Here is a 120,417-nt window from a genome sequence, read left to right as displayed (position 1 = left end):
CTCAACATATATAGATGCCACGTCTCAATGACCAATAAGGTCAGATCTTTATAAAATGTGCTATTTATGATATTACTATTCAAAGTGCTCAATAATTGTTCTTTGAACACAATTTCAGGTCTTAAATTTAAAAGAAGGTATATTATAAAATAATATAGCTTAAACACAAACCTGATTACCTGACTACACCATTTATTTTGCCCCTTTTAAAACTTTATTTAAAAATTCTATTTATTTATTATTTACTATGCTGTGGTAAATACATGATTATGGTTAGTTGCATTATTTCATCAAATTTTTCCTTGTTGCTGTGATTTACATTGTGACATTATTTTAATTATATATTTTTCCTAAATTCCCATTACTGTAATGACTATTTTATATTTTTTTGTAACCACATATTAAATTAATATATACATTATTTGAAATATAATAATTGAAATTAAGCTATATATATATATATATATATATATATATATATATATATATATATACACACACACACACACACACACACATATAAAATCATTAGATGAAAAATCTAGTTATAAGAAAGAAATAAAATGGCAAAAAAATATTTAAAGTTGAACTACTTAATTATAATATATAGATATGTAAAAGTATATGTAAAAGTACCGAATTAAAAAAAAAAAAACTGAAATTAAGCTAAATATAAATATTTGTGATTAATGAAAATTACAAAAGCATGCACATAACAAAACTACAAACAAAAATTTAAATGTAAAAATAAAGTATAATTCAAAATAGTAATAAATTCTAAAATATTATATAAACGATAGTAGAACAAACACCTAATTCTCAATGGTAAAACTTAAAAAAAAATTATATTCCTATAATACAATTGTTTTATTTTAATCATGTGGCAATGGTTAACAATGGTTAACAATTTCTATTTATTTATTTATTTTTGGGCTTAACATTTCTAGGATGAAAATATTAAATATTGAATGAATAATTGGCTATAGATCAGAAGACAAACAATTGATCAAATCTGAATATATATCAGTAAAACCAACAGTCTAGAGGAGCAGTGTTTAAAGCTGACTCTCCACCGCTGCATGTTTTCTCTGACCTGTGCTTTCATAATCACTATAGAGGCCTGTGAATGGCAGCCATAGAATCCAGCTCATCGAATTATAATGTTTGTTGTGTCATTTCACCTGACACATTAGTTTCCTGTAGCTTGTTTCTTCTTGTTAACCTGATCTGAAGTTGCCAGTGAAATATATGGGAACAGACATGATTAAAAATGTATGCTTTTGAGGTGTCATTTACCTCTGGAAGATCTGTGGCGATTGCTGATAACTTTATACTGGAGGGTGATTTAGAGCTTTTCAGTTTTCTGGTCTTAGACGTATAGGCTTTACATTTAATATCCAAGATAGGCCTATATTTGAACCTGGATCTCGAGTCTCATGCCTTTTCACTTTTCTTTAAATGCGAGCCAGATTTTTTAAGGTTGAGTTGTAACTTCAAAGCAGCATGAGTTAGAAACACTGTTTTCGGAGAGATGCTCATGATGTGCTGCATTGAGTTTCACTGGTTTCCATTATTCAGAGGACTCTGGCACAGCTATTCATGCTTGGGAACCAAATCCTCGTCCTGTCGCAACAAGATCAACCAATCAGAACAACTGCCCAGAAACGACTACAGGCTATGGAGAACATCCAATAATCAAAGAATTTGCATGCAAACCATGATTTGCATGTTGTTTCAAACCGGTTTGACTACTTCAAATGAATATTTAATCCAAAAATGAACGTTTGCTGAAAAGTTCCTCACAACTTTCATGCCATCCAAGATGTAGATGAGTTTGTTTCTTCGTCAGATTTGGAGAAATGTAGCAGTAGCATTGCATCACTTGCTCTGAAGTGAATGGGTGCCGTCAGAATGAGAGTCTGATAAAAACATCACTCCAGTCCATCAGTTACCGTTGTTTCATTTTAAATATGAGTCCATAATCCATAATAACGCTTCCTCCAGTGAAAAAGTCACCTGGTCTGAATCAGGAGAGAAATCTGCACAGACCAAGCACCATTTACAAGACAAAACAGCTCTAAAGAGAGCGTACCTCTCTGTGCGCCCAGAACGTGCTTTTAGCATACCGGTACGTTCATTTGGACATCTGCTTTAATAGATGTTTTAATCCTTTGCCTGCGCTGCCGCTTTTCAGAGCGCCCTTCACATTGCACGCTTCCTAATTCTTCCTAGTTCGGAGTATGGAGCGTGAATCATTTGAACCAGTTCGGGAGTTCGGAACGGGTTCGCGAATCATTTGAGTCAGTTTGGGAGTTCGGAGCGGGATCGCGAATCATTTGAGTCAGTTCGGGAGTTCGTAGCGGGTTCGCGAATCATTGAGTCAATTTGGGGATCGCAAATCATTTGAATCAGTTCGGGAGTTCGGGACGCGTTCACGAATCATTTGAGTCAGTTTGGGGATCGCGAATCATTTGAGTCAGTTCGGGAGTTCGGTTCGCGAATCATTTGAGTCAGTTTGGGGATCGCGAATCATTTGAGTCAGTTTGGTAGTTCAGAGCGGGAGCGCGAATCATTTGAGTCAGTGCGGGAGTTCGGAGCGGGTTCGCGAATCATTGAGTCAATTTGGGGATCGCAAATCATTTGAATCAGTTCGGGAGTTCGGAGCGGCTTCGCGGATCAATTGAATCAATTCGAGAGTTCGTAGCGGGTTCGCGAATCATTTGAGCCAGTTTGGGGATCGCGAATCATTTGAATCAGTTCGGGAGTTCGGAGTAGGATCGCGAATCATTTGAATCAGTTTGAATGCAGTAGCTCTTTCTAAGGGTATTTTTCAAAATCCTTTTGCACATTTTATTAATGTTCAGTAGTTCTTTCTAGCTCAAGCAAATCCACAAACTAATAAAAGGATTTATTATGAAGGTCGCCTGTTGACTTCTATATATAAAACCCCTTCAATTTAATTGTTGTTACCTCAGGGGATGAGTGGAGTCATAAAAACAAAAACAAAAACAAAACAGAGATTATATATATATATATATATATATATATATATATATATATATATATATATATATATATATATTTGGCTATAATAGAGTATCGGCACCTCTTTTGGGCCACTTAAAGCACTGACTGGAGTGCTGTGGATTATTGTGATGTTTTTATCAGACTCTCATTCTGACGGCACCCATTCACCGCAGATTGATGCAATGCTGAATTTCTCCAAATCTGATGAAGAAACAAACTCATCTACATCTTGGATGTGCCTGAGAGTGACCACATTTTAAGCGAATTCTCACTTTTGGGTGAACTATTCCTTTAAATGAATCATTCACCCAAACAGGACAATTCTGTCATTATTCAATTTATGTATGGGTAATGTGTGGGCTGTTTGCAGTATTGTACAGTAGTGAACAATCCTTTAACATACAATGAACTCATTTTTGCAAATTTCCCAACTTGGGGGTGTGGAAACTAATGCCATTGCTCTACAATTTACAGGTGGGGCCCTAGAAACCATGAGATGGCATGAGTTTACAAAAACATCTCAATGACAGGATTGGGCATGGCTTATAAGCAGAAACAACATGTTTAAAGCTCCACATACATCAAAAGAATTACATTTGATAGTCCTGACATCATATTACATCCGTTTATGTCATGGGTTCATCAAGGAGCTAAAAACAGGGGCACGGTGAACATTAACAATAGAGTTTTTGTGACAAAACCTGAAATCTTATCAAAGAACATTGTGAAAAAAGTCAAAATTTCAACTATTTTACTCCAAATCAAAGCTTCTGGCAAGCAATAAATCTTGTCAAGCGTGGTGATGACAGCATCATGTTTGCACAGCCAAATGTGAACTTATAACACCCACAATGATTCAGAGCTGTTTATTTGGTTTCTTTTGATTTATTTTCCTTTATTTAAACAAGTAACTTCAGAATATGATTCTTATTTGCGATGACACCCTGTTTGAGAATGCCATGGGAAAAGCCTTTTTAAATTGAGATACTATTATTCATGAATAGAACACAAATAATAGTGCTTTGGTGGAAAAATAAAGCAATGTTACATGCGAATTATAAACTTTCAATATTAAAAATAAAATGTATGTTCTGTACTTTTTTTTGGTATAATGAACAGCTGTCTGGCTGATCTTCATATTTTTTCAATGTATTTATATTTTCTTACCTTTCTGGGTAAAATAACAGCACTTATTCGCATTTCATCTGACGTAAAAATAATTTTTCAATTAATAATAAGAGTCAGATCACAAAAATCACCTGAAGCATAATAAATACAGTGCAAAAAATTGCTTTTCAAGATTATATTTTTTGTCTGGTTTCAAGCCAAAATATCTACAAATTCTTAAATCAAGAAGGATTTTTTAGATTTTCTCTATTTTCTTATTTTCACAAAAAAAAAAAAAAAAAAAAGTCAAATTTAAGTGAGTTTTTGCTTCAAACAGAAAACAAGATTAATATATATACATATATATATATATATATATATATATATATATATATATATTAATTGTATTGTGAAAATCTTTCATGATTTAAGAATTCTTAGATATTTTGGCTGGAAACAAGAAAAAAAAAGCTAGGCTTCAAAAGCTTTTTTTTTTTTTTTTTTTTTTTTTTTTTTTGCAGTGTACATGAACTGTGCTAATTTCATAACACATAACCACACCCACCTTAGTAAACTACACAAAGTAAGCCAACTAATAGTAGCAAGTTAAATATTGTTTAGAAAAATAATAATTTATGAATAGGCTACTTTCTGTGTGAGTGGTGATGATTATGATTACTATCGTTTTGTTTTCTTTAACAGGGTTTTTAAATGCCACAGTGACGTATGAGTCCTACTGTACTTCCACTAATTAGCCAAACCCACATCAGCTCATTATTAAGATTACAAATGAATTATACATTTCTGCCTTGCATTCAGGAGTGTTTCTCCAGCTAGGAATTTTTATTTCCCAGGGCTGATTTTCATTCAAAATATATATATATATATATATTTTTTTAGAATTGTTATACTTTTTTTTTGTATGAAGGTCATATGAATAAACTGTCCTGATAACCTTTTACCCTGACTTTTATACTTTATTTTATTACTAATTTTAAAAGGGCATTTATCTATAGATTGCATTGTTTTATTTTTGTCCTAAACCTAGTGACCAGTTTACAGGTTTACATCTATAAACTAATGTTTTACAAAAAAAGGGAAACAGTTTGACAGTCAGTTTCACCAACATTTTGTCAATAATGTTTCTGTTTTTGCATATTTAAGTTATATGTGAAGAGATTCACGTGCCCAAGGTAAATATTACTTGTATATATAATATTTAACTGTGCATCATTTCTAATCAAGCTGTGATTTAAATGTCAGATTTTCTATAAAATGTGAAAAAACTAGCTTGTTTTATGTTATCTATGCAAAAAAAGAGCTAGTCAGATAAAATGAACAAAGCATAGGCTGTGAAAGTGAGCTTTAGGCAATATCTGATTGAGAGTACTGAAGGATAAAGCATAATACATCACTCAATTTGGTGGTTTTGTCCGTGTCAGGTGTGTATACATTTATCAATAACAGAAACATGAATTTAATTACAGGGTTTATAGATTCAATCTTACAGGAGGGCTGGATTTGGATTAAAGCCTGGGTGGTTTTTAGGGTGAGGCACCTTTTATAAGAAAGACACTCATTGCAGTCGATCCATTCACCTCAGACACAAGGAAAAACGGCTGATTATTCTAGTTAAAGCTTTTGTTGAACACTGTTCATTAGAGGTACTTTTTTGCAATATGTGATTTAAATAGAACCAGCAGATTTTATATATTTGTGTGCATTGAAGAAGAAGATAATACTGTTATTTAAACTACTGCTATTTCTTGCGCAGCTTGTGAAAATGGAGCGTTTATCTGCAGCAAACACACAGTTCTCTCTAAACCTGTTCAAGAAGATCAGCGGAGGAAACGCATCAGGAAATGTCTTCTACTCTCCGATCAGCATCTCTTCAGCTCTGGCCATGGTGTCGCTCGGAGCGAAAGAAAACACAGCGGCGCAGATGTTTAAGGTGATCTTACACTTATGCATTTTTTATGGCCAGTTGTTTTTCCTTTAATGAACATGACAGAAATTGAATTTCAAAAATTTATTAGTGACAAATTACATGTTTGTTCCAATTCTGCATTCATTCAAATGGAATTCAAATTCAGGAATTTAAAAGGAATTCTGAATTCCATTTGGAATGCTGCCACATTCCTGCTTTGAGATGTGGCTAATGTGGGATTTTTCCTGGGATAATGATGCTTTGTGTTTGTACCGACACTGCTATCGTGGTCTCATGTTGCAGGTTCACTTAAAGGGCAGCTTTGTTTTTGTTTCAGCTCTGACTAAATGCACGATCTGTGTCGTTTCAATTTAATGAATAACAGGATAATACTATCATGTGTGAAGTAAATCAAGAGGGTGTTTGCTGCACTATTTTAAACTATTTAAGCAGTGCATTCACGATAGATGTTGGAGTTATCAGAATAGTGAATATGCCTTTATTAATAACACTACAACTACAACTGCTGTGTAGGTTTTGGGCTTTAACAATCCTGCCAAGCCTGATGCTGCGACTCCTGTTACTCAACAACAAGCCCAGAAGCCCCAGATGCCCTGCGGTGTCAAAGGCCAACATGAACAACAGATGACTCAACAAACCCAGAAGTTGGATATACCTGCCGAGCTTAAGGTTTAGTATGAGTACTTACATGAATCACTATCCTCATGACTTGCAATGACAGCTGTATTTGCCGTAGTGGTGCATGTAGGTAGATTTTGATTAATCTAATTGAACTTTATATCATTGATGCAAATAGAAATCTCCTGCTCAGCAAACATCTGGACAAAAAACTGATGACCAAATTCATTCCGGATTCAACAAGCTCATGAGTGAACTGAAGAAACCAGGAGCGCCGTATGTGTTGAGTCTCGCCAACCGTCTCTACGGAGAACAATCCTACCAGTTTGTTGAGGTAAGACTCGAAGAAAATAAATCAAGGTTCTGGAAACACTACTTTCATTTGCACTTTTCAATTTGATTTGTTCTGTTACAGAAATTCCTCAATGATGCAAAAAGATATTACGAAGCTGGACTGGAGGAGGTGGACTTCATGAAGAAATTTGATGCTGCACGTGTCAACATCAACAAATGGGTGGAGAAAAACACTCAAGGTAAAAACCAGCATTAAAATAATCTCAATTATAAACTTACAATAAAAGTTATTTCATATTTTTGGCAGCACTAGGTTCAGAAGAAATGGCCATGTTTGGCTCCATGGTCTCTTTAGACCTTACATTTTTTCAGAAATTAAAAAATATATCAAAATGTCCAGCCAACCAGGCAAGTTCAAACCAGTGTTCAAAGTGACTAATGCACCATTGCATTTCAGGAAAGATCAAGGACTTGCTCCCACAGGGATCCATCGATGACTTGACGAGACTGGTCTTGGTAAACGCCATCTACTTCAAGGGGAACTGGGAGAAGAAATTCCCAAAGGAAGCCACCAGAGATGGACAGTTTAAGCTTAACAAGGTGAAACTTCATGCTCTTGTTCAAGTAATATATTTGAAATTCAGTATGAGGAGTTCTGACTTGTTTCAATTGATGCTTGGCAGACTCGTACCAAACCAGTGAAGATGATGACACAGAAGGCAGAGTTTCCTCTGGCCTTCATCCCAGAGTTGAACAGTCAGGTTCTGGAGCTGCCGTACGTCGGGAAGAATCTCAGTATGTTGATCATCCTTCCTAGTGAGATTCAAGACGAAACCACTGGCCTTCAGAAGGTGAGACCGCACAGAATCTGCTCCCAAAAGGAACCATCTTGGGTTCCCTAAGGAACCTTTCAATGAAAAGTTCTTCAAAGAACCATTCTTTCTTACTGTGAAGAATGTTTTGATAATCTTAAGAAACTTTTGTGGAATGGAAAGGTTCTTCACTGAACCATCAATGCCAATAAAGAACCTTTATTTTTAAGAGTGCATATGAATTGTTGTTTAATTATATTTTAATGTACATGTGTAGAGTTATTAATATTTACATTAATTTATGTCTTATGCAGCTTGAAAGGGCACTGACCTATGAGAAGCTCATGGAGTGGACCAAACCCAGCAAGATGCATCGACAGGAAGTCCAAGTATCTCTGCCCAGATTCAAGATGGAGGAAACCTATGACATGAAGAGTCTTCTGATCAGCATGGGGATGGAGGATGTTTTTAATGAGCAGAAGGTGAATCTTTCAGGCATGTCGCCCAACAATGACCTGGTGGTGTCGAAGGTGATTCATAAATCCTTCGTTGAAGTAAACGAGGAAGGAACCGAAGCGGCTGCGGCCACCGGAGTCGTCGTCGCCATACGTTCATCTGCATCAATGTTTATTGCAGACCATCCCTTCCTTTTCTTCATCCGACACAATCCCTCCAACAGCATTCTGTTTTACGGACGCTTCTGTTCTCCTTGAAGATATTAATGATGAAGTGATGAATCCAGCTGCATGTGTTCCTCTAATAAATAAAGTCTATTAAATAACTGAGTGAAATTGTCTGTATGTAATTACTGACTCTTGAGTTCTGATACAAAAATAGGTATAGATACATCACGTTTGATTTCAACTCACTTGCATAGTCATATAAAATACAGAATAATTAGACTAGAACATAATATAATTAGTATTTCACAGTGGCACATACTTTCATAATCACATTATGATTAAGAATGACTAATTAAGTAATGAGTATGAGTTATTAACCTTTCTTTAGTTCAGATTTGTTTCTTCTGCTACACATACTTTTATTAGATTTTTCTTTAGGAAAAAACAAAGAGTAAGAGCAATCAGTTCAAGTTTGATGGTGTTCCACGTGGATAAACCTATCTATGAATAATAGAAACATTTTTATTTTATTATTATTATTATTATTAAAGGGGAATTTTAAAACTGAATTTCCAGGAAGGCTGGACTTGGATTAAAGGTTAGTCATTTTAGGGTGAGGCATCATTTATTCGAATGACACCCATAACTGTTGATTCATTCGTCTCAGGTACATCAGGAGACTCGTTTCTTTGGATTATTCTAGGTAATGCCTTTACTAAACTTGTTTAAGGTGATGCTTTTATTGATCTCTGTTTGTTGAAGGTGCATAGAACTAAAGAGATCTGTCCACCTTCAAATAAGCTAATCTTAATTTCTTGCACAGCTTGTGAAAATGGAGCGTTTATCTGCAGCAAACACACAGTTCTCTCTAAACTTGTTCAAGAAGATCAGCGGAGGAAACGCTTCAGGAAATGTCTTCTACTCTCCGATCAGCATCTCTTCAGCTCTGGCCATGGTGTCGCTCGGAGCGAAAGGAAACACAGCGGCGCAGATGTTTAAGGTGATCTTACACCTTCGTGCTATTTATGGACAGTTGTTCAGAATTCAAATATATATATATATATACATAAATCTCTGTGTAGGTCCTGGGCTTTACCAATCCTCCCAAACCTGGTGCTGCGACTCCAGCTCCACATGTTAAAGAGGACCAAATTCATTCCAGCTTCAACAAGCTCATGAGTGAACTGAAGAAACCAGGAGCGCCGTATGTGTTGAGTCTTGCCAACCGTCTCTACGGAGAACAATCCTACCAGTTTGTCGAGGTAAGACTCAAAGAAAATAATTCAAGCTTCTAGAACTGTTCTGAACTCTAATCGGTCCTTCCATGTCAAATCAACCAAATTTCATAACTAAGCTAACATTTTACATTTTGTTAATATTTATTTAATTTTTCTGAAGACAGACAAACATAGATAGTGATGAAAGCCAAAATATGCAACGTCATGGATTAATATTTATTGAGTAATACATTATTTTGTAGAGGGACGTTCAAATTACAATTTTGCAACAGATTTGAAACCAAATTACATGATGATCATTATTTTATTTTTTAATCTACTTGTAAAATCTGCCGGCTTTAGCAATCTTTGTTGCATTATATATCAATAATGATAGCTCAAAAATAGAAAAAGGAACTTTTTTTTTTTTTTTTTTTGAGTGCATGCCTGTAATTTAAGAAGTATTAAATATATTCCTTTTAGATTTTGGTTCTAAACCTATTTTTCTCTTAATTTCCAAAGAGAATATGGCTCTAAATCTTAGGTGTAAATTGTGTATAAAAGTGGATTATTAAATAAATATACTTCCATGGCATTTAATATTTCGGCATTAGTCTTCATTTATGTATTTCTTTCACCAGGAAAAAAATTATTTAAATCAAGAGTTTTAGCTGAGGACTTCTGGTTGAGTTGACATGAAATTACCCTAATTTAGAAATTTGCACCTCAATCAATTTGCTCTGTTACAGAAATTCCTCAATGACGCCAAAAAATACTATGAAGCCGGACTGGAGGAGGTGGAGTTCAAGAAGAAATCAGAGTCTGTGCGAGTCGACATCAACAAATGGGTGGAGAAAAACACTCAAGGTGAAAAGTTACTCTATATATTTTTAATGTTTTTGCAGCACAGTGTTTGGCTTCATATTGTTCTTGAATTGAGCTACATAGTTATAAAAAAAAATTACATTTTAAATAAAAATATCAAAGTTATAACAAATTCTCAAAATGGACAACATACATTTCTGTTTTAGGAAAGATCAAGGACTTGCTCCCACAGGGATCCATCGATGACTTGACGAAACTGGTCTTGGTGAACGCCATCTACTTCAAGGGGAACTGGGAGAAGAAATTCCCAAAGGAAGCCACCAGAGATGGACAGTTTAGGCTGAACAAGGTGAGATTTCATGCTCTTGTTGTTTCCTTCATGATCCAGTATTTATACACAGTATACAGTATTTTGTTTATGCAGCAGCAGTCATGAAATATGAGTTTCAACCTGTTTTCATTCCTGCTTTGGAAGACTCAAACTAAACCAGTGAAGATGATGAATCAGAAGGCGCAGTTTCCTCTGGCTTTAATCCCAGAGTTGAACAGTCAGGTTCTGGAGCTGCCGTATGTCGGGAAGAATCTCAGTATGTTGATCATCCTTCCTGAAGAGATTGAAGATGAAACCACTGGCCTTCAGAAGGTGAGATGGCACTGATTATACTCTTAAAAATAAAGGTCCCAAAATGGGGTTTTCACAGTAATGCCAATAACTTTTTCAGTTAATATATTATTATACTATCAATATTTTCCTAGTGCAAAGAATTGTAAATGTAAAAAAATCCAAAGAACCCTTTTCTACTGTAGAAATGGAAATTCTTTGGAATGGAAAGTTTCCCTGGATATTAATTGTTTTAAATGGAACCATTGATGAACCTATAACGATGGTGTATGGAACGCTGTTTCAAAAATATTCATACAATTTTTATGTCTCATCCAGCTTGAAAGGGCACTGACCTACGAGAAGCTCATGGAGTGGACCAAACCCAACAAGATGCTTCGACAAGAAGTTCAAGTATCTCTGCCCAGATTCAAGATGGAGGAAACCTATGACATGAAGAGTCTTCTGATCAGCATGGGGATGGAGGATGTTTTTAATAGGCAGAAGGTGAATCTTTCAGGCATGTCGCCCAACAATGACCTGGTGGTGTCGAAGGTGATTCATAAATCCTTCGTTGAAGTAAACGAGGAAGGAACTGAAGCGGCCGCAGCCACCGGCGTCGTCATCGCCAATCGTTCATTTGCACCGATGTTTATTGCAGACCATCCATTCCTTTTCTTCATCCGACACAATCCCTCCAACAGCATTCTGTTTTACGGACGCTTCTGTTCTCCTTGAAGATAGTAATGATGGAGTGATGATTCCAGCTGCATGTGATCCTCAAATAAATAAAGTCTATTTAATAATTGAGTGAAATTATCTGTATGTGTTTACTTTGAAAAGCATTGACTCTTGAGTTCTAAAACAAAACAGGTTACAGAACCACAACAACAACAAAAAAAATTAAGGCCACAGACAGAGTCTAGTAAATAACTGATTTAAATGGCCATTCTAATAGCATCATCAGGTCATTGGCATAATTATATACTATACATAAATATTCTATAATATAATTATATCACATATGAACAAGGCATTTCATTAGGCATGTATTCACAAATTATAAGTATTTCACAATGACATTTACTTTGAACCTGTCATGATCCAGTCACTGAACTTCCGTTAATTCACCCCCAGAGGTCATCATCCAGAACACAGACTCTCACACTACAGTTCACCCTGGACTACATTTCCCATGCTCCTTTGCACCAATCTGAAAACTATCACACACAGCTGCCACCAATTACACACACACAGCACAATCATCAGACACGCTTTATAAGCATTGGACTTCCTCTCACATACTGTCAAGGATTGTTCTGCGTATATCGCTCTTCTAGTGGTAACTTCATACAAAAACCTTTCTGTGTTAGTTCTCTTAGTCTTGTCTTTGCTTCTAGTTTTCGTAGTCTATTCTTTTTTCTTGCCTTGCCCTGTTAATCATGTTTTGACCCTTTTGCTCTGGTTACTGGATTACCCCTCTAGCTTAGCCCTCTGGATATTGTTAGCTCCATCGAAGACCCATGCTTGCCCTAGGATTATTCTTGTGTCTTGCCGCCTACATGCCTGTTTGCCAATGTTTGACCCATGCCTGTCATGACCACGTCTCTGTCTAATAAAAGCTTACACATGAATCTTCAAGTCTCACGACTTGTCAGCCCCGTTACATAATGGCAATCAGCTATATTACATTATTGGGTTTTACACACTTGATGAAACAAGGTCCATTTAATTTTTAGTTTTGCTCACCTCTAAAATATTGAATCGGCTAAATTTAGCTCTTTACAACTAAATTATTACTATAAAACAAAGAGTGAAATTAAGAATGAATCATGTAAGTGGATAAATCAGGGAACTCCAGCCCTGCTCCTGGAGAGCTGCTGTCCTGTAGATTTCAGCTCCAAGCCCAATCAAACACACCTGAACCAGATCATCAAAGTGTTTAGGGCTACTTGATAATTACAGACAGGTGCGGGACGTTAGCTCTGCGGGAGCAAGGTTTGAGATCCCTGGGATTAATAAATCCATTAATAATAGAAACAATTCATGTTTTCACAGGAAAGCCAAGACTTGGATTAAAAACTATCTGTTTTGGGGTGAGGCATTATTTATTAGACTGACACTTCTAACTGATAATTAATTCGATTCAGATATGCCGGGAAAGTTCATAATTTCCTCTGATTGTTCAAGGTGATGCTTTTACTGTTCTCTGTTTGTTAAAGGTGCATAGAGCGATCAAGATGTGTCCATCTTCAAATCTGCTGTTATTTAAACTACTACTGCTGTTTCTTGCTCCGCTTGTGAATATGGAGTGTTTATCTGAAGCAAACACACAGTTCTCTCTAAACCTGTTCAAGAACATCAGTGAAGGAAACCCCTCAAAAAATGTATTCTACTCTCCGATCAGCATCTCCTTTGCTCTCGCCATGGTGTCGCTTGGAGCAAAAGGAAACACAGCGACACAGATATTTAAGGTGTTCTCACATTTATGTGTTTAGAATTTATCCTAGCAGTTCTATATTGGCATCTGTGGTTCCATGAAGAACCAATAACATGGAAACCTTCAATTGCACAAAGGGTTCCTTCTAGTGGAAAGAAGGCATTCTTTCACACTAATATAAAAGGTTCAATAGATGAAGTTCTCAAAATAGTTGTGTCACCGTTATCAATTTTATCACAATAATGCTGAACAGGTCTTGGGCTTTACCAATCCTCCCACACACTGTGAGACTCCAGTGACTGATGTTTCAATGGACCAAATTCATTCCGGCTTCAACAAGCTCATGAGTGAACTGAACAAACCAGGAGTCCCTTATGTGTTGAGTCTCGCCAACCGTCTCTATGGAGAACAATCCTACCAGTTTGTTGAGGTAAGATTTAAAGCAAATAATTGCTAACTAATTTAATTTGTGCCTCAATTGATTTGCTTGATTACAGAAATTCCTTAATGATATAAAAAATTACTATGAAGCCAAACTGGAGGAGGTGGATTTCAAGATGAATTCAGAGGCTGCAAGGGTCAACATCAACAAATGGGTGGAGGGAAAAACACAAGGTGAAAAACCAGGATTATATCATTTGAACCCCTAATCTACACTCACATTATGTATTTCAGCACTTTAAGTTCATGTTTTGCTTCTAAATCCATTCTTAAAGTATAAAATCTCCATTTGGATTTCAGGGAAGATCAAGGACTTGCTCCCACAGAGATCCATCGACGCATCGACGAAACTGGTCTTGGTGAACGCCATCTACTTCAAGGGGAACTGGGAGAAGAAATTCCCAAAGGAAGCCACCAGTGATGGACAGTTTAAGCTGAACAAGGTGAGGTTTTTTTAAATGCTTGGTAGTTATTTAAAATGTGAATGAGTTGTGATGTGTGCTTTTCAGGCTCAAACTAAACCAGTGAAGATGATGTATCAGAAGGCAGAGTTTCCTCTGGCCTTCATCCCAGAGTTGAACAGTCAGGTTCTGGAGCTGCCGTATGTCGGGAAGAATCTCAGTATGTTGATCATCCTTCCCAATGAGATTCAAGACCAAACCACTGGCCTTCAGAAGGTGAGAAGGCACATATGTGTTTTCATTTATTTGTAATTGCTGGTTGATGCATGAATATATGGAAAAATATCCAGGACTTTTTTTTTCAAAAGCAATTGAAAATTGTATATTCAACTGAATTTTCCACATGTGGGTGCATTAAGGGTGACAATCCAAATGCAATTGCAAGTCTTGCATTAAAGTTTGCATTTGCATATTCATGTATGTGCACTGGCGACTGTCCACAGTGAGCAATCTTGAGACTTAAGCAATTTATTTATGCCACAGGATGCTTGCTCCATAACTGATTAAAACCTTAATATATGAAATAATATAAGGTGTAAATGTAGATTGGCACTTTTTTTTTTCCAATACAAACAAGCACCCTAGTATAATCCCGCTTCTCACATCCATTGATTGCTTTCTGTGTTGACAACGGAAATGCAAAAGGAATTGCAATTCCATTTGAGTTTTGGCTGGTTACATGCACGGCGCAGAGAGAGTGTAAACGCAAATATGGTAATTAATATTATTTAAATGACACCGGCTCATAACTCGTAAGACATCGCTTTTTCATTTGAAATGTGGCAGTGACCGTGCATTCGCGAAAGAGCAAATGCAAGATTTGCAACTGCATTTGGATTGTCACCCTTTATGCACCCACATGTGGAAAATGCAACTAAATACAATTTGCAATTGCTTTTGGGGGAGAAAAAAAAAGTCCTTAATATTCTTCCAAGTATAGTTCAGTCATGTAAATCTAGATGTCACTGGCTGACGGGGTGTTAACGTAACTGATATTCAGGGAGTTAAATGACTTGGCACAAGCTGATTGGTTCATGCCGCATATGCAGCCAATGAGCTTACTACCTTGTATTTAAATGGCTGGATAGCATTCACTTGAAGTTCCTGCAGCACGCTTTGAGTTCTCTGAAAACCTTCCCCAGCTCCACCTGTATATATCTGCTACAGGGGTTATTATGTGCTATTTTGTGCAGCAGCAGTATGTCTTAAATACTCATGGCACCATATGCATTTGTAGTAGCGAGCTCCCTTACCTGCCTGCAGCGGTGTAGCAGATCTCCATCACCATGCTAAAATGTTCTTAGAGTTGTCATAATTGAAATCTACATGTTTTTGATTGTCTATCCATATACAAGAAGTGTCAAGTCAGTGATGCTGTACAAACATACAAATAGAAGCACATTAACAAGACTCTCTTATGCAGCTTGAAAAGGCGCTGACCTATGAGAAAATCATGGAGTGGACCAAACCCAGCAAGATGCGTCGACAGGAAGTTAGAGTATCTCTGCCCAGATTCAAGATGGAGGAAACCTATGACATGAAGAGTCTTCTGATCAGCATGGGGATGGAGGATGTTTTTAATGAGCAGAAGGTGAATCTTTCAGGCATGTCGCCCAACAATGACCTGGTGGTGTCGAAGGTGGTTCATAAATCCTTCGTTGAAGTAAACGAGGAAGGAACCGAAGCGTCTGCAGCCACCGGCGTCATCATCATTGAAAAACTATCAATGCCATTAGACCCAAAAACCTTTACTGCAGACCATCCCTTTCTTTTCTTCATCCGACACAATCCCTCCAACAGTATTATATTTTATGGGCGTTTCTGTTCTCCTTGAAGATGGTGATAATAAAAAGTGTCTGTTTCTCTGACAATGGCTCTAGCAAATAAGTTTTATTTTTTTTTCTCTCTCGCTCTATGCATTAACTTGATTTTAGAGGTGTGAGACAAAACCGACTGCAGAATTAAAAAGTAGTTATGATAGTTGACCAGTGCATCTCCAAAACATATACACTGAACAAAATTATAAACCTAGTGCTTTTGTTTTTTCCCCCCATTTTTCACGAGCTGAACCCAAAGAGCCAAGACTTTCTATGTACCCAAAACGCCTATTTCTCTAAAATACTATTCACAAGTCTGTCTTGCCGAGATAACCTATCAATGTCACAGGTGTGCCATATCAAGATGCTGATTAGATGGCATGATTAGTGCACAGGTGTGCCTTTATCAGCCTGGCCATAATAAAAGGCCACGCTAAAATGTGCAGTTTTATCACACAGCACGATGCCACAGATATCACAAATTTTGAGGGAGTGTGCAGTTGTCATGCTGGCTGCAGGAATGTCCATCAGAGCAGTTGCCTGTGAACTGAATGTTCATTTCTTTACCATAAGCCATCTCTAAAGGCATTTCAGAGAATTTGGCAGTACATCCAACCGGCCTAACAATCACAGACCATGTGCAATCACACAACAGTTGTTAACAAATCTTGGTAAGAATCTTTCATCAATCATGGTGAGTAATGGCTTCCCTGCTATTGTTATTTGCACTGCTTGTCACAGGTACAGTTTATCTATCTCTGTCATTGACAAGGGATTCACATGTGATTAAATGCAGGGAAATTGTTGGGTTGACAGAAAATATTTCACAATTAGAGACACACAGCCAAACTTTAATTGAGGATGGTAGAAATGTGAGGGCTACGGCTTTGGATGCGTCTAGATCAGGGAGTCCTGCACATTGTTCGGTTCTGGTAACAGAGACCCTGCAGCAGGGCAACTGGGTGACTGTGAGGCAGCATAGTTGTGGGTAAAAACACCACTTTTCTCCACACTCCGCGATCACTAAAAATAACATTTAAAGAGGTGTGTGAACTTGCAAGCACGATGTCAGACACTGTAATATGCTCTGGTCCCCTCCCTGCTTACCGTGGTGACGAGATGCATAGCAGATTGTCATCACTCAATGGCTGGATGTCTAAATGGTGCCTGCAGAATAACATAGGTTTCATTGACAATTGGACAAGCTTTTGGGGGAGACCTGACCTGTTGAAAAGAGATGGTCTTCATCCCTCCTGTGGCGGTGCCGCTCTTCTCTCTAGAAATATGGCACAAAGTCTTAGAGTTTATACTTGACTAACTGGGGCCCAGGTCAGGAAGCAGACAGACGCTAAACCGACCGTCTGCTAGCTGCCTCGTGTCACAGAGGTCAGTTAATTCTCAGCACATAGACACTCTTTCACCTAGATATCACGCTAGAGAGATTGTGTCTGTTCCCCAATCTAAAAAATACAAAAAAAAATGTCCAAACCAATGTAAGAATAACAATTTAATTGAGGTTCAACAAATAAAAACGATGCAATACGGATAAACAAATGATAACGCTTGTCTTATTAAACACCAGGTCCCTTTTTACGAAAGCACTTTTTGTAAATAATATGATCAATGGGTCTCATTCATGAAACTCGAGCAGAACTAATTTTTGTGTAAATCGCGTGTAAAGTGGTTCTGGCGTAAATTTTCGGATTCATTAAAACGTTCGTATTTTCCAAATGTTAGTTGCTACGAAATAAATCTATACCTGCTCCCAGCCACGCGTAAATAGTGCGTTTAACATCTGAATGTTTTGCTCATTAACACGGCTGCATTTTAATTCATAATCAGGTACATATTTACACAGCATTTTGAAAAAAATATTATTTATAGTAATTAATACGTTTTTTTTTCTTTTCACTTCTGGGACTGTTCCATTAACAGATGCAACTCTATTAACAGCATCTGTGATATGCATCCAATCTTCCTTTTTTTTAGGACCTGATACGCCACTATATACGCTTGAAAATAAAACGTGGCGTTTTGAATGAACTTCTGATAAAAAAACTAAATTTCCGCAGCTGAGAACTTTTAATTTTTCATTCGCTTTTGAGAAGACATGTTGAAATCCTTCATTTGGTGTCATAATATGAATCTCATATATAGTTGTCAGTCGGATTTAATGGGCGGGATTTATGGTAATTGAGAATGAGGGTGCACGCTCGTCCCATTTACGTCTGATTGGAATTCATTAACACACACACACACACACACACACACACACTTCACCATCACATCTGACGTTTACGAAGTTTTTGTGAATCATGAGAAGAGTTTTCGGGAAGTTCTCTTTACGCATAAAGAGAACTCACATATTTACTCGTATATTTACGAATGTTTAATGAGTGAGACCCATTGATCATTAATCTAGATGTGCTCTGTTTGACAGAAACTTGGCTAAAACCTGATGATTAAATTTATTTCAAACAAGTCTACCCCCAAGATTACAGTTATAAACATTAGCCACGTCCAAAAGGTAAAGGGGGAGATGTTGCTTCAATTTATAACTTATGTTTTCAGGATTTATCAGAGGGCAGGCTTCAAATATAACTCGTTTGAAGCAATGCTGCTTCATATACCATTATCCAGAGAAACAAATGTTAATGATAAATCCCCTGTTATGTTTGTACTGGCTACTGTATACAGGTCACCAGGGCACCATACAGAATTTATTAAAGAGTTTGGTGATTTTACATCAGAGTTAGTGCTGGCTGCAGATAAAGTTTTAATAGTTGGTGATTTTAATATCCATGTTGATAATGAAAAAGATGCATTGGAATCAGCATTTATAGACATTCTGAACTCTATTGGGGATAAAAAAAAATATATCAGGATTACACCTCTTGCTTTGTCCTCTGGATATTGTTAGCTCCATCGAAGACCCATTCTTGCTTTAGGATTATTCTTGTGTCTTGCCCCCTATATACCTGTTTGCCAGAGTTTGCCCGTCATGACCATGTCTCTGTATAATAAAAACTTGCACATGAGGGGTTTTAAAAGGGTTTTACACACTTTATGAACCAAGGTCCATTACATTTTTTTGTTTTGCTCTCCTCTTAAATATTTAATCAGCTAAATTTTGCTCTTAACAAATAAATTACAACAAGATTCTTAATAACAATAATGCACTAGCTGAATTTGTTGTTTAAATGTGGGTAAAACTTTTCAAATATTCATGAAAGAAAATGCTTTTAACCATACATATATTGAATGTATTGTCATTAATGGCATTAGAGCCCTCTTCTGGTGAACAAACTCATACTTGTCTACAGAAACTTGTGTTGCAGGTCTATTGTGGTAGGTGAATGAAAAAAGCAAATAAGGTCTCTAGGAAATACTTTAATGGCCACTGTGGTAGTATCATAAGTTTTGATCTCAATTTACTTGCATAATTTTGTACAGTGCATAATTGTTAGGCTATATTTATACTACATATCACATATGAAAAAGTTGTTTCATGAGGCACGTATCCACAACACGTCACCTGTTTTACACAACCGAACCTCTGACATACCCACATACTAAAAACTAAGATCATGATCACTAAATGAAGTGTAAATAAGTGTAACGGTAAGCGTCATTTAAAAAAGCAGTTGTTCTTGGGGAGTGTGGCAAGGACAGTTATTATATTTCATTTTGTTTTTTAAAGGTATTCTAAAAAGTTTGACATTGACACTTCCAGTTCCAACTCTAATCAGCTAATCCGTTATCCGTTTATACATTATAATTAATGCAATTATGATTCGTCTTTCTTTGATTCAGGTTTTGTTTCTTGCACCTTCTCACTCTTTATTTGATTTCAAGTTACTATAAAACAAAGAGTGAAATTAAGAATGAATCATGTAACTGGATAAATCAGGGAACTCCAGCCCTGCTCCTGGAGAGCTGCTGTCCTGTAGATTTCAGCTCCAAGCCCAATCAAACACACCTGAACCAGATCATCAAAGTGTTTAGGGCTACTTGATAATTACAGACAGGTGCGGGACGTTAGCTCTGCGGGAGCAAGGTTTGAGATCCCTGGGATAAAAAAAAAAAATCCATTCATTATAGAAACAATTTATGTTTTTACAGGAAAGCCAGGACTCTGATTAAAACTAGCTGTTTTGGGGTAAGGCATAATTTATTAGACTAACACTTATAACTGATAATTCTTTAGATTGAGACACGCCTGGAAAGTTCATAATTTCCTCTGATTGTTCAAGGTGATGCTTTTACTGATCTCTGTTTGTTAAAGGTGCATAGAGCGATCAAGATGTGTCCATCTTCAAATCTGCTGTTATTTAAACTACTACTGCTGTTTCTTGCTCCGCTTGTGAATATGGAGTGTTTATCTGAAGCAAACACACAGTTCTCTCTAAACCTGTTCAAGAACATCAATGAAGGGAACCCCTCAAAAAATGTGTTCTACTCTCCGATCAGCATCTCCTTTGCTCTCGCCATGTTGTCGCTCGGAGCAAAAGGAAACACAGCGGCACAGATATTTAAGGTGATCTAACATCGTTGTTCTGTGATGGCATCTGTGGTTCCATGAAATAAACATTGAAACATTCCATTGCACAAACGGTTCCTTCTAGTGGAAAGAAGGCATTCTTTCACACTAATATAAAAGGTTCAATAGATGAAGTTCTCAAAATAGTTGGGTCACCTTTATCAATTTTACCACAATAATGCTGAACAGGTTTTGGGTTTTACCAATCCTCCCACACACTGTGAGACTCCAGTGACTGATGTTTCAATGGACCAAATTCATTCCGGCTTCAACAAGCTCATGAGTGAACTGAACAAACCAGGAGCCCCTTATGTGTTGAGTCTCGCCAACCGTCTCTACGGAGAACAATCCTACCAGTTTGTTGAGGTAAGATTTAAAGCTAATATTTGCTAACACCAATTTAATTTTTTGCCTCAATGGATTTGCTTGATTACAGAAATTCCTTTATGATACAAAAAAATACTATGAAGCTAAACTGGAGGAGGTGGATTTCAAGATGAAATCAGAGGCTGCAAGGGTCAACATCAACAAATGGGTGGAGGAAAAAACCCAAGGTGAAAAACCAGGAACACCTAATCTTCACTCGCACAATTTATGTATTTCGGGACTTTAAGTTCATGTTTGGCTTCATGTCTCTTGCTTCTGATTAAATTTTTCAAGTATTAAATGTCCCTTTTGGATTTCAGGGAAAATCAAGGACTTACTCCAAAAGGGAGACATTGATGGATTGACGAAACTGGTCTTGGTGAACGCCATCTACTTCAAGGGGAACTGGGAGAAACAATTTCCAAAGGCAGACACCAGAGATGGACAGTTTAAGCTGAACAAGGTGAGAATTAATGAGCTGTTTTATATTAAACTTAGCAGTGATGAAATGTGAGGAGTTGTGACATGCTTTGCAGGCTCAAACTAAACCAGTGAAGATGATGAATCAGGAATCAAAGTTTCCTCTGGCCTTCATCCCAGAGTTGAACAGTCAGGTTCTGGAGCTGCCGTATGTCGGGAAGAATCTCAGTATGTTGATCATCCTTCCGAACGAGATTAAAGACCAAACCACTGGCCTTCAGAAGGTGAGAAGACAATGATATGGAGTGTTTTTTCATTATTTGGAATTGCTGGTTGCAGCATAAAAAAAAAAAAAAATATATATATATATATATTAGTTCCGTCATAAAAATATGGAAATGACATGGCATGGACCCACACCTGCAACACAAGAAACCAAAGAAACGGCAGACCAGCAGTATCCATGCATAGACATTTTTAGACTTCTGTTGCTAGTATAGTGTTTTTTTTCGACCTAGTTTTAAGTAATTTCACACCTATGGACCAGTGAGGTGGGGGATAAATTTACTGATGGGGGAACTTATGAGGAAGTCTTCGCCACAGGGTTGGCCCTCGGGGCTTGTTGCACTTCGGTTCTTCCCTGGGCTCCTCACTGGTCTGTGTGTGTCCTAATCTGTCCCTGTAGTTGGTGTGCGAAATTATTATCAGAAAGGGTTTTATTGCAGAGAATGCTTGCGCATAAACAGAATTTGTTTTAGTGACATTCTTCCAGTACACAGACAACAGCACAGAGAAAAAAAAAAAGTGTATATATATATATATATATGTATATGTGTGTATAAACCATTGTGCTATAAATTATAATGGAATAGGATTGATTAAGATACAGGGATTTACTAGGATGGATAGGTAACAAATAAATAACGATATTGCACATTTTGATTTCATTATTGGGGAACATTTAACGGTTCATGAGGTACATTGCCTGACTGGTCTGGTATTTGTGGCTCTGAAGCGCCGGCCAGATGGCAAAAGTTCAAAGATGGGGTAACTTTGATGTGAGGGATCCAGAGTGATTTTTATTTTTTTTTTTCTTATTTTTTTTGTGAGCCCTTTTCCTCACTCTGGATGTATACAGTTCTTGTATACATCTATCACCATTCTAAAATGTTATTCAAGTTTTGGTAGACACTTTTTTTTTTTTTTTTTTTTTTTTTTTTTTTTTTTTTTTTTTTTTTTTTATATATATATATTCTTGTATAAAATGGTCTATACAAACACAAAATAAGTGTCAAATCAATGGTGCTGTACAAACCTACAAATAAAAGCACATTAACATGACTCTCTTATGCAGCTTGAAAAGGCACTGACCTACGAGAAGCTCATGGAGTGGACCGGACCCAGCAAGATGCTTCTAGAGCAAGTTCAAGTTTCTCTGCCCAGATTCAAGATGGAGGAAAGCTATGACATGAAGAGTCTTCTGATCAGCATGGGGATGGAGGATGTTTTTAATGAGCAGAAGGTGAATCTTTCAGGCATGTCGCCCAACAAGGACCTGGTGTTGTCGAAGGTGATTCATAAATCCTTTGTTGAAGTAAATGAAGAAGGAACCGAAGCATCTGCAGCCACCGGCGTCGGCGGCAAGGTTATAAGGCCCTCAATGCCATTAGTCCCAAAAACCTTTATTGCAGACCATCCCTTTCTTTTCTTTATACGTCACAATCCTTCCAACAGCATTCTGTTTTATGGACGCTTCTGTTCTCCTTGAAGAAAGTAATGATAGAGTTATATAAAGTGTCTGTGTTTCTCTGACAAAGGCTCTAGCAAATAATTGACTGTTGAGTTTTTTTTAAATGCATTAACTTTTACAGCAATGATTTGAGAGGTCTGACACACAACAGTCTACAGAATTGAAAAAAAATAAGGGATAACTGATTGCCATTATTGTGTCTAAAGCGAAAAAAAACTGTCTGGTTGTGATTTGATGGCCAGCTGAGCAATGCATCTCCAAAATATATACACACTGAACAAAACTATAAATGCAAGACTTGTTTTTGCCCTCATTTTTCATGAGCTGAATTCAAAGATCTAAGACCTTTTGTATATATACACACAAGTCCTATTTCTCTCAAATGTTGTTCACAAATCTGTCTAAATCTGTGTTAGTGAGCACTTCTCCTTTGCAGAGATAATCCATCCACGTCACAGGTGTGGTATATCAAGATGTTGATTGGGCAGCATGATTAGTGCAAAGGTGTGCCTTAGGCTGGCCATAATAAAAGACAACTCTAAAATGTGCAGTTTTATCACAAAGCAAAATGCCACAGATGTTGCAAGTTTTGAGGGAGTGTGCAGTTGTCATGCTGACTGCAGGAATGTTGAATATTAAGTTCATCATTGTAACGGACTTGAGTGGGCAAAAGCTCACATTTGATGGCATCTGGCACTTTGGAGAGGTGTTCTCTTCACGGACGAATCCAGGATTTCTCTGTACAGGGTAGGTGGCAGACAACATGTATGGGTGAGCGGTTTGCTGATGTCAACATTGTGGATTGAGTGGCCCATGTTGGCGGTGGGGTTATGGTATGGACAGGCGTATGTTATGGACTTTGAAAACAGGTGCATTTTATTGATGGCATTTTGAATGCACACAGATACCGTGACGAGAACCTGAGGCCCATTGTTGTGCCATTCATCCACGATCACCTCATATTGCAGCATGATAATGCATGGCCTCATGTTGCAAGGATCTGTACACAATTCCTGGAAGCTGAAAACATCCCAGTTCTTGCATGGCCAGCATACTCACTGGACGTGTCACCCATTGAGCATATTTGGGATGCTCTGGATCGGCGTCTATGACCGCGTGTTCCAGTACCTGCCAATATCCAGCAACTTCACACACCCATTGAAGATGAGTGGACCAACATCCCACAGGCCACAATCAACAACCTGATCAACTCTATGTCAGGTCAAGTCACCTTTATTTATGTAGTCAACGATATCAAATATTTTGTTTGTCCATCAAATGTATTCAAATGGTTTAATAAAATATTTGGACTTCCTATTTACAGGCTATTTTTAATTTTGTAATAATTATTTAATATTACTTTTAATGTTTGGCTAAAACTGCCTGTCCTCTGGTTTAGCTGTAAATGTATAAAGCAAATTGCTTTGTCACTCTGGGGGCCTTTTATCCCCCCCTTTGGCACAAGTAAAAAATATAATGGCATGAAAACTCTGGACATTTTTCTTAATTGGTTTATAAATTATGTCATTGTCTCTAAAACTATGATAATTATTATGGACCAATGTATCTTTTGTTTCACAGAAAAAAAAAGCACAGTCTTTAAGGGAGTATTTTCCCTCTCTGTGATCTACTGGACATAATAATAATAATTTTTAGCGTTCAGTGGATGATTTGACGCACCCTGGACACGAGCACAACTACGCACTGGAGAACTGTTATTCCCTCTAACATCCCCTAACCAGCCCCTTGTCAATTGCAAAATTGACATTTTATGACATTCAGAAATAGAGTAGAATACAGATAAGGAAAATAACATGCAACCCCCCACCATTTTTTATAATAAAAAATACAGGAAGTTATTTTGAATGTTTGTAACTAAAACATTTAAGGAGCACCATTTACTTTTGACTTTCATGTTTGGCTACAAACATTTTTTTTTAAATATCTTCCACTTGAAGGATAATTTTTCATTTATTACTAGCTGTCCTTTTAACAAAACACACAACTTTAATAGTGTATGTACATAAGTTTGTTCAGTTTTTATAAAAGTATATTATGTATTGTGTTATTATAATTAAGGATGTTGTAAAAGAAATTGAAGAGGGCTTTCTGATTGAAACTGAGGAGCAGCAATGTGATGTGCTTCCCAAAGAATAACCAACATTGCTCTCATTTGCACATCTTGTCCTCACTGACATCTCCCATGTCCCCAAAGCATTCGGACTCTTAATCGATCTGTATGTAGTGAACATCCACTACTTCAAGAGCATGAAATACACCATTGATGCTCTGCAAAAACTTGTGAAGAACAGCAGCTCCCACCAATGTTCATGATGTGTTCATGGGCTCCACAGCAAGCTCTTCCATAAAAAGTAGGGTTTTTTTATGTTGATGTTTTTGGTTCTTTTGAGCCTTTCACTACATTTTAGAACAATATCAATTACAATATTTTGGTTTCTCATTTTGACCAATAACTTGAACTGTGGGGTGGGGGGGGGGGGTGCATGTGAAGTTGTGCAGTGTTTAACCTTCCGATTTTTCATATTGAGGTATGAAATATAAAATAATCCCGGTGGTTTGATTTTAAGGACTGAAATGCAATTGTTGCAAATGTTTCTCAATCCCATGCCAAGTTTAATTATACATCACACTTACAAGTGTCGGTTCAGCTCTTTAGACGTGTGTATGTGTTTGTATTTTGCCTTTATTTCAAGTGTCAGTTGATGTGTTGATGGCAAATTGCTTGTTCAATTTAAATGTATGTAATTGTTGTCTCTATCATTTAATAAATTAAATTTTAAAAAGTGTCTTATTTTTATTTTTACATTTAAGGTAGTGGGGGTAACATTTGCTTAAGTTTTTTGATCCAAGTATAAAAAATAAAAAAAAAATCCCAGTTGACACACAACATGATTTAAGTTGATTGATTCTTTTGATTGTCAAGATAATAGTTGGTAAAAAATGCTTTAATCCATACATTGAATGTATTGTCATTAAGGGCATTAGAACCCTCTTCCGGTTAACAGAAACTTGTGTTGCAAGTCTATTGTGGTAGGTGAATGAAAAACAAAAAAATAAATAAGGTCTCGAGGAAATAATTACTTTAATGGCCACTGAAGTAGCATCATAAGTTTTTCTCTCAATTAATTGTTAGGCTATATTTATACTACATATCACATATGAAAAAGTTGTTTCATGAGGCATGTATCCACAACACGTTTCCTGTTTTACACAACCGAACATCTGACATACCCACATACTAAAAACTAAGATCATGATCACTAAATGAAGTGTAAATAAGTGTAACGGTAAGCGTCATTTAGAAAAGCAGTTGTTCTTGGGGAGTGTGGCAAGGACAGTTATTATATTTCATTTTGTTTTTTAACAGGGATTCTAAAAAGTTTCACATTGACACTTCCAGTTCCAACTCTAATCAGCCAATCCGTTATCAGTTTATACATTTTGATTAATGCAATTATGATTCGTCTTTCTTGGATTCAGGTTTTGTTTCTTTGCACCTTCTCACTCTTTATTTGATTTCAAGTTACTATAAAACAAAGAGTGAAATTAAGAATGAATCATGTAACTGGATAAATCAGGGGTTTCCAGCCCTGCTCCTGGAGAGCTGCTGTCCTGTAGATTTCAGCTCCAAGCCCAATCAAACACACCTGAACCAGATCATCAAGGTGTTTAGGGCTACTTGATAATTACAGACAGGTGCGGGACGTTAGCTCTGCAGGAGCAAGGTTTGAGATCCCTGGAATAAAAAAAAAAATTCATTCATTATAAAAACAATTTATGTTTTTACAGGAAAGCCAGGACTCTGATTAAAACTAGCTGTTTTGGGGTAAGGCATAATTTATTTGACTAACACTTATAACTGATAATTCTTTAGATTGAGACACGCCTGGAAAGTTCATAATTTCCTCTGATTGTTCAAGGTGATGCTTTTACTGATCTCTGTTTGTTAAAGGTGCATAGAGCGATCAAGATGTGTCCATCTTCAAATCTGCTGTTATTTAAACTACTACTGCTGTTTCTTGCTCCGCTTGTGAATATGGAGTGTTTATCTGAAGCAAACACACAGTTTTCTCTAAACCTGTTCAAGAACATCAGTGAAGGAAACCCCTCAAAAAATGTGTTCTACTCTCCGATCAGCATCTCCTTTGCTCTCGCCATGTTGTCGCTCGGAGCAAAAGGAAACACAGCGGCACAGATATTTAAGGTGATCTCACATTTATCTGTTCTGTTCTGTGATGGCATCTGTGGTTCCATGAAATAAACATGGAAACATTCCATTGCACAAACGGTTCCTTCTAGTGGAAAGAAGGCATTCTTTCACACTAATATAAAAGGTTCAATAGATGAAGTTCTCAAAATAGTTGGGTCACCTTTATCAATTTTACCACAATAATGCTGAACAGGTCTTAGGCTTTACCAATCCTCCCACACACTGTGAGACTCCAGTAACTGATGTTTCAATGGACCAAATTCATTCCGGCTTCAACAAGCTCATGAGTGAACTGAACAAACCAGGAGCCCCTTATGTGTTGAGTCTCGCCAACCGTCTCTACGCAGAACAATCCTACCAGTTTGTTGAGGTAAGACTCCAAGCTAATATTTGCTAACACCAATTTAATTTTTTACCTCAATTGATTTGCTTGATTACAGAAATTCCTTAATGATACAAAAAAATACTATGAAGCCAAACTGGAGAAGGTGGATTTCAAGATGAATTCAGAGGCTGCAAGGGTCAACATCAACAAATGGGTGGAGGAAAAAACACAAGGTGAAAAACCAGGATGATATAATTTGAACACCTAATCTACACTCACACATTATGCATTTAGGCACTATAAGTTCATGTTTGGCTTCATGTCCCTTGCTTCTGATTAAATTTTTCAAGTATAAAATGTCCCTTTGGATTTCAGAGAAGATCAAGGACTTGCTCTCAAAGATAGACATTGATGGATCGACGAAACTGGTCTTGGTGAACGCCATCTACTTCAAGGGGAACTGGGAGAAGCAATTTCCAAAGGCAGACACCAGAGATGGACAGTTTAAGCTGAACAAGGTGAGAATTAATGAGCTTTTTTTATATTAAACTTAGCAGTGATGAAATGTGAGGAGTTGTGACGTGCTCTGCAGGCTCAAACTAAACCAGTGAAGATGATGAATCAGAAGGCAGAGTTTCCTCTGGCTTTAATCCCAGAGATGGACAGTAAGGTTCTGGAGCTGCCGTATGTCGGGAAGAATCTCAGTATGTTGATCATCCTTCCTAATAAGATTCAAGATGAAACCACTGGCCTTCAGAAGGTGAGACCGCACGGATATATTCCATTTATTTGATTTCTGGTTGCTGCATATATGTCTTAAATACTCCCTGCACCATATGCATTGGCAGTAGTAAGCTCCTGTACTTGCCTGCAGCGGTAATCCACTACAGCAACAGTGTAGCAGATCTGTTCCACCAAGACCAAATACACTAATGTTGTCATATCAATCGCCATTCTGAAATGTTTTGAGAGTTGTCATAATTGAAATGGATGTTTCTATGAAACATTTTAAAATATTCTTGGACTGTCTATGAAACTTAAAATATTCTTGAATTAAATGGTTTATCCTAACGCACAATACGTGCCAAATCAGTGATTCTGTACAAACATCCAAAAAGACATGCATTAACAAGACTCTCTTAAGCAGCTTGAGAAGGCACTGACCTACGAGAAGCTCATGGAGTGGACCGGACCCAGCAAGACGCTTCGACAGGAAGTTCAAGTATCTCTGCCCACATTCAAGATGGAGGAAACCTATGACATGAAGAGTCTTCTGATCAGCATGGGGATGGAGGATGTTTTTAATAGGCAGAAGGTGAATCTTTCAGGCATGTCACCCAACAAGGACCTGGTGGTGTCGAAGGTGATTCATAAATCCTTTGTTGAAGTAAATGAGGAAGGAACTAAAGGGACCGCAGGTACCGGCGTCGTCACTGGTCTTGGATCCTCATTTCCAGGAGACCTAAAAACCTTTATTGCAGACCATCCCTTCCTTTTCTTCATCCGACACAATCCCTCCAACAGCATTCTGTTTTATGGACGCTTCTGTTCTCCTTGAAATTAGTATTGACTGCATGATTTAAACCAACTTCGTTTCCCTGCCAAATAAATGCTCTAGCAAATAACTTGTTTTTTCACTAATTTGATAGGTCTGACCCAAAACTTTTTATTTTTATTTTTTATTGATTTTTTTTTTTTTTTTACCTTGTTCATGAAATCCGTAAGATATAAACATTTAGATCCATGCCAGAAAGCATGTTCTTGCCAAAATGACTGTATTTACTCCGTTCTGAACTCCAAAGCCTTTGTCCATCAAATGTATTCTAACTAGGTATATATATGGACTTCATATTTAAAGATTACTTTAATCAAGTATTGGGTAGCTTTTTTTTTATTTTTTATCTCTATTGAATATTCCTTTTTAATTTTAAACCTGCCTGTACTCTAATTTTGCTGTAAATGTATTAAGCAAAATGCTTTGTAAGACTGGGGGCAGTTTTATCCCTCTTTTGGTATGAATTATATCTTTGTAAAAAGTGTAAACCATGTTTCATACTTGGATTATAATCCATGTCGTTGTCACTAAAACCGATAACCATTCAGGACAATACCGCCACTCCCTATACGCAGAGTATGCAGTTTGCATAGGGCACCATCCCTGTTTGAATATATATTGTCATTAATGGCATTAGAGTCCCCTTCTGGTGAACAAACTCATACTTATATACAGAAACTTGTGTTGCAAGTCTATTGTGGTAGGTGAATGAAAAATAAATAAGGTCTCTGGGAAATAATTACTTTAATGGCCACTGTGGTAGCATCATAAGTTTTGCTCTCAATTCACTTGCATGAAGAGCTGCTGTTCTGTAGATTTCAAGCTTAATCAAACACACCTGAACCAGATCATCAAGGTGTCTAGGGCTACTTGATAATAACAGGCAGGTGTGTTAGAACTGAAGTCTGCAGGAGCAAGGTTTGAGATCCCTGGGATTAATAAATCCATTAATATTAGAAGCAATTTATGTTTTTACAGGAAGGCCAGGACTTGGATTAAAAACTAGCTGTTTTGGGGTGAGGAATCATTTATTAGACTAACACTTACAACTGATAATTCATTCGATTCGGACATGCCGGGAAAGTTCATAATTTTCTCTGAGTATGCTTTCACTGATCTCTGTTTGTTAAAGGTGCATAGAGCGATCAAGATGTGTCCATCTTCAAATCTGCTGTTATTTAAACTACTACTGCTGTTTCTTGCTCCGCTTGTGAATATGGAGTGTTTATCTGAAGCAAACACTCAGTTCTCTCTAAACCTGTTCAAGAACATCAATGAAGGAAACCCCTCAAAAAATGTCTTCTACTCTCCGATCAGCATCTCCTTTGCTCTCGCCATGGTGTCGCTCGGAGCAAAAGGAAACACAGCGGCGCAGATATTTAAGGTGTTCTCACATTTATGTGTTTAGAATTTATCCTAGCAGTTCTATATTGGCATCTGTGGTTTCATGAATAACCAATAACAGGCAACATTTCATTGCACAAAGGGTTCCTTCTAGTGGAAAGAATTTGGTGTCTTTCACCCTAAGAAAAAAGGTTCAGTAGAAGTTATGAAAATAGTTGGGTCACCTTTATCAATTATCACAATAATGCTGAACAGGTCTTGGGCTTTACCAATCCTCCCACACACTGTGAGACTCCAGTAACTGATGTTTCAATGGACCAAATTCATTCCGGCTTCAACAAGCTCATGAGTGAACTGAACAAACCAGGAGCCCCTTATGTGTTGAGTCTCGCCAACCGTCTCTACGCAGAACAATCCTACCAGTTTGCTGAGGTAAGACTCCAAGCTAATATTTGCTAACACTAATTTAATTTGTGCCTCAATTGATTTGCTTCATTACAGAAATTCCTTAATGATACAAAAAAATACTATGAAGCCAAACTGGAGGAGGTGGATTTCAAGATGAATTCAGAGGCTGCACGAGTCGACATCAACAACTGGGTGGAGGAAAAAACACAAGGTGAAAAACCAGGATGATATAATTTGAACACCTAATCTACACTCTCACAAATTATGTATTTCGGGACTTTAAGTTCATGTTTGGCTTCATGTCTCTTGCTTCTGATTAAATTTTTCAAGTATAAAATGTCCCTTTGGATTTCAGAAAAGATCAAGGACTTACTCCAAAAGGGAGACATTGATGCATTGACGAAACTGGTCTTGGTGAACGCCATCTACTTCAAGGGGGAACTGGGAGAAGAAATTTCCAAAGGCAGACACCAGAGATGGACAGTTTAAGCTGAACAAGGTGAGAATTCATGAGCTTTTTTTATATTAAACTTAGCAGTGATGAAATGTGAAGAGTTGTGATCTGTGCTTTTCAGGCTCAAACTAAACCAGTGAAGATGATGAATCAGAAGGCAGAGTTTCCTCTGGCCTTAATCCCAGAGATGGACAGTAAGGTTCTGGAGCTGCCGTATGCCGGGAAGAATCTCCGTATGTTGATCATCCTTCCTAATAAGATTCAAGACGAAACCACTGGCCTTCAGAAGGTGAGATGGCACAGATATGGAGGGTTTCCATTATTTTGTAAATGCTGGATTCTGCATAAATAACTAGTTCCATCATGAAAATCTAGATGGCTCTGGCTGTGTTATAACGTAACTGATGATATTCAGAGAGTTAAATGACTTTGCACAAGCTGATTGGTTCATGCTGCATATGCAGCCAATGAGCTTACTGTTTATTTGTTTATTTGTTTATTTATTTGGGTCCCCATTAGCTTCCACAATGTGGTTGCTAGTCTTCCTGGGGCCCATAATGTGCTGAAACGTATGTACAATTAAAAATACACAAATATAATATACATATAACTTACATATAACATAACCACATGTATACATTTATCCACATATACACATTCACACACATACAACATTTGAAAATGTCAGTACCTATATAAGTCACAAATTAACTGGTGTAATGCTATTAATAATAATCTGTTTTAGAGTCTTCTTAAAATTACATATGTTGGATATATACCTTGTTCTTAAGTCCAATTTATTCCAAGCAGATGACGATCTAACTAAAACTGTTCTTGTCATACAATTGGACCTTGCGGATGGAACCACTAACACACCTGAGCTCACCTGACGCGTAACATGTGCGTGACAATTCCCACTAAAAACCAATTTATCTACAAAAGATTTTGGATTGCTTTTAAATAGAGCATTATGCATATAACAGAGAAGACTTATATTAAGTTTGTCCTCCACCTTTAGCCAGCCCAAACAGGTATGCATTTTATCCACACTGGAGCGAAAAGAGCAACCAAGGGCTACTCTTGTGGCTCTGTTCTGAACAATTTGTAATTTTTTCAGATGTCCCTGTGCAGCACTGGACCAAATTACTGGGCAGTACCCCAGATGTGACAGAACTAAAGATTGGACAACTGTTTTCATAACTAATGGTGGACAATATACTGAACATCTCCGGGAAAAAGCAATGCCTTTGGCCATTTTAGACACAATGTGGTCAATCTGATCAGCCCAAGAGAGCTGACTATCCAGCTTCACACCCAAGAGTTTAGTCTGACTCACCTGCTCTACCACAGATGTATCAATAATTAGATTTAAGTTGCAAGGCTTGCCAAGCATACGTTTAGTACCAAAGACTATACATTTGGTTTTAGATATATTGAGAGCTAGTTTATTAAGTTTCACCCAATTTGTAATGGCATTAAGTTCATTCTGCAAGGTACAACTTATATCAGTAATTGTAGGTGATGCATAAAACATTGTAGCATCATCTGCATACAGTACAACATCTGCTCTTGAAACAGCATGTGGCAAATCATTGACAAACACAGAAAACAACAATGGACCCAAACAGCTGCCCTGAGGAATACCACATGACAACTGTTTACAATCAGAAAAGCTCCCGTTGAAAAATACCCGCTGACTTCTACCAGAGAGATAACTGCCTATCAAGGACACAGACTGATGTGAAAACCCATAGCACTTAAGCTTAGACAGTAAAATGTCATGGTCAATAACATCAAAAGCTGCTGTGAAATCCAGCAGCACAGCACCCACAAGCTTTTTGTCATCCATAAAAGTTAGCCACTGGTCTACCATTTGTACCAATGCAGTGTTAGTGGAGTGTCCTGGCTTATAAGCATGCTGTGAATTGGAGAGCAAATTATTTGATACAAAGTACTGCATCATTTGATTAAAAAGTAACTTTTCAAATATTTTGCTCAATATAGGTAAAATGTTAATTGGTCTACAATTTGATTCAGTGAGACCTAATCTATCATCTTTCACTAAAGGTATAATTTTAGACTGCTTCCAAATTTCCGGAAACACCCCACTTATCACAGATCTATTAAAAATGTGACTGATAGGCTTGCATAAGATATTAGCAACAGTTTTAAATATTTTGCCATCCAAGTGATCTATACCTGCAGTTTTTTCCTCCGGGAGAGAAAGCAACATCTTTTCAACAATTTCCTCTTTAACTGTACCAAATATCAATGAACAAGATTTATTCCTCATAATGGTCTTCACATTACTACAAGGTGAATCCTTAGGGTATGATAACATACTAGATCTTAAATTTGCAGTTTTCTTTATAAAAAAGTCATTCAAATGATTTGCTATATCTAAAGGTTTAGTGATTATTTCTGCTGCTGTTTCCAAATACATATTATAACATTTTGGTTTTTTACACATTATTTCATTTATAACTTTCCACAATTGCTTACTATTATTTGATGAGTTACTAATCTTTTGGCTAAAATATATTTTCTTTTTTAATCTATTTAATTTTGTCACTTTATTTCTCAACTTACAATAATACCTTTCATCCATATCACTTTTAGATTTTAGAGTTTCAGCTTTGGCATTATCCCTTTCCCTCATTATAGATTTTAGCTCTGCATCTAACCAAGGAGCATTATTGCTTTTTATCAACCTTTTTCTAATTGGTGCATGTTTGTCAACTATTTTCACAAACCTATCCATAAAAATACGTAAAGAAGCATTAACATCCTCCTCGTCACAAACCACCGACCAACTGGACCTCTCAACATCTTCCACAAACGCATTAGGATCGAATGTTTTATAAGACCTACGATAGACAATCCTTGCACCAAATTTAGGTAATTTAGTTTTCTTTGTTGTGATGATTAAATTATGATCACTGCATCCTACTCCAACTGAGATGACCTGTGAACACAACTCATACACATTGGTAAAAATGTGGTCAATGCATGTTGATTTAAATTTACCATTCAAAGAAATTCTTGTGGGTTGTGTAACAATCTGCTTAAGGTTAGAAGCATTAGTTATAGTAATCATCTTTCTACGTAAATAACACTTCTTTGAAAACCAATCAATGTTGAAATCCCCCAAAAGAAAGATATCTTTGGTTTGAGCAGATGCCTTCTCAATGTTAACACATATCTTTTCCAAGTAATCTATATTTGAACTGGGAGGTCGGTAACAGCAGCCCACTAAAATGGGTTTGTTAAACTGAATATTTAACTGTAACCATATCATTTCAATATCGCTGCCCATCAAATCTTCCCTTGGAGTGACTGCAATATTTTCTCTAATATAGAATGCAACACCCCCACCATTTTGATTTCTATCTTTTCTAAATAGTCTGTACCCCTCAACAGCTAGCTGTGAATTATCAAAACTGCGGTCTAAGTGTGTTTCTGATAAGGCCAATACATGAATCCCATTGGAACAGATGTTTATAATTTCATGAACCTTATTTCTGAGACTACAAATGTTCAAATGAGCTAAAACTAAACCTTTCTTAGGCAAGTTTGAAAGTAAATTTGACATATTAATAAGATTAAAACATCAAAACAAAACCATCAGGATAAGAATCTAAATAAAGGTCATAAGCAGTTAGTCAGATGCTTGCTTTTGTCCATTTGCCGGCCAAATTATAAGCTTATCATACCTTAAGCTGGCTCTTTCACCTTTCTCTCTTGCCTCTTTCAGTTTTGGCAGCAGTTCACGTCTCCTTTGCTGCACCAAATCAGAAAAGTCTTCATTGATATAAATGTTTGTACCCTTTAATTTCTTGGTGGAGGAAAGGATGCGCTGTCGGTCTTTCAATCTAAGAAGCTTCACAACAATTTTTCTTGGCTTTCTTCCCTCATGGAATTGGCCAATCCGGTGGACCCTTTCCATCTCAATTGTAGAACTATCCAGACCCAAGTTATTAGACAGCATTTGTTGAATCTTCATTTCTAATCCACTAATTGTTTCGCCTTTTTCCTCATCGATCCCATCAATTAGTAGATTAGATCTCCTTAACTGATTTTCAATGTGATCCAGCTTCTCAAACAGATCCTCCAATTCCTGCTTTGATTTTAAAATGCTGCTCTCAAATGATCGAATTTTTATATCAATGTCATTCTTCTTAGCTTTCATCTCATCCATGATGCCTTGTGTGAACTGTAGACTAGTTTTTAGTTCTTGTACATCTCTAATCACACCATCCAACCTTTTCGCATTTCCATCCATAATAATTTGAATGAAACTCTTGAAGTTGTCCTGTTGTTGTTTTAACATTTCCTTATAAAATTCTCTCTGCTGATCCATCATGTGGGTCAACACACCCATAGTTACAACTGTATCATCCTCTGATGGTTGTTTACTACCTTTGGGAGGCATGATTCCACAATCTTACCAAGATGTACTAAGATAGGAGTGGCAGGCCCACCAAACCCAGAAGCCTCTCAAACAGTTGAAACAATGAAAACAGTCCAATTCACTCGCCGCACAAGTCCAATATTCAAAATGTGAAGACTAAATGCATATATTGACCAAATGTTGACCTTAAAGTAATGGTCCAATATGTGATTACAATGATTTGTATTAGATTGTAGAGAGCTAGAGACCTCAGAGACAGAGCATGGCAGCCATCTTGACTTGTATTTAAATGGCTGGATAACATTCACTTGAGGTTCCTGCAGCATGCTTTGAGTTCTCTGAAACCCTCCACCTTCCCCAGCTCCACCTGTGTAGATTTGCTACAGGCTTATTTTGTTTTGCAGAAGCAGTATGTCTTAAATACTCATGGCACCATATGCATTGGCAGTAGCAAGCTCCTGTACTTGCTTGCAGCAGTAATCTACAACTACAGATCTGTTCTGCCAAGTCCAAATATATTGACATCCATCACCATGCTAAAATGTTCCTAGAGTTGTCAAAATTGAAAAGCTATTGAAGGTGATTGAGCGATAGAGAGAGATATATAGATATAGAATGAAATGGTTTATCCAAACACGGTCAAATCAATGATGCTGTACAAATAAAAGCACATTAACATGACTTTCTTATGCAGCTTGAAAAGGCACTGACCTACGAGAAACTCATGGAGTGGACCAAACCCAGCATGATGCATCGACAGGAAGTCCAAGTATCTCTGCCCAGATTCAAGATGGAGGAAAGCTATGACATGAAGAGTCTTCTGATCAGCATGGGGATGGAGGATGTTTTTTCACCGCAGAAGGTGAATCTTTCAGGCATGTCGCCCAACAATGACCTGGTGGTGTCGAAGGTGATTCATAAATCCTTCGTTGAAGTAAACGAGGAAGGAACCGAAGCGGCCGCAGCCACTGCTATCATATTGGAATCGGCCACAATTCCAGAAGCCTTTATTGCGGACCATCCCTTCCTTTTCTTAATCCAACACACTCCCTCCAAAAACATTCTGTTTTATGGACGCTTCTGTTCTCCTTGAAGATCGTAATGATGGAGTGATAATACAAAGTTTGTTTAAATAAAGGCTCTAGCAAATAACTGAGGTTTGTGTAATTTTCTTCTCTCTAACATAAAACCGACTAAATGTAAAAATAAAATAAGGGATGGCCATTCACCATTCCTGTGTCTGAAGCAAAAAAGAACATACTGTTTGGTTTTGAATGATGGCCAGCTGACCAGTGCATCTCCAAAAAATCTATTTATAGTTGAATCTTTTTAACCTGGATCATGGAAGCTGAAGGATATAATTTGTCATCAACATTTAGATGTATGCCAGAAAGAATGTTCTCACCAAAATTACTGTAGATACCCTGTTCTGAACACCAAATCCTTTGTCCATCAACTAACTAGGGATATATTTGGACTTTATTTAAAAATTATCTTTAAGCATCAGGTAGCTAACCAGTTAGCGCCATCTAACAATATCTTTCAAACAGGCTATTATAGTTTTGTAATGTTTACTTTTTAATCTTAAACTAAAACTGCATGTACTCTGATTTTTGGTGTAAATTTATTACTTTGTCAAACTGGGGGCATTTTATGCCTCTTTTGGTACACATTACAATTTTGTAAAAAAATAATGCTGTGAAAACATTTTTCATACTTGGTTTATAATCTATGTCGTTGTCACTAAAACTATGATAAATATTCTGGACAGTACTGGTGCTCCCTATATGCAGTTTGTGTAGGGCACCATCCCGGTTTCATTTAAAAAAATAAAAATGGGCGCCTTTGCCCAAACCGCCCTCGCAAACGATCAGACCTCATGTTTGCGGGTGAATGTTCATAATTGATGGATGGACATCTATGTCTGTGGAACAGACCTCAGCAATCCGGCGCAGAGAGAAGAAAACAGCTGAAATTAAAAAAATAAATAATGGCATAAAGTTTAGGGACCATCTCTAAAGTTACACAGGTTGGTTATAACGTCAATAGCATTTGAGGAGAATTACTTCCGTTCATAAAACAACTGTAAACTGTTAATCTAGGTGTCCTCTATAATGCACACCTTTTATATTTTTAATATTTATAATAATGTAAATCATATCCCAATTGTTACTTTAACTTAGTGGTTCTCAACCCGCGGTCTGCATGCGGCCCGTCACAAATTCAAATGCGGCCAACCATGCTGAACACAATTTAAAAAAAAAAAAATTCTTCAGTTTTACAATAAATTTTCTTTTTACATTAATTTAAAAATGCACCAAAGAAATATAAGCTATAGCCTAATGTTTTTATGTGAAATAACGTAATGTAACGTAACTTCCCTTACGAAAATTTACCATGGTTTTACTACAAATAAAACCAAAAAACCATAGTTACTGTAGTTAAACCATGGTAACCACAAATTAACCATGGTTTTGCTATATTAACCATAGTTTAACCATGGTATTTGTAGTAAATCTGTGGTTTTACAAATGGCAGTCAATACGCCAAAAAACCATGGGTTACTAGTTTAACTATAATAAAACCATGGTTATTTTTCGTAAGGGTTAACAAACACATACTGTATCACTAGCACATTTTCTGCAATATTGCACGTCAAGTCATGCTCCCGTGCACGTTTACACTGCATCTTAAGCCTCTGTTAAACTTTCTTTGTCCGCGAGTCTGCTATGGACCGCTAGGTAGGCGTGACGTAAAAATCGACCGTGCGGAAGATACCATTCATTCGTTGTAGCAATAAGGATAAATTGGCAATTAAAGAATTAGGACAACCAAGACCAAATTGTAACATCAAACAAGTATCTACAAAGGGCGGGAAGTCTATAAACGAGGATTTTCGAGGACGTGGTATGAGCGAAGAAAAAGGCCAGCAGGCTTGATTGATTCCTAATGTCAGTTTATTTTTAATTAATACTATAACGTTAGTAGTTCAGTTAATTTATCAATTGAATGGGTGACCTATCCTCATTAATCGAGCAAAGCACATATATAGCACATTTCGTACACAATGGTAATTCAAAGTGCTTTACATATAGTGTTTTAATGTCAGAAATATTTTCACCACCACCAATGCATCTGTTCTCTCTGACTTTCCATGTCCCTTTACAAAACTTTCCATGGTTTTAACAAGAATAACAACACAGATAATTGTTCTTGTAGACATAATAACAGCAAATTATGCAAATTAACCATGGCTTTGTTACTTCAAATAAAAATGTGCAAAGAAGTATTAATAGCCTATAATAAATATATATATAAAATTTAATTAATGCATTTAGCAGACACTTTTATCCAAAGCGACTTACAGTACATTCAGGCTATCAATTTTTACATATATATATATATATATATATATATATATATATATATATATATAGGGAGCCAAAGGGTAAATGCTGCTGTTACACTTACAGGAGGATCAGCTTTTTATGCTATAGATGACACAGCCTCAATAATTTCTTCAACAAAAAAACATATGGACTTCACAAGCCAAAAATAAAACATGGTTTTATCATAGTTAAACTACTTCATTTTATTTTGCATGATTTCTGAATGCTTAATAAAGTCATAGCCATAGGTAAATGTCGAGAGCTACAATTGTAATTTATAAATAATACAATTTATTTATTTACTTTATTATTATTATTAAAGTTCTATTTTGACCCCTATAGTAGTTTTTATTTATTTTATTTATTTTATTTTTGATATTTGAAGTAGGGGGCACAACAATACAATCCTGCATAGGACACCCATTTGGCCAGCAGCGGCACACATTCTGGACACATTTAACTTTTTAGAATAAAAATAATTTTGAGTGTTCATTTAATTATTTGATGCAACCAGAGTGGTTTTTGTGAAGTTAAATTTATCTAATTGATCTAGGTTGAACCATCTTGTATCTGTGTTCTGTTTTAATGCTGAAATCTGATCTCTAGCGATGTGTCATTTGTAATTGATCATTTGTTGGTTAAGGGTGAGAGACCTGGCCATCTCTCATAATTGGTGTCAAAGAGGCAGGTGTGGCTTGCTGAGTTTATTGAATTGCACAGATATCAGGATTAAAAATGACAAACTGTGAATAATACCATTTTCATTTATCATTCCTGTATTCCTGTTCTTTTATGATGAAGGCGTGAAATGAAGACTGAATCATTCAGTTTACATTTAATGGTGTTTCTAGTGAAGAAATATATCAATATATAATAATAGAAACATTCATTCTTATTTTACAAGAAGGCTGGACATGGATTAATAGATTAGGGCGAGGCTTCATTTATTAGACTCAGTCCTACACCGACTGATTCATTCGCCTCAGTCACGCAGGGAATCTTCTTCATTTCTGCTGAATATTCCAGGTAATACTTTAACTGAACTCTGTTTGTTAGAGGAGCTTCTCTGTATGCAGTTTAGATCTGTCCACCTTCAAATCTGCTGTTATTTAAACTATTGTTATTTCTTACACAGCTTGTGAAAATGGAGCGTTTATCTGCAGCAAACACACAGTTCTCTCTAAACCTGTTCAAGAAGATCAGCGGAGGAAACGCATCAGGAAATGTCTTCTACTCTCCGATCAGCATCTCTTCAGCTCTGGCCATGGTGTCGCTCGGAGCAAAAGGAAACACAGCAGAGCAGATGTTTAAGGTGATTTCACACTTATGCACTTTTAATGGCCAGGTGTTCAGAATTAAAACTGCATTTATATACAATAATGCTGTGTAGGTTTTGGGCTTTAACAATCCTGCCAAACCCGATGCTGTGATTCAAGTTACTCATCAACAAGCCCAGAAGCCCCAGATGCCCTGCGGTGTCAAGGGTCAACATGAACCACCAATGATGCAACAGACCCAAAACTTGGAACAGGTTCAGAATGAGTATTCACATGAAACACGTTAAATGTATTTGCTCTAATAGTGTGTGTAGTCTTGGGGAATTAATTTGATATTTTTTATGTAAACAGAAATCTCCTGCTCAGCAAACATCTGGACAAAAAACTGAGGACCAAATTCATTCCGGCTTCAACAAGCTCATGAGTGAACTGAAGAAACCAGGAGCGCCGTATGTTTTGAGTCTCGCCAACCGTCTCTACGGAGAACAATCCTACCAGTTTGTCGAGGTAAGACTCAAAGAAAATAATTAAATGTTTGCTCGTGGTATTAAAGAACATAGTTCAGGAAATCATCTCTAATTCAATCCATTTGCTCTGTTACAGAAATTCCTCAATGATGCCAAAAAATACTATGAAGCCGGACTGGAGGAGGTGGATTTCAAGAAGAAATCAGAGGCTGTGCGTATCAACATCAACAAATGGGTGGAGAAAAACACTCAAGGTAAAAACCAGCATGAACTTAATTTGATTTTATACACACTTTGCACTTTTAAAAAAAACTATGTTGGCATATTTCAGCACTTTAGGTTCATGTTTAGCTTCATGTGCTGTTTCTGAAAATATTATAAATAGGAAGTTTAAGTTTTTAGGGGTTTTGTTCATTTGGCCATTAAGTTTGCATTTTCATTAGAACTGCATCATGCGCTTTAATTGACAGATGCTTTAATAGTGTTTTGATTTAGAATTAATTTGATTTATTTGTGTGAATCACTTCAAATCAATGCTTAAATTGGAAAATGTCCATTTTAATTTCAGAGAAGATCAAGGACTTGCTCCCACAGGGATCCATCGGTGAGATGACGAGACTGGTTTTGGTGAACGCCATCTACTTCAAGGGGAACTGGGAGAAGAAATTCCCAAAGGAAGCCACCAGAGATGGACAGTTTAAGCTGAGCAAGGTGAGAGTTCATGTATATTTTTTAACAGTCGTAAAAACAGTTTTGGCATGATTCTATTGACCTTTGATGCTTTGCAGACTCACACTAAACCAGTGAAGATGATGCGACATAAGTCAAAGTTTCCTCTGGCCTTTATCCCAGAGTTGAACAGTCAGGTTCTGGAGCTGCCGTATGTCGGGAAGAATCTCAGTATGTTGATCATCCTTCCGAATGAGATTCAAGACGAAACTACAGGCCTTCAGAAGGTGAGACATCACTGATTATATGGTGTGCTTTTTCATTATTTGTAATTGCTGGTTGCTGCATAAATATACTAGTCTTTGAATAGTTACAGTTTACAAGACTTTCTAATGATGAATGAAATGGTCTGTCCAAACACAAAATAAGAGTGTTAAATAAATGATGCTGCATAAACAGAACCCATTTAAAATAAACAGAAACGCATTAACACGACTCTCTGATTATCCAGCTTGAAAAGGCACTGACCTACGAGAAGCTCATGGAGTGGACCAAACCCAGCAAGATGCTTCAAGAGCAAGTTCAAGTATCTATACCCAAATTTAAGATGGAGGAAAGCTATGACATGAAGAGTCTTCTGATCAGCATGGGGATGGAGGATGTGTTTGACCTGCACAAGGTGAATCTTTCAGGCATGTCGCCCAACAATGACCTGGTGGTGTCGAAGGTGATTCATAAAGCCTTCGTTGAAGTAAATGAGGAAGGAACCGAAGCGGCTGGAGCCACCGGCGTCGTTATCGAAACAACCTCAATGCCATTAGACCCAAAAACCTTTACTGCAGACCATCCCTTTCTTTTCTTCATCCGACACAATCCCTCCAACAGCATTCTGTTTTATGGACGCTTCTGTTCTCCTTGAAGATAGTAATGATAGAGTGATAATAAAAAGTGTATGTGTTTCTCTGACAAATAAAGGCTCTAGCAAATAAATGAGTGATGTTTTTTTTCTATGCATTTACTTTCACAGCACTGATTTGAGAGGTCTGACACAAAACAGACAACAGAATGGAAAAAATAAGGGATGGCTGTTTGCCATTACTGTGTCTAAAGCAACAACAAAAAAAACTAACAAACAAAAAATATTTGGTTCTGATTGATGGCCAGTTGACCAGTGCATCTCCAAAATATATACACTGAACAAAATTATAAACGCAACACTTTTGTTTTGGCCCCCATTTTTAATGAACTGAAATCAAAGTGCTAAGACTTTTTCTATGTACACAAACGGCCTATTTCTCTCAAATATTGTTCACAAATCTGTCTAAATCTGTGTTCATGAGCACTTCTTCGCGGAGATAATCCATCCACCTCACAGGTGTGGCATATCAAGATGCTGATTAGATAGCAGGATTATTGCACAGGTGATTTTAGCCCAGTTTTTGGCTCGCCGACAGGTTTTGAGAAATTGCCGACAAATTCAAAAATCACAGGCAAATCGGTGCTCGTTCACATGCGTAACAATCACACAGTGTGAATTAGCAAAGATGCAATCTGAGAGAATTGCCAACAAGTCGCCGTTGCCTGTGAGATATTTGGCATGCTAAATATCTGGACCTGGATCAAAATCATGCTGTGTGAAAAGTGTTCTGACTAAAAACTACATCGGCGATGACCGACAGCCAATGAGAGAGCAAGATACAGAGCAGCGGGGAGTTCGGGGAGGAGTTATAGACCACAATATCAGCAAGCATGATATAAGAACACACAATCCTTGTTCCGCGCTGTAACGCATTAAAACTTCAAAATCATCAGGAAGAAGGAGGCGGGATCCGGAAGACAATCAAAATGAAAGCTTTGATAATAAAATAATCTAGGGCTGGGATTAAAAAAATTAATCTAATTAATTAGAGGCTTTGTAATTAATTAATCGAAATTAATCGCATTTTAATCGCATATAAATATTTGACCTGAGAACAGTGAGAAGTAATTTTTTTCACATGGATTTATAGTATACCATTGAATAATGACTGAATACATAAGCTTAAGCAACAAAATATTGTTTATTTTTGTTCAACCAAGTCTAGCAGACCAGTGCAATTTTTGCCATGAAGTGTAGCAATAGCATATTTAGAAACAATTTAGAAATAGTACATTTCAGAAATTCAGGAAGATTATAGGTGCTGGAACCTTCTGTAAGGTGTTTTTTTAAGTAAAACACAATACTGTCAATTACAATGAACTCTCAATAACCTTGGCCAAAACAATAAAGAGTTCAACATAAACTGTTGCACCAACAAAATAATACATAGTTCAACATAAAGTGTAAAGTCCACGCTAGCTGCTATATGTTTTGCGTTGAGGTGATACTTGAGGCTCGATGTGCTGCTGCGGTCATATGCGAACGCTAGTTGGTGCTTCAGTATAATCGGTCCGCCGAAACGCATCCAGTGAGAAACGTTCCGCGGTGCAAAAATAAGTTATTAAAAACGCGGGAATTTTTTTTCTGTAATTAATCTTAGTTAACGCGTTATTTTTTGTGTAATTAATTAATCTCAATTAACGCGTTAAAGTCCCGGCCCTAAAATAAACACAAAACAAAACAGCAGTCGGCCGTGAGGGGCTGCCGCGCACAAACAAAACCAAAACACGAACTAAAATCCAGGTCTGGTCCTCTCGTCCTTCACTGTTGTCGCTCCTCTTTTGTATCCTTCCATCTCCTCCGTGGGACTCGAGACCGGTGGGTCGAGCAGGTGTCGCTCATTTCCAATCACTCCACCGGCCCCGCCCCACTCGTCACATACCCCCATCGCTCCTCGCAGGCCGGGGGGTACCCTCGAGACTGCACTCTACTCCCCCCCCTCCCTTCCCCCTCCCTCCGGATCTTTCACGGTACCTGCGGGAACCTGGGGGTAGGACAGGGTCTCGACCTGACTGAAGTTCATCGTCATTACTGACTTGGGCAAATGCTAACATTGAATGGCATTTTGAAGGCAAAGAGACACCGTGACGAGAACCTGAGGCCCATCGTTGTACCATTCATCCATGACCATCACCTAATGTTGCAGCATGATAATGCACGGCCTCATGTTGCAAGGATCTGTACACAATTGCTGAAAGCTGAAAACATCCCAGTTCTTACATGACCAGCATACTCATGTCACCAATTGAGCATGTTTGGGATGCTCTGGATCTGCGTATATGACAGCGTGTTCCAGTACCTGCCAATATCCAGCAACTTCACACACCCATTGAAGAGGAGTGGACCAACATCCCACAGGCCACATTCAACAACCTGATCAACTGTCAAGTCAAGTCACCTTTATTTATATAGTGCTTTAAACAAAAAGGATTGCGTCAAAGCAATTGAACAGCATTAATTAGGAAAACAATGTGTCAATGATGCAAAATGACAGTTAAAGGCAGTTCATCATTGAATTCAGTGATTTCATCATCTCAGTTCTAAGTGACCCCAGTAAATTAAGTGACCCCAACTAAGCAAGCCAGAGGCGACAGCGACAAGGATCCAAAACCTTCGGAGAAACCAGGCTCAATTGGGGGGCCAGTTCTCCTCTGACCAGACGAAACCAGTAGTTCAATTCCAGGCTGCACCAATGTCAGGTTGTGCAAAAGAATCATCTGTTTCCTGTGGTCTTGTCCCGGTGGTCGTTTGAGACAAGGGGCCCTATTTTAACGATCTGAAACGCAAGTGTCAAAGCGCAAAGCGCAAGTAAGTTTGTGGGCGGGTCTCGGCGCTGTTGCTATTTTCCCGGCGGGATAAATGGCTCTTGCGCCCGGCGCAAATCTAAAATGGGTTGGTCTGAAGTAGCTTCATTATTCATAGGTGTGGTTTGGGCGTAACGTGAAATAAACCAATCAGAGCGTCATCCAACATTCCCTTTAAAAGCAGGTGCGCAAGTTCCATTATGGATTGCTATTATTATGGCGTATTTACCAGGCGCACGCCAGGAGCAGTTCACAGCCGAGGAGACTGATGTTCTTGTAAGAGCAGTGAAAGACAGAGAAGTTGTGTTGTATGGGGATGGGAGAAACCCACCCAAAATAGCGTCGGTTAAACAGGCGTGGGAGGAAATAGCCACAATTGTTTCATCGATTTTTTTTCCTGGTTCTTGACGGACAAACCAATTTGTCAGATGTCCTTATATAGGGTACATATATGACCTCAAACAGGTCTGATCCTTAATTACTACAATTAGCCTGAATAATTTGTAAGCTAGATTTATCCCTATTTTTTCACATCTTCGTGGCACACCACAATGATTTCCATCATCTCATGTGTTAATATTTTTTTAGTGTAACAATTTATGATTTGCAAAAATAACTGTTGCATCTGTGTAGATTACATGAGCAAAGTGTATGCGCGTTGTGCACGCTATACATTATGGTCAAGCATGCGCCCTTAAAATAGCATAATGAACAACGCGCAACGCGCCACTGACTTTAGACTAGGTTTTTTCTGGTCAGTGGCGCAATTGTTTAATGGAACAGCAAAATAGCACCAAGGATTGTTTGCGCCAGAACACGCCTCCTTTTTTGCGCTGAACCGCCCAGGGAGCGCAAGTTCATTCACTAGTTTAGCGACGTGCTTCTGTGAAGGGAAAAGCGCGCTTTGCGCGGGTGCAAAATAGGAATGACACATGCGTCGGTGTACAAAGTCAATTGCGCTGGGTGCAAGATAGGGCCCAAGGTCTTTACAGGGGATCTTTCCGCTGTCTTTCAGGGCTGTAGAAGTCCTCTCTAGGTGCTGATCCACCATCATGTCTGGATTCGTACTGGATCCTGGTGACTGCAGTGACCCTCTGGATACAGACTGGATCTGGAGGCTACGTTGACCTCGGAATAAGAGAGAAACAGACTAATATTAGCGTAGATGCTGTGCTTCTTCATTCTTCTATTGAAGAAGATGTGTTGCATTGCATGAGACAAATGGTGGTCACACCAGATACTGACTGGTTTTCGGATTCCCCCAGACATGGAAACTGTTTAATATGATATGATATAGTAATTTGTGATAAACGTTAGAAATATTCCAGAAATAATTTTCTCACCACAATTACTGTAGCTACTCTGTTCTGAACATCAAATATTTTGTTTGTCCATCAAATGTATTAAAATGGTTTAATGATTTGATGCACCCTTGGCACAAGAACAACTACGCACTGGAGAACTGTTATTACCTCTAACATCCTCTAACCAGCCCAGACATAATGCAAATGGATTTTTGTGTTGTTGAATGTATCTGATTGTTCACGAGTTGAACCCTCTTGTATCTGTGTTCTGTTTGAATTTAGAACTTCTAGCCTTGCCACCAGTTACTATAAAAGTATATGTTTTGGCTGCTTTTTCTCCAGAAAGCTGATCTCTAGCAATGTGTCATTTGTAATTGATCATTTGTTGGTAAAGGGTGAGAGACCTGGCCATCTCTCATAATTGGTGTCAAAGAGGCAGGTGTGGCTTGCTGAGTTTATTGAATTACACAGATATCAGGAATAAAAATGACAAACTGTGAATAGTGCAATTTTGATTTATCATTCCTGCATTCCTGTTCTTTTATGATGAAGGCGTGAAATGAAGAATGAATCATTCAGTTTACGTTTGATGGTCTTTCTAGTGAATACATATTTCAATATATAATAATAGAAGTGTTCATTCTTATTTTACAAGAAGGCTGGACATGGATTAATAGATTAGGGCGAGGCTTCATTTATTAGACTCAGTCCCACACCGACTGATTCATTCGCCTCAGTCACGCAGGGAAACTTCTTCATTTCTGCTGAATATTCCAGGTAATACTTTTACTGAACTCTGTTTGTTAGAGGAGCTTCTCTGTATGCAGTTTAGATCTGTCCACCTTCAAATCTACTGTCATTTAAACTATTGTTATTTCTTGCTCAGCTTGTGAAAATGGAGCGTTTATCTGCAGCAAACACACAGTTCTCTCTAAACCTGTTCAAGAAGATCAGCGGAGGAAACGCATCAGGAAATGTCTTCTACTCTCCGATCAGCATCTCTTCAGCTCTGGCCATGGTGTCGCTCGGAGCGAAAGGAAACACAGCGGAGCAGATGTTTAAGGTGATTTCACACTTATGCATTTTTTATGGCTAGGTGCTCAGAATTAAAACTGCATTTATATACAATAATGCTGTGTAGGTTTTGGGCTTTAACAATCCTGCCAAACCCGATGCTGCGATTCAAGTTACTCATCAACAAGCCCAGAAGCCCCAGATGCCCTGCGGTGTCAAGGGTCAACATGAACCGCCAATGATGCAACAGACCCAAAACTTGGAACAGGTTCAGAATGAGTATTCACATGAAACACGTTCCTCATGACATTATGATTGCAATGTATTTGCGTAGTTGTGCATGTAGTCTCGGGGAATTAATTTTATATTTTTTATGTAAACATAAATCTCCTGCTCAGCAAACACCTGGACAAAAAACTGAGGACCAAATTCATTCTGGCTTCAACAAGCTCATGAGTGAACTGAAGAAACCAGGAGCGCCGTATGTGTTGAGTCTCGCCAACCGTCTCTACGGAGAACAATCCTACCAGTTTGTCGAGGTAAGACTCACTGGAGGTTCGGGAAATGTTCTCAACTCTAATTTCATTTGCACCTCAATCGATTTGCTCTGTTACAGAAATTCCTCAATGACGCAAAAAGATACTATGAAGCCGGACTGGAGAAGGTGGACTTCAAGAAGAAATCAGAGGCTGTGCGAGTCGACATCAACAAATGGGTGGAGAAAAACACTCAAGGTGAAAACCATCATGAACTTATTCAGAATTTTTAAGATACTGATTTTTTTTCCTGCACTTTAAGACATTAAGGGAAATGTTCAGCTTTGCAGGTTTCTTGAGTTGAGCTACCTAGCTAGCAAAAATATATTCTAAGAATATTTTGCTAACATTCCCTTAAAAAAGTTATTTCACAATGTTCTCTGAATGTTCAAAACTGTTAAAAACTATTTAAAAAGTAAATGAACATTCCATTTTGAAAACATCTCTGAACATTCTGAAACACATAGTAACATTTTAAAAGTCAAAATTTAAAACAACAACAACAAAAAACTTAGATGAATGTCCATCTAAAATGCTTCAGGAAAAACAAATTGAGTATATGTTGAGGGAACCTTTGCCAGAAAGCATTCCCAGTTATCTCTTTGGAGTTTAAAGTTTTGATATACTTTGATAGCAGATTTAAATTAAGCAACATTTTTGGTCTTTAAGTTAATCTCCATAAGAACGCTGTCATGAGCTTTGAGACAGATGCTTTAACAGTATTTTTGGTGATTTATTTGTGACATTCATATGTGAATGGTTTCAAACCAATGCCTAAACTGGAAAATGTCCATTTGAATTTTAGAGAAGATCAAGGACTTGCTCCCACAGGGATCCATCAGTGACTTGACAAAACTGGTCTTGGTGAACGCCATCTACTTCAAGGCGAACTGGGAGAAGAAATTCCCAAAGGAAGCCACCAGAGATGGACAGTTTAAACTGAACAAGGTGAGATGCTCTTTTTTATATTTTAAGCAGTCATGAAATATGAGTTGTGACATATTCCTGTTGATGCTTTCCAGACTCGAACTAAACCAGTGAAGATGATGTATCAGGAATCAAAGTTTCCTCTGGGCTTCATCCCAGAGTTGAACAGTCAGGTTCTGGAGCTGCGGTATGTTGGGAAGAATCTCAGTATGTTGATCATCCTTCCTGAAGAGATTCAAGATGAAACCACTGGCCTCCAGAAGGTGAGACTGCACTGTTTTTCTGCTGCTATATATAGTATATGGTGTTAGGGTTAGGGTTTGAGTTAGGGTTAGGGTTAGGGTTCAATATATGAAATTGCTTAAGCCTATAAATCCAACATCATATTTGTTTTGCTAATTTATAAAGCCTTTTTTTCATGAAAAAGTGTTGTACACAAACAACTGCATTCCTTCTGTCATCCGGCTGATAACTAATAGACCTTTTAGTATCACTTTGGAGACTTCCACCTTTAGCACGTTACATGTGTGTTTTTGCTGAACACCAACAAATTAAGAAGATATCTTGATCAGTATGACCACACATACTGCAAAAAATCACAACACAATCAAATGTAGAAATGAGCTGCAAATACACACAGACACTTGGCAAATTTTTAAGGGAATGCAACAAGTGACAAACCTGGCTGGAACATGCTTATCAAAGTCTATTCAGAAAGGTGATATTTTTGTTTATTTAAACATCCTGGTCATATGACTCCTTAGGTTTTTGGATATTATTAGCCTAAATAAGCTGATTACTGTGACTGGGAAGCGTTACGTAAGCTCGCTAACTTACTTTTTCTTTTTTACTGTATTAAGCATAGTTTAACCATGGTATTCGTACAACTGTGGTTATACAAATAGTAATCAATACACCAAAAAAACATGGTTACTAAACCTTGACTATAATAAAACTATGGTTGGGACCCCTTGAAAAATGTCCATTGTGGTCTGTGCTACTTGCAATGCTTTTCTGTATTTGGTGCGTTGTGAGTATTTGCATTTGTCAAACTGATGAAGATGTTTTCTTAATTCGCTGGTGCTTTTTCTATTTGCATGTGTTTTGTGAAGTTGCAGTGACTTGAGCTCTCTTGGTCACTGTAAAAGTTACATGATTAGTGCTGCATAAATGTATAAGTTATTGAAGAGTTGTGTTCGAGTTACTATTACATGACTTGGATTTTGTATAATTTGACTGCATTATGTATTCGATCTATCCGAACACAAAAATGATCACATCATTGATGCTGTACAAGCAGACCTCAATTCATATTCAAAGACACATGACCATTAACACGACTCTCTTATCATCCAGCTTGAGAAGGCACTGACCTACGAGAAGCTCATGGAGTGGACCAAACCCAGCAAGATGCTTCAAGAGCAAGTTGAAGTATCTCTGCCCAGATTCAAGATGGAGGAAAGCTATGACATGAAGAGTCTTCTGATCAGCATGGGGATGGAGGATGTTTTTAATGAGCAGAAGGTGAATCTTTCAGGCATGTCGCCCAACAACGACCTGGTGGTGACAAAGGTGATTCATAAAGCCTTCGTTGAAGTAAACGAGGAAGGAACCGAAGCGGCTGGAGCCACTGGCGTCGTTATCGAAGGATTCTCAATGCCATTACCCCCGAAAACCTTTATTGCAGACCATCCCTTCCTTTTCTTCATCCGTCATAATCCCTCCAACAGCATTCTGTTTTATGGACGCTTCTGTTCTCCTTAAAGATGGTAATGACTGTGTGATAATACAGACTTTGTGTGTTTCTATGATGTTCCTCTGATAAATAAAGTCTCTATATATACTCAAGTTCAATCAGTTATTTAATAAAGTACATAAATAATAGAGTACTGAGTTCTGAGCAGGCTACAGAATGGAAAAACATCCATATGTTTTTGGCAATAATTTGATTAACATTTTTATGCTTCTAATAGGTTGCTTTATACAAGGAAAAAAAATTTCTAAGACTCCCAAACCATTTTGGTTATACATTGAATTTATTGTTATTAATGATAGTTAACAAACCCATGAACAGAAAAATGGATTCACATCTCTTGTGATAGAGTTGAAGAAAAAAATAAGTCTCTAAATTCATTTGATTATTTATATACAGTCAGGAATGGATGTAAAAACATGAAAATGTATTTAAAATAAATGTGGCATGCACACTTTATCGCCTTTTTTTCCCACAAAAGCTAGATCACCTTGTCATGATGTTAAAGTAATGCATATCTTATACTGTATATGAATAATCATTTCAAGCATTTTGTATGCTTTATACACAGTAAAATAGCAAGCTGACTAAATATGGCTGTGAATGTTTATATGGTTGTCAATGAATGGGAACCAACATTTTATTCCAAATTAAATATCTTCAATACATTTTGGCTTTCCAAAATGTTTTTTTTTTAATTATTATTATTATTCTGGTGTCTTCTGTGATTCCTGTTCTTTCTGACAGCAAGGCACTTCAATTGGAAAGCAGCATTATTGTTGATACAAGAAAACAGCTGATTAATAAAGAGGTTGACTGGCAAAATGCAAAAATAACAAACTTGAATGTATTTAAATACAAAATTATTTTATTTTTCAAATGCATTTAGATACAAAATACTGTTTTGTATTTCTAATAATTATTTTACATGCATTCATCTAAAATACTGCCCATCCCTGTAGTACATAATAGGCTTATATTTATATATAATTATATAATTATGTCAGATAAGGAAAAGGTGTTTTATGAGGCATGCGTCAACAACACATGACCTATTTTACACAACCGAACATCTGACATACCCACATAGTGAAATCTACACTTCACTACATGATAAGAACTGTAATTAACTAAATGTCGTTTAGAAGAGCAGTTGTGCTTGGGGTTTGTTGTTGAAGAATTATTATTTATCTAAAATGTTTCGCAGAGATGCCTAATTCCACCCTCAACAGCTGATCCGTTATTGGTTTGTACAGACATTGTGATTAAACATGACTAATTGTAATTAATACAATTATGATTCATCTTTCTTGTATTCAGCTTTTGTTTCTTCGCCTACATACTCCTAATTTACTGTAAAGAAAGAGTGAATTGAAGAATGAATCACTCAGTTTAAGTGCATCAATTAATATTAGAAACAGTAATTTGGATTTTACAGGAATGCCAGACTTGGATTAAAGGGTATTTGTTTTTTGGGCGAGGCATCATTTATTAGACTGACACCAATAACTGTCCATTCATTCAGCTCAGACACACTCGGAAACTTCATCATTTCTGCTGATTTTTCCAGGTAATGATGATAAAGAACTCTGTTAAATGTACTTTGCTGTATATTAAATGTACACAGTGTTATGCATTAGTAATTGAAACAGATGTAATAGAGTTAACAGCTTGTGTTGATGAATAAGAGGTGTCTTATTTCAAATCTGCTGTTATTTAAACTACTGTAATTTCTTGCACAGCTTGTGAAAATGGAGGGTTTATCTGCAGCAAACACACAGTTCTCTCTAAACCTGTTCAAGAAGATCAGCGGAGGAAACGCATCAGGAAATGTCTTCTACTCTCCGATCAGCATCTCTTCAGCTCTGGCCATGGTGTCGCTCGGAGCGAAAGGAAACACAGCGGCGCAGATGTTTAAGGTGATCTCACACTTATGCATTTGTAAGAAAGTAAAAAGATTCAACAATTAATTGAGACATAAATGAAACAAATTTGAAAAAGAACGTTTTTTTTAAGAATCTTTTACATAGAAACATTCCATTGCACAAATGGTTCTTTGGAGTTTTTTAAATGTTCTTCAATCTAGGAAAAACTGTATTTATTTGAGCAGTGCATTCACAATAGATGTTGAGCCTAACAGATTAATTAAGTTGTCTTTATCAGTTCTGCTTCAACAACTCTGTGTAGGTCCTGGGCTTTACCAATCCTCCCAAACCCGGTGCTGCGACTCCAGCTCCACATGTTAAAGAGGACCAAATTCATTCCAGCTTCAACAAGCTCATGAGTGAACTGAAGAAACCAGGAGCGCCGTATGTGTTGAGTCTTGCCAACCGTCTCTACGGAGAACAATCCTACCAGTTTGTCGAGGTAAGACTCCAAGCAAATAATTCAATGTTTGTTAATGGGATTAAACGACAAGGCTCTGGAAGTTTTCACCTCAGTAGGTTTGCTTTGTTACAGAAATTCCTCAATGACACAAAATCATACTATAAAGCTGAACTGGAGGAGGTGGACTTCATGAAGAAATCAGAGGCTGCACGTGCCAACATCAACAAATGGGTGGAGAAAAACACTCAAGGTGAAAACCAGCTTTAATGTGTTTTTCTGCACTTTAGGTTGAGCAAAATGTTTCCAAAGACCATGTTTGGCTTGATAACTCCATGAGTTGAATTATTAAAGGTCCCGTTATTCGCGCTTTTTTCAAGCTTTGATTGTGTTTACGGTGTACAAAATAACATGTGTTCATGTTTCACGTGTAAAAAAACACAGTATTTTTCACACAATTCACCTATCTGTATACCGCTGTTTTCACTGTCATAAAAACGGGCTGATGACTTCCTTGTTCTATAAAGTCCCTCCTTCAGAAATACGTAACGAGTTCTGATTGGGCCAGCGGTTCCTGTGTTGTGATTCGACAGCAGCTAAGAGCACACGGCCCTCCTGCTAACGTGATTGGGCTAGAACGCACGTGCTGAAGATGTATTTATAATCACAGGAGCGTTTTTACTGACGAGATGCGCATGAAAATCGCATTTGTTTTTTTTGCACAGCCCTAACATCTAGTTAAAAAAGCTAAACAGCGTTGCCCTTTGTGTAGTAAGTTACAGAAACTGTTAAACGCACCAACTTAAATAATAAAATACACTTACCGGTTGTGGTCCATAAACAACGCCTTCTCCAGACAAAGAGGGAACTGCTCCAACTTTCTGGAATAATCTTTGTGCGAATCCGGCATTAAACTGACTGAGATTGAGAAAGCTGTCCTCAGCAAAATGTGCTGCCCATAGTTTTACATGTGGATTATAATTTTCGGGAACCGAGTTAAATATAAATTGTAACCATTAATCTCCAAGTACAGCGTCCCTGGGAAGCCCAAACAAAGATGATTGGACTCAGAGATGAAAATAACAGCGTTTCGACGACATGGCAACAAACACAAACTTAACTCTTCCTCTTCTACGTCGCACAACAAGACCACGCCCCCTTTTTGTGTATTCATGTGGGCGGAGGTTAGTCAAAAAACTGTTTTAGTGACGTCATTCCTGCAGGAACTAGAGGGGTGTAGTACAAACAGGTCGTTTTTTGTAGGCAAATTCTGTTAAATAAAATATCTCGTTTGGCATTGACCTTTAGAATTTTACAGATATTATTTATACTCTAACAACAGAATTACACACTAACTAAAGTTTAACACATGGGATCACGAAGAAGGGGACCTTTAAATAATCTGTCTCAAAGCTCACAACTCAGAATCGTGAACTTAATAGCTAAATAAAATGTCACTGTTTCATTCACTTAATACTTAAGTTTAACTTAATACTGCTAACAAAATCAAATATATAACAAAACTTTAAACTCCAAAGGACTAGTCTAGACCTAAGTAGAGATGAAATTGAGTTATGTGTTAATCAGTTCAAACCAATGCGCAAAATGAAAAATATCAAAAATGTTAATTTTAGAAAAGATCAAGAACTTGTTGCCACAAGGAAGTGTCAATGATGCAACAAAACTGGTCTTGGTGAACGCCATCTACTTCAAGGGGAACTGGGAGAAGAAATTCCCAAAGGAAGCCACCAGAGATGGACAGTTTAAGCTTAACAAAGTAAGCTCTTTTTTTTAATATTCTTAACAGTCATGAAATAAAGAGGACTTGTGACATCTTTGATGCTTTGCAGGCTCACACTAAACCAGTGAAGATGATGCATCAGGAATCAAAGTTTCCTCTTGGCTTCATCCCAGAGTTGAACAGTCAGGTTCTGGAGCTGCCGTATGTCGGGAAGAATCTCAGTATGTTGATCATCCTTCCGAACAAGATTCAAGACGAAACCACTGGCCTTCAGAAGGTGAGAAGGCACAGATCAGGTGTTTTTCATTATTTGGGATTGTCAGTTAATGCTGCATTAATATATAAGTCACTGAAGAATCTGTATGACTGTATGCATCATTAATGTATTTGTAAATGAAAAACAACTAACAAGACTCTCTTATTATCCAGCTTGAAAAGGCACTGACCTACGAGAAGCTCATGGAGTGGACCAAACCCAACAAGATGCTTCAAGAGCAAGTTCAAGTATCTCTGCCCACATTCAAGATGGAGGAAACCTATGACATGAAGAGTCTTCTGATCAGCATGGGGATGGAGGATGTTTTTAATGAGCAGAAGGTGAATCTTTCAGGCATGTCGCCCAACAATGACCTGGTGGTGTCGAAGGTGATTCATAAAGCCTTCGTTGAAGTAAACGAGGAAGGAACCGAAGCGGCTGCAGCCACCGGCGTCGTTATCCTTGGTGCGACAGCTTTAAAACCAGAAGACCCAAAAATCTTTATTGCAGACCATCCCTTCCTTTTCTTCATCCGACACAATCCCTCCAACAGCATTCTGTTTTACGGACGCTTCTGTTCTCCTTAGAGATATTAATGATGAAGTGATGATTCTAGCTGCATGTGTTCCTCTAATAAATAAAGTTGTAATTAGAGTGAAGTACATTTAAAAATGCTCATAATCATATTACCGTATTTTCCGGACTATAAGTCACACTTTTGGCTGTTTGGCTGGTCCTGCGACTTATAGTCAGGAGCAACTTATTTTTTTTATTTATTAATTTGACATGAACCAAGAGAAAACATTACCGTCTCCAGCCGCCAGAGGGCGCTCTATGCTGCTCAGTTCTCCTGTAGTCTACACTGAAGACATAGAGCGCCCTCTCGTGGCTGGAGACGGTAATGTTTTCTCTTGGTTCTAAATAAATGTGACTTATAGTCCAGTGCGACATATATATGTTTTTTTCCTCATCATTATGTATTTTTGGACTAATGCGACTTATACTCAGGTGCGACTTATAGTCTGAAAAATACGGGTTGTTACTTTTTATGGATTATATCATTACATATTATTCACACAATGGCAGTAAATTCATATTTAAAATAATCGAATTGCCCTAATTCTTCTTTTTTCTCTTATAAATTTTCCTTTCTAAATATCCTACTGTGTGTCATACCGTTTAGTTTGAACTATATTCACAAATGTCACAAAATGTTGCAAACCATGTAATGCAGGGATTTACCTTTTTTTTTCTTAAAATATTTATCGTCTGCAATTTGTAAGTATTCTACCCTGCACTGCTAATAAATTACTTTATATAAGTGAAATTATCTAAAGTCCCAAACTAGATGAACAAAAGCAATTCGTCAAAGAGCCAACAACATTCGTAACCTACAGTAGCGGATTGATTAGACAACTAGATAAGGAACCAAATTATATATTTTTTTTATTATATCAATATAATAAACTGTGCAACAAATAGACAGCTTAAGGTAGCAATAAGTGTTATGCAGTTATGCATGTGTATCTGCTATGACATCAAAATTGTGTTTCATTGTGGTATATGAAGCTGCTTGAAGTGCACTTGTAAGTAGACTCGCTCCCTTGGTCACAATTAAGGGCATGAGGATCTGTCAGAATAAACGTCCCTCTTTTTAATTGTTTGGATTCAGAAGTTCAAGAGTGTGTATCTAAAAGATAAGTGGAAAGCACACTATAAAGGCTAATATTGTGATTCCAAATGAGCATTTGTGGTTAAAAAGTATATAAATTTTTTTCGTTTCACTAGAAAGACGCTTATTCCTCAGCACATGAGGATAATTTTGTAAGCACTTTAGAATACTGTTATGTCATTCTACTATTATCTAACAATAAACTCATTAGTAAATAATAGTTCTCAATTAAGAAAGTCATCCGCTCCCGTTAAGAAGCAACCAATCAGAGCTGCGGTCCGTAACTTTGTTTGTGTTCAAAATGTAGAAAAATCTATATAATAAGCGAGTACACCATGAATCCATTTTCCAAACCGTGTTTTTGGCTTCTCCTGAATCACTAGGGTGCACCTATAATAAGTGTTTATATTTGGACTATTTTAGATTGCTTCGGGGGTACCGCGGCGGAGTAACCCAGTACCTTTGTGATTCTTCATAGACATAAACAGAGAGAAGTAGTTCCGGCTACGATGTTCTTCCGCAAGACGCAAGCAGTTCTGTTTATTAACCGCTAGAGCGTCAAAAGTTACCGACTGCAGCTTTAATGTGAAAAATGCTAAATGAAGTGAAGATCGTTGTAACCCACTAGCATTGACTCAAGTATTAACAAATGCTTCAGAAGGATTAGCCTACTTATTATTTGGATAAGTATTTTAAAGTGAAAAGAGCACGATAACTCCTTAAGATTGACTTAAATCATAAGCTTTTGAGGTATGAATAAGGTTTTGGATAGTAATGACTCAAGTGCTACTACATCCGTCTAAAGAAATTACTAATGATTTGGATCAGTATTCTAAAGTGAAGATCATGGTAACTTACTAGTAATGACTCAAGTGTTACCAAATCCATCGGAAGGAATTTCTGTCCAGACATTTACAAAACGCTCAAAAGCTTACAACAAGTCATCATGCTTTTCACTTTAGATTAAAATTATTAGTAACTATTTTAGAAGGATGTAGTAAAACTTGAGTCACTAACATCCAATACTTCATAAAACCCTCGTAAGCTTAGAATGATTGCAGTCATTACTAGAGTTATTCACTTTAGAAACCTGATCTAAATAACTATGACCTTCATTTTAGAATTAATTATATATCATGCATTATTCATTTCTATTATGAACCTGCATATATTAGTTCTTAGCAGTTCTCTGGGAGGTATGAAAAATACTAAAATAGTATTTACTCATTATCTAATAGTGAACTTACACATTCGACTAAGCACTGTTACCTACAAATTAATTAGTCAGATTTCCTGTTAGTTAATAGTTGTTATAGAGTGCTAATATTGTGTTACGCATTTGCTCCTGTGTAGTTATCCATTAATAACTTGCAGATCAACATGGCATTTTTCTCATATAGCTATCATATAGGAAATGAAATGAAATGTAAGGATTTGATTGACAGATGTTTTGATTGACAGGTTAGTTTAAATGAAGTAGCATGTCTGCTACACACTCAGAAGTATGTACTTTTCTTTCCTTTTAGGGCATAAGTAGTCAAATTGGGACTGCTGAATGATGCCTAATAATAGCTTGATCACTAGATGGGGATAGAGCTCTTTTAAACTCTGAACCTTTTCTGTCCATGTTACATATCAATATTTTATGTCTGAAAGTAAGGTTAAGTGATATTGCATCATATAATATGTGTCTTTGATCTTTGTGTTTAGACATTTAGTTTGCTATTTTTATAAAGCATTTTATTATTAATACTAAATCGGGTATTTTAGTTAGATATAGGCTACATATGATTGCATGCAGGATATGTTAAATGCAATGTGCATTTATGTTTAATAAGAAAGTAAAAAGCAAGCAGTAATATGCAATAGGCTAATATGTTTCTGACATGTTTTGTGTTTGGCAACAATTCTTTTAACCTTAACTGATGAGCACTTTTCAATTCTAAAAACAGCTATGCTGGAAGACGTACCTTTTTCCATTTTCCAGGATAACAATGTCAAGATTCATCAGGCTTAAACTGGGAAATAGTGGTTGAGGGAGCATGAGAAATCATTTTCATAAACAAGTCCTGAGCTCAATCCTATTGAAAGTCTTGAGGATGTGCTGGAGTCAACTTTACAGAGCAGTTCAACTCCTCAGCAAAATAAAATTATGCAACTATTGATGGAAATAAATGTTGTGAAAGTGTCATGAGTCCTACCTATCACCACCAGAGGGCGCCGTTTCCCATTATCCCGGCCTCATTTACCTTTACTCCACACACCTGGACACAAACTCTTCACACCTGTTCACCCACTCACTCACACACACACACACACACACACACACACACACAAACAAACACACTCACACACACACACACACACACACACACACACACACACATGTTGCCCATTGTCACATACTATATATTCTCCTCTCACTTACCTCTCTGTCTTGCTGTGTTAATTGTTATTCGTGTTTTGCATTTCGACTGCTTCTGCTCTTGCTCTTTCTCGTGTTATCTGTTTCTGTTTAGTTTTTGACTTGTTGGCCTTTTTGTTCATTAAAGAGAAGTCTTTCCCTGCATTTTGACCCAGACCCTGTTATTTCCTCAGAGCCTTCCACCGTGCCATGACAGAAAGTGCATGTCAATGTTGAATTTTAATCCTTATTTAAATACAACAACTTTTTTTGGCCAGGCAATGCATTTAATTGACTACATGTTGTTACAATCTGATACAGATTTCTTTTATTTATTTATTTTTATAATGAATAACCACAGAACATTTGCAAAATAACTGTAAATTCATTAGTCAAATGTGACACTTGTGCAATAGCCGATACATTGTTTGGGTCAAAATGACTGATTATGCCAAAAATCAAGATCATGTTTCATGAAGATGTTTTGTAAATTTCCTACTGTAAATATATTAAAACGTATTTTTTTATAAGTAATATGCATTACTAAGAACTTCATTTCAACAACTTTAAAGGTGATTTTCTCAATATTTAGATTTTTTTGCACCCTCAGATTACAGATTTTCAAATAGTTTTATCTTGGAAAAAAAAAAAAAACTTTTTTCAAAACGGGTTTTGTGGTCCAGGGTCACAAATGTGTTGGAAACAAAACCTGAAATATTATAGACAAACATCTTGGCTTCAATTTAAAACACAATACGGGTGCATCTCAATCAATTAGAATGTCGTGGAAAAGTTCATTTATTTCATTAATTCAACTTAAAATTTGAAACTCGTGTATTAAATAAATTCAATGCACACAGACTGAAGTAGTTTAAGTCTTTGGTTCTTTTAATTGTGATGATTTTGGCTCACATTTAACAAAAACCCACCAATTCACTATCTCAACTAATTGGAATATGGTGACATGCCAATCATCTAATCAGCTCAAAACACCTGCAAAGATTTCCTGAGCCTTCAAAATGGTCTCTCAGTTTGGTTCACTAGGCTATACAATCATGGGGAAGACTGTCTGACAGTTGTCCAGAAAACAATCATTGACACCCTTCACAAGGAGAGTAAGACACAAACATTCACTGCCAAAGAAGCTGCTGTTCCCAGAGTGCTGTATCTAAGCATGTTAACAGAGAGTTGAGTGAACGGAAAAAGTGTGGAAGAAACCAAGGTCCTAGAGTCTGGAGGAAGGCTGGAGAAGCTCATAGCCCAAGTTGCTTGAAGCCCAGTGTTAGTTTCCACAGTCTCTGATGATTTGGGTGCAATGTCATCTGCTGGTGTTGATATATTGTGTTTTTTGAAAACCAAAGTCACTGCACTCATTTACCAAGAAATCTTGAAGCACTTGCTTCCTTTCCAGCAGGATTTGGCTCCTGCCCACACTGCCAAAAAAACACCAAAAGTTGGTTAAATGACCATGGTGTTGGTGTGCTTGACTGGCCAGCAAATATAGTAATAATAATATATTCAGATAGTGAATTGGTGGGTTTTTGCTAAATGTGAGCCAAAATCATTACAATTAAAAGACCCAAAGACTTAAACTATTTCAGTCTGTGTGCATTTAATTTATTTAATACACAAGTTTCCCAATTTGAGTTGATTTACTGAAATAAATGAACTTTTTCACAACATTCTGATGTATTGAGATCCACCTGTATTTGATAACGTAACAGTCTGATTTCACCAGCTCTTGAGGTCAAATCATGTATTCACAAGCCTCAGTCACTCCCTCACACTTATGCAGTATTTTACCTTTATTTTTAAGCTGGAAAGTGATTTCAAAACAGCGTCAGCCTAACCGTAAATGAATATGAACACAATCTAGAAAGTCTATGACACAATCTATACAATATTCCAAAGAAAACACACATCAGATATTAATTAGGTTACTCAAATGTATGAATATAAATGTGACCCTGAAGCACAAGTGCAGTCTCGAGTTGCTGGGTTAAATTTGTAGCAATAGCCAAAAATACATTGTATGGGTCAAAATTAATGATTTTTTAAATGCCAAAAATGATTAGGATATTATGAAGATATTTAGTAAATTTCCAACCGTAAATATATCAAAACTTAATTTTTAATCGGTAATATGCATTGCAAAGAGCTTCATTTGGACAAATTTAAAGGTGATTTTTCTCAGTATTTTTTTTTTGCACTCTCAGATTCCAGATTGTATATAGTTGTATCTCTCGGCCAAATCCCACACATTAATGAAAAGCTTATTCAGCTTTCATATGATGTATAAATCTAAATTTTGACTGGTTTTGTGGTCCTTTTTTATATTTACATTTATATTTCACAGATATTTGTAAATTCTGTGAAATAACCAAAAAATAAATAATCAGTGCAAATAATCAGAGACACATTAATTGATATATGACTATACATTAAAATATAATGAATTAATGCATTCATTTAAATATAGTATAAAGTCACTTTAAGTGCAATCATGGTGTGGGAAAAAACTATCGAAGCCAAAAACTGAAATGTTTTGCAAGAACATTTAGTGGTTTGCATATTCTTAACAGGCATTTTTAAACCTCAAATAAAAACTATCTACATGGCACAAAACCAAAGACACACTGATTACACAAGGCCTACTGTTGTATGATGGTGAAAGCGTGTTTGCACACTGGTGTCTTCATGCAGTCACACCCAAAATGACTCAAGGTTCTGACTTATTCTACCTTTATTTTAAAGTAGGTAAGTTACTTCACAACCATTCACATGAATATGGGAGTTGTGTGACTGTAGGCTATATATGATTAAGAGCATGCAAATACGAAACATCGCCAAATTTTCATGATCTAATAGGAAAATATTTAATAGAGAATGCACGTCACTTTTTAAGCCAACTTTTTGAGCAATTTCACTATGCAACATTGCTGAGGTGAAACACAGGGCCAACGACTGATCTAAAGTATCTAGATAGAAATATGTTGCCCATTCTCAATGAAAAAGTGCCCAAGCATCATTGCTCAAAAAAGTTGCTTTTGAAAATTAAATCATGCACACCGGATGCATGTTTATTTAATTTTTTATAAATGAATTATTATATAACAATTTTAGGAACTGCAAAATTAAAACGGTGTATGGTGATTAAAAAATTCTTTCTGACTTGTTCTCCTCCGAGCATGATGGGAAATTACATTTTTGATCATCAACTGTGCTTTAAAAATATGCTTTTCCCCCTATGACACGCCTTATTATAAGGAATGTTATTTATTTAATCTGCTACTTCAGTTAGCTAAATTTAGTATATATAAATGCAGATATGGGGAAAATAAGAACTTTTTTGCTTATAAAAAGCATTTGTTTGTTATTAGAAGTTTGAAAAATAACAAAGTTATTATTATTGTTGATGGCTGTAAATACCTACTTCAGCTTAAAAACTTCAGATTAGTTGCTGCCTTAAATGTTTAAGTATTATCAACTTTTTGAGTAATTTCAACTTACATTAAATCAACTTAAAAAACCTATTCAAACTTTACATAACTTCTTTAAAAAAAAAAGGATTTTCTTGTTAAACACAAGTTGCAATGACTTACTGATCATATTATAATTGTATATCCTAATATCCTAAAAAAAAAATAAAAAAAAAAAATTAAAAATACATACATTTTTTATGGGTTTTATTATGCACGAACAATCATGAAAGTGGGACATCTGTATAAAACGTTTTTTAAAGAACGAAAGATTAACAGACAAAGACAGCTATCGCTTCCACAGCAACAACTAACAAAATATGTTCTCATTTACTAACGTTCACATTAAGTTATGAAAAATTTTTTTTAGATAGTTCTCTGAAAGTTCAAGTTAATGTTTCAAAAATGTTTTCTTGGTTATGCAAACAGTAAGAAAACATTCCATCTGATCTTAATAAACTGCAAACGTTATGGGAACGATACTTTTGAATCTTCTCCCAACATTCTGAAACAACTAGTAACATTTAAAAAATGTTTTAAGAACACCCTAAACTAAACATTCCATAAACAGTTTATATATAAAATGTTTTTGTGCTAACGTTCTGAGGACATTATTACAGACCAGATCACTTTTAATGAACATTCTATTAATGTTATAAGTATGTTTGTTCATAACTTTGAGAGAAGCCTGAGAACATTCTCTATCAGCTGCTCAGTCTTTGTTAACGCAGATCGCTGATCTCCTGTCAGATGTTGAAACACCACCCTGACAACACTTTTCCACCCCACCCCTCCACTTCATCCGCCCACATTCCCCTCCTCATTCAGCTCTGGAAGTTTACTGGAAGGCTGGGCTTTAGGGCGAGGCAACATATATCAGAATCAAGGTGAATTCATTCATCTCCGACACACAAGAAACATCTTCACTTCTGCTGAACACTCTCGGTAAAGCTTTTAATTCACTTCTCTGTTTGTACTTGAGTAACTTTTTGTATACGCTGTAGAAGATCAAAGATATTAGCAACTTTTGCTCTCTGCTTCACTACTTTTTTGAATACGTTTCTGCATTGTTTAGTTCACTGCATTTCTAATGAGTGTTGCAGTTGCACCTTACATTTTGCATGGCACCGGGTTTTTCTGCCGCAGTTTATTTATGCTACAAAAGAGCTGATATTAGGACTAAACTACTGTTCTAATGTTAGAAATGTGATGCTATATGAGACATAAAGTTTCTTTGACAAACATGAGATGTTTATATGAAATGACAAGTTCTTTTTGGAATTATTGTCACTTTATTTACTCTTTTCTTTCTTGCTCAGCTTGTGAAAATGGAGCCTTTGACTGCAGCAAACACCCAGTTTTCTCTAAACCTGTTCAAGAAGATCAGTGAAGGAAACGCATCAGGAAATGTGTTCTACTCTCCGATCAGCATCTCTTCAGCTCTGGCCATGGTGTCGCTCGGAGCGAAAGGAAACACAGCGGCGCAGATGTTTAAGGTGAACTCACACAACCTGAGTTTCTGCACCGACTTTTAACTGATAGAGAGAGAGACATAGACACAGAGGGTTAATCAGACCAGGAAGTGACATAAGCCTTTCGCACAAAAGATATTTAAAGGAACAGCTCACCTAGAAACGAACACTGCATTATTTACTCGCACCTCACTGTTGCAGCTTGTGCAGAATATTTCCAAGCTGCAGTCATGGATTCATGTTGAATGGGCGTTATTTGTTAAGCATTCACAAGAAACCTGTCGTTCCAAATCTGTGATTCATAGAATATGACACTAATTCATTCAAGTCCCCTAAAAAGGCGTGTCATCCACGTAAAACAACACACGAGAGCAGGATAATGCAGAGACTCTCAATGGGGAATCGGTTCAGCACTGCAGCTGTTCAGTCAGTTTTCACTTAAAAGCTGAGGTGCATGAGTTGGGAATGCTAAAAGGATTTAATTCCACTGTTATAACGCTGTATAGGTCTTGGGTTTTACCAATCCTCCCAAACCCGACGGAGCGACTCCAGCATCTCATCAACAAGCCCAGAAGCCCCAGATGGTCTGCGGTGTCAAAGGTCAGCATGGACCGTCAATGACACAACAAACCCAGAAGTGTGAGATTCCTGCTGAACTCAAGGTTTAGTATGAGTACTTACATGAATCACTAACCGCATGACTTACAATGACAGCTGTATTTACCGGTTTGCTGGGTTCATCTGAATATGATACAAACAGAAATCTCCTGCTCAGCAAACATCTGGACAAAAAACTGAGGACCAAATTCATTCCAGCTTCAACAAGCTCATGAGTGAACTGAAGAAACCAGGAGCGCCGTATGTGTTGAGTCTCGCCAACCGTCTCTACGGAGAACAATCCTACCAGTTTGTCGAGGTAAGACTCGGAGAAAATAATTAAATGTTTGCTCGTGGTATTAAAGAACAAAGTTCTGGAAATCATCTCTAATTCAATCGATTTCCTCGATTATAGAAATTCCTCAATGATGCAAAAAAATACTATGAAGCCGGACTGGAGGAGGTGGATTTCAAGAAGAAATCAGAGGCTGTGCGTGTTGACATCAACAAATGGGTGGAGAAAAACACTCAAGGTGGAAACCAGCATGAACTTAATTTTTAAAACATCTTTTTTGCTTATCTTTCTGTCATGAGTTGATTTATGACCTGGATACAAAGTTTGAAATGTGAAGTCGTCCTAGGCTGTTTGAAACAGTGTTTTTAGTATCTTTGAGATACTATTATTGTTTCCTTTGTAGAAAAGATCAAAGACTTGCTCCCACAGGGATCCATCGATTCATTGACCAAACTGGTCTTGGTGAACGCCATCTACTTCAAGGGGAACTGGGAGAAGAAATTCCCAAAGGAAGCCACCAGTGATGGACAGTTTAGGCTGAACAAGGTGAGAGTTCTTGCTCTTGTACAATTAGTGTATTTGAAATGTAATATCGAGGAGTTGTGACGCGTTTCAATTGATGCTTTTCAGGCTCAAACTAAACCAGTGAAGATGATGAATCAGAAGGCAGAGTTTCCTCTTGGCTTCATCCCAGAGTTGAACAGTCAGGTTCTGGAGCTGCCGTATGTCGGGAAGGATCTCAGTATGTTGATCATCCTTCCTAGTGAGATTCAAGACGAAACCACTGGCCTTCAGAAGGTGAGACGGCACAGATTATACTTAATTCAGCAGATTTATACAGTACTGTGCAAAAGTCTTGAAGCGTTTTGGAGACATTGCCACAGTTCTTCTGGATTGAGTCTGTCTCAGTTTCATCTGTTTCTTCATGTTATTCCAGACAGATGATGATGATCAGATCAGATCTCTGTGTGGGGCACTGGCTGCTCGGAAAAAAACAAACAAACATCTCACTGGATTATTACAATTAATGGCAAAAAAAATAATTTTTGGAAATGTAAACTGAAATTTCTACTGACACACTACAGCAAAATATAGAAATAAGTGACTTAAAACCATTTTTGTTGGTGAAAATACAAGTGGCCTAAGACGTTTGTACAGTAGTGTACTTCATTAAAAAATAAGAACACAGGAGAACTATTTTTGGTTCCCCGAAGAACCTTTCAGTGAACAGTTCTTAAAAGAACCAGTGTCAAGAACATCGAAAGAACCTTTTGTGGAATAGATGCCATAGATGGCGTTTCATTATTTCCTAATGGCAAATACATGCGCCAAGCTCTTATTTATGTTGGTTTCTTATGTTCTTAAAAACACACATTAACATGACTTTCCTACTTAGCTTGAAAAGGCACTGACTTATGAGAAGCTGATGGAGTGGACGAGACCTGACGTCATGCGTCGACAGGAAGTTCAAGTATCTCTGCCCAGATTCAAGATGGAGGAAAGCTATGACATGAAGAGTCTTCTGACCAGCATGGGGATGGAGGATGTGTTTGATGAGCAGAAGGTGAATCTTTCAGGCATGTCGCCCAACAATGACCTGGTGGTGTCGAAGGTGGTTCATAAAGCCTTCGTTGAAGTAAATGAGGAAGGAACCGAAGCGGCTGCGGCCACCGGCGTCGTTATGATGACCCGATGTATGAGGATCCCGCAGTTCTTTAACGCAGATCATCCGTTCCTCTTCTTCATCCGACACAATCCAACCAAGAGCATTCTGTTCTACGGACGCTTCTGCTCTTCGTGAGCGAATCCTGCGCTGAGAAACCCGTCCAGCTAGTTTAGTTGGTTTATCTGGATAGAATGCATAGGGAAGACTCAGGACAACTACTAAAAACTGTCATCTTTTAGTATGAGAAACATTTTTAAGAAACATGTATATGTGCCAATGGAATCAGATTTAAAACTTAAGTTAAATTAATAGTATTAAACTTTTTAAAATGATATGTGGTACTGTAATGGCTATGGTTCAGCCTCATTATAATTATTTAAACTGCATGAAATCCTGTGTACTGATCATTTTAGATCAGGGTTATTATTGGTAACTAACAATCTATATGAAATTTAAAAACAATTATATAAAACGTATTTTAGCTAGTGCCAAGGATACATTTCTTATTTTTGTTAAGTTTAAGCTGAAGTACTAAAATAGCTAAACTAAATAATCTAAAACGTATTAATAAAAATAAAAAGTAGATAAACATGAAATGACAAAAGCATAAATTTATTAAAACTTTAAACTAAATTATAAAAATAAAAAAATTCAAAATGAATGAAAACTGAAAATATAAGAAATATGTATAATAAAATATAAATTATACTAAAATGGCATTTCAATTGAGCATTACAGTTTCATTGCTGTAATCACTCCAAGCCTAAACCTTTAACTTTTTACATTTATGATAAATGTTATGACTCTTGACATGTTTAAAATTGAACATATTAAATGCATTACAGTTGTCCTGGTCTTATCTATGATATTTGATAATTCAGATGTTGTGGTTTTTGATGGCTATCTGCATGTCATATGTAATCATAAGCATCAATAAACTTTAAGCACTTCTTGTTTCCTGCACTAAATAAAGATTGATTGAGTTGAATTATCTTTATGCCAAAGCTATAACACAATAAAACCTGTTTCAAATCTTTATTGGAATTTAATAACTGATCTCTTTCTGAATTTTATGGGGACAAAACAGAGAGGAATATAAAGTAATATTGTAGTTAGACCATATTATATATATATATATATATATATATATATATATATATATATATATTTATTATGGAACTTAATACATTAAATTAATAACTGTAATTTTCTTTTGTTTTGAGGTTTTGTTGAAAAGCCATTAAAAATGCAATAACAGATCAAAATATCAACTAAAACTGATCTGACAATCTAATCATAAAATCCTACTTCATATAAATAAAATAGTGTGAAAAAGAAATGGGGACTACACTGCTGTAGGGGCATGTTGTCACAAAAGGTCATTGTGCATTAATGAGATTTATCTTTTTATATGTTATTTTTTTCCAAATATTTATGTTTGAAAAAAGTAATTTTAATAGTAACCGATTTTCATTCTTATTTATTTCAGTGGGTTGCACAGGCAACATTTCTAAATTTAGTTTGTTTTTCATCTAAAAGTTTTTTTAAAAATTCAGCTTAATTTTAATTACCACTGAGAGCCTGTAAAATGTTGTATTTTTGGTTAACAATAACAACACCTGCAGAGACTTTAGAGTTTGTGTCTGTAAATATATATATATAGGCTATATATATTCATTTTATATAAAAAAAAATATTCACTGAAGTAAAAAGTATGATGATTAAAAGTATTTGAACACTTAAGCCACTTAAAATGTCTGAACATTAGATAACAAAATCTGACATCAGCTAAGTGGTTTAAATTCATTTAGTCTATATTTTGATAATTTAATGAATTAATTATATAAATGCCTAATTTTCGTTCTTTGAAAATAATTTGTGTTTAAATTTTGTTGTTGCGTTTAAACATTAAGTGCGGCTTGAAGTCCAGTGTCCATGTTGTTTGTGACGCCCGTGTCGCGTCACGTTCAATGACGCGTCTTCACCGCCAGATGGCGTCAGAACGCTTCGTGAACGCGCACGTCCGTCCGTCGTGGTCCGCGCTTCTCGCATGAACTTGTACAGAACATAAGCCGCGTCCGAAATCGCATACTTCCATACTATATAGTAGGCGAAAAACAGTATGCGAAGCAAGTAGTATGTCCGAATTCTCAGTATTCGAAAAACAGTAGGCGAGATGTACCCGGATGGCCTACTACTTCCGGCCGAATTCCGTAGTATGCATAGGATGGACACTTCTCTATCCCATGAGGCACCGGGAGAGGGCTCGTCATTCTCATATTCGAAAATAACGGAAAATCGGAGGATCGTGACGCCGCTGTTTTGAAGTGTAAGTACCTTATGGATAAACGCTGTTCATTGTGGTTAAAGCGTACTTGTTTAACATAATCCAAGTAAACGACTGATTTGTTAAAGCTTTACACATTGTAAACTGATGAGACTATTTTGTAAATTGAGTTTAAAAATATGTTTAATAATCATTATCGCTCAGAGGCTGTGCCTCAGCTTGTTAAGGCTGTTTCTACAGACGGCTCGTTAAGTAATTTAATGATATAAAGTTACAAAATTTTAAGTAATTGAAACGAGTTAATTTACATTTTACTAGTGTTGATATTTTGATTAAAAAAAAAATGTTGGATAACTTACAAGGCATAAATCATCAGTAATGTGTAAATCCTGTTCTGATGTTACAGAGACTGATGAACACAATCTTGTTCTCATCCACTGATGAAACCCTATTCACTGGAAAGCATAATTCAGTAAGTATATAAATTAAAATTAATCTTAACTACACACACTCTTTACATGTATTTATGTTAGGATCATCAATGATTTATGCTGTTTTTTATATTATAATATGAATTTCCAGGTATTTCCAGTTGCTATTTTGTCAGTTGCAATGTACTTAATAGCAAATAACTTTTGAAGCAGTTGTGTGCACTGATTTTGTAGCAGTTTCCAGTTGTTTTTTTACATCTGAGGAATGTTGTCTTGAGAATGGGTGCCACACTTTAGAGAAATACCCATACAAATTATTCTCTTTATGTATTTATTTATTTATTTTTCATTTGTACATGGATAAGAGCACAAAGCTTCAGACAAAACCACATTAACATTTTCATAAAGTAGTATAATAGAGCTTAAAGCAACAGCAAAAGGGAATTTCTTAAGACGTTTCTATAATAATGTCAGGAAAATAAACTTCAGCAGCTTCATTTCAGTAACTGTAGATGAGGACTTTAAATTTGGGAATCAAAAATGAGTGAAAAAAAGTGGAATTCAAAAATATAACCCAGGGATAAAGTAATACATATTTTAAAATTAAACTTGTAAATATGTTGGTATGATATGTTATGTGGTATGTTTCTAGATTTTCAAATTGTACAATTTTCATTTTCAACTGTAATATGAACAGTGTTGGGTATAGTTACTTTGGAAAGTAGTTAGTTAGGTTACAACGTTACCATCAATTAAAAGTAATCAGTTATGATACAGCGTTACCTATTCATAAAAGTAACGCGTTAGAGTACTCATGCGTTACCAAAAATTAAAAGCAGTTCGCAGCGGCTCACACACGACAGACACAGCCCCGGCCCCTTTAAATGCACCTAGAAGTCGTGACTCCCGACAATGAATAACGTCAGTCATCCGACTAAATTAACACTGCAGGATAACAATAACAGGAAAGACAGTCAGCAATAGGCTATTCCACATGGCGTTTTATTTATTTATTATCACAGAACATATTATTAATCAAAATTCGCACCTACCCAGCCCGGGTAGCCTAGGCTACTGTATATTATGAGCACCACAAGATAACTCCTGATTTTTCTTTAACTTTAAATAATGCAGTTATCAAAGTACAAGTATGCTTACTGGTAAACACAACCTTAAACAGGCTTGCAGATTTAAATCCATTTAGAAATGATGAACAACCAGCCAGCCAACGATCTAACAGAAATTAACAGCTGCCTGTCAAACAAAAATGATAACAAACCGACCGAATTAAATCCTTCACTGCCACACAGGCAAATGACAAAGCGCTTAATAGTCGAACTAATTATTATTAAAGTGTCACTCACAGAGTGTGCATTTTACCGTTATGTTCTTTTCTTTTTCGTTGACGAATTGAAAATAATGTGCGTACTTCCATAAACCAAACGCTGTCCTCTCTGCCATCTTGCCGAGAGTTCAAAAAAAAAAAAAAAAAAAACCACACAGGGTCAGGCGCAGGGCACAGACGTATCACAGCCATTAACTTTAAGATCACAGAGCTTCGGCTCCGCTGATACATCCGCAGGTGGCACAGTAGACCTAGGACTACTGTCTGACAAAAAGCAGGCTGCAGTCGGGATTTTCCTTTCCTTAAAATAACGGATTACTTTTTTTAAAAAAATAACGAAGTTACTGATTACTTCCGCACGAAACTAACGCGTTAAGTTACACATTTCAGGAAAAAAGTAATTAGAGTACTCTAACGCGTTACTTTGTAACACGTTTAAATTTAAATACTTACATGTGTATTTATACATATTTATGTGATTTTATAGTATTTATATTTCTTAAATAACTAATATATGTATATCTTGATTTGACAGTCTTAAAATGACCTTCACAACTTACACAAGCTTAAACAATAGCACTATGAGAACATGAACTGATTTGCTGAGTCTTAACCTGTTCGACTGTCCTACAGGTAATCTACTCTTGAAGAGCTGCACACGGTCGTCTGCTGTGACACAGCTGTGCTCAGATTGTCCCGCACATGCTGTTCTGTGCTGACTTCTGTGTTTTGGGGTTCCAGTGTATCATCGTCATGATCCTCCACAACTTCTGGATCAGCAATGTCCTCATTCAGAAGACGGAGGTTGTAGAGCACTGCACAGCCTGCAACAACATCTGCACAAAGGCAGAACTCACTTCCAGGGCCTTGAAGAAGAAGATGGAGCACAGCTGGTCTTCATCATCTGAAGGCTCTCTCAACAATGTTCTGTGCACGAGCATCATTGGTGTTGAATCAAAGCTGTGCAGGATTGTGTTCAGGCTCTCTGTCTGCTGTGATGAGGCAGATGAACACTCACACAAGGACACACACACCATCTCCCAGGATGTGTTTTCCTGCAGGTGGATAGGCCTCCAGTGTTCTTCAGCACCCTGGCATCATACACAGACCCGGGATATTCAACAAAGATATCAAGAAGGTACTTACCATGGTGGTGACCTGCAGCTGAACAGAATGAAACCACTTCCTGTTGGAATAACATTGGGCTTCTTTTGCTGGTGGTTCAATTTGTATGTGACAGCCATCTATTGTTCCAGCTACCAGAAGAAAAGCTGCTTCCACTGCCTCCAGGTCATCTGTGGTGGAGAAGGCAATCAGCCTCCTCAAAATCCCCATGACAGACTTGACCTGTTCATTCTGTGCACAATGTTATGCAGCTCTTGAATGTCAAAGGCCAGTGACAGCAGTATATATTTGTTAGTAAATATTTTGTTTTTTAGAATACAATTTCAATAGGTTACACATTTTTTTGCTGATATATCTATATCTAACTATATATATTTATATATGTTTGTATATTGTCTATAATGTATATATTATGTATGTATTTATGTATATATTGTGATGTGTGTATTTATGTGTATATATGTGTGTGTGTGTGTGTATTTGTCTAAGCATTCATTCAAGTTTATTAATTTATGTTCGTTTTGTGTAATTTTATTTGTATTTATTTATTACAATAAATTACTTTATATCCTTACATAAAATCAGTCTGTCATTCTGTTCACAGCTGTAGCTGCTGTTATTCTGAGGTAGAAAATTAAAAGCTAAATTTATTTTAGTAAAGGATTTACAAGCTGTCAACGAAGGCATGATCTGCGAACAGCTGACCGACGCCTGCTTTGAATTGTTAATTCAAACAACATAAAAACGCAGACGAAAGCGGTAAGAAAAACGAAAAACATCACCGATGTTCGCTCAGTAGATTGGGCTCTTTAAATTTACGCGCTGTTGTGACGACGTATGTCACGTGACAATGTCAACATGGCGGATGTAGTACGTCCGAATTCCATTCATACTACCCACATTCATACTATATAGAACGTACTTTTCTAACGGTCGAGTAGTACGTTCAAATTCAAATGTAGTACCCAGTACGCAGTATTCGATTTCGGACGCAGCTCCTGTGTTCTCTTGTGGAGGACCGCACGTGCAACATAATGAGTCTTTGTCTTCATGAACGTGTCTCTTAGTGTTGAGAAACTGTTCTTCTGAGTCTGCATCTGGGCTTTAACATCCAGCAGTGATGATGGGTGACTGCAGGTCAAGAGATCATTGATGAAGGGTTATTGATTATTAAATCACGGTTAATATTCTCGTGTTAATGTACAGGCTACACACCCTAAATGCATCGTACAACATGAACTCTTGTCTTGTGTAATGTGTAAACACTAGACTCAGAGATGCATAAAGTGTTTCCATTACTCTTCACAATACATTTTTAATAGATTTACTTTAAAAAAAATAAAAAAAAAACTTCTTTTTTATTTGCAAGAAAGATATTTTATATTTGTTTTCCAATCAATGCATTGATTTTCTTTAAATAAATAATTGTTTTGCATTCTTTAAATAACTAAAACATTTATTTTTAATGTATTTTTATGTATCTTTATAGTTCAAACCATTATTTTGACTAACATAAATTGTAATTGTAATCTGGCGCCCGTTTATTGATTATTTTGATCATTCTAAATAATAGGCCATTATTGACCAGCATACAAAACTGAAACGTAACACGCTTTTTATACGTGACAACTTGCCCCAGTCGCACCCAATCATGCATAGGCCTACACTTGCTGACTTTGAAATGTTCACAACAGAAATAAACATTTCAAACCTCTCTTTCTTTCCATGCAAATCAAAAATATACTAAAACAACTTAATGGTAGTCTATGCATCTGTGATGTATTAGCATAGATCCATTTCCAAAAGCAATCTTACTTTTTTGTGAAATGCTGCAAAGAACAAGAGCACATTTTTCAAGGTTACACATGCTCATCAATATCATTTCTCGTGGCTTATACTGTATGTGTTGAGTGATATGTCATATATCATGGCTCTCCTGACCTATTTCTCAGGCTCGTCCTCTCTATCCATGACACCCCATACGTCCCGCTGTGGTAAGGCTGAGCGCCCAGCACTGAGCTGGTGTAATGTATATATATAAATATATATACGCACACATGTGCATTAGTGTGTCAGCGGTACAGCATGTTCCCGTTCAAAATAGCACTTTGAAAAAACAATATGACCCTAAGACAAACAGTTCATCGTAATTAAAAGATGCTTTCGGTAATTCTGATATTTTTAAAAAAGCAGTTAATAGACACACTGTAGCTGAACTCAAATTCAAACACTAAAGCATGCAGTAAAACATTGAACACAACAAACCCTATGGTAATGCAATAATGCATGCAAAAGAAATAATAATAATAATACAAGACACACACACATGGGTTCACTTCCCAGCAAATATAGTCTGATCAGAAGTCGCTTGAAAGTAAATAAACTCACTGTTAGGTCTGTGGTGACTCTCTCTATGCATAACCTTTAACCTGAGAGAGGAGAGAAGAACTGTCATTAAAGTCCCTTTGGTATTTTATGTTGTACAAACACAATTGACAATATGGGTGACAACTAGAGTAGTGACATTCATATTTAAAAAATTAAAAGATATATCAAATGTATCGATACATTAAAGGCATTTTTTAGAAAGACCCACAAGACATTTGCTTGTTTGTTTCTTCATCAGATTTGGAGAAATGTAGCATTGCATCAGTGTCTCATCAATGGATGCTCTGCAGTGAATGGGTGCCGTCAGAATGAGAGTCCAAACAGCTGATAAAAGCATCACTTTAAAGTTAAAATGCCTTAATGATGGATTTGTTTCTTACAAACCTGCAGCTTTTGTCTTTTCCAGATGTAACAAGGACTGGAGTGCTGTGGATTATTGTGATGTTTTAATCAGCTGTTTGGACTCTCATTCTGACGGCACCCATTCACTGCAGAGCATCCATTGATGAGACACTGATGCAATGCTACATTTGTCCAAATCTGATAAAGAAACAAACTTATCTGTATCTACAATTTATTTAGGGTGTGTACATTTTCTTAAAATGTAAATTTTGGGGTAAACGATTCCTTTAAGGCATCATGTATAATTACAATTATACATTAAACCAGAACAGCAACTTTCTTGCCATTTAGTTTTATTTCCAGCCCATCACATTTGCATACAGCTGAGCTGAAAATGTTTGCATGCCTGTTTATTATGGGAAAATATAAGGTTGTTTTAACCAAGGTGTGTTGAAAGCCTTTGAAATTTGATGTTTTCTCAATTATGATTATATGAAGAACACAAATTTATTTCCCACCCATCATGACATCACTGTACCGTCGGGCTGGAGTGAATTCACATCAGGATGTCTGTCCATTCATATTGTTATCAGCAGCTGAAAAAAAAAAAGATTTCTGCAGTTTGTTGTCAAACACAGATGATGCATGCAGATCTGTACTGTGCGTTGTGTAAGTCACAACCATGTGTGTATATGTAGACATGATCATAACACACACCAGCATACATGCACTGTGACCTTTAACCTCAGGCTTTCTCACCTCCCACCAAAAGTTTCCAGCTGACAGCAGCTCTGTAATGCTGTAGTTGCCAGAACTTTAACATGAAAAATAGAGTAACAACATTTAAAGTTTTACAGACTGACCTTTACAGTAAAACTGTATATTTCATTCACACCTTAAAAACACGGGAGATTAAGAGAAAGAAATATGATAAATAAAAGTAGCTTTTACACAAACTGAGGTAATACTAATAGGTGAAAAACAAAGCTATTTATGTTTTTTTTTTTTTTTTCACAGTAAATTATAGAGATGTCAACTGGCAAACATTTCTGTGTGTACAAATCTATGCTAAATAAATGCAAATTATTAAATGCAACAAAGCATATTATTATGCATAGTTTGGATAGTAAAATGAGGTGTGTCTATTCGGTGTCAGAAACAGGCGTCCATATCTTCTGAATAGCTCCATCATTATTAATGGTTTTAGTTTCATCATAGACCAGCAGTGGCAAACTGTCTATGCTGACCAGCCAAAAACTGAACCAGATCATTAGGGACGTGGTTTGGGGTTCAAATTACCTCAATCAGGGCAGTGTAAATCAGGGAGTGTTTATATGAGAGTTATGCATGCATTAAAAAAATAACAGAATGCATATTTTAAACGTAAAAAATACAGCTTCCATGGCTCTCAAAAAAGAGCATATAATGATATAGTACAGGACAGAGTGTTTTATTTACTTATTTATGAATCCTGAATGCACTGGCATATTTTATTTTGCCTCGCATGCTTTATTTGGGCTGTTCTGCTCACCAGGTCTGCATTTATTTGATTTAAAATACAATAAAAACAGTCACATTTTGAAATATTATTACCATGTGAAATAACTCCTTTCTGTTTGAATATTTTGCAAACTGCAATTTATTTCTGTGATGCGCAGCTGAATTTTCAGCATCATTCCTCCAGTCTTCAGTGTCACATGATCTTCAGAAAATCATTCTAATATGATGATTTACTGCTCAAGAAGCATTTCTGATTATGATCAATGTTGAAAACTGCTTTATATGTTTGTAGAAACAGTTTTTTTTTTGGATTCTCTGATAAATAGAATGTTCAAAAGAACAGCATTTGTTTGAAATTTGAATGTCACTTTTGATCAGTTTAATGCATCCTTGCTGAATGGTAATTGTCGTATGTGTTTATCCTCAATACATTCAAGGTATGTGTTTGATGTGAATATTTTAGGACCTTGCAGTTGTTAGCACCAGTTATGAGCTCGGCTCATTTGGTCACTCAGTATTACTGTTAAAACTTCCCAAAGACACATCTCTGAACTTCCAGTGTTGTGTCTCTCTGTTTGAGATGTGTTTCTGTTTGCATTCCCTCCACCCGTATCTGCTGGTAACTGGTTTAAACTGGTTGCGGCGCAGGTTTCGCTGCAGGTTTGAGCTCACTTCTTACTCGAAGGCCTCCCGTGAGATGAGCTGGCAGCTCTGTGTGTCCAGTGGAACACAAACACATATTCATTCTTACATATCTGGCACAACTTTAGCTGCATCCTGTTGAAATGGGACCCTGGGACAAATGTGTGCAGAATAAGTTACTGAAATATCATGTGGCACTAAAGTGCAACAGCGACAGAGTTTCACTGGGTTGTGTAGGAAGAATGTGACACCACACACATTACATAACATACATAACATGCAAAAAAAGTTCCTTTCCTACACAGAAACAATGTCTGGAAGAAAATACAAAAGAAAGTGTTTACTGAGGTTGGTGCTTGAATCAAGATCCTCTTTTAAGTGCTGCTCTATAAAGATTACAACTTTTTCAACACCCTAAAATCTTTTATTTTTTATTTTTCTATTTAATTTTGTAAAGTTTGTAAACTTTTACCTTTGTTAAAAAATTTATATTAATGTTAATACTGATATGCATATTAATTCAATATTATTTGTATGAATTTAATAATTTGTTTGTGTGCGTGTGTGTGTGTGTGTGTGTGTGTGTGTGTGTGTGTGTGTGTGTGTGTGTGTGTGTGTGTGTGTGGTGGCAGGAATGAGTTTAGCAAAATAAACATTTAATTTTAAATAAAAAATAATGTTCATGTTGATATTGATATTATTATTAATGTTTTTATTTATTTATTTTAGATTTTTGTGGCATCAGGGATGAATTTAGAATCTTCTCAAAGTCAGTACACTTAAACATTTAAATTTTTTTTTTTACATTTTATTGATATTAATGTTGATATTGATATTCATTTTCATTATGTTATTATTTTTTGCAGCCGCAGGGATGAATTTAGCAAATTAAACATTACTTTTAATTTTTGAATTATATTGATGTTGATATTAGTATTAATATTGATATTTATGTATAATCATTTTTTTTATTTATGGTGTCATGGATTTAGCAACTTCTCAAAATAAACATTAAATATTTTATTAAAATTAGTACAATCAGTAGTACTGATATTGATACTTATTAACATTTATGATTTTAGTTCTATTATTATTTTTAGTTGTGGTGAATTTGAATTTTCATAAATTTTTTATAAATGCACTGTAATTAGTTCTGGATGAAAATCATCTGTTAAATGCTTAAATCCATATGAGAAAAAAGTTTGTTTACATCAGAATGTAGGACAGATTCATGTAACTCAAGTCATGTGACGTGTTTCAGCCAATCACGAGGCCCTTCTACATTCAGCTGTTGTCACTATGATGAATCACACACAGAAATCCTCGTCCCATCCTCTTCAGAGCAGGGTCTGTGACTGACACATCTGCTGTAAATCTGTGTGAGATTTGGCCGTCCCCTTGTGTCAAACACATGCCAGGCCGGAATATTTCCACCAGAACAACTCAAACGTCTCCCAGCACCTGTTCCCTGAAATGATCCAGCGTTCCTGTCAGGCAGTGTTTGATGGGTTGATCTGGGTGTTGTCTTCACATGTCTTTAGTAGTGCAGTAGTTTGGTTGCTGCAGTAATTATGAGGCTGTCCGCAGGGCAAAACACTCTGTATAAAACAGCTGCATACAAGCCGAGCTCTCGCTTGACCACGACTGTTTCCCCGGAGCTAGGATTACTTCATCATGTGAGAAGAAAGAGAGTACGATATAAAGACAAATCTGTCAACACTGATTCATTCACACCTTATTCACAGATTTAACTGAGCATGAACTTGTTTACTTCTCAGAATTCAGAATTCAAAATAATTATAAAATGCATGAGAAATGTTTAGGTTCTTACTGAGAAGTTTAACTTTGATTCCAGATTGGCGAATCTGATCACATTAAAAACATCTGAGAAGCAAGACTACAATTTTTATTATTTTTACTTTCCTCATCAACATTGAAAGCCTATGATTGCCAAACCAGGAAAAAAAGTTGTTAATAAAAAGTCAAAAGTATGATGCACCATTTCTTAATTATGAATTATGACAAAACAAATAAGGAATTGAAGATACAATTAAAATGGTCCAATTTAACATGAAAAGTAATAATTATGAGATAAAAAGTTGAATTTAAGACAAAATTCAACACTTTAAAATATCTTTTTATATCGTAGTATTTCATGATTTTTACTTTTTTTTAATCTTACAATTGTGATTTGGTATTTCATAATTTTGACCAATTTTGAATAAAAAGCATAATTATGAGATAAAACTGGAAAATTATGACATACTAGGTCATAATTATGAGATAAAAGCTGAAACTAACAAAAATATGAGAAGTCTAAATAAATGCATAGTCATAATTATAAGATAAAACATCAATAGTGAAAGTTATAAATGATTCTGACTTTTTAATTCATAATTCAGATTTCCCAAAGCATTATTTTTTTATATGCCTTCCATAGTCTTATGCTTGTATGCAAATGCTTATATGAATCTGCTGAATGAAGCTTTCAGTCTTTTACTTTTTTTTTTTTTTTCGAATCAAAGCCATGGGAAATGTGGCACAAGTGAAGTTTTATAGGCAGTAAATTAATACAGTATTGTAATATGTGTGCTTACAAAACGTGGGTTTATCTCCATGTTTTAAGGGGTCACTGGTTCTCAACTAGTGTTGCTTCAACACCCAGATTTTAAATTCACAATTCAGCACCAACTATATGTATCCCACTGCTCTTGAGCCTGTATTCAATGCTGTCTGGAGCTGTAGAAATACTGATTGCATGCATGAGAATAGTGCAATATCATTACAGGTTTAAATAACTTAATGTTATTTAATATATTGTAAAATGTAATTTATTTCTGTGATCAAAGCTGAATTTTCATCAATATTCAGTGTCACATGATCTACAGAAATCATATGCGGATTTGCTGCTCAATAATTATTTCTGATTATTATCAGTGCTTCATATTTTTCTGGTAACCATGACTCATTTTATTTTTTTGGGATTCTTTGATGAATAGAAAGTTCAAAAGAACAGCATTTATTTGAAAAACTTTTGACTATGAATTTTGAGCAATTTAATGCATAGTTACTGAATAAAAAAAAATAGAAAATTTACAGTAGTGTATATTGAAAGTTTTCTTTAAAATTTATTATGCTATCCTAAATATGCACAATTAAATTAGTTGCATTGCACTGCTTATATTCAGCATTATATTTTCCTCTCAGGTCTGCAACCCACTGACCCAGATAGGAAGCAATTATTTAGGACAAATGTGTGATGTAACATCAATAGAAATTAGACATATAATTGAAATGAATGTAACAACAAAAGTAGTCACTGAACAGACAATTCAGTCCTTCATATTTTAAAGTGTCATTCTTTAATACAAATCACTCATATATGCAATATCTGTCTTATAATATTCAAAAGTTTTCTTTCCACATTCATATCTATAAACCATCATCGAAACAAACATAAAAGGCCTCATAATAAGTTTCTTTATCCCTTCTCTATTTTTGATCATTTTTATAAAGCAGCCATGTGCAATAATCTGTCGTCAACGTGATCCCGTCCCGTTTGTTTCTCTAGTTTGCAACTTGCAACTGCAACGGCATCATGAGGCATCACTGGACAGCCAATGAGACAAGTGTGTTGTGGTTCATCGCATGTCAAAACTGTCCCAGCAGTGTTTTCGTGCAAATTTGCCCAGAGATCAGAGCGAGAAGGGAGGAGCTAAAGGTGATATCTGGAACAACACGTGTCATGCAATGCAGTCTCGGCCTGTCACAGGACATCACATCTGCCCAGAGCATCCATGCGAACACTTGAGAGCACATACAGACAGCCATTCTGCACTAACTGCCTGGGAATGGGGAAATCACAGTGGTTGAAGCAAACAAAGACAATGCACTCTTTTTGTGGCAGTTAAAATGCACTTCACAGTTGAGTTTTAACCCAAAATCAAATAAGCAAGTTGAAGTACATAAATTCTGCGCCACCAAAAGGAAATGCAATGGACCATGGACCACAAAACCAGTCATAAGGGTACATTTTTCTAAATTGAGATGTATATATAATCTAAAGACTGAATAAATAAGCTTTCCATTGGTGTATGGCTTGTTAGGATAGGATAATATTTGATCGAGATACAACTATTTGAAATTCTGGAATCTGAAGATGCAAAAAAAAAATTGAAATATCGAGAAAATCATCTTTAAAATTGTTCAAATGAATTCTTAGCAATGCATATTACTAATCAAACAGTAAGTTTTGGAAATTTACAAAATATTTGGAACATTATCTTTACTTAATATCCTAATGATTTTTAGCATAAATAAAAAATCAATCATTTTTAATCATACTATGTATTTTTGGCTATTGCTACAAATATACCCCGGAGACTTAAGACTGCTTTTGTGCTCCAGGGTCACATTTATCCAAGAAACAACAAAGTATGCTTCATCTATATAAAGGAACCAATGCTCACTCTTTCACTTCCAAAAAGATCCGCAGTATATAGCATAACCAGCATGCATGCAAATTGCAAAACATTTCCCAGCTTCCTCATGTCCTTCAATGCTTGACAGACTCAACATTTGTGCTTCTGAAACACTTCTAAGGTTCTGATTTGCAGAAAGTAATCTCACTTGTCTTATTGTTGCTTATTCTGTCTGATAAACATGTTAGGTTACAGTTACTGTATAATTTGCAGTATAATTTGAAACATACTCTGTGCAGGTACACAAACACAAATGCTTTGCAAACACATGAGCACACCACCCTATTTTTGCTCTACTGTGGCAGTTAAAAACCTCAACACTCAATGAGGTGATTTTTTTTAGATGTCTGCGTCATTAAACCACCACATTAACCCAGTGTTGACAATTAGGTCATAAATGATGGGGCTTTTCTAAAGTGCTTGTAAATCTCTCATTATGACATACAGTTTTATCATAATATCTTGGATTTAATCTTTTTGTCAACTTGTTTTCTTTCAATTGGCACAGGCTTTTCTATGTATTTTTTTTTTTTTTTGGACAGATTGATCATAGGCATGACCTCAGTTTCGGAGTAAAAAAAGTATTTTTGTGCATAATTTTGGAAAAATGTAGGTGCATGAGCTCAAATGAATGAGGCCTTTGATCAATCAGTCACAAAAAGAAATAAAGCCCTGTGCTAATAGAAAGAAAATAAGTCAATACAAATATTTAAATCCAATATTTGGTAATGATATGGCATAAGGAAATATGTATAAGCAGTTTCTGACTGGGAATACCACAAGTGTAAAAACGTGGGAGGAAATTTAGTTTGACATTGTTTTTTGGGACATTTTAGGAAGTCTGTACATTTTAGTATAATGCAATAACATTTCCTAGTGTTTTCCTAGAAGACACTCTCCAGGTCAAAATGACCAGAACACAACACAAGGGTAAGTTTAACTTATTTAGCAACGTTCTCTTAAAAATAAATAAAAGACATTTCTTTTTGAGAATGCAATGTCATATAAATGGTGCTCAAACACCGTTTAAATCACAATGACATTAAATAAAGCTTGGTGACTTCTTATACCTGTATGTGAATGTTTCAGGCCTAAACTGCTTATTTCAGAGGAGTGACAGAGCAGACACACCTCAGATGTTTAACTGATGTCTATTAAATGTGGTAGGTGGGTCAGATATAAAGCCAGCTGCAGAAGGCTGGTAGACAAATATTGCATGCATCAGAGGAAGCCGTTGCCTGAGGCTGTGCCCACTTCCTGTTCAACAGCACACTTAAAACCTGTCATATGGTTTGTGTAAAACCTGACTCAGCGGGAATTACAATTCATCAACAGCGATGAGTCAGACGAACTTCACAAGGTTCTTCTAAATCTTCTTGAAACATGATCTTGTTTCAAAATATTCACAGCTTTATTTGATCTTGGTGTCTTAAAAATATAACATACAGTACACATACAGCATCAAATCACATTATTATAAAAAAGCCTTCGAAACAACATTACGGATTGGTTGCACTAAAACTGCTTCAAACTCATGCAATTGCACACAAAGTCGGCATTAACATATAAAAGAGTTGAGAAATTCATCAGGACAAACGAGAAGATATTTACTTAAGTTAGAATCAAAATATCAAGTTTTGTTTGTGTAGTAAATTTCCTAAAGTGTATAGTGTATAGCAGCACCTTCACTAGAAGTCCCTCAAGGCTTTGGATGTTCTTCAACAGCATCTTCTTTTGGGAAAAATGGATTTGTGCATTGGACCTGCTTTCAATAGTTGCTTGGTACATCTCATATACAGAGGTCCTTCACCTTAAAACACATTATGACTCAGAGTTGAGCTCCTGGTTTGCTCATGCATTGGTGGAGCTTGAGTTTTCTGCCTAAAGCAACCTATTGACTGACTCTCTGATGCATGCATCAAGTCAACCCTTCCAGATCCCATTGAGAGCTAGACTAAAGCAACCCCTAAGCAGATGTCCTGCGGTGTGTGGTCCCTGGAGGTTAGAGAAAGGTACTGTGACAGAGTCTGAACATCTTCAGTTTGGCTTCGTCTCCTCCGAATGATGTCAATCCAAGCACATCTTCACGGGGCGGGTTCGTGGTGAACCTTCTCCATCATCTGTTTGGCACTGTAGTAGGACAGGCTGAGGCCCATGATGGCCAGCATCATGGCGATCTGGTTGACCAAGCGGTCGCGAGTTGGGGCCTGAACCTCACCTGCTACCTGCCTCTGCAAGAAAAGATGATGGTTAACAAGACAAACCTCTTGAAATTATATACAATCATCAGACTTCCTCATGAAGACCAATGTTCTGCTCATTTGTGTGGATTGAATTAAATAGTATGGCCAATAAAGTCATGTTCAGACAGCTGGAGAGGAACTGTTGGAAATCAAAAGCACGCAACAGATAAAAGAGAGTCAATGCCAATATGATAAATAAGAAATCTGAACAATATCATGACAGCATTTTTTAAATGATCTCGAGAAGGTGACATTAAGACGTTTTAACAAATCACCCTGCAATTAAAGCAAGCAGGTTTAGACGGGTCTAAGAATAGTAAAATGCTTAAGATTAAAAAAAGATTAAAGTATGCAATCATTAGGCAGGGCTTACGAGTAAGAATGCACCATGTTTGTTTTTGAAACGGTTCAAAGAAATTAATACATTTTTATGCAGTGCAAACTTAAAGATTCAGATTTCTGTGAATATCATTGTTGAATTGGAAAGTAAGCAAAGTTATTTAACTGGCTAACATTGAGGAAGATTTGTTGAAACTGCAGGAATGATTTGCAATGTTCTTGGGAGTGATTTAATAAAAGATATAAGGTATACAACAATGAATGTAGATACTTGATGGAAAAAGCAGCTTTATACGGATTAAAGGTGCCGTATTTTGAACAGTTGTGATGCTATGAAAAATTATTATTTTAATACACTGAAAATAACGGACTTCACTCAAAAACTACAAGTAAATGTCACAATTATAAAGAAATGGCAAGTAATACAATTAATTAAATGAGAAATCTTGAGGACTGAAAAACAATTTTCTTGTAAAACATACTTTACATGATTGCTTCATTTACCCCAATATTTGCCATTTCCTATTCAGGATGGACGACTGATAATGTTTTATATGTCAAAGCAGATAAATCAAGACACTTGTTTACTACCGATCCCCCCTGCGGCTTTCATGCTATTTTTATATTCCAAGTCATGAGAATTACATCCAGCTCATGAGGGATGAATCTAAACCCATGTGTGACAGCCTTCATTCAGCGCTTTACGGTCATTGTTCGTATAATCAGAGTTCAGTCGCTTTAGCCAGGAGGAATGCAGTGGGCACCAGTCTGATCTTTCCAACAGACAGATTTACACGTCCACAACTAACATTAAAAGCCATTATGTAGGCGTCATATATGCATTTGCATTTTATGGATTTTTGCATTTTAATGCATTTTAAAGGAGTTATATCACACTTTATTTTGATGCCATTTATGGTGAATGCCGGGTGGGTGTAGTTCAATGTCGAATAGTTCATGTTGCGTCTCTGATGTCAGAACAATCGTTGAAACTTGATTAAATAAATGCCGTTTTTCACTCAGAAGGAAGTGGAGTTTTGAAAGCTACAATATGATGTCATAATACAATAAAACACTTTTATCTCAAAAGATTGAAGGAAATTTGGTTCCTCCGATTTGACCGATTTAAATAAGCAATCTAAAAAAAGTCATTCTTCAAAGACTGAACCAAGTTAAAAGATTTGATCAAATGCACACCTGCAGGAGACGGAAGTATCCAGGTGTCAGTCTGCCGAGTCTGATGATCATCGCTGCGGTATTTGTGCACAACACAGCTTAAAAATAATCCTGAAGGCTGTGTAACGCCAAAGAGTGAACCTGTAGAACAGAGAGCACGAGTCATTTAAACACCCATCCAGAATGCATTGGGAACATAATCGGTGCACCAACGAATGACTTACTGTCATTTACTTTAAATTGTGCATTAGATGAATGACAAAACTTTCAAACCTTGAAAATCACCTTTGCATGCTTCAAATAGCAAGGGGTAAAAGAAAACACTAGAAGAGTTTGTTTTTCCATGAACCAAATATGGCTGATGCAAGAGAAAGGGAACGGTTCTAGCCGTAGGCACAATCCTAAACAAATGTAAGTCCATCTCACTTTGCTTTCAGGGAACCACGACCGTGTGACAGTACTCTGTTGTCTGAAAATACATACTGTGCTAGTTTAAACTGGACCTACTCTGCCCCAAATAAGAAACATCAGTGAAACCATCCAAAGCCTGCATTACTCCGAACAGATCCACAAAACAATGAGCCCAACTCATCAGCCCCCCGAACGATTCACACAGTGTTTTAGACTAATAACTTTAAATGTTCTGCTCTAAAAGCATGATAAGTAGATAAAGAGAACCAAAACTACACTAACCACTTGAAAACTGGTAAGGAGTGAGAAGGCAATGGTAGACACATGTTTGGGATGCATCTACCAACCTTGCTGAAATTGCACGCTTGTTCGGGAAAAGGAAAAGTGACTCCGTTAAAGTTGCTCCAGGGCAAAGTCCAAACACAGCTGGAATGGAAAAACCAGCAGGACCTTCAAAGTTTATCTACATGGAGAAAATACAGCATTTCTAGCAGCCAAAGTTGGTCTTTAAATGCAGAAGACTGACTGCCAGCCAGACTGTGAACAGCGAATGAAGAAGCAGCTTGAAGAGGAAGCTTTCTCTGGAGCTCCGCCCTTTTATACGGATTGTCTTGCTCTCTCTCTCTATCTCTCTCTACGCACAGCTGTCAGAATGCATCATGTGCTCTTTGGCTTTCACAAGAACACACCCACCTGGCCAACCACCACGATATTATGGTTTTGAAACCCTATGAACTTGTCAGATTTTTTATATTTTCTTACTTCTTTGACCACAAAAATCTGGATAAACAAGAATGGTGTTAAATCAGCGTGCATGTGGAGATAAAAAAAAGAAAGGAGCATACAATTACCATTTTATAAGATCGTACAGTCCAAATCAGATGCAACATATTGTCAACTTCGTTCTCCATTGTCCTGCCTCCAAATGAGGATGGAGTGACCGCATTGACCCACCGTTATACTTCTACATCTCAGACCAAACGGCTGTGCGCAGCGTTTTCGTTATGTAAGTCTATTCCACTTCACTGTTCTGAATTACCAAATGCACCATTGCAGATTTTTCCAAAGTATGATGTAACAAAAGATCATCTCATTGCATAGGGATGGCCGTAATTCCTCAGTCTTCAGTAAACATCCACTTGCGTTAATTTGAAACATGCAAGAGCCAATAAAACAGAGTTATGGAAACATGTAATGCATGTAAAACCTGAGCGTCCTTTGTTTCTCATGATTAAAAATAAGTATGAAAATATGCACTACTGTGATTTCAGTGAAAGTAGGAAATATCACAGCCTCTGTAGGGGGCCTTCAAATATTCATAATTTGGGACCTTGCGGTTACAAAGGTTGAGAGAGAGAGAGAGAGAGAGAGAGAGAGAGAAAAAGAGAGAGTTTCAGTAAGGTTCTTTTTTTGGAAGGGGGTGGCATGGTGTGATTAAGGGAAATATTTATTCTCTTTAGTGAGGAAAAATTTGTTTTCTTATGGCTTCTGGTTTATTTATTTATTTTTAATAAGTGATAAGATTAAAAATGGTAAAAAGCATTGCAGAACATTAAAAGTCTCACTCATTCAAAACAAAAATCAGAATGGGATTAATCTGACAGACATAAAATCTAGATCATAAAGACAGCCACAGGGAACATCAATTACTTCGTCACTTCATGTTCGATTAGCCTCAAAACAATCAAACTTTCAGAGTCATCCTTCACATTTTCCCTGGTTGATTTTTTATGTGATTTTAAATCAGATTTCTAAGGGCTCAACTAAAATGATCTGAATCTCTGAGGCCGGACTCGTTGACACTTGCCATAAAAAATTTAGCCATACCTACAAAAAAAAAAAAAAAAAGCAGAAAAACGAAAAAACAAAAACAGTGGAATCTAAAAAATGTGCAGTAAAACAATGCTCTTCCAACTCTTATCTAGAACAAGATCTTTTAACTCTTGATTTTGATTACTGTAAGTACAAGGGTGAATCTCATGAAACCGGTCCAGAACATTCCCAAAACCAAAGAGAAAAAATAAGAATTATATTTTAGGGACAATGGGATATTTTCCACTGTGACATTTTCATGAATCATGTGTAATGTGAGAAAAATCACCATTTATACCAGAAACATTATATATATACACATATTATATTATATTATATTATATATATGAAAATGTGGATTGAGTTTCTGAGATTCAACCATTAAATAAGTGATTTAATTAGTAAACATTTTTTTCTATATCTGTAAAAAGGGTTTATATACATATATATATATATATATATATATACACACATATATCAAGCTCTGTTCTGTGCCATATAAGGAACAAAAAGATAATCCTCCACAAAATAAAATAAATGATTACAGCAGTGATGCATAACTACAAAGCCACAGAAATCTCCTGTAAAACCAACTGGATTACTGATTTTGGAAAGCAAATGTAGCACACCCCCCTCTTTCAGTCTTCAACAAAGGCCCTCATTGGAACACCCCCCCCCCTCCCCATATTCCCCGCCCCCATGTTTAACTCCGCCCCCATGTCTGGGGGCTTCCCTTCTGTTCTCATACACTGGCACCAAAGCAGACTGGAGTATCAGTGATGCTGCACATCCCTAGGCTACATCATGGCCCAATAGGGCAGACTCCCAGCCAAAAGCATAACTCCCACTCCTCAAAGCCTAAGCTCCGCCCACATCCTAACCACTCAGGTTTTGTGGCATGTGCACAGTTTCTATGCTTTCTTTAACAATGCACATCGCAGCAGCGGCTCTCTGTGACATCAAAACAATCTGCATCATCTAACATACTCGTGATTTGGAGCTACATATTGATCAGTTTATCAATCATCCACAGTTTAACATGACCAGTAAATGCACATTTGTATGAAAGCAGAAACACACATGCATATCTTCTATATGCATGATATGAACACACAAGATCATGTGAAGCACATCCTTATTTTAGTTAATATACAAACCTCATCACATTTATCACAGAAAATTAACTTGTTTTCAACTTTATAACCATATAGCAACACGTCAAAGTTGTAAATTTAATTTTTTAAATCAAAAGACCCTCTATCAGACATCACAAGTTGTCGAAAAGAGATGCATTTAAACATGACGTGCAAAGATGTTTGACCATTAGTGATCAGATCATTCAAAACAGACTTCACTGGTGAAGAGTGGGAATATTCAGCCTCCTGCAGCTCTATAAACATGTAAACAATAGTCACCAACAGCCAACTTTCACACTTCTACATTAATGACAAGAGAGCAGGAAAATAATAATGAATTAAATATGCAGGAGTCATTTCATCTCGAAGCTGACACTCAATCAATGGAAATGGCCCGTTTGAGAACAATGTCCCACATTTATGTGCAATTGACCTGCATGCATTTCAAAAAGTAATAATTGTTCTAATCAGATCAGTGGCTGACGTCATGTAAAGTTTCTGAATAAGAAATGTAACCACTATATCTATATTCACTATATGGTTATGCTCAGACCAACTTTTAGACACAAAAAATGTTTAACGCAAGGCATCTCTACTTATTTTGTCTATAAACAAAGATCGAATTAAAACTGTGAAAAAAGTATAAAATAACAGGCCTACCATCAAAACTTAATTTCTAGCAATGTTATTATGACGCTTTAGAAAAGTAAACCATCATGCAATATTAGAGTGATCACTTTCTTATTTTCCTGCATTTCAGTTTTTCAAATCTGCATTCAAGAAGAGTTTACTTTACTTTGAGTTTAATTACTCAAATTGTAGACAACTTATTTTCGCAATACCTGAATGAATTGGCACGAACAAGAAGATCCACAATTATCAACCTGAGGTTCACAACAGTAGTTTAACTAACCTTTTCATATAATTTTAAGAAATTTCAAACTTTCGATTAAAAAAAGTAAACAATAACGTGTATAATAAACAGACTTATAAAGTAGGTTTTCCAAATGGTTTAAGTTTAAACAAAGACAAGGACGATCTGACATTTGATTTGACACTTTTTTCTACTTGTGCACTGCATGAATTAATACACTCACCCGCTTTATGGTTGCAATGCATTTGGTTATGTTCACAACCAGTAGCACCAAATATTAATATCAATAAAAAAGACGTTTTACAGCCAAAATCCCAATTTTCGGTGACGCAGTTTTGCGGTTTTTGCGCAAACATAACAGTCATGGAACTCATTTAATCTCGTGTTTATCTCTGTGTTTCTTCTTACCTGGTGACACGAGCCGCCGTGAGGTGAGAGTGCCAGAAATCTGAAGGCACACAATGTTCCTCCACGTTATATATGAAGCCCTTCTATAGATTGAAAAGGGGGCGGGGCTTCGGCTGAACACGTTGAAGCCAATGACTGTAAGGTTCAAGCCCATGTGGACGTGCAGACCCCCAGTTGACTGACGATTGTGTTTAGAACACAACCTGCAGGTTTGTTGTGTTTTTACATTTCAGACGCACTTGGAACATTGTTTACCGGTTCTTATTGATTTCCATTCAATAGTTAACCGCTATGTTGGATTGTCAATGACGCGTGCTTTACTCATAGTGTTATCATCTCACTTGGCATTTACATGCAAACGTGGCTTTATTTTGCAATTGATTTGTTTTTGTCCTTGTTTTATCAGCACATTCCTCTGACGAAAGACGCTTTCGCCTCAGTGTTTATGGCGTAAAAACTTTCCATGTTTCTCTTTATAGATCTAATGTTGATTTTAGGCCACAAACCAGATTTGACCGATTTGTGTACAATCCCAAACAGCACACGTACATCTGCAAGAGGTCTGTTAAAGATCGCTTCATCTGAAGGCATCTGCTGTGTACAAACATCTGATTCTAAATCATCTTAAAGACATCTCCTAAACATCAGATTGACATCTGATTGGAAACGTCCTATAGACGTATTGCAGATGAGTATTTAACGCTGTAAAAATTTCTTAGTCGGTCCATCTAGAAACCAGCTACTATGTTTCAGAACAGTTTAAGATGAGAAATGTATGTTCTGTTCACAAACGTTATTAGGTGTGTTTGCCTCTTACAATATCAAGGATATAAAACCATAAAATCACTGTGATATTCAAGAAATTACAAGAAATACTGTTTTACAAGAAACTACAGAACAGAATTACAATAATAGTAGAATTACTACACCAATAGAATTACAAGAAATACTTGTCTTATGAATTTTAAGGATGATAGCCTACTTAGAAAGGTCGTATCTCTATTTATTAGAAAAATATTAGTCAAATTCTTACCGGCGTTTACAAATACTACTTTCAGGTTAGTTTTGAGTTGCACTACATACAGAATTGAAATTGCACGTTATCACTTGATTATTTATAAACATGTAATTTAATGAGCTCAATGACTCTATAGGCCTTGTAGTTATTTGATCCTACCAACAGGGTAAAAACGGTTGCCTATTTTAGTGAACAAACAGCACCACCTGTCGGACAGTTAATTAATTACAGTTTGAATCGATTTTGCGCAAGTTGTACACTGCAGCGACATCTAGCGAGAAACAAATGTAACTACAACCTGTGTGCTTCGTAGCATTTAAAAACTTTTAAACTGGTTTCAAGAAAATAAATACGCATTTTAATTAATTATTGTGACTGTCATTGAATTGCACTTAACTGTAATTTTGCTTTTATTAAAAAGCATATGTGAATTGCTATGATTTATCATTGGATAATGATATTTTAAGTGTGAACTAAGTATTCAATACTTTACATATATACTACACACACACAAGGAATGATTTATTTTTTTCTGGACAGTTTTATGTATTTTTTTTATTCAAAACCATTTAAAACAGCATTTTAAGAGTCATTGAATATCCTTCCACAGTTGCAGAGCATAACTTAATAAACAAGACAAGCTAAGAACACACAGCTCTAAAGAAATTGAAGGTTCACATAGTAAATTTACTCAAGATTGCTGCCTCATTTACTTTTTTTCTCTCCTAGTGACAATTTCATTGTAATTTCTTAAAAAAAGAAGGAAAAAAAAAACTAAAAACACAGTATTTGTATGTTTAAATGCTAACAACATGGTGAAAACCCTTTAGGAAAACAGTTTAGAAACTCTCTTAAGCTGCCTTTTGAGAATGTTTGGTGTTTAAAATCCAAAGATAAACCAAGAAAGAAAGAAAGATAAAGCGATAAAACAAACTTTAGGACAAAATTTGTATGTTTCACCAAAAGATTTAACTGTTTTGGCAAGATATAGACGGCTTGATTAAAAAATGGGATATGAATGAAATACAGAAGCTCCTGTCAAATCAATCAGTACATAAAAAGCGAGTCAACAAGTCAACTATAAATGTAATTCTTAATATAAAACTTGGTAAAAAATAGTTATTTCAAACTGTACAGTCACCAAGTACATAGAAGGATCAGACACCGGTTATCTTCTCATTTAGCATCGCCAGTGGCGTCAACCTTTTGTGCCTAGAAGAGAGTGATGAAGAAAAGTCAGTTCAACAGCGATTTGGGTGAGCAATTGCCAAACCTTACACGCTCCAGTAATTAGTTGCTGTGCCAGAGCAGTTAAGGGTCTGATATTTATGTATTTATCTCTCTTCTAACCGCTTTTCAGACCTGGTCTGCCTTGGCATCTCCGTTTTCAGCAGGGTTGCTGCCCTTCTTCCCCTTGGCTGGCTTCTGTGTGACCAACAACAATATACAGGTGTGCATAAATAATAACAAACACCAAACCTAGCCGTTTGATGGGCACGGCATTGTATCGTCAATGGAACATATTAAATACCTTAGGGGCGGCTTTTTTGGGCTTTGGCTCTGCTTTAGGAGGAGCTGGTTTCTGTAAATCAATTCAGAGATTAATTAGACAATGAAAACTTTAGCATTAAAAGTTATTTATTTTCTAAAATGATCCAAAAATGAAACTTACAGCAGACAACCTCGCAGAGCGTCTTGTCGGCTGCAAAAAATAACACTGAATCAATACCAATCAAGGATCTAACCAAATAATCAATGGATATGAAATGTATATTATTATATTTCACTGAAGAAAAAAAAAAAAAAATGTGTTAATTGTCTATTAAAGTGAATATGGGTGATGTAAATTCATGTTATGTTAACTATAAACAACAAAAAAGTTCAAGTCGCTATTTATATAGCACAAGCTGGATACATTTCTGCTAAGAAATTTACAAAAAATCATCAATATATTTTTTTAATTTTCACACACATAAATATATTCTGGTTGAGTTTCATAAGACTTTATATAAGCGATAAATATAATACATAAAACAGTAAAACATAAAAAAAATACATATAATATTAAAAAAAAATCTACATCAATGGACAAACCTCCTCCTTGCCTTTGGCAGCCTTCTCACCATCAATCTGTAAGAAACAAAAGCGTTTTAGAAATATAAAATCTAAATTATATATATATATATATATATATATATATATATATATATATATATATATATATATATATATATATATATATATATATATATATATATATATATAACGAAATATATATATATATATATAACGAAAACATATTCTTCAAAAAACAAAAACAAAAAAAAGAGACAGAAAGACCGTCTTCTGTGACAGTTGCGCGCGTTACGTCATAGACGAGAAGCCGCAGTTGTTTTTCATAACGGATGACTTTATTTCAGCACTGTCTTCCCGCGCATATTCAAATTCAAATCCGGGCTGTCAGTGCGCGCGGGCAAGACCGCTTCCTTTTGTTTGGCTGCATCGCTACGCGCCTTAAAAACGACCGAGGGGGGATCCTCGGCGTACAGTCCCTTTGTTTTCCTCACGAAACCACTGTAACTCGCACAAAAGCACTTTTGGACGCCGAAAATAAGATGTGAAAATAACATTTACACGCAGTCCGAGCGCGGATAACCAGTAAAGCACTATTCTTATGAAGACCCAGGTGCTGTAAAGATGGCAGCTTGACGTTTCGAGCACATCAACAATGACAGAAGCAGCTGAAGTGACTCGATATAACATTAGCACAGATTAAAATAAATAAAACACACTTTAGGACCGAAAATATACGCTCGTGAAATTTTATATCAAACAAAATGATTTAACTGTGAGCGAACTTTAAGCACAATCACTCATCGGCAGTGTTAAAATATCAATATCTTATTAAATTTGAAGGTTTATTTTCATAGCAGCAACAGGAGTTCAACAAAGACACTCAAGTTCCCTCCTTTTGCATTATCTAGTGATCAGGCGGGTCTCACAGGATGTTACGGATTTTTTTACGCGAATAATTATCCGAATATTAATGCACATGATGCACAACATTACAGGTTACAGGGTTTTAAAACGCCCGTTTGATTTTATTTTCCGTTTGTTTGTTTTTTTTGCTATTGTTTTCGTCAGAGCGCGGTAAGATTGACAGTCCCACTGACAGTGAATATGTAAAATCGACTGTCCGCCATTAAAAAAAACAACAACCACACGATCGTAGAAGATAACAACAAAAAATGTAAAACAAATATATACAGGCACGTATGCACAAATACCAAAATTAATGATTTTTCAAAAATAAAAAAATATCACAGTGCACCCTTACCTTTCTTTTGGGCATCTTGGTTACAGAAAAACGCTGGAAAAATTCCTAAAAACCTGAATAATTGTGTAAATTTTATATTCGTGAGCAGCAACGCCCTGCACACCTCACAGCGTATCGCGTAAAATACAATAACGGCTGAATATGTTTTATTAAGTTTTTATATTGGAATTTAAGATAGAAACCGGTTTAAACCAGATTTTGCATATCCCGTGCAGCCATTGGCTGCGAGAGCGATCACGTATCGCTGGGCGTCGCTTATCTCTTAAAGCAACAGTGACCGAATTCCCCGCTCGGGTTTCAGAGCTCAGACGGAAGCTCTGCTCGTGCTGGTAAGAACGGCGCCTCTGCTGGCCAACAATGGAAGTACAGCGGGAATTTTATACAAATAAATAAAGCCTCACTCATTATTTATTTACATAATTATACATTGTTTATTTATAAACCTTTTTAAGTCGAATTCAACAAGATTCAATTGGACACAATAATCTCATTTATATGGTTTTGTATTTGCAACACTTCAAAGTTAAAAAATTCAACTACCAACAGATCTCTATTACTTTTTAATTCATTTCACATCAAGCTTAAGGCTTGTTTAGTTCTGCTCCCAACCGCAAGAACATGGAAATAACTTTTAAAAGTGATGTTCTTTAAGTTATTTAAGTCTAGTTTTCCAGTGCAATTGTCTTAGGATTCTTAAATCAAAACACACTCGATAATCAAAATTAATTAAGTCTTGTTTTATGAGAAAATTATGAAAATCAAGAGAGTTTATGATCAAAATGAGAACAAATGTCTGCAAACAGAGAAAACTCAACCATTCAAAAATTAAAACAAATTGTCTTTCTTTATAAATAAATTCACTTACTGTCCTTAGTTCTCAAAACAAGTCTTTCAATTCACTTTGAATCTCAAGTAAATTTATCTTGATTTAAGGATTTGTAGATATTTGTATTATATTTGTAAAAAGACTAAAATACAGACATTTTTTAAAATTTAATGCCATGACTTTCTGCTCGAATATATATATATATATATATATATATATATATATATATATATGTGTGTGTGTGTGTGTGTGATCCAACTCACCAATAAAAAATAATAATACAAGTAACAGGTACACAATTTAAGGAGATCCAGGTTTTTAAGGTAATGATAAACATGCATTCAATCTTTTTACTGCTACTGTAATTTACCTTCAGAACATAAAATGTAGTCAATTAAAAGTTGTAGTCTGATTTATTTTTTTGCTCTTTCCTAAAAAACTTCCTTGTCTAAATGCTTTCGGTTTGAGTCAATTTTGCTCACAACAGGCCAGTAATATTTGAGTTGTGAAGTAATCATTCTCTGCTTCAAGAATTTTCAAGAACAAAAAACCTCAAAAGTAAAAGTAAGATCAATCAGGTTTAGCCTGTTTTGTTGTATTTTCTAGTATTTCTTTAAAAAAAAAAAAAAAAACAGCCCATGGGGTCAATCAAACTGAATTTATTTAAGCTCATTTCTATTTCGATTTCAAGCATACATATCCACTGCCCCATAAAACGGGGTGAAACAACTTCCAGATCTAAAGTATTTACAGATCAGTAAACAAAGAGTTGGAAGCTACGCCACGACAGCCTGGCTGCTTAAATCCCTGAAGACAGTGTCTCTCTTGTGCTGAAGGGCGTTGAGAAAGCAGCGAACCCTCTCCTCTCGGCCGGCGGTGTACTTCAACAGTTCTTTCTGTCGACTCTGAGCATCCAAGGGCTTTCCATTCCCACGATGCTGCAGGAGCTCAGCCACACAGGAGCGATCCGCTTCCATCTGCTGCAGCTCTTGGCCTTCTCTGTGCAGAGCTTGAGCTTTCTGCAACACACAACATGTGCACTCATGGAAAAATTAACGCAACGGTATTTGTGATTGGATTATAATAGTGTTTATGCTTTTGCATCTTTATTAAACGTTAGATAAAGTTCTGAACTTCCTAAAATTATGTTTTCAAGGAAATCATTTAGGGAAACAATCATAGTAACGCTTACAAAAACTTACTTGTGCATTAAGCAACAACGGTACATGCTGTAAGACAATATCCTGTGCCTTCATGTCACATGACATGTTCAGACTTCTAGTATAATGCCCTTTTAATTTTTACAATAAGGTTTTTTTTTTTTTTTTTTTTTTTTTTATCTAAGCAGCATTTATGACCATGAATAGTCTGAAAAAAGTCAATAATAATTGAACGGATTATTTTGTATTTGTATGGACAGAAGAACTTCCTAAAAAAAAAAAAAGTCTGCTGAAGTCTGCATATTTGTTGTTAACTTTGCTCTAATGTTAATAAATGCATCTAATGCATTTTATAAATTATTATAATAGTTTTTAACATTGATAAACAGAAATGTTTCTGAAGCATGAAAATCATCACATTAGAATGATTTCTGAAGGATCATGTGAGTCATGATGCTGAAAATTCAGCTGTACATCACAAAAATAAAATACACTTTATAAGATATTCACACAGAAAGCAGTAGTTTTAAATTACAATAATATGTCACAACATTACTGATTTTACTGTATTTTTAAACAAATAATTGCAGCCCCTAAATGAGTAAAAACATCTGTTTGCAGATTTTAAGCACCGTTTCATGCACAGTTAGAGAATGATACCCAATGTTTCCAGGTAACAATGCAGCAGTTACCGTAATAAGCTGTAAATCACCATAAAAACCAGGTAACAATAGAGTTATGGCGTACCTGGAGAGATTGATAACTCAGCTGGTACTGTAAAACAGCTTCACACAGATTCCAGAATGAATATTCCGGCCACAGGACCGACTGGAACACTAGACAGGAATAAGAGGTCTGTGGAGAGTAAGACGATGCAGGAATATGAAAAACATCAATCATTTCAAAGCTGCAAGGGAATGTAAATATTAAGAGCAATATGAGCTTAATGCACAATGGACCAAGCAGATAGATGACCACAGGACCAGTGCCTGACTTTCACATGCCTTTAGTGCTGATTTAAAGGGAAATCTCATTTGAAAAGGCAGTGATGTGAATTATTCAGCTCTTAAAGAAATTAGTTCACACAAAAATGAAAGTTTGCTGAAAAATGTACTCCGCCTCAGGCCATCCAAGATGTAGCTGAACTTGTTTGTTCATCTGAACAGATCTGGAGAAATGTAGCATTGCAGCACTTGCTCTGCATTGAATGGGTGCCGTCAGAATGAGAATCCAAACATCTGATAAAAACATAATTCCAACCACTCCAGTCCATAAGTTAACATCTGGAGAAGACTAGCTGCTTATTTATAATAAAAAAACAGTCTTGGATCTGTGCAGATTTTCTCTCTTGACCACTTTTTCACTGGAGAAACCAATATTATGGTTTATGGACTCAACGGGAGCAACGTTTTGAAGTTAAAAATGTCTTGATGGATTTATTTCTTACAAACATGCAGCTTGTCACTTCTCCAGATGTTAACTGATGGACTGGAGTGCTGTGGATTATTGTGATGTTTTTATCAGACTCTCATTCTGACGGCACCCATTCACTGCAGAGCAAGTCATGCAATGCTACATTTCTCCAAATCTGAGGAAGAAACAAACTCATCCTAATCTTGAATGACCTGAGGGTAATGTCCATTTTGGGGGAAACATTCACTTTATTATATTCATAGAGAAAGACTCGATGCAAACACAGATTGTCCCACAGTGAATCAAACTAAGACTGCCATCTAAACTGAAAAATGTATGGAAAGATACTGGGAATAATGGGATCTCCATTACCTGCCACAGTAGGAAATCACTAAGGCGCACTTCTCCAGACGTACGGATGAGGAGATCTGGGTTTGGAGAATTACTGCTATACAGACACTCACCGAGGAGCACCTCAGACACATCACTGACCAATCACACAGAGAAGAACACAATCTGAATATCATACAGGTATTAAAACAGCTGTTATTAGAAATCAGCAAATCATTTGCTTTCTCACACCTGGGTTTTATCAATCCCTGTTCTACTCCCCAAGCCATTTCCTTCACCGCATTTGCAATTTCATGTCTTGAGGTATAAGCAAAGCACACGTTCAGAAAACACCTGCAACACAAGAGAAGAGCAACTGCATCAGATAGAGACCATGCCTTAAAACCGAAAATCCAAAAACTGCAGGCATTATTTTGTCTTTTGAAACAAACTGATCGTTTTATTCTGCAAGAATGCATGACCAAAGATTACAGTGAAGACATATATAATGTAACAAGATTTCTATTTTAAATAAATGCTGTTCTTGTGAACAGCACAGCTGTTTTCAACATTGATAATAATATGATTTATTCCTTGAGCAGCATATTAGAATGATTTCTGAAGGATCATGTGACACTGAGTGCGTTTACATGCACATTATTAAGCTGATTATTCTTAATAAGCTGACAACGCATGTGGTCACGTTTTCTTTTATCGGAGTAAGGTCATAAACAGCTTAAGCATAAACCGTTCAACACATAGTTTTTTCCTATTACCCTGATTTCGTTAGGGTAAGGTTATTAGGATTTCTTAGATCACAAACACAGACTCTTTCATGACCCAGAAAATGATAAAAATGTGCTGTCATCTCGTGCTGTAGAAGTGGTTCATCTCGAGCTGCATGAGAGGATAATATATGAGCACTAAGTCTCCCGCTGATATGGTGCAAGCTTTATTTAACATCACAACGAGTGGAATACTACGAGTCAGATACAGAAATGATTGTTTTGACATCACTATAGGGAAATAACCTGATTTATTAATAAAGTCAAGTACACACGGTTTGTCAGGTTACTGAAGTGCATGTAAACTGGGAAATCTGTTTATTTTAATAAGCTGATATTTGTAAGTTATGTAAATGTGCTTACTGAAGACTAGAGTAATGATGCTGAAAATTCAGCTTTGCACCTTAGGAAAAAATTGCATTTAAAAAAATATATAAAAAATATGAAATTGCAATAATATTTCACATTTTTACTGGTTTTACTGTATTTTTTATCAAATAAATGCAGCCTAGGTGAGCAGAAGAGATTTTTTTTTTTTTTAAAGCCCCAAAATGTTACAGACTTCAAACTTTTGAACAGTGTTGTATATTATAGAGTGCAAAGTGTACTTGTTTATTGAGTAGGGCTAGGCAATATTGCAAAAAAAAGGTCTATATTTTGATGAAAATCTACAGTGGCATGTGAAAGTTTGGGAACCCCTTGCAACAAGATGAATTAAGATCAAAGTAAATTGTACTTAATTTGTGTTCCAGGAAACATACAAGTATCTTCTGTTGCTTACGAAGGGCAGAACTAAATGAAAAAATATATATATTTCAACAAAATAAGAAAAATTTGGACATCTTCATCCTGTACAAAAGTTTTCAACCCCCTTGCTCTTAATGCATCTTGTTTCCTTCTGGAGCATCAGTGAATGTTTGAATCTTTTTAAATAGTTGTGTTTGAGTCCCTCAAATGTCCTCAGTCTGAAAAGATGAATCTCAAAATCATAAAGTCCCTGCTGGAAAGGGTTCAAATATGCAAAGATGCTGGAAAACTGAAGAATCTGCAGGACCTTAAAGATTTCTCTGAAGAACGTGGCTCAGTTTAACTGTTCAGAACAAACAAGGGACTCATGCACAACCATCACAAAACAGAAAGACAGTCGAGGATCATCAGGTAACAGAACACAGTACTAAGAACCAAGGGTTCACAAACTTTTGAGTGGGTCATTTTAATAATTTCAGCAATTTGTTTGTCTTGTGGAATAAATGTTAATATCTTTTATGTACAATATCTTACTCAGGACAGTACTAAATAAAATATAACATTTAGCATTTAGTAAAATGATTCACATTTTCACAGATTCTGCAAGGGGTTCCCAAACTTTTGCATGCCAGTGTACAGAACAGAAGGTCAAACCTAATAAAACAGCATCATGCAGTGCTTACTTGTTGTGTGCTTTAGTTGCCACCACAGCTTTGGCAATGAGCTGCTGCAGATCTGCAGGCAGAAGAGTCAGATCTCCCAGCACACGGATACACACACCATGCTTCTCCAGATTCTCCCTACACATTAGGACAAATTCACATGTAGACCGCATAGAGTTTAGTTCAGCCAACAGACAGACCAATGGATCTTGTGAAGGAGTGACTTACTGCTCTGTCAGCAGCCGGCTGAACTTCTGTCTGGCCAGCTCCATCAGACCATCCACCTCTTCTTTGGAGCGCTTGAAGTTCTCAATGCTGAATGCATACACCGTCACCTCATGAATGCCCAGGTGTAGACACCAGCGCAGCGTCTGAGTCAGTTCAAACCGTGTGTATAAAGAGATTGAGCGTGCATATACAGTGTTCAAAAGTTTGGGGTCAGTTCGATTTTTTTTGAGGGGGGGGGGGGGGGTATTCAGCATGCATGCAATAAATTGATCAAAAGTGACAGTAAAGACATTTATAATGTTACAAAAGATTTCTATTTTTTTCTTTTTTTTATGATATTCTTTTAAACGTTTTATTCAACAAAGTATCCTGAAAAATTAAATGCATCTAAGATTCCACAAAAATATTGGGCAGCACAACTGTTTTCAACATGTTTCTTTAGCTGCAAATCAGCATATTATTATGATTTCTGAAGATCATGTGACACTGAAAACTGGTTTAAAAGGAAACGATTGATAATTATGTCAATCGATCGGTCATTCAAATTGGGCAAATATTGTTAAATGAATCCACATCGGTCTGTCATTATCTGCACACTCACCTCTGCCAGTTTCTCAAAGCCCTGCGAGTGACCCTCCTGTCTCTGCACATGTGCTTTTTGGGCGAAACGCCGGTTACCGTCCATGATGAAGGCCACGTGTTTGGGCATTGGTCCTGCCTGAGACACAAAGAGAGTTTAATAAAGTAATGACTTCAGTTCACTTCACTTTAAAAATCGTCAATAAAAGCACCTTTAGGATGTTGCCAGTGAGTCTTTCTATAAAGGATGGTTTCTGCTCTCGAATCCATGACATGATGGTGCTTTCTGTGAAAAAATAAGAAGAGTTACGGCTACAAGCATTTGAGTTATAAACCGGCACATTTCTTATATTCAAAACTTTTATGCATTGCTATTTAACTTCTGCAGAAATCTTGAACTATATATGGTTAAATATAATTAAATGTGATTAAACTAATTTATGAAGTATATACGGTAATAAAAATGTATAATTTATCACAATTCAATAAAAGCAGAAGCACTGGATTTAGATGAACACTTTCTATTTACATATTTACTCATAATTTAAGAATATAAATATATCACTATAACATTATGACACTATTGTCCTCATGAGATTAATAACGTGTTAATAAATCATAATGTCTGTTTCAGTATCTCTTGACAGCTAGAAAAATATATATGTATATTTTTTTCCAATTAAACCATGTCAACCTGAAAACACTGACAACTTTAACTACACCAGTCAATAAACACATTAAATTCATGAAACATATATAATACCAGTTCGTGCTTGGAAGGCACGAGAGCGCGCGTTCTATCCTAAATATCACGTCATTGCGATATTAAAATAGAACCTCGCTGTAATCTCATTCATTAAAAGAAGGATTTCATTCAAACAAATCGAAATCAGCTTGATTCTTTAAGAAATAATAAAGCTCCAACTCACCGTCTGTCTGAAGGATGACGTCTTCTTCCTCTGACAGGAAATGACGACACAGAAACGCGACAGCAGACGCCAAAATAATCAAATAATCTCCCACTATTCGACCAATACAAAACCTCCCAGCATTTTAAAAACTTTTTAAACTAAGTAACATGAATAAAAATGTTTCCACATTTCTGTTGTGTTATTTTCAGATTTTTAGTTTTTATTAAATGCTAAAAACTGAGGGGCTTGTAAAATCTATCTATCCATCTATCCATCAATCAATCTATCTATCTATCTATCTATCTATCTATCTATCTATCTATCTATCTATCTATCTATCTATCTATCTATCTATCTATCTATCTATCTATCTATCTATCTATCTGTCTGTCTGTCTGTCTGTCTGTCTGTCTTTCTGTCTTTCTGTCTATTGTTATATCTATCTAGATTTTTTTTATCAATGCATTTACTTAACATTCAAATAAATGAATACATATCATAGGCCTTAATATTTTACTCATCTATATTGTATTCTAAATATAAACCTTTTTTAATTACACAGAATAAACAGAAATTCAACTGAATTCAGCTACTGATGAACACATAGATTTTTTTTATTTGCATTATCATTCAGTGGGTTATTTAACCATGTATTGCTGTGTCTTTATAAGGCTTTTGTCTTTCAAAAATGGACACATACACACTATTTCTTATTTGCATGTAATGCATCCCCAAAATTTCACCCAACCTGAAGTACTCCTGCGATTTTAAAATAAATATTTTAATAATTAAATCACATTTGAATGTACACAGTTCTCTGAGGTTGGTTAATGGACACCTGGCATGCAAGCAGGGGTGGATCTAGAAAAATATTGATGGGGTGGTGAGAAGGTAGCAGGAATTTTTGAGGTGGCAACATATGGCAGACGTATATATACTGAATTTAGTCACAGTTATCACAGTTTGATGATAAATAGTATTTGTGCACACTACAAAAGGGCACAAGAGGAATAAGTGACACATACCCCATAAGCACCACACACTCACTAATACATACAGTATGCATCGACGTAATTAAGAGCATTATAAAAGGTTCAGTGTTATCAATATGTCAATTTATTATAAGAAACACAAGATTTTAACATCCAATTACATTTCCAGCTGGGGAGACTCAACTGATTTTCTACTGTTTAGTGTTAATCATCATCTAACTCAACCAGTCAAGAGCTAGATTTACCCTAAGATGTTATATGAATATGGTCCCTGAAGCATAGATTTTATTAGCTGACAATAATAATAAATAAATAAACATTATAGGCACAAATACAAATGTACTTTTAGAAATTGTTTTTGAAAAAATATGTTGTTATTGTTTTGGCAAGCTTAAATTAAAACTTCTATGAAAACTTGTGTGATATTCCTTTAAAATATTTTTTTTTTAGTAGCTATATCTTTTAAGTATATTTTACTTTATGTCTGTTTTTTTTTACTTTGAATGTTTTATTATATATTTTAAGTATATTTTACTTTATGTCTGTTTTTTTTTTTTTTACTTTTACTTTTCTTTTCTCTTTGCTGGATTTGATTCATCCATCAATTATGAACATTCAGCCGCAAACATGAGGTACGAGTGGTCGCGAGCGCGGATTGGAGAATGGAGGAAGTTTTTTTTTTTTTTTTTTTTTTTCTTTGAGCAACTGAGATGGTGCCCCCTCTGGGAGTTGGTGCCCTAGGCAGATTGAGTCAGTTCGGGAGTTCGGAGCGGGTTCGCGAATCATTTGAGTCAGTTTGGGAGTTCGGAGCGGGATCGCGAATCATTTGAGTCAGTTCGGGAGTTCAAAGCAGGTTCGCGAATCATTTGCGTCAGTTTTGGGGATCGCAAATCATTCGAATCAGTTCGGGAGTTCAAAACGGGTTCGCAAATCATTTGAGTCAGTTTGGGGATCACGAATCATTTGAATCAGTTCGGGAGTTCGTAGCGGTTTCGCGAATTATTTGAGTCAGTTCGGGAGTTCGGAGCAGCTTCGTGGATCATTTGAATCAATTCGAGAGTTCGGAGCGGGTTCGCGAATCATTTGAGTCAGTTTGGGAGTTCGGAGCGGGATCGCGAATCATTTGAGTCAGTTCGGGAGTTCAAAGCGGGTTCGCGAATCATTTGCGTCAGCTTTGGGGATCGCAAATCATTCGAATCAGTTCGGGAGTTCAAAACGGGTTCGCGAATCATTTGAGTCAGTTTGGGGATCACGAATCATTTGAATCAGTTCGGGAGTTCGTAGCGGGTTCGCGAATTATTTGAGTCAGTTCGGGAGTTCGGAGCAGCTTCGTGGATCATTTGAATCAATTCGAGAGTTCGGAGCGGGTTCGCGAATCATTTGAGTCAGTTCGGGAGTTCAAAGCGGGTTCGCGAATCATTTGAGTCAGTTTGGGGATCGCAAATAATTTGAATCAGTTCGGAAGTTCGGAGCGGGATCACGAATCACGAAAGATTCGCGCTTGTTCATTTTCAAATTGGCCATAACCTTTAATTGGTTGCTGCCAACTGGGGTGGCAGCAGGGGTGGCAAGGCTTTCTTTTAGGGTGCATTTGCCACCCTATGCCACCCTGTAGATCCTCCCCTGCATGCAAGTAAACAAATAACAGTATTTCATTTTGTTAGTAAGTGTTTTGATTGATGCAATTTTTAAATTATTTATTTTTAATATTTTATGATTAAATGAATTATTAGCTTTTCATTGAATTCACAAACCCCACTGCAGTTCCTTTACAAACCCCAATTTGGGAAACCTTGATTTAATGTAATTTAATGTATAATGGATCTTGTGTTGTTAATTACAATGAATGGAATATTTTCTTACTTTTTATATGTGTCCTTGTAGCACAATCAGTCTAGGTCTCTGAGATATATTTGTAGCAATAGCCAAAAATACATTATGTGGGTCAAAATTATATATTTTTCTTTTATGCCAAAAATAATTAGGATATTAAGTAAAGATCATGTTCCAAGAAGATATTTTGTAAACTTCCTACTGTAAATATATATAAACTAAATGTTTAATTAGTAATATGCATTGCTAAGAATTCATTTTAACAACTTTAAAGATGATTTTCTCAATATTCAACTCACAGATTTCAGATTTTCAAATAGTTGTATCTCTGCCAAATATTGTCAGATCCTAACAAACCATATGGAAAGATTATTTATTCATCTTATTTATTCAGATGATGTATAAATCTCACTTTTGAAAAAATTATTTTTTTTGGTCCAGGGTCACGTATTTTCTATCAAACTTGTAAAATACTATCCTATTTAAATCAATGTGATAAATAAGTTAGGTCAAAAGTTATCTCTAAAAGTAATCAAAAAAGTAGTCGGATTATATTACCTAAAATGTGTGCGAGAAATTCAAATAAAGGTTAAAGGTTTTGCTAAAGGTTAAGAGATTAAAGAATATAACAAATTTAAACGTCATATGAAAAGTGAAGGAGGACAAATAAAATAAATTATCTTGCTCTATCAGTGCAGTCACAAGTGAAACTTGTTCAAGTAAGATTATACATATATACATACATAAATACATATATATATATATAGCGATACATTAATATTTATTTTAAATAAACAATTTATAATAACTGTTAAACTAAAGTTGCTTGTGTGTAATAAATTATAATAAAAGTGTGTAATAAAAGATAAATTCTAATAATACGAATCATAATAAATATACTGAAATCATAAAATTACTCAGTAATTATCATTAAAGCCAGAGTTCTCTCTCTCTCTCTCTCTCTCTTTTTTTTTTTTGCATTAGTGACCTCTAATTTGGAGCAAGATAGCAGGTTAGCCTTGGAGTGTAAGTTACTGTGGCAATGAATGCCGCTTAAAGCCAAGCCACTTACATGGTACCTAAAACCCAGGATTGGTGCAAACTAACCTGAAATGTACCTGGGCAGCCAGCTTATCCAGCTTCATGGTACAGATCTTTAACAGTCGTCTTGCAGACGTACGTGTCCTATCTGGGAGTTTGTTTGTAGTATGCTTGGATCCTAAATGAATGTATTGGGATTTTCAAGCGCACACTAGAGGGCGAGCACAAAACAGACAAGCAGCTCTGAAGAATCTCAGCAGTGGGAGGAGAAGAAGCAGAAGAAGAAGAAAAAGAAGAAGAAACGGGGTCTCGGTCTGCGGAGGGGGGTGACGGACGGGCTGAGCGTTTTTTGTTCCCCTGGTGGATCCTGCATAAACGGTGAGCAGGAGTCTCAGCGACCCGAACCAGAGCAGCCCGACCCGGACAGAGCCTTGAGGAGCTGGTTGTCACAGATCGGGACTGAGGCGCTTTTGTTTCTCTCTCAACTCCTGCGGGTTTGTGGGCTCCAGCGGCAGCGGCGAAGACGATCCTGCTCGCCCAGGGAAGGAGGCTGGAAGTCGGGGACGCTTCCAGCCTTGCAGGGCCGGGCGCCGTGGCGACAGAGCATCCGGGATTTGGTGAATCCTTTGGGGCTCAGTGGATGGGATGGAGCCGGGACCATCTGGCGCTGGTGGGTTCTGATCTTTTGTAATCATACAATGTTTCCGCGTGATATTATTACTACACATTGTATCATTTTATAATGAAACATTGTAACATTCCATCATGACACGCTGTCACATTCTTTAAGGATACATTGTAGCATTCCGCAAACACACATTGTATCAGCACTCCACAAGAAACATTGTAACATTGTAACAGTCCATTAGAATGTTCAGTACTATGAAAGATAGATGGTAACCTGTCAAGGGATAGTTTTTATGTGCTTGAGGGGAGAATAATACACGGAATCGGGGAGATTGTCCCAGGTCAGGGGTCAAGGGGAGACTGAGGTTGAAGCCCGCCCAGTGACCCCCAGGGGTCTTTATTGATCCTGCTCTAATGTGACTCAGTCCAACATTACCAGTTTCACTTCCATTAACATTATAAATGCACGAGCCTGTGCGGAAATGAGCAGATAAATGATTTATTATTGGAGGGATAAAAGCTGCCTTACTGCTGTGGGTTTTTTTGGGAATACTGTATGATTTTATTTCATTTTACGTAAATATTTAGTCGATAAATTATGAACTGTTTCAAAGGACCTCTTTAAATGCAGGTAAAGAAAATTGTCAATTTGACACACAAGTTGCAATGGATGTGTAAAGCTGTGTGCAAAATGGTTAAAATGGTTTCTTCTCATGGAAAGTAGGTAAAACTGTAATTAAAAAATACCTGGTCAATGTTTTCGTGTTCCATTTCACTGTTTTTGACTTTGAAGTGTTTACTTGGAGATCAAACTTTTAGATTTTAAATCAGAGCTCAACAGAATTTACAAATTAACTTTTTTGATGTGGATTTGAATAGCCCTGACAATTGATGATTTTAATTTTTATTGCATAGTTTTTAATGCATTAAAGTTGAGGTTGAAATTGTTCAGTGTTGAAATACTCTATCCCAGTTTATCATGCAGAGAATAGGTTGAAGCACTGACTCTTTCAAAAGCATCACAACAGCGTAACATTGACTCAACCAATGGAGTGAGTTTGGGGCGGGACTATCTGTTGCTCTGACCAATGGCAGATGATATGGTTTGTTTGAGAAACCTGTTTGAAACAATTTTTTTTTACATTATTTAATGCATTAACTAACAATGAGCAATATAGTAAACAGCATTTATTAACCTTAATATTAATATAACTTTTCATTGAACATTTGTTATTTCACAGTGCATTAACTAATGTTATCTGATATAATTTAGATCTTAAACATGTTACCAAGATTGAAAGATTAACTAAGATTGTGAAATGCTGTAAAATATTTTTACTTCAATTTATTTTTAGTTCAATGTTGGCTAATGTAGTTAACTAATTTTAACAAATGAAACCTTATTGTAAAGAGCTACAGATCTTTTTAATGAATATATATATAATATATATATATATATTTATTTGGTATTTACAATGTTTTCTCATCTGCTTTTATTAATATAAACTAACAACTGTTTTTCTTACTGTATTATAAACTGTAATGTAAAGTTAGTTAATAGAAATGTGTTTAAATTAACATTATTAAAGATTATAAAGATTAAATGCTGACGATGTATTATTAAAGGGGTAGGTCACCCAAAAATGAAAATGATCCCATGATTTGCTCACCCTCAAGCCAGCCTAGATGTATATGACTTTCTTCTTTTAGACGTATCAAATATGAGTTATATGAAAAAATATCCTGGCTTTTCCAAGCTTTATAATGACAATGAATGGGTATTATTTTTCAATTGTCCAATAAACTGCGTTCATCCATCTTAAAAAGTGCCTCACTTGGCTCTGGGGGTTTAATAACGGCCTCCTGAAGCGAATAGATGTGTTTTTGTGAGAAAAATAATCATATTTAAAACTTTATAAACAGTTATATATGTTATAACAGTTAAACAGTTATAATGGTTTATAAAGTTTTAAATATGGATATTTAAATATGTACTTTTTATGATGGATGGACACACTTTATTGGACTTCTTGTGGACTATTGTAAAATAACACCCGTTCACTGCCATTATAAAGCTTGGAAAAGCTAGGACATTTTTAAATAACTCATATTGTGTTCACTTGAAAGAAAAAAAGTCCTATACATCTGGGATGGCTTGAGGGTCAGCAAATCAAGGGGTAATTTTTAGTTTGAGTGAACTATAACCTAAACCTTATTGTAAAGTGTTAAAATCCTGAAAAGAAACCTCCATGAAAATTGGACCATTGATGCCAAATAAGTGGTAAATCAGAGATTTAAATTGATTCGTTGACATGAACAGTTTGAACTGATGCAAAGAAATGAATCAAGTTCTAACAAATTTAAAATGCATTAGAATGGCTGTGATGTGATTAATGATTCATGTTAATTTGATATCCCAATCAAAACAATTATATAACGTATCACCAGTATTCAGCATAAGAGGCAGAAACAGAGCTGGACTACAGTCTTTAGTAAATGTATTGGGCAGACACAAACTGCACAATATTCACATTGATGCTTAGCAGCAAATATGTTATGTACACATCTATATATATGTATGTATGTATGTATGTATGTATCTGTTAGCCAGCCCTAACAGAGAGCTGCCATTGTTTACTGGTTTCTTGAGATCTGGCGCCATTTCTAGCCATCTGCTGCTGTTTGTATTTGCTCTGGTGTAGGAACATAGAGTTTAGCCATTGATCAAGACTTAGCAGAGTATTTATCCTGGAGATAAAAGTGTACGAGAGTTCTCCGAAGCGCCTCTTAAATCAAAGTGTGTCGTGTAGGATAAGACTGATAACCTTGTCTCGTGTGATGTCGAGGTGTGCACTGACGGCCAAGGTCCGGCTCCACCAAAACCCCCACATATCCCTGGGTCTCCTGATCTCCATGACAATGTGTGTTGCTGTGGAGAGGATGGGAATGTTTTGGGGCCCCTGTGTTTGTGTGTGCTGATGTGGAGGCGAGGGGGGCTCTTCTGCGTGTTCGGGGGCAGCTGGGGTCTTTATAATGATGGAGGGAGTCTGCTTCATGGGCAGAGAGGTTAAACAACCACAACCACTCTTGGTTTGGGAGGCAGATTTTACTTTGGACAACAAATCTGGTTCAGAATGTTGCCGTGTAATTTCTCTTCCACCAACATGAATTGGCAAATTATTTTCAAATGGGTTTTCCAAATATTGCCATTGGTCAAATGTTGTAGTGTCAGGCTGCTTGATGTACCTAAGAGTGATAATTATCTGTCTCTACTTATCAAATTGGGATAGAAGAAAGTATTTTAACATGGAAAAAAATGACCCATATCAATTTTAAACATATAAGTGTTGAACTTACCATGATCTATACAGACCCAACCAGTAGTGCTGTGTGATATGGGAAAAATATCTAATTGTGTTTTTTTTATTTTATTGCGAATGCAATTTTATTTGTGATTTTAAATTCGCAAAGTCAGGCTTCAGCTCAATATTGTCAATAATGTGAAGCACAGTATGAGTAACCATTACAAAATATTAAACCTTTACAAAATACAAAATACAAATAAAAAGCACAGACATACCAACCATCATACAAAATACAACTACTGAATAAAAAAATAGAAATAAAATAAAATAAAATAAAATAAAATAAATAAATAAATAAATAAATAAATAAATAAATAAATAAATAAATATATTAGCTTAAGCTAATATTATTAAAATATTAAAAAATATTATTAAAATTATTAAATATTAATAAATAGTGTAATTCATATGGCAAGTGTATCTTGTTTGTTGATGGTTTCGAGGGCAAGGCCTGCCACAGCCGTTGACATCTGTCTAATTTGACTAGAAAAGTACAAATACATTTCAGGGAAAACAATGTAGAGTTTAATTGGACCCATGACCTTTGACATTACAACAAGAACACATACTGAGAAGATCTCTACACGTCTATGTTTATTATTTGATTACTATTATTTATTATCATTCGGTTAAAAGCACAGCAAAAACAGTAAAATTGTGAAATAATATTAAAATCTAAAATAGCTGTTTTCTATGTGAATATCTGTTAAAGTGTAATGTATTTCTGTGATGCACAGCTGTATTTTCAGCATCATTGCTCCAGTCTTCAGTGTCACGTGATCTTCAGAAATCATTCTTTTTTTTTTTTTTTTTGAACCTGTGATACTTTTTTCAGGATTCTTTGATGAATAAGAAAAAATATGAAAAAAAGAACCATTTATTTAAAATATAAATATTTTCTAACAATACACAGTACAGTTCAAAACTTTCTTTCAATTTTTTTGGTAAAGAAAAGGAACGATCTCATAAATTCATAAGAAGTGATAGAAAAATATATATTGTTAGTAAAGATCTATATTTTGAATAAATACTATTCCTTTTAACTTTTTATCCTTCAAAGAATCCTGAAAAAAGTATTGTGGTTTCCAGCTGTTGGCGACACTGATAACTCTAATAATAAATCAGCATATCAGAATGATTTCTGAAGGATCATGTGACACTTAATACTAGAGTAATGGCTGCTGGAAATTCAGCTTTGCATCACAGAAATAAATTATATTTTAAAGGATATTAAAATAGAAACCATTGTTTAATATTGTAATAACATTTAGCAAGATTATAGTTTTTTTTTAGTATTTTTGATTAAATAAATGCAGCCTTGATGAGCAGAAGAGACTTCTTTAAAAAGTTTTACCAATCCCAAACTCTAAAACGGTAGTGTCTAAATCTAATCAAATGTGCACTAATGTCACATAATCGCAATGAGGAGTGTGTTTAGAGTCTCTGAGTATGAACTGTTATAAATTATAAACTGTTGAATGAATAATGATTGTCCGAATGGCTGTCGATTCGATGCAGTTCACTCTTAAGTGTACTTTTACCCCCATCCTCCCTGCTTTCTTTTGTCAGTTTTTGCCTTCCCACCCCCTTCCCGTTTTAGTCACCATCCTCTTTGTTCCTTTTTCCCACTTTTGTCCCGTTTCCATACTCTCTTCTGTCACCATACCTCTAGTCCCATAATCCCCCAAACTCCCCCCGAACTCGTCCTTTCAGCGTGTCTCGCTCTTATAACCTCTGATCTTATAATGACTCTCTCTCTCTCTCTCTCGTCCACAGTGCCCATCGGGCCGTACCCCCCGCCCCTGCAGCAGGTGTTTCAGGCGCCCCGCAGGCCGGGCATTGGCACCGTTGGCAAACCCATCAAGCTGCTCGCCAACTACTTTGAGGTGGAAATCCCAAAAATGGATGTGTTCCACTATGAAGTGGACATCAAACCTGATAAATGTCCTCGACGGGTCAACAGGTAAACGCCCCGTCATCTCAAACGTCCACAGTCGCTCCTAGGCCTGTCACCTATATACACACACACACACACACACACACATACACACACACAGAGAGACGCACACACACAATCACACATGTTTGTTTTTGTGAAAAGTGTGTTCATCCCATAGGCATAATGGTTTTTATTCTGTACAAACTGTTTATTCTATGGCCCTTCTCCAACCCTACACCTAACCCTAACCCTCACAGGAAACTTTGTGCATTTTTACTTTCTCAAAAAAACTAATTCTGTATGATTTATAAGCGTTTTGAAAAATGGGGACATGGGTTATGTCCTCATAAGTCACCCTCTCCTTGTAATACCTGTGTCATACCCATGTCATTATACAGAGTTGTGTCCTGATGTGATACACACAATACACCGGACATGGTACTTACACACACACACACACACACACACAAATAAGCTAGACAAAAATATTTAAAAAAATAAAATATTTACACTAAATTCATTTGTACTAAAATAGATTTTTTTTTATAGTAAAATAGTAAAAAAATGTCAACAATGAATTTGGAAAATTTGAAGTTAGAATAACATGAAAAATATTCGTTTTTGTTCAACTTTATTTTATAGTCTGATATAATTGTCTCTGTTTCTTGTTTTTGATTATTGAAATGAAGCTGAAAAACATAAATATTAGATGAAGAAAATTTAAATAAATTTTTTTTTACTAAAATGATTCAAACTGAAAACAATATAAATGATATCTAAATAGATATAAAATAAATAAAATAAAATATGAAATTATAAAATGCCAGGCACAAAATTACTAAAGTTAAAGTTGACAATTAAAAATTCTAAATCTTTTTTTTTTTCACACTGAATTTGAAATCAGAGAATAAAAAAATAACTCTGTGTTTGTTCCACTTTAGTCCAGTTTGCATTCCCACTGTCAAGAATACAAAAATATATTAATATCATAAGTAACCTGAAATTCAGACTGGATGTAGCTAGTCTTTTAATTTTCGTAGCCAACAAAATATTTCCAGGAGAACAGATAATAACAATGTTCACTTTAACATGCATTGAGGTAAAGTTTCCCTATTATTAGCCTTTTCTCTAAAAACACTGAGGTCAGTAGAATCAAACCCTGCTGATGTGTATGTCTCGGTGTAGCAAGGGCTAAAATATTTTAGTCACCTCACTTACATAAAGCATGACCTAGAAAGAAACCTCCTCATGCTGTTCTTCCCTGGAAGGTTTGAGGATAAATCGTTCCTGAATACTGCTCATCCCTTGACTCTATTTCTGTGTATGTCTCTCTTCTGAGTTAAACACAACTTAAGCCTGGTTTATTCCTGACGTCTCTGCACAAGTGTGAGGATGAGTGTGAAAGTGATGCCATCGTGCCGAGCCACAATCTGAGCACACTACAATCCCATCAGACCTTAAATATCAAACATAGGAAGGATGCAAATAATGTCGAAAAAGTGAAATAGTCTGTGACATCTCGTCAGTTGTTTATATATAGACACACATAAGTATATAGTGTCTATGTTTTCATTGCCTTTTGTTCACATATATTATTTTACAAGTAATTAAATGCAGGTTTAAAATATAGTTTTATTCATATAAAATATATAAGTATTAGTATAATTTAAAAAATGTTTAATACATAAATAAAATTAATATAAAATATTATTATTATTATTATTGTTATTATACAAATTAATACTTTACAAAATCAGTAAAGATTTTGCAGTCAGACATATTTTTAAAAATTAATTTCTTTCTAGATTTTGACAGTAGAAAGTGACAGTAAATACATTTATAAAAATTTAGAATTTACAAAAGATGTCTGTTTAATTATTATTATTTTTTTAAATGACAGAATATTTTGTGACTTCCTGCTGTTGCTATACTTAAAAGCACCAAAATGTGTTACGAAATATTATTATATTATTTATAATAATAAATCCAGAAGCAAGACTTGAAGAAATTAGGGAGTTGAAATGGCATCTTAGCTGATCCTCTGCTGCCATCTACTGGTTATAATACTAAATCAATTTCATTTTCTTCTCAAAAAGTCTTTGTTTTCCGCCAGGAGACACATATTTGGCACATTTTTTCATGTGATCTTCATGAATGATGAGAGAATCTTTAAAGTGAATTTCACTCCAGCCACACAACTTTATTTGGCAACCCTGTGTTCATATTCAGTTATATTCACGATTATGAAGGAAAGCTGTGGATCAATAACAATACCATTATGATGTTGTTTACGAGAAAGCTTCACCAGCTAGCTAAAGTTAACTTGTGTCAGCCGTGTCTCTGATTACTCTATGGGATTACCATATAAAATCATATGTTGTTAAATAACATGAAACTGTATGTTACTGCCGTTTCATAATTTACAGTGTTGCAATTATTCTGTTTCTCAGTTTCTGAAAAGAACGAGGCAGGAGAGGCTTCTGTGAGGGTCTCAAGAGTCTCTACCCACAGTATATATACCACAACATCCATTGAGGCTTCACTGGAAGTTTACCAGCTGTCTTATCTTAATGCAGAAGTACTAAAGAGCGCTCCGTGCATATGGTCTGCTAAATGTGACTCTTCGCAGGGAGGTTGTGGAGTACATGGTGCAGCATTTCAAACCGCAGCTGTTTGGCGACCGAAAGCCAGTGTATGATGGGAAGAAGAATATCTACACTGTTTTAGCGCTGCCTATAGGCAGTGAAAAGGTGAGTTAAAGAGATGATTGATTCGATATTGGGCTGCCGTTTTCACTGCATATGCCATTTAGTCTTTAGACAATTAGACAAGAAGATAATGCACACCAGTCATAAGGGTCAATTTCTCGAAATTGATATTTATGCATCATCTGAAAGCTGAATAAATAAGCTTTCCATTAATGTATGGTTTGTTAGGATAGGACAATATTTTAAAATCTGGAATCTGATGGTGCAAAAAATCATAATAATGAGAAAATCATCTTTAAAGATGTCTAAATGAATTCTTAACCATGCATTTTACTAATCAAAAATTAGATTTTGATATATTTACGGTAGGAAATTTACTAAATATCTTCATGGAACATGATCTTTACTTAATATCCTAATGACTTTTGGTATAAAATGGAAATTTATAATTTTTTTTGTCTATTGCTTTTTCACATATGGTATTTAATTAATGTAATAATTAATTGATAATAATGGTTTAAATGAATGTACCATATTTTCCTGATTATAAGTCACACTTTTTTTCATAGTTTGGCTGGTCCTGCGACTTATGGTCAGGTGCGACTTATTTATCAAAATTAATTTGACATGAACCAAGAGAAATGAACTAAAAGACATGAGAAAACATTACCGTCTGCAGCCGCCAGAGGGCGCTCTATGCTGCTCAGTTCTCCTGTAGTCTACACTGAAGACATAGAGCGCCCTCTCGTGGCTGTAAACGGTAATGTTTTCTCTCGGTTCTTGGTTCTAAATAAATGCGACTTATGTTTTTTTTCCTCATCATGACGTATTTTTGGACTGATGCGACTTAAACTATACTGGTGAGACTTATAGAACGAAAAATACGGTAACTATTAAAACTTTTGTTCGTCATTTTATAAAACGTTTTGGCTCTGAACTGTAAATCATTCTTTTTATAGTAATTTTAATATGTTACTATAGACATTGCAATTCCTCGCTCATATGGTATTCATTTTATTTGTGCAGGTCTTAAAAATACTTAAATTCAAGCTTAAAAATCCTGCATGTAGCGTGTAGATTTTCAGGCTATTATTTCATAAGCCAGGCTTTACAGGGTTAAGAGGTGAATATATATTGATTATTGTATATGCTTTTATTTGGCATGGTATGATTCAGTTTTGGATTCTTTTCTGTGAATCAGTTCAAACTGTCTGTGTGGGTGATTCAGTTCTACAACTCTGACTCAGTGATTCGTTTCAGAGCATCATCATGAGTTTTTTCTGGAACACTTCCTAGCTGTAATTCTTGTCTGATGTTGTAGGTTGATTTCGAGGTGACCATCCCCGGCGAGGGGAAGGATTGCATCTTTAAAGTGTCCATTCGCTGGCTGGCCAAAGTGTCATGGCGGCTGCTGCAGGAGACGCTGGTCAGCGGACGTCTACAGGTCCCGCTGGACTCTGTCCAGGCCCTCGACGTGGCCATGAGACACCTGGCCTCCATGAGGTACGCTGCTCACAGACATTAGGGGTTACTTCACCCAGGAATGAAAAGTATCCCGTGACTTACTCACCCTTAAGCCATCTAGACTTTCTTCTTCAAGACGAATCCAATCGGAGTCACATTTAAAGATGTCCTGGCTCTTCCAAGCTTTATAATGAATGGGTGTTTCTTGTCAGTAGTCCAAAATAAATCTGATTGGATTCACCTGGGGATATACACCTGGGATGCTTGATGGTGAGTAAATCATGGGCTAATTTTTATTTTTGGGTGAACTATACCTTTAATTATTCAAATGAATTACAAATACATTTAAAACGGTGTTATTTAGGAATCACTGGTTTTCTTTTACATTTGAATTATCTTTATTTATTTATTTTTACATATTTTATATCTTCTGTTTTTATTTTAATATTTAAGTTTTAATAATTTTGCTTATATCATATATATATATATATATATATATATTATATATATATATATATATATATATATATATATATATATATATATGTATATGTATATGTATATGTATATGTTTATGTGTATTAATGTTATTTCCATTTTAGTTTTATTTTAGTACAATTTAAACTAAATGAAAATGAGAAATGTTGTGAAAAGTTTTTTTTTTTTTACTTTAAATTTGTATATAAAAATTTTTATTTTTTAGTTGGCAAAAATATCCTTAAATTGAAACAGTTATTTCCGGCAAGAAAAATATGGAAAAAATTAAAAAAAAAAATGGAATGAATTAAAATTGGTAATTGTGATTCAGTGTTTATAAAAAATGTATAATATAAATGTATTAAATAACTTGCAAATTATTGCAGATGGTGTGACGTTGCAATTTTATCCTAGATTATCAATGTTAGTTCTATACCAAGAAACCTCATGGAAATTAATACAATTTAGTAAAAAAAAAAAAAAAATTTATATTCCAAGTTGCCAGTATTTAATGCTTACTTGGTGCAACAAACATTCCTTAGTATTTGTCTTTTTCTTTTATTGCCTAAAACAAATTAGGAGAAGCATTTACGTAATCCTTCAAAACCCAGAATCATTATTTGAAAATGAATCAAATCAAATCATTGGGAAGCTGCTCATTCAATTAATGAATTAATCAATTCAAACCCTAGTAAACATGCATAGACTTTAATTGCCATGCTTCGCTCCCGTCTGCAGGTACACTCCCGTGGGACGCTCCTTCTTCTCCCCTCCTGAAGGCTACTATCATCCTCTGGGTGGAGGCAGAGAGGTCTGGTTCGGCTTCCATCAGTCTGTTCGGCCGGCCATGTGGAAGATGATGCTCAACATTGACGGTATCACACGTCCTCTATCATTTCATGTTTGAAATAATACATGCATGCATACACATACACTAAAACTCTCAATTTCTACTGTCCTCAGTGTCTGCAACAGCCTTTTATAAAGCTCAGCCTGTCATTGAGTTCATGTGTGAAGTTCTGGACATCCGTAACATCGACGAGCAGCCGAAGACGCTCACCGACTCGCAGAGGGTTCGCTTCACCAAGGAGATCAAAGGTGGTTTCTCAACACCTTCGCTTCATTCGAACAATCAGAACATTCACTACTAAACACCTGTAGGAACTGCATAGGGTCAAAATTAAAGTTTCGCCAGCATTTGGCTATTTTGTGGGGTTAGGTTCGGTATGCAAAAGTTTTAAAGTTAAGTTTTGGTATGATTTCTGCACGACAGAAAAAAAATACAAACATTAAAATAGCTTCTTTTGTATTTTTTATTAAATAGTGGTTTATGGATTAAAGTCAGAATATATTTTTATAATATTTTTTTCATCCATGTTTTAATTTATTTATGTTGTGCAGCATCTTTATTATTTTTGAATAATTTATTTACATTTTTTTTTTTTATTTAATTTCAATTTGAAAATATATTAAGATTGATTAAAGTTGTATCTATTCATTTCATTAAACACCATTTTGTTGATACATTTCTATTAAATCATAAAAAAAATGAATCCAAAAAAAAATGCAGCATTAAATTAAGATCTTCTCATTTTGTGCCTTTTCATGTTGCACAAAATATATATTTTAGTCAGAATATATTTTTATATATGTATATATATTTTAATTATTTAATATTTTTCATCCATGTTTTAATTTATTTATAATGTGCAGCATCTTCTTCTTATTTTTAAATATTTTATTTACATTTATTTTGTATTTTTTTAAATGTATTTATTTTTAATTTGAAATTATTTTAAGATTGATTAAAATTTGTGTCTATTCATTTCATTAAGCACCATTTTTGTTGATACATTTCTATTAAATCATAAAAAAAAAAAAATAGAAACCAGAAACAATAGAAATAAAACGCAAAACGCAGAATTTAGGGAAAAATAAAACCTACGTTTAAAGGTAGCTACTTTTTAATTGTGAACGAACAAATCAGGTTTGCATTCACTCTCAAGGTGTACCAAACATGTGGAAATCATTCTCTTCCTCATTCGTGCATTAGTGCAAGTGTATATTGTGATATCAAAAAAAGAAAAACTATTTTGGACCACCTCACCCAGCCCCATATGGATGTGTAACGTTTTGCACATGCATTAGTTAAAACAACACTGCATTCAATCACTACACAGAAAAACCCAGAAAATGTGTTATTTACACCGCTGTGAGTTTGAGATGAAGTCACTGGACGATCTCAGCATCCTGCCACGGCTTTGTCTTGTAATTTATTTGTTGAAGTGGCTAGGATGAGTCGATTTGATATCATGCTTTTACACAGACATGCAATCCTGAATCCTGAAAACCATCTTCATGCATGAACCGTCCTTTCATTTTAGTCTTAAACTGAAGACTGTAATTGCTGCTGTGTCTGGAAGTGGCACGCAGTTTATTTAGTTAATGCTGCTGAAATGGGGTGCAGGAAACTGCAAAATAAAGTGCCTGCATGACAAAAACAGAATAATCTGTCAATTAAATCAGGTGCCTGAAGTATAAACAGTTGAATGATCATATCAAGCTTCACACCGCTGGGTAACGTCATGTATTTGTGTGTTTTGTTGCTGTCAGGTCTGAAGGTGGAGGTTACACACTGTGGTCAAATGAAAAGAAAGTACCGCGTCTGTAACGTCACACGACGTCCTGCTAGCCACCAAACGTGAGTATTGTGACGTCTGAAACCTTTAGCATTCATAGTGTCATTTACACGTGGGGTTTCAAACGTATTGCATGTTCATACTTCAAGTAATTCATCCTGAATCATCAGCTTAGTGGTGCACCGAAGTCTCAGCAACTGAAAATATTCAAAATCATTGACCGAAACGATGAGGTTTAATTAGCACTTTGCCTCATCATTGTTTCTATAAATAAGTATTTTGCTAAATATATCCATTCATTATATATTATATTTTTTTCTTAACATTATTTAATGTTTGTTTAAATAAATCTCTCAGGAAAAGTTTTTTTTTTTTAAAGCCACCATTAAAATTTTTATATTTCATCAACAAATTCTAATAGAAACATAATTATATCATAAAACTGAGTTCTATAATAAATAATAAAATTAAATAAAAATGAATACATTTTAAAAAACTTGACTAAAAACTTCCTTTGAACTTCGGTTTGAATGTTTTTATTTGAGTGTTGATTATTAAATAAATGCATGTTTTCGGTTCTAGGTTTTAGATTAATAAAATCTTAATGAAGTTAATTTTGGTCACTGATTTCTCATTGTGCACGGGTAAATTAATGTGGTTCTTTGCAGGTTTATGCAGCAGTGTTATTTAATCAAGTATCATTGAGATCCTTTTTTAGTTTATGTAAATATTTTTAAATAGATTTTATTTTTTATATTTTAGTCAAAATTGTGTTTTTTTAAACGTTTTTATTCATTTTTATTACAGTTTTCATTTTAGTGCATCAAGTGAAATTGAAAAAATGTTGCTTTGGAAAATAGCTGAAGTAAAATAACTATTATTAGAAAATTTTATTTTATTTTAATTCAAGTAATTTGTATTTTTTTAGAATTTTAGTTTGAGTTAACCCTGTAATGTACAGTTACTTCTGTGTCTTTATGAAATGCATCTTTTTTCTTTTTTCATCTATTTTGCTAATAACTCTGATTTCAATCTTGATTTGAGATCAGTGAATTCATCTCTAGTCATCGGTGTGTGTCCAGGTTTCCTCTGCAGCTTGAGAGCGGACAGACGGTGGAATGTACCGTGGCTCAATACTTCAAGCAGAAGTACAGCCTGCAGCTCAAGTATCCTCACCTGCCGTGTCTCCAGGTGGGCCAGGAGCAGAAACACACCTACCTGCCCCTGGAGGTCAGTGCTGTCACACACACACTCTCAGAACGGACCGAGAAGACCTCCTCTGTTCTCATATGGTGTGCTGCTGTTCTCCAGGTGTGTAATATTGTAGCAGGGCAGCGGTGCATCAAGAAACTGACAGATAATCAGACGTCCACCATGATCAAAGCCACAGCGAGA

At 36.0% G+C, this 120,417-nt stretch overlaps 10 protein-coding genes and 1 pseudogene across 17 annotated transcripts in view; 9 read left to right on the top strand and 2 right to left on the bottom strand.

Annotated features, from left to right (window-relative positions):
- The first annotated feature begins 5,738 nt into the window (after positions 1 to 5,738).
- LOC113059454 (leukocyte elastase inhibitor-like) lies at positions 5,739 to 16,282 on the top strand. Of its 2 annotated transcripts, XM_026227983.1 has the most exons (8): positions 5,739 to 5,798; positions 5,909 to 6,085; positions 6,596 to 6,751; positions 6,879 to 7,034; positions 7,116 to 7,233; positions 7,452 to 7,594; positions 7,678 to 7,845; positions 11,412 to 11,810. In XM_026227983.1, the coding sequence occupies exons 2-8, from the start codon at positions 5,918 to 5,920 to the stop codon at positions 11,808 to 11,810; spliced, it is 1,308 nt and encodes a 435-aa protein (XP_026083768.1). In that variant the 5' UTR covers positions 5,739 to 5,798; positions 5,909 to 5,917. The 2 variants fall into 2 exon arrangements, with proteins under 2 accessions (XP_026083768.1, XP_026083769.1); XM_026227984.1 differs by lacking the exons at positions 5,739 to 5,798; positions 5,909 to 6,085; positions 6,596 to 6,751; ... (3 more) ...; positions 7,678 to 7,845; positions 11,412 to 11,810 and adding exons at positions 13,056 to 13,168; positions 13,295 to 13,546; positions 13,766 to 13,942; ... (2 more) ...; positions 14,463 to 14,630; positions 15,838 to 16,282.
- A 4,008-nt stretch (positions 16,283 to 20,290) lies between these two features.
- On the top strand, positions 20,291 to 23,369 carry LOC113059457 (leukocyte elastase inhibitor-like). Its single transcript, XM_026227989.1, has 7 exons — positions 20,291 to 20,390; positions 20,517 to 20,768; positions 20,961 to 21,137; positions 21,208 to 21,325; positions 21,458 to 21,600; positions 21,674 to 21,841; positions 22,912 to 23,369. Exons 2-7 carry the CDS (start codon positions 20,535 to 20,537, stop codon positions 23,323 to 23,325), a joined length of 1,254 nt encoding a protein of 417 aa, XP_026083774.1. The 5' UTR covers positions 20,291 to 20,390; positions 20,517 to 20,534; the 3' UTR covers positions 23,326 to 23,369.
- Positions 23,370 to 27,037: 3,668 nt separating this feature from the next.
- Positions 27,038 to 29,488, top strand: LOC113059458 (leukocyte elastase inhibitor-like). Its single transcript, XM_026227990.1, has 7 exons — positions 27,038 to 27,154; positions 27,281 to 27,532; positions 27,732 to 27,908; positions 27,979 to 28,096; positions 28,239 to 28,381; positions 28,456 to 28,623; positions 29,011 to 29,488. Exons 2-7 carry the CDS (start codon positions 27,299 to 27,301, stop codon positions 29,419 to 29,421), a joined length of 1,251 nt encoding a protein of 416 aa, XP_026083775.1. The 5' UTR covers positions 27,038 to 27,154; positions 27,281 to 27,298; the 3' UTR covers positions 29,422 to 29,488.
- An 828-nt stretch (positions 29,489 to 30,316) lies between these two features.
- LOC113059609 (leukocyte elastase inhibitor-like) lies at positions 30,317 to 42,824 on the top strand (annotated as a pseudogene).
- LOC113059460 (leukocyte elastase inhibitor-like) lies at positions 40,424 to 42,785 on the top strand. The gene is made up of 8 exons (XM_026227992.1): positions 40,424 to 40,450; positions 40,560 to 40,736; positions 40,815 to 40,955; positions 41,053 to 41,208; positions 41,305 to 41,422; positions 41,737 to 41,879; positions 41,957 to 42,124; positions 42,349 to 42,785. The coding sequence occupies exons 2-8, from the start codon at positions 40,569 to 40,571 to the stop codon at positions 42,754 to 42,756; spliced, it is 1,302 nt and encodes a 433-aa protein (XP_026083777.1). The 5' UTR covers positions 40,424 to 40,450; positions 40,560 to 40,568; the 3' UTR covers positions 42,757 to 42,785.
- A 4,692-nt stretch (positions 42,825 to 47,516) lies between the features above and the next one.
- Positions 47,517 to 68,039, top strand: LOC113059456 (leukocyte elastase inhibitor-like). Of its 3 annotated transcripts, none has more exons than XM_026227987.1 (8): positions 47,517 to 47,641; positions 47,751 to 47,927; positions 64,950 to 65,105; positions 65,204 to 65,359; positions 65,456 to 65,573; positions 65,739 to 65,881; positions 65,966 to 66,133; positions 66,732 to 68,039. In XM_026227987.1, the coding sequence occupies exons 2-8, from the start codon at positions 47,760 to 47,762 to the stop codon at positions 67,134 to 67,136; spliced, it is 1,314 nt and encodes a 437-aa protein (XP_026083772.1). In that variant the 5' UTR covers positions 47,517 to 47,641; positions 47,751 to 47,759; the 3' UTR covers positions 67,137 to 68,039. The 3 variants fall into 3 exon arrangements, with proteins under 3 accessions (XP_026083772.1, XP_026083773.1, XP_026083771.1); XM_026227986.1 differs by lacking the exons at positions 47,517 to 47,641; positions 47,751 to 47,927 and adding exons at positions 63,794 to 63,916; positions 64,291 to 64,467; XM_026227988.1 differs by lacking the exons at positions 47,517 to 47,641; positions 47,751 to 47,927; positions 64,950 to 65,105; positions 65,204 to 65,359; positions 65,456 to 65,573 and adding exons at positions 48,290 to 48,417; positions 48,495 to 48,612.
- LOC113059459 (leukocyte elastase inhibitor-like) lies at positions 52,846 to 56,052 on the top strand. The gene is made up of 6 exons (XM_026227991.1): positions 52,846 to 53,013; positions 53,282 to 53,461; positions 53,555 to 53,672; positions 55,054 to 55,196; positions 55,270 to 55,437; positions 55,590 to 56,052. The coding sequence occupies exons 1-6, from the start codon at positions 52,846 to 52,848 to the stop codon at positions 56,001 to 56,003; spliced, it is 1,191 nt and encodes a 396-aa protein (XP_026083776.1). The 3' UTR covers positions 56,004 to 56,052.
- Positions 68,040 to 69,048: 1,009 nt separating the features above from the next.
- On the top strand, positions 69,049 to 72,516 carry LOC113059453 (uncharacterized). Of its 2 annotated transcripts, none has more exons than XM_026227981.1 (3): positions 69,049 to 69,330; positions 69,695 to 69,760; positions 71,806 to 72,516. In XM_026227981.1, the coding sequence occupies exons 2-3, from the start codon at positions 69,701 to 69,703 to the stop codon at positions 72,445 to 72,447; spliced, it is 702 nt and encodes a 233-aa protein (XP_026083766.1). In that variant the 5' UTR covers positions 69,049 to 69,330; positions 69,695 to 69,700; the 3' UTR covers positions 72,448 to 72,516. The 2 variants fall into 2 exon arrangements, with proteins under 2 accessions (XP_026083766.1, XP_026083767.1); XM_026227982.1 differs by having other exon boundaries at positions 71,698 to 72,516.
- An 18,983-nt stretch (positions 72,517 to 91,499) lies between these two features.
- On the bottom strand, positions 91,500 to 94,506 carry LOC113059452 (non-histone chromosomal protein HMG-17-like). Its single transcript, XM_026227980.1, has 6 exons — positions 94,297 to 94,506; positions 93,054 to 93,089; positions 92,632 to 92,661; positions 92,491 to 92,541; positions 92,322 to 92,384; positions 91,500 to 92,171 (listed from the first exon to the last, which is right to left on the bottom strand). Exons 1-6 carry the CDS (start codon positions 94,309 to 94,311, stop codon positions 92,136 to 92,138), a joined length of 231 nt encoding a protein of 76 aa, XP_026083765.1. The 5' UTR covers positions 94,312 to 94,506; the 3' UTR covers positions 91,500 to 92,135.
- A 1,255-nt stretch (positions 94,507 to 95,761) lies between these two features.
- On the bottom strand, positions 95,762 to 102,048 carry LOC113059451 (dehydrodolichyl diphosphate synthase complex subunit DHDDS-like). Of its 2 annotated transcripts, none has more exons than XM_026227978.1 (9): positions 101,956 to 102,048; positions 101,239 to 101,312; positions 101,049 to 101,165; positions 100,448 to 100,590; positions 100,241 to 100,357; positions 98,278 to 98,379; positions 98,068 to 98,182; positions 97,030 to 97,137; positions 95,762 to 96,141 (listed from the first exon to the last, which is right to left on the bottom strand). In XM_026227978.1, exons 2-9 carry the CDS (start codon positions 101,299 to 101,301, stop codon positions 95,899 to 95,901), a joined length of 1,008 nt encoding a protein of 335 aa, XP_026083763.1. In that variant the 5' UTR covers positions 101,302 to 101,312; positions 101,956 to 102,048; the 3' UTR covers positions 95,762 to 95,898. The 2 variants fall into 2 exon arrangements, with proteins under 2 accessions (XP_026083763.1, XP_026083764.1); XM_026227979.1 differs by lacking the exon at positions 101,956 to 102,048 and adding an exon at positions 101,790 to 101,923.
- Positions 102,049 to 106,052: 4,004 nt separating this feature from the next.
- The window catches only part of LOC113059449 (protein argonaute-1), a 26,365-nt gene continuing 12,000 nt past the window's right edge, over positions 106,053 to 120,417 (top strand). Inside the window, exons 1-9 of one of the 3 annotated variants that reach the window (XM_026227974.1) lie at positions 106,053 to 106,473; positions 111,572 to 111,758; positions 114,364 to 114,484; positions 115,764 to 115,945; positions 117,122 to 117,258; positions 117,347 to 117,481; positions 118,997 to 119,084; positions 120,105 to 120,252; positions 120,334 to 120,417. The exon at positions 120,334 to 120,417 is cut by the window's right edge and continues 36 nt beyond it. In XM_026227974.1, the coding sequence (XP_026083759.1) occupies positions 106,449 to 106,473; positions 111,572 to 111,758; positions 114,364 to 114,484; positions 115,764 to 115,945; positions 117,122 to 117,258; positions 117,347 to 117,481; positions 118,997 to 119,084; positions 120,105 to 120,252; positions 120,334 to 120,417 (1,107 nt within the window). In that variant the 5' untranslated portion in view covers positions 106,053 to 106,448. Of the gene's footprint in view, positions 106,474 to 111,571; positions 111,759 to 114,184; positions 114,485 to 115,763; positions 115,946 to 117,121; positions 117,259 to 117,346; positions 117,482 to 118,996; positions 119,085 to 120,104; positions 120,253 to 120,333 lie in introns of those variants that run through there. The other 2 variants (XM_026227973.1, XM_026227975.1) reach the window with 2 other exon arrangements.

The sequence above is a fragment of the Carassius auratus genome, chromosome 41 (genome assembly GCF_003368295.1).
Source record: "Carassius auratus strain Wakin chromosome 41, ASM336829v1, whole genome shotgun sequence".
Lineage (NCBI taxonomy): Eukaryota > Metazoa > Chordata > Actinopteri > Cypriniformes > Cyprinidae > Carassius > Carassius auratus.
The sequence above is the reverse complement of the archived record's forward strand: the minus strand, read 5'-3'. Positions and strand labels throughout refer to the sequence as shown.

What these genes read in the sequence shown, in the direction of transcription:
- LOC113059451 (XM_026227978.1), bottom strand. Translation starts at nt 101,301, where the DNA reads ATGTCATGGATTCGAGAGCAGAAACCATCCTTTATAGAAAGACTCACT. An exon ending in AGCCGGCTGCTGACAGAGCA is followed by an intron (nt 100,358 to 100,447) that starts GTAAGTCACTCC and finishes CCTAATGTGTAG; the next exon opens with GGAGAATCTGGAGAAGCATG. An exon ending in TGAGTTATCAATCTCTCCAG is followed by an intron (nt 96,142 to 97,029) that starts GTACGCCATAAC and finishes TGTGTGTTGCAG; the next exon opens with AAAGCTCAAGCTCTGCACAG.
- LOC113059459 (XM_026227991.1), top strand. Translation starts at nt 52,846, where the DNA reads ATGGAGGGTTTATCTGCAGCAAACACACAGTTCTCTCTAAACCTGTTC. An exon ending in GGTGGAGAAAAACACTCAAG is followed by an intron (nt 53,673 to 55,053) that starts GTGAAAACCAGC and finishes TGTTAATTTTAG; the next exon opens with AAAAGATCAAGAACTTGTTG. An exon ending in GACAGTTTAAGCTTAACAAA is followed by an intron (nt 55,197 to 55,269) that starts GTAAGCTCTTTT and finishes GATGCTTTGCAG; the next exon opens with GCTCACACTAAACCAGTGAA.
- LOC113059452 (XM_026227980.1), bottom strand. An exon ending in CTGCCAAAGGCAAGGAGGAG is followed by an intron (nt 92,662 to 93,053) that starts GTTTGTCCATTG and finishes TATTTTTTGCAG; the next exon opens with CCGACAAGACGCTCTGCGAG. An exon ending in GAGATGCCAAGGCAGACCAG is followed by an intron (nt 92,172 to 92,321) that starts GTCTGAAAAGCG and finishes ACTCTCTTCTAG; the next exon opens with GCACAAAAGGTTGACGCCAC.
- LOC113059454 (XM_026227983.1), top strand. Translation starts at nt 5,918, where the DNA reads ATGGAGCGTTTATCTGCAGCAAACACACAGTTCTCTCTAAACCTGTTC. An exon ending in CAGCGGCGCAGATGTTTAAG is followed by an intron (nt 6,086 to 6,595) that starts GTGATCTTACAC and finishes ACTGCTGTGTAG; the next exon opens with GTTTTGGGCTTTAACAATCC. An exon ending in AAACCACTGGCCTTCAGAAG is followed by an intron (nt 7,846 to 11,411) that starts GTGAGACCGCAC and finishes TGTCTCATCCAG; the next exon opens with CTTGAAAGGGCACTGACCTA.
- LOC113059453 (XM_026227981.1), top strand. Translation starts at nt 69,701, where the DNA reads ATGAACACAATCTTGTTCTCATCCACTGATGAAACCCTATTCACTGGA. An exon ending in TCACTGGAAAGCATAATTCA is followed by an intron (nt 69,761 to 71,805) that starts GTAAGTATATAA and finishes TTGGGGTTCCAG; the next exon opens with TGTATCATCGTCATGATCCT.
- LOC113059458 (XM_026227990.1), top strand. Translation starts at nt 27,299, where the DNA reads ATGTGTCCATCTTCAAATCTGCTGTTATTTAAACTACTACTGCTGTTT. An exon ending in AATCCTACCAGTTTGTTGAG is followed by an intron (nt 27,909 to 27,978) that starts GTAAGACTCCAA and finishes GCTTGATTACAG; the next exon opens with AAATTCCTTAATGATACAAA. An exon ending in GACAGTTTAAGCTGAACAAG is followed by an intron (nt 28,382 to 28,455) that starts GTGAGAATTAAT and finishes CGTGCTCTGCAG; the next exon opens with GCTCAAACTAAACCAGTGAA.
- LOC113059456 (XM_026227987.1), top strand. Translation starts at nt 47,760, where the DNA reads ATGGAGCGTTTATCTGCAGCAAACACACAGTTCTCTCTAAACCTGTTC. An exon ending in CAGCGGAGCAGATGTTTAAG is followed by an intron (nt 47,928 to 64,949) that starts GTGATTTCACAC and finishes AACGCTGTATAG; the next exon opens with GTCTTGGGTTTTACCAATCC. An exon ending in AAACCACTGGCCTTCAGAAG is followed by an intron (nt 66,134 to 66,731) that starts GTGAGACGGCAC and finishes TTTCCTACTTAG; the next exon opens with CTTGAAAAGGCACTGACTTA.
- LOC113059457 (XM_026227989.1), top strand. Translation starts at nt 20,535, where the DNA reads ATGTGTCCATCTTCAAATCTGCTGTTATTTAAACTACTACTGCTGTTT. An exon ending in AATCCTACCAGTTTGTTGAG is followed by an intron (nt 21,138 to 21,207) that starts GTAAGATTTAAA and finishes GCTTGATTACAG; the next exon opens with AAATTCCTTTATGATACAAA. An exon ending in GGTGGAGGAAAAAACCCAAG is followed by an intron (nt 21,326 to 21,457) that starts GTGAAAAACCAG and finishes TTTGGATTTCAG; the next exon opens with GGAAAATCAAGGACTTACTC.
- LOC113059460 (XM_026227992.1), top strand. Translation starts at nt 40,569, where the DNA reads ATGGAGCGTTTATCTGCAGCAAACACACAGTTCTCTCTAAACCTGTTC. An exon ending in CAGCAGAGCAGATGTTTAAG is followed by an intron (nt 40,737 to 40,814) that starts GTGATTTCACAC and finishes AATGCTGTGTAG; the next exon opens with GTTTTGGGCTTTAACAATCC. An exon ending in AAACTACAGGCCTTCAGAAG is followed by an intron (nt 42,125 to 42,348) that starts GTGAGACATCAC and finishes CTGATTATCCAG; the next exon opens with CTTGAAAAGGCACTGACCTA.